This window comes from Hemicordylus capensis, chromosome 2, assembly GCF_027244095.1.
Source record: "Hemicordylus capensis ecotype Gifberg chromosome 2, rHemCap1.1.pri, whole genome shotgun sequence".
NCBI lineage: Eukaryota > Metazoa > Chordata > Lepidosauria > Squamata > Cordylidae > Hemicordylus > Hemicordylus capensis.
The window spans coordinates 34643724-34760174 of NC_069658.1; the positions used below are offsets into that span (position 1 = coordinate 34643724).

Here is a 116451-nt window from a genome sequence, read left to right on the forward strand (position 1 = left end):
GACCACCTGATTTCCTCAGACTAGAGGCAGGTTACATACATTAAAACAACAACAAAGACAAGAGAAGAAGTGGGGGGAATAGGGGGAGAGAAAAAAGAAACCCCACACAAACACATGCAAAAAACTAAAAGCCTAGCAAAATAAATAGGTTTTCAGGAGCTTCTTAAAGGACAGAAGAGAGAAGGCATTATGAATCTCAGGAGGCAGAGTCTTCCATAGCGAGGTGGCTGCAACAGAGAAGGCCCTCCCACGAGCCTGGGCCCCACATACCGCCCCTGGGCCCAGAACTCTGATAAGGCCCACCTGAGACAGCCTCACAGGGCGGGTCAAAGTTGGACTAGAGAGGTAGTCCTGAAGGTACACAGGCAACAAACCCTAAAGGGTTTTATCCTCTCTAATAAAACGCTTGGTGACCGTCCGTGGACGGACACCAAGCGTGCGTTCGTGCCTGCCTGTTCTGGGCATGCGCTGAGCGCATGCCCAGAACAGAGCAAGGGAGCCGCGAACGCCAGCACCCGGCGGCCATGTTGGGCGGCCAGAAGCGGCCGGCCCAAAGAAGTTGGTGAAGCCCAGCCAAGGTGGCGGCGGCAACAAGAACGGGCGGCTGGGAGACCTTGGAAGAAGCCAGTGGAGCCCGGCCGAGGTGGCGGCGGCAACAAGGACAGGCAGCTGGGGACGGGCGGCACTATGGACGGCACTATGGACAGGCGGCACTAAGCACGGGAGGCACTATGGGCAGCTGGGGCGTCACACAGACCAGTCGCGGGGAGCAGAGAAACAATGGTGGCGGCCCCAAGAGGCGGCGGGGGAAACTGGACGAGGCGGCGGCGGAGCCGCCACCTCGGCCATGAGCTGCGGCGTGGCCGAGACGAGGCCGAAGCGCCCAGAAGCAGCGGACCCAGCAGTGAGGGAAACAAATAAAACTAAGACCGAGGCGGGGGACAGGGAAGCCGGGCGAGGTGGCGGCGAAGCCGCTACCGAGGCCTGGCCGCGCTGCAGCTCCCGCCCTCCCAGATGCCCAAAATCACCTTCCCCGCTCCCCCCCCAAAGATTCAGGGCCAAAAACGCCCTTGAGAATTGCGCCGCCCCCGACTACCGCCCTCCCGCCCACCCAGCTGCCCAAACCCACCTTACCCACTCCAGCCCGCGGCAATTGGGCAAAAAGAAAACATAATTTTCAAAGTAGAAGTGTGGAGCACGCGAAAAGAGCTCCTCCGTGTGCTAAGCCTCTGCCCAAACTGCCGCTATGGATGCGAAGGACGCCTATTGCGTCCTTCGCACCCATTGCAACAGTATGGGCAGCAGCATACCACAGAGAGGAGCTCTTTTCGTGTGCTCCACACTTCTACTTTGAAAATTATGCTTAATTTTCGCCCGATTGCCGTGGGATGGATCGGCGCCAGCAGAGAGCCAGAGAGACAGTGCCGGAAACTACAAAACATTTTTAAAAAAACAACACACGGTTACAATAAGCACTACACAAATAGTAACAAGAAGTTACACAAAGCACAACACACACCCAGGAGACAACACTACGCAAAAAACCCCACACAGACTGGAGCAGCGGATAAAGACGGCAGAGAAAGCTAGCGCCCGTTATCATAATGGGCTTAAAAATACTAGTAGGTAATAACCAGCACCTTGAATTGGACCCGGAAGAGAACTGGCAGCCAATGCAGCAACCTCAGCAAAGGTGAAACATGATATTTTCTGCTGCCCATAAGCAGCTGGGCCATGGCATTTTGGGCCAGCTGAAGCTTCCGAGTCATCTTCAAAGGCAACCCCAGGTAGAGCGCATTGCAGTAGTCCAACCGAGAGGTAACAAGGGCATGATTTATGGTTGCCAGGGCCTGCCAGTCGAGGTAAGGCTGCAGTTGGGCTAATTTTCACCATTCTCTCCTCTAAAGCTCAAGGTGCATCACCAAAATACATTTGGTTCACACAATCCTCAGGTTCACACAATCCTCAGGGGCATATTTTGGTGATGTATGGGAAAGGGAGATTGGCAAAAGTCACCCTTCCCCCACTCAAATGACAGAGCAGTGGTACTTTGCAACTCACACTGCTGCACGTGTGCAGTGCTAATCTGGAAGTCAGCCTTTTTAGAAATGGAAATTAAGCATAAAAATTAATATTTTTCAAAAAAAAAAGTAAGATTTTTTTCTAGAAATGTTCTCATTCTGGAAAATTCTGCGGGAAATTTTCCATCCTACATCTCTGCTAAGCAGCTAGGGACTAATGGTTTTATAATGGACATGATAGCTTTGCCTCTTCCTGGATCTTCTCAGAAGCCTGGAGTACATTTATAGCTTGCCTTCTCCTCTCCTCCTAAGCAAGCCAAATGGATGGGAGGCCTCTGGCTGGTGATTTAGCATATTTAGCACAAGTCATTGTCACTACTGCTCCTGAGGAGCCACAATAGGGGGTCCCCAGGGACAGTGGTTTCCTCACCATTGGAGTCTCCTTGGTTGGGGTGTCATCTGAGGGATAGCCTCTGGCTTTTCTTCAGATGGTCTTGAGTTCTCAGGGTGCCTATCTGATTTGAGAACTGCCACAGGATCCTGTTCTTCCTTTTTGGAGTCGGCCTCCTTGGTCCAAGGTCTGAGCACCAGCAAATCATCACAGACGGAGTGAGAGCCCCATACTGCTGTTAACCTATTGTTCCACCTTTAGAAGAAGGGTTTGAATCTCAAAAGGATACTGGAATATGTATAAAGGTAAAGTGTGTTGTCGAGTCGGTATTGACTCCTGGCGACCACAGAGCCCTGTGGCTGTCTTTGGCAGAATACAGGAAGGGTTTACCATTGCCATCTCCCGCACAGTATAAGATGATGACTTTCAGCACCTTCCCATATCACTTCTGCCCAATATATGTGTTTCCCATAGTCTGGGAAACATACCAGCGGAAATTCGAACTGCAACCTCTTGCTCCCTAGGCAAGTTACTTCCCCGCCACACCATTAGATGGCTATTTGGGGTCCAAAATGGTGTGATGGATCAGAAACTTTTGGTCCAAAATTTCTGGAAGGCCAGTTCAGAGTTAACTGAAACATTTGGAATCTCCCTTTAACATTTTCTTTTCCCAAAGTCAGCAACTGCAATTTCCCATCATGCTCTATTGTCTGTTAAACATTCCTTTAATTCCATTTTCTTGCAGTTGCTTTGCTGTCACTGTTTCTCTGGTGTTGGATGTGAAATCCAGCAGTGGTGGCTTGTTAATATGAACCCCAGCAAGTCTTCTGGAAAAAGGGGGGGAAAACACCCCAGTTTTTAGAAATAGTCCAAAATGACAATCCTGCAGTCTATTTCAATGCACCTTTAATGAACAGAGCCAGTCTGAGAGAGATTTTAGCACGGATATACAACACAGTTACTTACTGTTGTTAAGAATGCTCATATGACTAAATATCATAGGAGTTACAAGCAATCATAATAGCCACAGTGGTGCATGGAAGGAATCCATGGACTCATTTTACTGAGTGAATCCATACCGTAATTCTAATGTTATCACCTGTAGCAGCAAAACAAATACCTGCTATTTGTTTGCATTTATGAGCCCTCTCTGGATTACAGTCTTACGGGGTGAACTTTGCGCAGACTGAGGGGGGAAAGGTACAACTTAAAGAATCTTACCTGCCTTATTCTGATGACTGGAAGTTGACTGGGATTCCTACTTGCCACAAGTGTAATATTTAAACAGTAGATTTCAATCAGCATATCAATAGCCAGCTTGAAAGTAGTGCCGAGTAAAAACTGGTTTTTTGCAGACGTATGGAGAAAAGATGGGGTTTCCTTGTACGTCTGTTTGGTTGCATGTCAAACGGACAATGGAGCTGAAGTTGCCTGTTTTCAATTTTTCTTTTCCTCCATGGGCTGTGATGTTTTATTGAAGACTCATAAGGCGGAAGAAATTAAAACCAGATAGCTCTGACTTCATTGCAAGTTTCATATGCAGTCCAGCAGGCCTTAACAAATAGCCCCCCCCCCCCCGTTATTTGGCTATCACTCAAAATCACAAATAAAATACATCACGTGCATATCCTCATTAATTTTTAAAGAAGGAGATCGGTGTCAAAAGGAAAATAAAATCTGTTATCTAATAGCTTTTCACAGTGAGTTAAGAAGGACTTCAAAAGTGCAGGAGATGGAAGGCTGCTGTTATTCTTTTTCAAATCCTAATTTGGACAACATATAAAGGGAGGTGGCTAACATATTACCATCAGGAGAGATCATTTTTGCATATGGAAAGGAGCTGAGGTGATCCATTTGAAAAAGGATCATATTTCAAAAAGAATGAATCACTAGTTTAGTTTTATAGTTAAATTACCAACCCAGTATATCCAGGAGTAATTTTGCAATCAGTTAGTCATATTTAGGCTGGGTTCACACATCCATGGCAATCCTGGTTAAAGAGTTAACCACGATTGCTGAGCCATGCAGGGCTGATGCTGAGAACGTAGAATTTCCAGGCACTCCTGGTCAAACCAGCAGGACTGGTTCAATGACCACGCACTGAGTCAACATTTTCAACAAGCTGTCCACCATGACCTCAAGATCACTCTTCTGGTTAGTCACTTACAGCTCAGACTCCTTCAGTATATATCTGAAGCTGGGTTTTTTTGCCCCCTTTACATGCATCACTTTACACTTACATACACTGAACCGCATTTGCCATTTTGTCACCCACTCACCCAGTTTGGACAGATCCTTTTGGAGCTCCTCACAATGTTTTGTCCTTCACTACCCTAAATAGTTTAGTGTCATCTGCAAATTTGACCACTTCGCTGTCTAACCCAACTTCTAGATTATGAACAAGAAAGAGCACTGGTCCCAGTACAGATCCTTGGGGGATCCCATTTCTTATTTCCCTCCATTGTGAAAACTGTCCATTTACTCCTGCCTTCTGTTTCCTGTCCTTCAGCCACTTACCAATCCACACCTGAACCTTTCCCCTTATCCCATTACTGCTAAGTTTACTCAAGAACCTTTGGTGGTGGATCTTGCTGCCCTTTTGATTGATTATGTGCCGTCAAGCCGGTGTTCACTCATAGTGACCACATAGATAGATTCTCTCCAGGATGATCTGTCTTCAACTTGGCCTTTAAGGTCTCTCAGTGGTGCATTCCTTGCTGTTATAATAAAGTCCACCTTGCTGCTGGTCATCCTCTCCGTCTCTTTCCTTCAATTTTCCCCAGGATTATAGACTTCTTGAGGGAGCTGGGTTTTGCATAATGTGTCCGAAATATGATAGCTTGAGTCTGGTCATTTGTGCCTCAAGTGAAAATTCTAGATTGATTTGTTCCATGATCAATTTGTTTGTTTTCCTGGCTATCCATGGTATCCTCAAAAATCCTCTCCAGCACCAAACTTCAAAAGCATCAATGCTTTTTCTGTCTTGCTTCTTCAAAGTCCAGCTTTTGCATCCATAGAGTGTCACAGGAAAAACCACTGTCTGAACAATTCTAATCTTTGTAGGTATAGACATGTCACAGCATCTAAATATCCTTTCCAAGGCCTTAATTGCAACCCTACCAAGTGCTAGTCGGCAGCATGTTTCTTGATTGCTGGATCCTTTACTGTTGATAGTCGATCCTAAAAGGCAGAAGCTATCCACCACTTCAGTGTCTTCATTATCAATTCTGAGGCTGGTTGCTGTACCCATTGTCATTAGTTTAGTCTTCTTGACATTTAGTTGTAGACCCATTTTTCACTGTGCTCCTTGACTTTCATTACTAGAGCTTGCAGATCATCCACATTCTTAGCTATCAGAGTGCTGTCATCAGTGTAGCGCAGCTTATTGATGTTTCTTCCTCCAGCTTTAAAACCACGCTCATCTTCTTCCAATCCAGCTTCTCTCAGTATATGTTCAGCATATAAACAGAATAAAGAAGGAGACAGTATACAGCCTTGTCTTACTCCTTTGCCAATCTGGAACCAGTCTGTTTCATCATGTTCCGTCTGGACTGTGGCTTCCTGTCCTGTGTACAGGTTTCTCATGAGAATATTAAGATGTTCTGGGATGCCCATTTTCCTAAGGATTTTCCACAACTTGACATGGTTGACACAATCAAAGGCTTTTCTGTAGTCAATAAAACACATATAGACTTCTTTCTGGTATTCTTTGGCTTTCTCAGTTATCCAGCATGCATCAGCAATGATGTCTCTAGTTTCCCAGCTTTTTCTGAAACCAGCTTGAACATGCGGCATTTCCCTTTCGACGTTGGGCTCTAATCTTTGTTGGATGATCCTGAGCATTATTTTGCTAGCATGGGAAATTAAGGATATTGTGCAGTGGTTTGCACAATCAGTTAAGCCTCCTTTCTTTGGTTTGGGTATGTAGACTGACCTCTTCCAGTCTGTTGGCCATGGTGTTGTTCTCCAGATTTGCTGGCATAGTTTGGTTAGAGCCTTGACTGATTCTTCTTCTGTTGCCTGCCATATTTCTGTAGCTGTTCTATCAATTCCTTTAGCCTTCTGACTTGGTAATGACCAGTGTGTTGATCTAACTTCATCTTACCATACTAGAGGTTCTTACAAGTAGGGCATATCTTCTAGAGTATCTTGGATGTTGACGTCCCTGCTGTACAGATTTTCAGTATACTCCTTTCATCTTTGTTTGTTATCTTATTTGTTTGTTATTTCTCCGTGTAAACCGCCCTGAGCCATCTTTGGAAGGGCGGTATAGAAATCGAATAAATAAATAAATAAATAAATAAAATCTCTGTTTCATCTTCTCTGAATCAGTTACTATCTGTCCTTTGGCATCTCTTAACACACCAATTTGAGGTCGGAACCTCCCTCTGAGTTCAGAGATCTTTTGGAAAACTTGCCTTGTCTATTTCCATTCTCAAGGTCATCCTTCACAGATGTCATTGTAGTACTGTTCCTTGTCTCTTCTAACAGCTTTCTGCAATTCCCCATTAAGTTCCTTCCTGAGGTCTTTATCTTTCTTGACTTTGGCTTCTCTCCTCTTCTTGGCAATTTCCTGTTCTGTTCTGACATCCATTTTGCTTTCTTCTGTTTCTTGGTCTTTGGCAGTCTCTTTTCACATTCATCCTTAACAACTTCTTTGATTTCATTCCACAATTACTCTGGTTCCCTATCAATGAGGTTCAGAACTTCAAAGCAGTTCCTGATGTACTCCTTGAAAATGGTGGGTGTCATGTCCATGAAATCTAATTGTTATTAGTCTAGTCACTGACTGCATTGTACCCAAGTACTGTCATTGCTATATCCTTCCTGACTATGAAAACAACACCATTGCTTCTTTGTTTTTCGTGTCCCGAGTAGTAAATGGTATGGTTTTCTGACTGAAAGTGTCCCATGCTAGTCAATTTCTAATTCACTGATGCCCAAGATTTCAATCTGGGCATCAGTGAATTTCCACCCTGCCAGTGCCCTAATAATTTTCCACCTGAAGCAATTGCCTCACCTTGCCTCATAAAAGGCCCACCTTTGCTTGCTCTCTACCATGTGTTGTGGCTATGCAGAGATGCTTTGTTGTTTGATTGTTTGATTAAGTTAAACGTTTTAAGAAGACTAGCATTAAAAAACAGAGGGATCTATTTTTTTCTGGTAAAATCTAATTAAAGGTTTGGTGGTTTTTCACCTGCTCCAACCATTTCACCTGCTTTCTCTCTCTGTGAGATGCAGCCGGAAGGATTGGGCCCACAGGTGAGCAAATGAGTAAGAGGAACAAGTTGTTACTTCTTCAGCCTGCTTGCTTCTTTTGCTGGGTGGTCAGAAGGGAGAATTGGGCTCAGCAGGGCTGTCTACAGAGCACACAAAAGCAAGAGAAGCGTTCTCCGAAACCTTGGAGAACCTGCTGCCACTCTGTATAGACAATACTGAGCTAGATGGAACACTGTCCTGACTCGATATAAGACAGCTTCCTATATCCTAATCTCAGCCACCCTGCTGCCCAGAGGGAGAGTATAGGTGAATGAATGAGAGAATGAGACAGCACCTCCTTGGACAAACAGCTGCCACTGCATACTTGCCTGGGCCTGTGTTTGTAGGCTTCCCAAACAGAGGCAGAGAGAGGGCAAATAAGTGAGTAGGTAAGGCAGAGGCAGCAATTGCACTCTGTTTCTCTGGGAAGGAAGCACCATAGGGCCCAATCCACCATGCCATGCAGAGAGAGAGCACGCACGTGACCAGTGTTCCCTCTAACAGGGATTCCCAGATGTTGTTCTCTACAACTCCCAGAATTCCCAGCCAAAGGCCACTGCAGCTGGGGATACTGGGAGTTGTAGTCCACAACGTCTGGGAATCCCTGTTAGAGGGAATGGTGCACATGACTCACCACATCATCTGCCCACTCACTCATCCCCTTTCTCTTGGTGGTCACTCAGAATTGGGTCCGCTAAAGGGACAGGATAGGGTTCTCCAAAGGTACGTTGCCAAGAGCCCTCCATAACCCAGAACGGAGGCTAAGGGCACCAGCTATCTTGCTGAAGCTAAGCAAGTCTAGTTCTGGTCAGTGCCTGGGGGGCCCCATAGTTGTATTCTTTTAATTTTTGTTTGCCGCCTTGAGTATGCAGAGAAAGGCGGGGTGCGTTTTCAAACTATTAAATAAGTAAGCAAGTGCCGTGGACCTCCACTGCGGAAGGAAAGGGGGGATATAACTGTAATTAATAAATGGACCCGCTCTCCCTCCGTATAGCATCAGCAGCTTCCTTGGGGCTGCTTTTCCCCCCGCGTCATTCCTCCGCCATCCTCTCGCTTCCTCCTCCTCCACGCCCCTGCGGCGGCTGACAGCCTCCGCTTCGCGTTTCTGACCCGGATTGCGGTGTTTTGACCCTAGCGGCGCTCCGTCTGCGTAGCAGCTGCCAGTGCCATCATGGCGGCGGTGTGGCTGCGGCAGGAGCTCTCAATGTCAACGGCTTTGGCGAAGCACCTGGCGAGGGGGGCAGGAGGCGGGGCGCCAGCAACCGTTGGGGCCCGCTTGACTCCAGCCAGGTACAGGCGCGTGACGGGGGGGGGGTGTGAGGTGGCGATGGGCGGCGCATGGCCCCTGTCCCGTCCCTCAGTTCTCTGCCAGGGGACGGGCGGGCTTGGGACGAGGCGAGGGTCCGCTTCGCAGGCCTCGCTGAGGGGGCGGGATTGTGCTGGGCTGCTCTCCCGGCCGGCCCCGGAGAGAGAGAGTGCAGTGCGTGCGATAATTGGAGCTCCCCCAGCCCTGCTGTGCCGGGCGGCCCTCCCCTTCCTCTCTTGGGAATCCGCCGGGAACTGCTCTCCCTCCTCCTCGGCGTTGGGTCCTTTGTCATGCCAAGGCTGTCATTCTGAGCTGAGCTTACTTGCGGGTGGGGGAGAGGAAGCCCTTCTGAGCTCCATGGGGGCTACTTCCGTGCACAGAACCGGCTGACAAGTCGTGGGAGGCAACAGCCCTGCTCCTGGGTTAAAATCAAAAGCAAGCCGGAGTCTTGTGGCACCTTCAAGATGAACCGATTTGTTGTGGTTTAAGCTTTTCAGACCTAGAGCCCACTTCATCAAGATATATGAAGCCTTATCTTTAGTAGGGATTTATGCCCACCTGGCTAGAGAAGGGAAACCTTTTGTAAACAGTGGGGCCTAAAGGCTAAGACGTGCAAGGGCTAGCAGTAGGTGTGTGGCATTTCTGTGCAGAACCCAAATGTATAGAAAGTAAGAACAGTGACCCATTCACAACAGCAGTCACTGTGACAGGACTATCTTTCTAGTTATGCAGTGTTCATCTAACCCTTGAAGGGGGCGGGGGAGATGACTGCCCTTTAAAAGCAACAATAAGTTTCTAGTTTGTCAGCCAGGCCCACAATTTTTGGCCTCCAGTACCATATTGGGTTGAATGTTCATAGTGATTTTCTACCCCGCTAGCTATGAACAGTAGGTGGCTTACAGCTTTCTCTGTGTTATCACCCCTTTTTTGTCCCTATCCCTCAAATGATTAGGGTAAAATTGCAGTCATTTTTGCATAGAGGAAAGGGTGAGGGTTAGGGTAACAATGAACAAATTGTTGTACTCTCCATGGAATAATCATAGGATGACATTCTTAACAATGGTCATTTCCATTCCTGTGACAACACTGATGAAATTTTATAGTTGCTTTTGTGTTTTAAAAATTTTTTTAAACACCACTGCTTTTTGACTGCTGCAAGTCAAACAGTCAGGACAATAAAAGTGTGATAACACACTGAAAGCTGAAAGCATTGCAGTGCTATCACCTATTTCCCATCTCTAGGGATATAGCCTTGTAAGAATTAGTATTTGTCCCCCCTGATGGTACTGACCACCCTAGCTGGCTCATGTACTACTCTGCTATTACTGTGATTAAGATGGCAGTTGTTTCATTGTTAACATCGATCTCTGTACCAGCCACTTCTATTTAAATAAAAACAATCTTGTTGAAATGACAGGCCACTGTACTGATACCATCTATCTGCATGACTTCAGGAAGCACACAAATTAAGACATCTATAAATGTTTTTTAAAAATGAAAGTGGTGTTGATAGGAACAAACTTTTAAAAAATCTTTTCCTAAGTCATCTAGTGTCTTTATAGGTGCATGTATTGTTTGCTCTTTTAATGCTTGGATAAATGGAGGGCACTGTAACTACTGCTTAAATAAAATTTGAAAACAAACTCTTATTCTTGGAGACTTTCAAAAGGAAGCACTGAATATGCTGACAATAGATGAATATGTGAATTTGTGACATGCTGACATTTTTCTTTTATTGAAATAGCCTTTTATTTGCATCTTTTACCCATATCTCCCTAACATTTATTTTCTGCTTAGTGAAGATAATTTCAGAATTGAGGAACAATGTATTCGTTTCATAAGTGTTGAAGTATGGTATTTGCCTCTGCTTCTTCAAATTTCTAGTTGCTTAGAGTCAAATAAAGCTAGTGCCTCAAACTGAGTTGAGACATATGCTACAAGACCAAAAGGAAAAGCGGGGGGGGGGGTCCTGCCACCAACGCAGAATCATTTGCTAATCCAATGTGGGAGGGGAGACTTTTGACAGACTTTCATACAGATCCCAAGTATGGAAGTAAAAATCTGTCCATGAAGCATTCTCAATTTATCTTTTTTTAAAATCTCTAGCCTATTTCTTTTTCTTTTTTAAAGTTGAAAACCTGTTCCAGTTGTTGTCATCTGTTAACTGAGGAAGAAATGGAATACCCCCAAAGTCTCATGGAAAGAAAAACTGTTGTGATAGGCCTGTAATAGCTTGATTCTGTGAAGAGTTGGCTACAGTTCAATCGGTTGATTTCAATGGTCCTAAACATGCTTAACTCTGCATAGGATTTTTAAAGTTTATGCTAACCATCCTTAACCTCCTTCTGGTATATTCTTATCCATTAAAACTTTATTTCTAGTTGATACACAGCCCAGTCTTTAATGTAAATATTTTCAAGTGAAGCATTGCCCAACAAAACTCACTGTGATTCAGGTCCAGATGCTGCTTTTTCACAAATCAGAAAAACATTTGTGATCTGAATTGGCGCAGAATATGTAAGAAAGATTTGCTCTAGAAAAAGGCAAACAGTGCTGTGGCACTTCATAGAATAACAATCTAATCCTTACATCTTTACCAGTGTTCCTTCTAATAGGGAGCCCAGATATTGTTGACTACAATTCCCAGAATCCCAGCCAAAGGCCACTGCAGCTGGGAATGCTGGGAGTTGTAGTCAACAACATCTGGGAATCCCTGTTAGAGGGAACAGTGATCTTTACTCAGAAATAAGTTCCACTGTAACTGGATTTAGTGGGACTTAACTCCTAAATAAATGTGCATAGCCCAATAGGTTTGCTGAACTTAGATAGTAAAGTGTATGCCAGACATCTTTGTAACAAGCTTATTGATTGGGCGGAGCAAAAGAATATCATTAGGGACAAAAAGGCTGGGTTCCAAGTTGGTCTGTCCACACTAGACCAGGCTTTGGTTTTACGGCATTTAGTGGGAAAGTATGCCGGCAAACCCTCCTCCTCTTTATATGCAGCATTTTTTGACTTTAAAGCTGCCTTTGACTCCCTCTCTAGACTGAGACTCTGGAGCAAACTGGCCAACATTTCTACAGATCCATGATTGCTCCTTCTCATCCATATGTTATATGAAAACCCCTCATTGAGAGTATAGTATAATAACAAAGGTAATCTGTCTGAACCGGTAGCCATGCAGAGTGGGGTTAAGCAAGGATATGTTCTTGCTCCTTGTTTGTTTAATTTTTATATTAATTGTTTAATTCCCCTTCTAGATAATCCCGACCTCCATCCGCCTAAGTTAGCTGTCAGATCCATCTCAATCCTACTTTACGCTGATGATGCAGCTTTACTAACAAGGACATTAGTTGGCATGAGGAGGGTGTTACAAAGACTAACACAGTTTTGTGAAGATGAGTCGCTAGTTATAAATACACAAAAGACTAAGGTTATGGTGTTTGCTAAAAGACCTAAAAAACACCAATGGCAAATTAACAAGAGTAGGGTTGAGCAGGTTAGGACCTATAAGTACAGGTTTAGTTTTTCATGCAAATGGGACATGAGGCGCACAATGTGTGTATGCTGCAAAAAATGTTCAGAGGAATGCACCTGCAATATTAAAAAATTTCCACACTAAAGGGGGACATTTTATCCCAGCGGCTGTTAAGGTATACCAGGCCAAAATATTGGCACAAATGTTATGAGGTACAGATCTGTTCCACCTGTAATTTCAAACCTATGGAAGTGGTCCAGTCTAGATTCCTTCGTGCCATATTTCAGGTGTCTAGATGTGTCTCGAATGCCATCCTACATCTAGAAGTAGGTTTAACCAGAGTCGAGGCCCAGGGCTGGCTCCATACATTTAACTATTGGCTCAAATTACATTTCTGCATTAGGGCCTTGCCCCCCTGGTTCTGAAAGATGAGTTCCACTCTTAAATGGTGTAAGAGACTCTATAGTAAATTGAGTAAATATGGCTTCTCTCCACAGTATTTATTTTCATTGGGATATGATGGTGCCAAAGAAATTATTAAACAACGAATAGTGGATATGGAGAAGCTAGCTGATCTAAGTTTTTTTAATCCCTAGTAGTATTCCAGGTGGCTTTTCAAACTACCCTCAGCCAGCTGTGTATCTCACAAAACTGACCACTCTAAATCAGAGGAGAGTTTTCTCACTGGCATGGTTTAATGCCCTGCCTTCTGCCATTTTGGATGGCAGATTTAAAAAAATATACCTCTCAGGAATCAACTATGCCCATGTGATTTGGGCAATATTGAAACCATTTCACATGTTCTTCTATATTGCTCATATTATAAGGGCATTTGTATTGCTTGGATTGAACCACTTCTAAAAAATTTGCCAGGTCGATCGGAAGAATAGTATATCTCCTTCCTTCTGGTACACCAGTATATAGCCATTACTGCTGGGGTTGCAAGATTCTGTGTGGCAGCTTGTAAACTGAGATGGGAGCAGTTGACTAATTGTATATGAGACCCCTGTATGCGCTGATGTTTTATTACCTGCCTCTGTTGTTTTGATTTTTACTTTTATTTTTACTTGCTGACTGCTGATCACTGACCGTAATAAAAATTCATTCATACAACTCCCAGAATCCCCAGCCAAAGGCCATTGCAGCTTGCGATGCTGGGAGTTGTAGTCAATGACATCTGGGAGTCCCTGTTAGAGGGAACAGTGATCTTTACTCAGAAATAAGTTCCCCTTTGACTAGATTCAGTGGGACTTAACTCTGAAATAAGTGTGCATAGCCTGCCATAATAAAAATGAGTAAACATGAATGTGATTGAATTGCAATTATTTTACTATGGCATAAAGCTTCCTAGACAGTGACCTACACATCTGTGTTTTCAAATGAAGTTGGGTTGTGGTATGCGAGAATTCATGTCATTGTAAACTAGTATCTAAGAAGCTACAGCTGGATGCTACTACAAATGAATATTATTACTTTTCTGGACAAGGACCAACAAAACACATTTTTAAAAATCTGATTATTCCAACTTCAGTTCTTGGAACTTCTTGAGTTACTCAAAATGTGGGGCTTTCTGTAATAGCTTATTTACATCTCATACTTCTTTTAAACTCATTTAGTGGTCTCCCTAGAGTCAATGAGTCAGCCTAGGCTCACCCAAGGCATTTGTTGCTTCAAGTGGGTACACAACTAGGGATGTGCATGGACTGTGGTTCGAGTGGTGCCCGGGTGCTTTAAGAAAGAGTCTTTACCTGCTCTCTGCCATCCCATACAGCTTCCTGCTGGGGCGGCGCATGTCCCAAGAAGCCCTACATGGCGTCAGCTGCTGATCATGCAAATGGCACCTGCGCATATGTGAGCTCCATGTGCATGCTGATACCATGCTGGGCTTCTTGGAGCACAACAGGAAGCTGCATGGGACACTGGAGAGCAGGTAAGGATCTGCTCTCCTCTTTCTTCCAGGCCCCGCTCCCAAAATGTGCTCATATAAATCCCTATACTGTAACATGATCTGGGATGCATGACCAGCAGTGCATCCAGTTCTTTATAGGAATGCCGTATATGGCCGAAAAGTGCTTCTGAATTTAGCAGTGTTAATGAAAAGTGGATTTCATAATTTCTAAAGACCTCAGAGGCAGTTTAAGTGAGAACAGATATGTTTTATTTAACCAATATTCTTTGGTCAGAGGTTCAGATGCTGAAAGAATGAACCTATTTCAGCAGTTTTTGAGTAGTAGATAATTGGATGGGCTGATAGCATATTTTTATTTATTTATTTATTGTTGAATTTATATACCGCCTTTCATTAAAAACAACCCCAAGGCGGTTTACAAAAGTTAAAAAACATACAATAAAAATGACAATTAAAATATTAAGCTAAGCTTGAGCCAGATTTAAAGAGAAGCTCATACAGAATTTTATACAGTGGGAGTATAACAGCAGTGCAGGTTTCTTGAACTAAGAATATAGCAAACCACTGTAATTACTGCCTCTTTGACTTCCCTTTAATGGGAAATAATGCAAACCAAAATGCAAAGATGGGTTCTGCTGCGATCAAATAATCAATTTCATAACTTGCTAAAAATGCATCTTACATCCCACAAGTAAAATGATTCCACAATGTCATGATTCCCTATTGAGTATCTTTTGTTTTTGACAGCTACATATTCTCTAGTGGATAAACAGTCCTCTTTGAAAGATCTGTTACTTAAACCAGCCATTATGCTACTGCAGGAATCTCAAGAATGTTATTCATTACAAAGCACATATTTGATTGTTAGTGTGAGAAACCTCAATTCTGTTGGTAAGGTCATTCTCTGTATCCAAAGAGAATTGGCAATTTCAAGCAGTATTTGAACTTTGTTCTTTAGTCAATATGATTGTTGGCAATGCAAATATGTATTGCAAATTTTTCACAAATTAACAGTTTTCAGGCTGAAGTGAATTTTGCCTTTAGTTTTAGATACAGCAGAAGTTTTTCCCAGTTTTTTCTTTATATAAATGATCTTATCCTATCTTGTGATTTAACAAAATGCCTATCTATGCATTTTTAGGAATCTGTTCTAAGGGCTAAATACCCTCATTTAAACAATGCATTATTAAATTTGGTTTTTTAAAGCTTTGAGCCACTGTATTTTTCATTTACTGGTAAATGCCAACAATCAACTTCCTACTAGTTAGTTTGTTTATTAATTAGATTAAGAAGTCTCATCTTAACCTTGGTTTTCAGGTTGCATGAATTAAAGAGGTTAGAATTTTTCCAACCCACTTGCCAGCATTTTTTAAAAAAATAATCATCTTTGTACATCAGTATCCCCTTCTTTCTCTACCTTATCATTCCTCCTGTTATACTGCTGAATGATAATGCATTTACAAAGGTCTTTCTGAAGTCTCTGGTTTTGAGAGAATAATCCTCTGTGCTGAAAATAAAAATTGTTTTGTTTGTATATATTAGATTGTATCTATATGGACATGTGTAATGATAGTCAGGCTTGAGGGAGGAGTAGGCCTCAAGTATAGTAACTGCTTGTAAGATGGGCTCCTTTAAATAAGGAAGAAAGCATAGGTTAATCAAATCCCTTTGGCCCAATCCAGAATGAGGGGCAGGGTTTACTGGTCAACAGCCTATAGAGGAGTAGGGGAGGGATGTGGTTGTTGATGAAATAATAATAATAATAAAGATATTTATACTCTGAACCTCCAGCACACTACTGCTCGGGGCGGCTCACAACATCCACAAAGCACATACAGTGTAAAATAAAACATTAATAAAGATTAAAAAGTTAAAAGACCAGACTAAAATCACATTTAAAATTACAAATTTTTAAAGTTTCATATTAAAAGTTATTAATAGAAAGCTAAAAACTGAAAACTAAAAACCCTACCAGATATAAGAACCAGATAAAACATTAAAAAGCCTCTTTAAAAATATGTGTGTTTGTTTTTTCATAACATTGAGGGAGGGAGCATGGCAAAGCTCTCCAGGGAGGGTGTTCCAAAGCTGAGGGGCCACAACAGAATATATACATACACACACACACACACACACACACAAATACACACACACACACACACACACACACACTCTATGCTTATTGAGCCTCTTTTAATATTTCTTTACTTCATGAGTGGAGATTCAGTGAGGGAGGGGCCCATTTTAAAATCTTATCTCTGGGCCCACTCCAACCTTGCTACGCCCCTGAGTGAGTCTAATAGCCTTGGGCAGGGAATCAACTGGGAGTTTCTTACCTGGAAGTAAGTAGGATGGATAGGTAGTCTAGCTAGACACATCAGGGAATTTATTGTTGTTTAAGTGCTTGGATCTGACTGCATGGTTCTTGTAGTTCTTGGGGAAAGGTTTTACTTGACTGGAAGCAGCAATTGTTGATGCCTTAATAGTTTGCCTTATACCATTGTTAATATATCTTTGTTGTTATAGAGTGTCACTACTTATTGCATCCTGCCCTAGTCGCACACTCTTGAAGGCCTAAGACTGCTCAAGCCCTCTTTGTAGGGAGTGTTTTCCATGTTACTCTCCTAGAATATTCCTTTGGAAAGGTGAATCTGCTGATATTAAAAAGTGGATGGTGGCAGCCTACTTGGGACTCCTCCCAGCTATAGGAGGGATTTTTATCCCACCCACCCCCGCCACCACTTTCTATATTTGCAACATGTGATTCTTGATTGAGGTTTCAACAGAGAGATCAGTTAAGTTGAGTTAGACCTTCACACAGTTGATATACTGTAAAACCTCAGATAAATCTGGATAGCTAGATTGCATGGCTTTGTGTAGAGACCTTTGAGCACACAGCATAGCCAGATGTAGTCCTCTATTGTCCAAAGTGCTCTGCATGCTTTGTCTATAATCTGTTGCTATCTTAGACCGTGCTCAGCTTTCACAGATGTTGTTAGAGAAGCATCATCATGATGTGATCACTACTTCATCTTTCAGTACACTGCTTAAAAATAAGTAATGCATGTGGCTGGCCACTGCTGGAAAAAGAATGCTGATTAGATGGACCTTGAGTTCAATCAGAGAGACAGTTCTTAGGTTGTTAGTGCTGCAAGAATTAATAATTACATCTTAAGATCTACCACTTAGCTACTTTGTAATTAGTTTAGTATGTATAGATGTTAATTTGTTTCCTGCCCACAAATTGTAATCTTAAAGCAGCGCACGTGAAAAATTATGGCTTCAAATTGTTTTATAATGATTGTTTTGAAAGACATTATTAAGGCACACGGGTGTTGAATGGGAAAAAGATTCTGGGACTGTTAGAATAAACATGTATTAAATGCAGCATGTTTATGATTTATGTGAAGAGTTAACATTGAATATGTGTTGAGAATTATTTAAATTTTTATCAGCTCCTTTCCATAGGCTCATTATGAGTATATCTTATGCCATTCACACAGATATTTCAGTGGTGGGCTAAAATAGGCTTATATATGAAGACTTGTTCATAAGTTAACAGTATAAAATACTGCTTCTTAGCATGACTTGTGTGTGATTAATTAGTGTCTACTTTAAAAAAAATTTTTTATTTATTTTTACATTTATATCCCGCTCTTCCTCCAAGGAGCCCGGAGCGGTATACTACATACTTGAGTTTCCCCTCACAACAACTCTGTGAAGTAGGTTAGGCTGAGAGAGAGGTGACTGGCCCAGAGTCACCCAGCAAGTATCATGGTTGAATGGGGATTTGAACTTGGGTCTCCCTGGTCCTAGTCCAGCACTCTAACCACTACACCACACTGGCTCTTATATCTTCAGAACTGTGCATGAGGTCATTAGGCTACCAAACTAGGGAGTATTCATAGTTTAAAGTGATAATACAATAAAAAGTAATCTATAGGGTAAATTTTCTTACAGTAGATGTAAACCCCTCTGACAACAAATGAACAAGCCCTCAGTGTTGACAGTTCTAGGATTATTAACAATAACCTGGGCCTTCAAAAAACTACTGTGGTTTATGAATTGCTGGGGAAAGAGATAAAGATGAGCTGCTGCTGAAGATATAAGCAACAGGCCCGAAACTTTCTTTGTAAACAATTGTCCTGATTTTGGTGGGTAAGTAGTGGTAGTATCAATTAGGAAGGCAACATAAAAATAGATAATCTTGGAGGTAGTTTGTTAATAACCCTTGAGTTACTTTGCCATATTGCTACATAACTTGTTGTGCACTGACCAGAGCCTTTGGATGGAGCAGTCTAGAAATGTAATAAATACATAAATAATTTGGGTTTTTCATGTGAAATTTTTGTGATTAACAATTTATTTCTACTTTTCCATATATTATACATTAGACCAATTGCCTGTGATCTCAAGGAAAAAGTTGTATGCTGCTAGAAAACATGCAATAATACATTTTAAAATATACCTGTCTTGGGAACAAGAGGCTACCCTTTTTTTCTTTTTAAACAGCATCTAAAATGAACAGAACTCAGAAGTGTTTTGAAAACAGTAAAAGACCATAGCATTTTCTGAAGACAGAGGTGGGTTGTGGAACATTAGCTTTTTCATTCCTACCAATTCTGGAATTAAGCCCTTTGACTTTTGTACTACTTTGTTATAATAAAAGCACACTTGTTGGTTACTGTGGTTCTTGGTATGATCTGAATATATTTGTGTGGGGAGACATTTGACATTTCAGAAAGCATAGGCAGGGCAAAACTTAGGTCACCTGTGGTTTTTGCAAATTTGTGATCCTTCCACCCCCAGTCTTCTCCCTGTTCCCACCAGTCAGCCCACAAACGCAGAATTCCAGCACTAGTCGGGACTTAAGAAGATGTTGCATAGGCATTGTTCGGCTAGATTTGTTTGCCGCCTTCAGCTAAAGCTTCTGCTGCAGCAGAACTGCTTGAAACCAACATTATGACCTGTATTGTCTCATTTAGACAGGAGTTGCTTTGCGGGTTGCCATTTTTCTTTCTTTCATTACTGTTTCATTTCTATATTTGATAAATAAATATATGTTTAAATAACACTGTGGAACAGTTTAGATACCTGTTTAGATATCACAGAAGCATAAAGAGACACAGTTCCTTCCCCCTGTACCAGGAGTTTGATATCACCAATGCCGTTCCTTCGAATGAGGATTGGAGAGCTTAATTTCTTTTATTTTTCTCTCCCCCGCCCCCAAACATTCAGCTTTGGTTGGTGGTTGTGTGTTTCTTAGTGTGTTTAGTACTTAAAGGGTCATGAGTTCAATTTCAAAAGACAGGTGAACTTTCTATAGTATATGGCTTTGATATATGATACCAAGTAGCTGCCTGACCTTTGGCTAGTACTGTTAAAATTAGTTTTATTTTGGTATTTATTTAGGCACCCAATGAGCAGCATCTGTGTGTTTCCAATTCAGTGCTGTCTTGAGAGACAAATATAGTGAATTCACCTGTCCATGTTGTTTGGATATATAAATGTCAGGTACCTGCCCCCACCCCCCTGGCTTTAACTGTTTCTGTGTGTTTGCAATCTGAACTTCAGGTTTATCTTCTGAATGCATATTTAAAATAATATAGAATGTCTCCAGTTTATTGCACCATGGCTATTTTTACCAAATATATTTGCAGCCTTTAAGCATGTTGTAAGTATATTTACAAACAGCCACTCATCTCTTTGCCTGTTTGCTCTCAGGCTGGGAGATTTCTCTGGAAAAGAGTAGCAAACTGGGAAACTGAGGAAACATAAATACTAGACTGGGAAAGAATAGGAATTTTCATTTTTCTTCTTGTCAATGTACAAGAAGTTAGTAATGCAGAGGAGCATGATCAGGTGATTCGATTTTTAAAAAACCCATTTTTGTGGGCCTTTAGCCTTTTGTAGAGTTATTTTCAAGACTGATGTAATGGTTATTCTCCCAACATTTTATTCATAGACTTTATTCATAGAAGGTAAGCAGTATGCCATCAAAATCTCAGAATGTATTTTTATAAATGGAGGCTTCCTTTTCTGTAAATATCTCCACAGTGCTTGTTAGATAGGTATGCCATAGAGGTAGTAGCTTTCCTCCATACTTTCTTCTAGAGTTATGTGCATGTTTAATTGTTAAGCATTACAGTACCAGAATGGAAAACTAAGGTGTTTTCTGACCACTTAAAAAAATTAAATTTAGGAGGAAGATTTAAATGTGTCTTGCAAATGCATTGTCTCAAAATGAAATGCAAACCTTTTTTGTAGGAGAGAAAACACCTCTCTCTCCTCAACAATAAATTCCTTGAATCAAAATCTCCATTAAAACATACAGACCATTTCCGAGCAGGTATGTTCAGGTCTGCCACCTAATGGTGCAGTGGGGAAGCAAACTGCCTAGAGAGCAGGAGGCTGTTGGTTTGAATCCCTGCTGGTGTGTTTCCCAAAATATGGGAAACTCCTATATTGGGCAGCAACGATATAGGAAGGTGCTGAAAGGCATCATCTCATACTGTGCGGGAAAAGGCAATGGTAAACCACTCCTGTACTCTACCAAGAAAACCACATGGCTCTATGGTCACTAACTCAATGGCATAACCTTTCCTTTCCTTCCATGTTCAGGACTGGGCTGGTAGCTCTATGTATTTACTAGGGATTTGCACAAATCAATTGGTGTATGTCTCTGGGGGTAGTGAAGGGGCACTTTAAATGGGATGGGGAAGGTCTTACCTGCCCCTACCACGCTCTGCTGCTGAAGGAACTATCACACAGAAACGGCTGTGTCAGGTGAGCCCTTCCCCCACCCCATTTAAAGTGCCTAGTGGCCCCCAGGCAAAATGTTTCAGCCAGAGGAGCTTGAATTGTTTTCACAGCCTTGATTTAGAAAGAATTTGTTCACATCTCTAGTATTTACAGAGAAGCAATATGTAATGGAGTGAATAGTTATCTTAGATCTTGACAGTAGTCTAATCCCTGTGCTCCTGATCAACTTGGGGTGAGATTGAGTGGGACAGAGCTTCCTTAATGACGTGTGTGAAACACTGTGGCCAATCATCTCTTCCATTTTGCCTCAATTCGGATTTGGCTTATTCAACCATAAATGTTAGCTAGGGCTTCCAAACAGTGGTGTAGAACTGAAATTGCTGCTTCTTGAATTAATAGTAGTGTTGAAGATACTTCACTCCAAAGCTAGCGTATTGGTAAGTTTGATTGATTGATTGATTGATTGAATGCTGTCAAGTCAGTGTTGACTCTTAGTGATCATATAGATAGTTTCTCTCCAGGATTATCTGTCCAACTTGGCCTTTTAGGTCTCTTGGAGCATTCATTTCTGTCGTAATTGAGTTCATCCACCTTGCTGCTGGTCATCCTCTTCTTCTCGGTTGCTGCAATCAAGGCCATCTCGATGGGTTATCCCCCTCCCATGCTCTGCGCCTGGTCATTTGTGCCTCGAGTGAAAATTCTGGATTGCTTTGTTTTATTATCCAATTTTTTGTTTTCCTGGCTGCCCATGGTATCCTCAAAGGTTTTCTCTAGCACCAAAGTTCAAAAGCATCAATACTTTTTTTCTGTGTTGCTTCTTCAAAATCCAGCTTTCGCATTCATAGAGTGTCACATGAAAAACCATTATCTGAACAATTCTAATATTTGTAGGTATAGATATGTCATGGCATCTAAATTTCCTTTTCAAGGCTTTCATTGCAGCCCTACCAAGTGCTAGTCTGCAGCGTATTTCTTGGCTGCTGCTTCCCCTGCTGAGGCTGTGTCCAAAATCTCTGTGTGGGTTGACAGCATACCCTCTTGCCACCCCGGTCAGACCGGAAGTGGCTGGTGCGTGTGCTCACTTCATGCACGCACACTGGCCACTTCTGGTCTGATGCTGACCGGGGTAGCAAGAGGGTATGCTGCCACCCCATGCAGCGATTTTGGACACAGCACCAGTGGGGGAAATGTGGCGGGCGGGGGAGAAGAGCAGCCTCCCTGCTCCTTAAAGGTAACCCCACCACCACTGAACCAGCTCGACCACTGGACCGGTTTGGAGGTCTGGAAAAGGCCCTCCAAACCAGTTCGTGCACATCCCTATCCACCACTTCAATGTCTTCATTATCAATTCTGAGGCTGGTTGCTGTACCTGTTGTCATTAGTTTAGTCTTCTTTACAATAGGTAAGGGAAAGTGTGCCGTTGAGTCGGTGTCGACTCCTGGGGCCCACAGAGCCCTGTGGTTTTCTTTGGTAGAATACAGGAGGGGTTTACCATTGCCTCCTCCCGCACAGTATTAGATGATGCCTTTCAGCATTTATATAATTAATTCTCTTAGCCGGCATGCATGTCCAGGATTTGGCGGCAGAACTCTCACGACACGCTGCAAGAGTTCCGGCAAGAGGCCCGGCCGAGTGAGGAGGGAGGAAGAGAAGGGGAAGAAAGTGGCGGCAGTGGGTGGAGGAGTGGGGGAGAGAAAAGCAGTGACGGGGATGGCGGCGGGCGGGGGGAGAGAAAAGTGGCGGCGGGCGGGTGGAGGGGGGAGAGAAAAGAGGTGGCGGCAGGCAGATGGGAGGGAGGAAAAAACAGCAGAGGCAGGTGGGCGGCGGGGCCCTCTTTGGTCGCCCGCCACCAGGTCAGGCTCTGTGTGGGGGGAGGAATGGGGGGGAGGGCTGAAGAGCGCAGGGCTGGAGGGAAAGGGAAGAGAGGAAAGACCAGGGCAGGAGGGAGAGGGAGGGGGAAACAGCCGGCCCCAAAGTGCTGCACAGATGCTCTGAGCGGGGTCGGTTAGTCTTCCTGTATTGCTGCTGTCCGATATAATACCAGTGGAGATTCAAACTGGCCCTTCTGCTTGTTAGTCAAGCATTTCCCCACAATACCCCCCTCCCAAAACTAGCACTAGGTTTGTGTTTTTTTGGCAAGCAATATACCAAACCCAATCTGCAGTCTGCCTGCGCTATGACAGACTATGCAACACAATTAGCCATGTGGACTTTGGGACACATCTGCCCACATGGCATAATAAAAATGCCATGTTGATTTTGACATTGATGTATACCAGTGCCTAATTTTTACAGGATGTTGGCTTTCATGCAGTCTGTCTCTTGGAGGCATGATAGCATTGCCCATTGCCTAACTCTTCCTGTGATTTCTTTACAAACCTGGACCATGAGAAAATACTACCTGCGTGATAGTCTAGTTTTTATTTTGTTTGTGTTACCTGTAGGAACCATTTAAAACATATTTTCATTTGCAGAGCCTTACAGTGGCAAAGTTTTTAAGTCTTCTAGCCTTTCACTTCTAATAAGTGCAACTGTATCATTAGCATTAAATATTGTTTTTCAAATGCAAGTGAGTTGTTCTCTAGTTTGGAAGCTTGAATTTATTCTACATTTGGGTAGGGTAACTTCTTGTAGTTGTTTTAGAAGTGACATCTTTAGACCACTGTATAGCATCACTTAAGTTTGCATTCTTAGTTCTGGGAGTTAACACATTTTAAAGTATAGCTGATTAATACAAAGCTGATTAATACAAAGGTATTATAGCTGATTAATACAAAGGTAGATTTTTATTTTTGACTTGTCTGAAGTAGGGGGAGGGTTGAAGGATGGGAGGGAACATGCTGTCTTTCTGTCTCACAAGTAGTTGAAATTATCATAACTGACATTCAGAAACTGTGTGATGCTCATGCAGTGTTGAAATCGATGCCAGAAAGGAAGCAATGGCACCTCATAAACAAACTCCCAAGTTCATTTGCATTTGGAAGTCTGTCTGGCTTTGTGAATTATGTAAGTGTTTGAAGGGCAATTCAAAACAAAAGTCTGGTTTTTAAATCCTCCTTGGGCTAAATTTGCTGATCTGAACTTCCCAAAGGAAGAGTAGAATGCAAGTGTAATACATAAATATAAGACTTCATTTTCGTTTTAAGGCAAATTTAAGACAAATCCAAAAAGGTGTGGCTTTGAATCTTTCATTCCCCTTATGCCAATTCTCTTGATTTTACTTTGTTTCTATTTATTTAACTTAAAATCAGTAGTAGCGGTTGAAGACAATTGGTTGACTCTAAAGAACTGTGAGCAGAAGGATAATAACCCCCAGTGCTATTTCTCATACGCTTGCACAGGAGTTAGCACAATGCTATAAGCGGTCGCTTCTAAAGTAATTATCATGCTACTGCTTATATAAGAAGTTGCACAAGCTCTTGCAGAAGCAGAGAAACATTTTTGGATTTAGTTTGCTGTGTTTGGGCATATGCATGCGCATGTGAACACAAAACTCGAATTGTGTATAGTGTAAAGTAGCCCATCTGTCAGATGACAGAAGATACCTTCTGCATTCAAGAGGACATCATTTGAATCCAACCTTGGTGTTTACGCCAGTGTACCACTAGATCAATGCTAAAGTTTGAATTACTTTGCAGGGGCAAATCCTTAGAAATGATCATTGGTCATCTATAGAGGAAAGAGTGAATCAGAGGAATTTTGAAAAGGTCTAGACATTAATTCAGAACATGAGTATAATTCAGTCTTGAGAGTATTTTCGCTTATGATCCTGCTGCTAAACTCTACAACTAAATGAAGAATTTTTAAGAAGGAAAGTAAAGATTTGTCTTTTGATGTCATCCTTCAGGTTCAGAGTTCCAGAGGAGTTGCAGTAGCTTTGTATTTTCCCCCTCCTGTCTGTTCGTGACAACCAGCTACTGTACTTTCATAGAGTAGTACAGTCCTTGCCACTGGCAGTCTCTGTGTGACAGAGAGCCTGTAGGCTGACATAAAGTGCAGCCTGTTGTGAACTGCTAAGTGAGAGTCTGCCAAAAACTCAGCAGACAGAACTAATGGTGGGGGGGGGGGTTGTGCCCTCATCTCTTCCCCTCCACCCTGCTTGCTTTTTTTTTTTTTAGCAAGACGGATATTGTTAGAGTAACTTGTTTATATAAGATTTGTCTCATTGCATGAATCATTTTTAAACTTCAGGTCTTGCACTGCAGGTCACTGAACACTTCCACATGGCTGCTGGCACAGGACCAAGCCCAAGACACGCAACTCATCACAGTTGATGAAAAATTGGTAAGGGTTTTCTGCTGAATATGCTGCCTGAGGGCCATTTCTGTGCAACAGGTATTCAGTATTCCATGGTGTCCCATGCTCTACTGGGGAAATAATATAAATGTAGCTACTAAGCAAAAGGCCTCCTTGAGTAACATGAAGTCATAAAAGCCTTCAGAAGAATATGTACTTAAACATGTAGACTTTTAAAATATGAATTGCATGTATCTTTATGTTGACTCAGCTTAGAAAGCATCAAGAGGCATAGATTTTTATAGCAAATATGCCATTTTAAAATTTCCCCGACAGTTTCCTGTTCAGTGAAATCATATATGATTTACCAGCACTTCCTAAAACTAACTGTTGGGCTCTCCCATTTTAAAGAATATAGTATAAAGGGGCTACGCAGATTAATTGTAAAGCATGTTCATAAAGCCAGTTTTAAATATGCATGAAGAATTACAATTAGAAACAACTGTGTGGCATTCTTCTGCTAATCAGTACCAGATCACAATTTTGGCAGGCTTTAAGTTCTAACATATTGCAGCGTGTGGTCCGTTACTAGTACTGTGATGCAACCTGATATTTATGCTTATATTATACAATAGTCTAACTTTTGTAAAACATCCAGGACTCCTGGTGGAAATATCGTAGCTAAGCTATAACGTCCATTGACAATTGTATCACATTTTTGGGAGAGGGAAAATCTAACACCTAGGATACATAATTCGCAATGGACTTAGCTTTCAGCATTATAAGAGCATGCCTTTTAGAAACAAAAAGGCAGTGGCTGAAAAAAGTATTTTATCTCCAGGGACTCCTTTTCTTCCAAAAATGCACTTTAAAAAAACCCAAACTATTTTCTGTGATTGTTCGCAGTTGGGGGGGGGGCATTCTAGGGCATTCCTGGGTTCGGGGGGGGGGATTCCTGGCCACATCATTGGCAGCTCCACTCGCATATATTCAGGACTGCATGTGAGCATTTCCATGTGTTGGGGAGGAGCGGGATTGTGCTTATTATTTTTGGTGGTACTATTAAATTAATATTAATCCTTAAAGTGACTCTTTCAGGCTGACCATCAAGGATGCAATCCACAAATCTGGTGAACAGTTCTTGGCATCTGTTCCATTGAAATGCTTGGTCTTTGAGTGGGAGCACAGCTCCAAAATCAAATTCCACTTCTGTATTTTTATAACATAGGCACATATATTATATAAAAGACAAACCTGCAGAAGTTATGTTCTGTCTTGTAAGTAAAATGCATTCATTTTTAATCCCAGACTCAAATGTAGCAGCTTCCCCCCCACCAAGTTTTAAATGAAAAGATAATAAATACTATTAATCAGCCTTTATGGCCCTGGCCAATGAAAAATTATTTTTCCTAGCTCCTTCAGAACTAAATATGTCTGTTTTGTCTTCTTATCCTCTTATTTCCCAGTCTAACGATTTTGTTCACAGTTCAGTTACATTGATGGTTTAAAGTTGGTCCTAGTCTTCCCTGCATCCATTGCTTTCTCCTTTCTCTGTTATCTCTCTTCTGTTTCATTAAATTGTGAGTCCTTCAGAACAGGGGCCTGTCCTCTCATTCTATTCAAAGCAGTGAGCATATGGTTAGCACTATATAAATAATAAACTAATTCTGTGTAGTACTGTAAATCCTCAATTACTGTTTTATTCAGCCTCAATAAAATAGTCATCCATAAGATAAATATTAAAAGATCAAGTTCAGTTTATATGTCTATGGCAGTGTGAACTTTGGAAACAAATTATTGCAATCCACTTTTTAACAAGTGACTACTGCCTTCACATCAATCTGCCCAAAATGTGTATCTTGTTCAGTGAATGGGATACATTTAATAAACTTTTAAAAATCCTCACCTTTGTAGTAGGACTCTAGGTACTTGTATATAATTAGAGACCAGCTCAAAACTTTTTGAACTTTGTCATAATTACTGAGATTTGAATAGAACACCTTTCAGATATGCCTTCCTCACCTGCATGGCTAGATTTCTCGCTCAGCAGAGTGACTTTAAAAGAAGATGTACAGACAGTTTATAATGTTAGTTAATAGTAAACTCTTCTGCAAAGGGTTCTTCTTTCTGACCTTTATAAAAGGGTTGCAGGTTCAACTATGAAATAGTTTGACTACCGAAGGATATATTTTAATTAACACAAATTGTAAATGAGACTGTTACATTAGGATGCAGTCACATTGACACTGATTGATAAATTTATGGATGTTTCGGCTATTTAATTTTCTGTTCCTTTTTTACAAGTTAGCATTACAGTGAACATAACTCTTTCCCCCTGCATAAAGTGTACTAAAGTTGCATTTGCCTTTTTCCAAGAAAATTCGACAGCTGCAGTGTGTAACTCTGTAGCTTTTCATAGAGCAGCCAACGTATTGTGCAACTTTGAGTTATATTCTAGCTGTAATTGTAAGCCCTTTCCTAACTTTGCTATGTGCAATAATAACTCCTAGGATTAATAAAACAAGTAAAATATTGTAAATATTCTTAGACTAGTAAACACAGTCTTGAACTCTTCAAAGGATATTTTCTCTGCTGTTTTCACTCAGCTTAAATGCCATATGAAGAATATAGTGGAGCATCATTTTGGTATCAAAACATTAATTGTTCTGTACAGCCAAAAAAACCCTCACACACCAGATTTCCTTAAGAAATGGTTGCTATTATCCATTCTTAAAAAGATACCCCACTTAACATGGCCACACGTACCATTACTTTTTCTGTGTAGGCAAAGAAGACTGGAAAAAATCAGACCTAACACATGGGTTCTTGTGTAGCATCTTGAGTTCCTGTGGCCTAACAGGCTCAGCTGAGCCATCAATGGGTTGAATTCCAGAGGTCTGGAGTTTATCCTGAGGAGCTGATAGCTTGGGTTTGCCATCTGATCTTAGCTGATGTGATAAATTGCAGGGCGAGAGGTGGCCCCTCCAGCTTTGTCTCTGTTTGGGAAAATGCCCTGTTGCTGACGTGAGATGTCAGCAGTGGTCTCCCCTAGTGAAGCTTAAAATGATTTAACTTCTAATGTATGAAACAAAATTGGCTCCAGTACTATTATAGAAGTCATGTTTCTCCTTGTGTAAAGTAGTGTGCCTCGCATATGGTTCTCTTAAACTTCAGTAATTTTCTGCAGTGTTTTTGCATGAGCCATCATCGTTAGCTCAGCTCACTTAAATTCTGCTTTGTTGTTTTGTGGGTATTGTTGTCACGGGTTATTTTCAGGATCAAAAGCAGAAACCTATAGAAGAAACATCTTAATGTGGGCAGGTGCTATAAACTACTATATTAAATATTGTAGTGTTATTAATAAAGGATTGAGTTCTTGAAGCAGTAAACTGGAGTAGGAGAGCCAACGGCAAAGATCATTGCTGCCAAATAAACCTTTTTCAGTTACTGATACTGCGATTCTTGGTCAATATGAGACAAACATCCTCAGATTTTCCAGGTCAATATGAAGAGCCACTTGTTCTCATTCTTGTCAGGCTTTCTGTGCTGGAAGGAGCAGAAGATGTCCAAAGCTGGTGGGGCTTCAGTCAGAACAATGAAATAGCACAAATCTGCATAGTCTTTCCCGTCATACTTTGTGCAGAATGGACCAAACTTGATCACAACAAGTTGCCTTGCTGTGTAGGTACAAGTATGATAGTGATTACAGTTTTGTGTTTTAAATGGACACCTAGGACTTTTAGACCCTCACTTCAGTCTTTAGGAAGGCAACATTAAAAGTGTTAACCCATGCTTCCCTGTGAGTCTGGCTGCTCCTAGGAGATAGAGACACTGGAGGAGAGCTGAGCTCATCTGTAGCTCTTTCTCAGTCATGTTTATATGGATTGGCTCAGAAGGCAGTATTATCTTTTTATCTCTCAGTGGCTGTGTGCCACCCACTTCTTGAATTGGTAGCAGTGTGGGCCACAAGGCAACCCCTTATTTTTCATGGCCTCTTTGTTTCTCCAGGGGACCTGAAAGCATCTCTCTGATCCCTGTCTGCTCCTTTGATCCACTTGACCTCAGGCTGAAGATGAGTGAATGCTGTCAGCTGAGCTGTTTGTCTTTACTTTGTGTTGGTTACGCTTGGGGGCCCAAATAATTCTTTCACTTAAGGGAGCTTCACAATGACATAGTTTTAGAACCTCTAGTAAACAATGTTATGGACTCTTCAGTATCTGTTCTGGAGATCAGTGATTGAAAACTTGTATATTGAAAACTTATAGTGAGTGTTGATTGTTGTGGATATCCTGGCCAATCCTTGGACAGATAACTTAGGCATTGACTTCTATATACATATAAATGAAGAGCAGGCACTTACTCTGTAGTTTTAAAAACTAACTTGAATACAGTGTAGTGCTGAAAAGTGATAGCTTTCTGAAGGCCTATGCAAATAGAGGGTGTTGCAGCACTAGCTATTCAGCAACATGTAGCCTAGTGTTTTTGGCCTTGCTAACTCCTCCAGTCCTGGGGTCTGCTCGATCCTTAAGATTGTCAGCAAGCATATGTGCTTCTTTTTCAAGAAGGCAGTATAATCTTCAATAGGAATTAGAAGGATAGGCTTTCAAGGAAAAGTAATAAAAAATTAGTTTGAATTTGGCTAAAAACAGACTATATAATCCATAAATCTCTTACTTCAGGAAAATGTCAATATTTGAGTGACCATAAAGTATGAATAGCAAGGGTATAATGATGCTACAGCATGAGCAAAAGTAGAGAAGCGTAGTGGTAAATTACCTAACTGTGCCATCCTGTGTGTGTTTGTGCAGGTGTCAATTTCACTGAGTTTGTTTAGAGGTAACCTGAAGCTGTGGTTCAGCCTAATTCCATGAAACTTTTCCAAGGCTTAGGAGCTCATGCTTCCTTCTCCCACATTCACATGAATGTCTGCTTCCAATTTAGGTTACAATAAACCAAGATCAGTCATGACACCCAAACCAACCAATCTCAGCTAATTCTAATCTTCTTGAAATAAACTTTGAACTGTAACTCACTTCAAAGCTTGGGTACAGATCATAGTCTATTTCAAATAAGTAGGTTAGACCAAACTGAGATTGGTATGTTTCAGTGTCATGACCAATCTTGGTTTATTGCAGAGCTGCTCTACTTTGGTCCTCCAGCTGTTCTTGGACTACAGCTCCCAACATCCCTAGCCACAGTGGCCAATAGTCAGGTTTAACTAGGTTTAACTGTGATTCCACATTATGAGCCCTTTCTCATGACCAGTGAGAAAGGTCTACTTGGTTTGCAGGGAGGAAACCCGAAAGCGCTTACCTCCCTGCAGATGGTCATTCCGCTGTCCCTGGGCAGGCAGATTGCCTGCCCAGACGACCACCAACTGCTGCCAGTGGCTCCAAGGGTCAGGGTGCCAGGACGCACCGCAAGTATGTGGTGCATTATGGGGATCTTCCCTCCCTTCCCCAAGTCTGCCGCTGCGGCTGACACACCATCAAGGAACCGGGGTTAGGAGAGAGCTCACTCTCCTAACCTCTTTTACAAGGGAGGCTTCAAAAGCGGGTTTGCTGCCATGGTGCTGCTGGGATTGACCCAATCCCAGTGGTTCACACACATGTGCGAAACCGGACTGGGTTCCCTTAACCTGGTTTTGCACACACATGTGAATAGCCTGTAAGTCTGAACCATCCCTGTGCTATATGAGATTTCCTTCCATGGAAGTTTGTACTAAATAGGTTCTGTGTACTTTCTCTCTCTCTCTCTCCAGTGGGCTCCTTTAGGCTTCTTATTGTTTAACTAGCATATATGCTAAAGGATTTCAATTTGAATCATAAATAGTATGTGTTGTAGATTATTTTAAATAAGTAAACCTATTATTATTATTATTTCAACACTATCAATTGCCTGACCAGAAAGCTATCCTGAAAGTAATTTTGCAAGCATCAGGCAAGTGACTAATTGCAAGGCAATTTATTGCAGCTAAGTGAATCCCTAGGACAAGGGATTTGTAACACTGGATCAGAGACTGTCTCTTTGGGGGCATATTGGAGCTTCCTCCTGACCTTGACAAGCTCCTTCTCGCCCCCCTCCCCGAATGACTGGCGCACAGATGGGCTGCAAGGGCAGCAGCATGAGCCTGCTAAGGCCAGAAGTCCTGGATGCAACTGAAATTGCCTGCCTCGAAACTAGAAGCATCCTGAGAAATAACTGACCAGTTGATGTCATTTATTAAGCAGTCTGCATCATAGGAGCTACCTTGTTTTGATGATGGACTGGAACTGGTATAACAGTTGGAGAGAAAATAAATTCTCTTCAGCTGAAGATTCCCCGTTCTGTAGGGCACAGCAAGTGTAGTTTATTTTTGGTCTTCATGATTCTTTTATTATTTCTTGTTTACACAGTCAGACAGGTAATATTGACTGGTTTGTTTTATCCAGGCATCGAGTCTTTCCCAAGGACCTGGGATGGCTGAATTTTATTATCAATATTGTTGTTGTTGTTATAGATATTGTTGCAAAATATAGGCTGTTCCCAGTAAAGCTGCTTTTTGTAGTTGGCCGATGGTGATTTCTGTGGACCCTATGTTGTTGAGGTGCTCTTCAAGTTGTTTTGGAATTGCACCTAGGGTGCCAATTACTACTAGGATTATTTTGGTCTTCTTCTGCCACAGCCTTTCAATTTCAATTTGTAGATCTTTGTATTTTGTTGTTTTTTTCTGTTTCTTTTTCTTCTATTCTGCTATCCCCTGGTATTGCTATGTAGATTATTTTGACTTGTTTTTCTTTCTTCTTGACTACAGTTATATCTGGTGTATTGTGTGGCAGATGTTTGTCTGTTTGTAGTCAGAAGTCCCATAATATTTTTGCATCTTCATTTTCTACAACTTTTTCAATTTTATGGTCCCACCAATTTTTGGCTAAAGGTAGCTTGTATTTTTTGCAGATGTTCCAGTGTATCATTGCTGCTACCTTGTCATGCCTTTGTTTGTAGTCATTCTGTGCGATCTTCTTACAACAGCTGATCAGGTGGTCCACTGTTTCATCTGCTTCTTTACAAAGGTGGCTTGCTGTTTGTTGTGGATTTTTCTACATTTGCTCTTATTACATTTGTTCTTAGTGCCTGTTCTTGTGCAGCCAGTATTAAACCCTCTGTTTCTTTCTTCAAGTTGCCATTCTTAAGCCACTGCCGGGTCTTGATGATGTTTGATTTTCTGGTTATATTGTGCCCCCAACAAGGCCTTACCTTGGCATGGTTGTGGGGCCTGCGTGCTCTGAGGAAGGTGAGAGCTATGCCAGAGGTTCAACCATACTGGACAGGTGTCATCAGAGGAGCCAGACGAAGAGTGCCTCTCCCATAAACAATATGGTGAGATGTAACTTTAATAAATCTGTACCGGATCGGTCGTCGCCCCGGGCAACAAGGACCGCACCAGGTGCTGGAGTCCCTGGACATCTGGTGGCAAGTGGGCTACAGGACTCAGGATCTTAAATTGAGCAGCCAGGTCTGGAGACTGCAGGGTTACTGGAAGAAACGTCGGTTAACCAGAAAAAATATACGAAAAACACCAACAAGGAAATAATGATTTGCTGTGGCTATTATTATTATTATTGATTTGATTTCTATATCACCCTTCCAAAAATGGCTCAGGGCAGTTTACACAGAGAAATAATAAATAAATAAGATGGGTCCCTGTCCCCAAAGGGCTTACAATCTAAAAAGAAACATAACAGACACCAGCAACAGTCATTGGAGGTACTGTGCTGGGGGTGGATAGGGCCAGTTACTCTCCCCCTACTAAATAAAGAGAATCACCACATTAAAAGGTGCCTCTTTGCCAAGTTAGCAGGGGTTTTAATGTCTGCTTCCTAGGATGACAACTTAGAATAGCTGCTAATATTATGCATTTTGCAGTGTTCCATACAAAATTTAACTTTTGTATTCAGCTAGGACATTTGTCACTGCTTCAGGGTTTGCACATATGGCAATCTGTTTAACAAAGAGAATCTGATATACCATAGGCCTTTACCGAGATTCTTACGATTAGCACAACCATTTCTGTTGGTGACTGTAAGATTTACTGTGGCTGGGGACAAGACTAGTCTTTAAAAACTCGATGCAAATAAAAGTTTCACTTTTTATTTACACTTCTGAGTTGCATGCTGATAGGCAGTCCATGATCTGTGGGCACGAACACGTGCTTTGGATGGGTTTGTTTGATAACCCTATCTGAGTGAAGCTTGACATTACATTGTCATTTGCGGGCACATAGACCAATGTTTAAGATTTTCTATAGAAGCCAAACTAAGAATAAATTGATGTTTTAAACGTAAAATGGAACATATGGAAGCAAGGCAATTTAAATCAACAAGATGAATTTAAAGCATTGATTTAAATCAAGGTTTCGGTACGTACTTAATATATTTTATGGCAATCATTTCCAGAGGAGTAGCTGTATTATTCAGTTGTAGGGAAAATGACTTTGGCTGACGTCCAGATTAATGCTGGGTGTTTGCTACAGGAGAGGAGTGATCACGTCTTCCCTTCGGAAGCCCACTGTGCCTTCCAGAAATATGTCCCTGAGGGTCATAATCCTCAAGGAGATATTTTCAGAAGACACCTCAGCCTTCAAAGGGAAGGAGTGATCAGCAAAAATAATCCCTCTCCTGTAGCATGCACCCACAGTTTAATATGGATGTCAGCTATGTGGTATCATAAAACTAAAACTAAAAACATTATTGTAGCATAAGATCTCATGGACCTCAGCCCCCTTGAGGAATGGAGGATCATAGTCCCAAAATGTTACACTATAATAAATGTGTTAAGTCTTCTAGATGCTATAAGACGCTTTGGTTTTTAAGTGTCATTTGTAGCAGTGATAGAAAATCTTGCATATATGTTGCTTATTTAATGGCTAAATGCTCATTATGCTATGTGAAGAGCAAGAGCTGGAAGTTTTTGAGTAGAGCTGTTAAGCAAAGCTCCTTGCTTGTTTACAAAGGACTAAACATTCAGCATTAAAGAACTGAACAAATTGCAGAGATTGTAATTAGATGATAAAAACAGCATCACCCAGGGGGACATGGTAAATGATCCTTCTAGTGGTATAAATCATAGCATCTTCTGAGGCTAGGAGTTAGATCCCAGTGCCTATGGTAACTTGCCAGCCCTAGCTCCCAGTATCAAGCCCTAGAAAACTATATCTGAAGCTCTCGAGGGATGTATTTTCAGGAGTCAAAGGGAGATGGACACAACTCTCCCCTAGCATCAGCATAGCATTGTCAGCATCACTGCTTCATTAATCTAGATGTTGGCTGTCTTCCCCATGAGCGGGATCTCTCAAGCCCAGGCCATGGCCCTGTGTGCAATATGTCACAAGCGGTGGCAGAGCCAGACCGCGAGCAGCCGATGCCCGACCACCGCCACGGCCCCACTCACCCCACGTCTGACATCAGACGTGGGGGCGTGTCAGATGCCAGACTCGGCTGTGTGGTCCGGCTCCCGAATGGGGCCGCACGTTCTCAGTGCGGCCAGGAGCAGCTCTTCCTTAGCTTAAAGACCGCCCCATCCAACTCTCATGCCGCCCTGTCCAACTCCCAAATGGGACCACGCAGCCCTGTTTGGGAGCTAGATTGGGGCTGGTGCTGCATTTGTAGCACGGCCATTTAACTCCCGAATGGGGCCCCGGGGTTATTTGAACCCGTTCGCCCAATGGTGGCTCCGCCCCTGGTCACTAGTGGGGCTGCTGGTGGGGCAGGCCACAGACCACCATTTGGCTCGCTCCACCATTGGGTGTTGGCTTTTTGAGCACACTTTTTAAAAGTTCTTATCAAACCAGAATGGCAGAATAATTAGTGGTTGACATAAGAATATGTTCAAGCAACAAACATCTTTGCATTTCAAGTATCAATTGTATGGTTCAAAAACTACTATATCTTGGACTGTTGTGATGGTTGTGTACATGTTTATTTACTAACAACATGGTTGTGGAACTGCTGTAGTGTGTATTTTATGTATGTATTCATTAGGTTTCTCTCTCACTTTTCTACCCCAAAGCACACCACAATATTTATAAGGTTTAAAATATGCAATTAATGTTAACACAAAACAAAACATTAATAACCAGTCCCACTGGGGCAGGAGTAGGTGTCTGATGCCTGTGCCTGTTTGCTTTCCTCCCTCTCCTTGTGTTCTCCTCACAGGGCAGTGGGTCTTGCATGGCCCTGTGGTGGCAGAAAGGACAACTCGTCTTGAGCAGGGATAGAAATCCAGTGTCTTTGCCTGCCCGCCTGCCTCCCCCCCTCTCCTAGCATTTTCTTCATAGGGCAGGTGGCAGAAAGAATAAAACTGTTGAAGTGAGTGAAAAAACTCACAGGGAAATCAAATCCTCCCTGTAGGTAAATTTATTTTTTATGTATTTATTTTTACACTTATATCCCACACTTCCTCGAAAGAGCCCAGAGCAGTGTATGTGGTTATTTCTATCCTCACAACAACTCTGTGAGGTGGGTTAGGCTGAGAGATACATGGCTGGCTCAGAGTCACCCAGTGAGTTTCATGGTTGAATGGGGATTCAGACTCGGGACTTCCCAGTCCTAGTCCAACATTGTAACTATTACATGATGCTGGAGACACATTGTTGTCACCTAGCCTAGTCTGTTCATTAAAAGTAATTTAAAGGTGTAAGAAAGAAGAGGGTTCCTATATACATTTATGGTGGACAGGCAATAAATCGAGAGGTTATTGGGACTTAATATATAACGAGCTTAAAAAATATATTCAAAATGACTTTTCCCAAGAGTCCAGAATCAATACTATTAGGTATTGATAACAATGCTCTCCCGAAGAAATATTGGACACTCTTCATGTACTTAACAGCGGCAGCAAGACTGACATTTGCGCGCAAATGGAAAGACAGTCAATGCCCGTCTAAAGAGGATTGGATTCTTAAAGTACTAGAAATGGCAGAAATGGCTAAATTAACATCACTACTAAGAAATAAATTTGAAGAATTTAAAAAAGAATGGGACCCTCTTCTTGTCTATTTAAAAATACATCACAAAATGGATTTTTGTCAGGCTTTTGAGGGCTAACAACAAATGTTTCAAAAACACCCCAAAGTTGTTTTCTATATGAATTACTGGGGAGAGAATGTTTAATCTATAGGCAAGATCCGGTTATTGTTAACAACACTTGTTCCAATGATGAGATGGAACTCTTTATTGTGTGTGTTTGTGAGTGTTTGTATCATTTGTGTTTGTCCTTTTTTGTTGTGAAAATTGAATAAAAAGTATAAGGCAAAAAAAAAATTAAAAGTAATTTAAAGGTAAATACAGATCAGTGTAAAGGTCAGATGGATCATCTGACAATGGAATTTATAGGAGTAAAGGAGAAAGTATCCACTGAATTTCCTTAAAATATTCTTAAAACCAGTAAGCAAAATGGATGTTCAGTTGACAGGTTAGAACATCTCTTCAAGGTCCTTTTATTAAAGAAGGTGAAAAACAATTTGTAGTGCTGTAAAGATTTAAATGTTTCCTGGTCTGGCAGCAATGCTGTAGTCAACATGGTTGTAACACCGCTGTTTCTAGTTTTGCTTTAGATGACACTGGTACATGAATGAATTAAAGATATTTCAGTCCTGGCAAAAGACAATTCAAGGACAAATCTTGATCTGTTAACAACGAAGTTAAGTATAGTAAAGCAGCAGTTCTTGTCTTATGAGGTTTCCTTGTACTGTAAGTGGTACTTGTCAGTTGAGTTTAAGGATTGAGGTGGAAATGTTTGATAAAATTTGCAGCTTTGATAATAAACACAGCAAATGCTACCAGTTTATCTACCTTCATGTTCTTCAGATAAGATTGGTTGTGTCAAACTGGCCATCGGGGACAATAATAATTTGCCCTAGACAAGTGGGAAATATTGATTTATTCTTGAAATGTATACCATGGATGTCTTGGTCAAATCCAAAGAACTCAGTTGGAATTAGCCTGAGGATATAAACATGCTTTAGATAAAAGCTGATTTTTAAGGTTGGTTGTTCATGATCTCAGATATTGTGAACTAGGAAGGTGGTGGATACACAGACAGTTTGAAACTGTTGAAAAAACTACATTAAAAATGCAAGGCTTAAGAATATAATGATCCAGCAGATACAGTTTTTAATTGAGATATAATTTTACATTTATTGTAAAAGCATATGAAAGCGTAAATATTGAGAGACGATTGGTAGACTTCAGTGCTGCTTACATGTTGTGGTACATGAGTTTTTGTTGCAACAACTAAAGCATCTTGTCAAATGAATTCTTCAGCTACTTTGCTCCAAGCACCTCAAACACCATTTGTGGCAATAATGTGCCAACATAATATAGCAAAGGCACTTCAGATCCGGCTGCTGAGAAAAGTACCTTGCTCCTCATCCCAAAGGCTTTATAGAGCTTCTTCAAAGTGGCTACTGCCCCCAGCCAGACACCAGGCTGAATCACAGTGCAGGGACAAGGGACACGAGTAAAAAGGCTAGAGCCTTTTCTCGAATGCTAGGACCCTCATGCTCTCCGTTATTCTGTGCTCAAAGAAGATTTCTAATTTTCCTCCCTTAGCTGCTGAAGATTTGTTTTACTGTCCCTCCCCCCCCCAATATATTCTTACAGCTAGTTCCAGTTCAAAGCATAGTTGAAGGACAGCTGTACCTTGGACACAGGCAGTGGAAGGATTATAACTGCCATATGACCAAAGCTTTGTGTTTAAACTGAAGGTTATGTCAGCGCCAGGGTTTTCTTTTCTGCCCCCTGTACACTTAACAGAATCGGAAGTATATTTCTTTTGCACACTTATTATTGCAAAAATTGCTGAAAATATAGAAACAGTACAGTCTTGCTTAAGATAACTGACAAAGATGATTGAAACACTCCATGGCTTCTCACAACTATTTTAGTGTGTATTTGACTGCATAAGGGCCAGTTATCTCACTAGATCAATACTCTTGGGTATCCTCCAGTGCAATATTGTGTTTTCTTGATCAGAGGTGTTCTTACCCTCAGAACAAGGGGACCCAGTCCAGTGGCGGGCCTCCTGCCACCACCCCACACTCGCCCCGCTGCACTGAACCTCCAATTTTCTTTTTCATAATTTCAGCCGCCATGTGCACGGCGGGTGTGTGTGTGTGTGTGTGTGTGTGTGTGTGTGTGTGTGTGTGAGCCGAGCAGGCTTTCTCCCCGCCACCCACGGCGGCAGATGGAGCGCCTATGCGCTGGAGTGCCTTGCAATTCTCAAGAGCCACTGGGCCGCGGGGGTGGGGGGAGGCTTGTTTAGCTTACTCCTCAACTGCGCACATGGTGCCTGAAATTATGAAAAAAAATCAGAGGGGTGGGGTGGCAGCAGGAGCCCCCAAAAGCAGCTTTGGGGGGGGCTTGCCTAGGGGGCCCATGGTGGAAAGGGCAGTTCTTTGGTTGGAAAGGGCAGTTCTGTGGATCCAACCCATAGGGGCATTCTGTAGAGAGAATATTGTGGCTTTCTTCCTGTGCTTGTCTGCTTGATATAGGTTATGACTAGCTCTGTTCTTACACTGTTCCTTAGCCTAAAGGATATAACCTTTCTTTTTGTTTACCACAACACTGATGTTTTCTATTTTGAACACTTGATTCTTCCCCCACCCAGTCTGACTTTCCAAGATTAATTAAGGAACCTCAGAAGTAGATCCAAGACATGCCTAAATATCTTGGCATGTAGCTTTAGTAATGCTTCTTAGTACACAGAGGTCATTATTTCTTGAAACAAAACTCAACAAATTATGCCTTCTATAGGTCTTGCAGGTCGCAGTTTTGTGTCTCTGCAGGTGGGTTTTAGAGACCCGGTTTCTTTATCCATGATTTTAAAAATAGGCAAGGTTCCTGGGTGGCTGGAATGACTTCTGATGTCATTTTTGGCTGCCATTTTGTGGCTCAAAAAAACAACAACCCTGAAGATTTTAACAAAAATTTGGAGGATTTGTGGGTTGGGGGTTGCTAGCTAGAGAACAAGGTACTGTGCTTTATTCCCTCCTGATCCCTCTTTTTTTAGCCTAAGGAACCTAACTACTGGATTCCCATTGGGGTAAGATTTCGTTATTCATGGTTTCTGTATTTGCAGTTATAGGTGAGAATGGAACCCCCGTGAATAATGAGGGCCACCTGTAAATACTTCTCATTCTTGAAGGTCTTCATGCACATTAATACTGATAAGCACAATTATTACATTTTGTTTCTATGCAATCTTTGTAGAAAATGAAGCATAGAAAATACATTTTTTCAGACTCATAAAATTTCTATAAACTTCAATTCTCTAATACAAGCAAAGCAAACCTTTAGCTATAGGAAATGAGGGACAAATCAGTAAGGGTGGCCCTTTGTGGCATACATAATTTTGCCCCAAACACTTGCATATAAGAGCACACAGGGCTGTGGTAGCAGTCCTGCTGTGTGCCTGAAGCTGCTGTTTATGCAAAAGCTTTGTTAGGATGTCAGCCATTATGTTTGCTGTGTTACATCATTATATCTTAGTGGCTCACATGGTATATAGGCTTAAACCTCACAACAGGCCAGTAAACTAGCTGTGCTCAAGGCTCGCCCACAGGGACGTATTCATGGCAACTAAAATGGCTTTTGTAGGCGGAGGCGCTCTTACCCCCGGACCTTGGGGACCTGGCCCATGGCCTCTAAGGTCCAGAGGGGCCTCCTGCCATGTATAAAAGTATATAACTTTTTTAAAAAAACCTTTTAATTTTAACTCTGGGAGGGGGCGGGCTCCAAAGCCATTCAGGTCCAGGCACCAAAATCTCCTAGGTGTGTCCCGGTTTGTAGGGAGGGGAGAGAAGCAAAAAACAACACACATCCCCCTTCTCATACTGCAAGGCAAATGCAAGTGCAACTAGTTTACCAGCCCCTTACAAGATGATGGAGCTCTTGTTCTGCCTTCCTAAGCCAGTGTAACATTTCAGCCATCAGTTTTGGTATATGTCTGACATTGTTCCAGTCATTCATTTCCCCAGAATATTTCACCTTGAGCTTCTGCTGTATTCTCCTGCCATTAATTGTGCTCTTGATTATCACTTTGAAGTCTACCATGTTAAAAGTGATAATCAAGGCCACAATTAGTGGTGGCAGATTCAATTCTTAAAGTAGTACATGTGAAACTACAAAGCAGAAAATAGAAACTATTTATAAATGGGCAGACCTCTGCAAACACTGCAAAGTGAAGTTGTCTTCCCTTTATACCTTTGATATAGGCTGTCATTTAGGAAGTAGATTGTTTAGCTTCTTTTAAACAAAATGGTATTGATACAAACACAATAAAATGTCACCTGATCTTAGTCTGCAAGTATTCTTAAAGAAATATTATAGGCTGATATAGACTGGTTAGCAAAATGTAGCCTGTTTTGAGTATGTGTACACTTATGTAACAGAACCATACAGCTACTTTATTGTGGATTCCTTTAACCTCCAAATGACTGCCTGCTGGAGTAAATATTACACAGGATCACTTCCTTAAAACTGGGATTTGATAATCTGTTATAGTGGTATTAAAAGTATCTTCTTAAGTTGTATATGCATATTTATGTTTAGATAAATATATTCACTTTTTAAAAGATTGCTAATTCATTGCAATTCATTGCCTGCCAATTAATTCCCTCTTAATTAGAATAACGTATCTCAAATCAGCCTCCAGTGCTTGTCGCCACTTGCTTTTCTAAGTAATTACTGTTTGATTAAGCATGTGGCAGTGTTAGCAAGCTCAGCTGGCTGGCTAGCGATACAGAGCTTTCTGCAAAATGTCTGCAGGCAACAAGTACTCTGCCAGCCGACAGACTGTATCTGTAGCTGTGGTAGATCAAACAACGAAATCGATATATTATCCTTGTTAGTAAAGGGTTTTATTGTCTGCCGAAAGAGAAGAGAAAAAATTTGCTTGAAAAGGTAGTGCTGGGAGATTATGCTAATTTTCCATCATGGCAAAGGATCATCCTTTGCCAGCTTTTCAAGAAATTCTGTGGACCAACAGGCAGCTCATTTTGAGTCACAAATCTGACAGATTTTATATATGTATGTATATGTATGTATGTATAAAAATATACTTGTGTTGGTGATTACTTTTAGTTTTCACAGTGAGGGGATAAAGGGTCTGGCTTTCATTTTGTCCGTTCCTTTTCTTTTTGGTGCATGGCAGAGCTATCTCCACAAGGTTATAGAAGTGTCTGAGATTGGGGTTGTACAATTTTCTAACATCTCAAGTGTCTGTTTTGTCTGGACTTTACTCATGCAGCATTCTTGTGCAGAAATTTCAAGGCTTTAGTCTGGAGCACTGGGTCAAAGGATATGTCTCTTTGAAGGGCAGACAGGAGGCCTTTTTTATTCACTAAGTAGTATTTCACTTTACATCAAAGAATTGCTTTTCAGACCTTATTATAGTGGCAGTTCAGTGCAAACCTTTAAAAAGATGTCTACTATATATGGCCAATTGGGGATGTTTTCTGAAAGATTCACCATAGTAATACTTGCTTGTTTTGGAATATATTTGGCTTTGTGTTCAAAATAGATACATGTAACACATTTTGAAGATTTAAAGTTTGCCACCCATAGTCTCTGTGATCCATCAATGATCTTGTATACATATGAGCAGACTTCTATGCATCTTATGTCCCTTATCACAAACTGCAATATACTTCCTGGGATTTGAGTTCTGGATTGGGAGCCATACACACAGTGTAAAATAGCTGTTGTATCTGTCAGAGCTGATCTTACATTGGGCAGGGTATACTAGAGGACTGAATTCAGCTTCCCTACCTCCTGGGGGGAAAGGAGATCCTGATTCCAGGCACTCTTTCCTTCCAAGCAGGTGACTGACATTGTCAATATAAACAGTATATGTCTGAGAATTCCTTTGAGGAAAAGCCATCTTTTGCATTATAGAAATAAATGCTTGAAATGGAATCCTTATTTGAAATTGGCTTTAAGAACCATTTAGTTTCTTAGCTTATGTCCACCTAGTCTCGAATTTTTCTAGAAAGTGTTTCCTCATCTTCCCTGAATAATGTGTTTCATTACCCAAATGTTCTTGTATTTAGAGTTTCCTGGTAGCCAATCTAAATTTAGTTTTTTCTGCCAGCTGTGAGCTAATTGTACTCATGCTGCTTCTGCCTTTGCTTGTATGAAAAACATTGTTATGCTCCCCTGAATCCATTTTAAAATATGTATGCAGACATAACCAAAACCATGATAAAACTCTACAGGTGACACTTAACCTGTACTGAGTAGAATGGCATGCTGCTTAGAAGGGACAAGTAGCTCCCCACTAGAGATGCATATGAAATTGATTTTGCATTTTGTTTTGAGCTGAAAAGAAAACACAAATGGCTGGAAAGTTTTTTAGAAACAGCGGTCGACCCAGTTGTTTTGACAGAACAAAACTCAAAACATTTCAAGTGTTTCGGCGATAGGGAACAATGAGGAAACTTGAAATGCCCCATTGTTCCCCATGGGTAGCTTCTACGGACACCAAAGTGGGTTGGGTGCTAGGGCATGATGGGTGCTAACTACCTACCAGTGTTCTTCGTAATTTTTTTGTCTGTGTGTGGAATGAGTTTTGTTCTGGGCGGCAGTATCAAGACAGTGCGAGCACACATGCATTCAGAATGGGACCTTCCTGATTTAAATCTGAGCGGGATCTAAAATTAACTGAGCAGACATCAAAAACCATGTGAGTGCACACCTTAGAGGGAGCACTGTGCCCAACCCACAAAAGAAATGGGCAAGAGGGCAATTTTAAACAAATTTCCAACCTTCCCCCCAAACCCCCATAGGATCACATGCCAGAAAACCAATCAGCAAGAGCAGGGGGGGAGCCTCCAAAATGGTGCTTGAAACATTTTGAATTGAAACCCATTGTTTTGTTCTGAGCTTGAAATCCTTTATTTAAACGGCCCATTTCAAGTCAAAACAGTTCTGTGTTGAAATGTTTTGCACATCCCTACTCCCCACCATGCTTTAGTGATCTTCCTTCAGTTGCTGTGGCATCACCAGGGGAAAAAAAATGAGGGGGGCACAGAAGGAGCAAAGTGCTTTCTGGGTTGGCGAGCTGTGTCCCACATAGATTTCTGAAACAGAAAAGGGGGCCAGAGGGGCAAACTATTTGTTTGTGGGATAACTTGCCCACCCTTGTTCAGCTGGTCTGTGGTGTTGCTTTCCATGTTACTACAATTCTGGATTGTGTTCAGGGTATTGCATCAAAAGGAGTGCATGCAGCTATTGTCTTTTGGTTTTCCATAAGCAGTCTTTAATCTGAATCACTGAAAGGGGTCCTTGACTTCAGTAGAAGAAGCAGAAGAATCTGCCTTTCCTGTCCCTTGATTTTCCTATTTGGCCTGCAGTTTAGAACCATGACTCACAGCTCCACTTGTAAGACCTGCTATCTCCATGTAATGGAAAATCCAAGCTCCTCATTAATGTCTCCCTGATCATTGCTGCCAGTGGTAAAAATTCATCACAGCTACGTGGATGACAAGAAAGCTTGCCCATACCAAATGGGGGCAACTTCTTTGTTTCTCAATTTTGCCTTCATGGCTACTTTTACGGAAAGCTTGCAGCATCTTCAACCACATGGGTTAATGCCTTGAGCCAGTCTGGCATCAATGTTGTTAGAATGTGATCATTTGAAGAGGGAATAGACACCTTTCTTGGATGCAACAGCAATACTATCTCTTTAGGCATGATAAATATTTTCAATAACCTGAATTTGTCAGTATCTGGGCTGAATTTTCTTCTCATCTGTCTTATATTAGTTGACCCTATTCCTGTTTAGTACACTAGTGTCCATATTTGTAAGGCTAGTTTTGACCACAATGATTTGCCTGCATAAAAAGCAGATTGGTTGTATAATAATGCCCATTCTTCATAGTATTTTTATTCCATTAAATTGAACTTTAATGGAATAAATTGTAAAAATGTAAAATAAATAAATAAACTTGATGTCCCAACATTAACTCTGTGTCATATAATCATATTGATAGTAGATCTGTTAATAACTTTTATTGGGTCAGAATGTGGAGCAGACTGCTGAAAAAAACGCAAACTTCTTAGCAGTATATAAATATTTGTATTTTCGTATTCTTAGAGTTCAAAGGCAGACATTAAGTTACATTAAATGTGGTAAAATGCAAGCAATTCTGTATCAAGAAACAACATCCTATTCAGGTTTTTGTTCACAAGAAAGTTAAAGACAATATTACAAGTACTGGAACTTTTCTGCCTTTCAGCATCAGCAACGTGAACTTATTTTAACATTAAATCAAATGGTAGAATGCACTGAACAGCTTGCCAGCACTGATAGAGTTAACTGGAAGTGAACCCATGGCCTTGATTGACAGACTGGTGACCCTAGGCCCTGACCAGTCAACCAGGTGGGCAGGACATGAGGGCTCCTGGGGGCTGCTGGAAGGAAGGAGGTAGAGAGTGCTAGGGGAGAGAGGAGGAATGCAGTCTCTCGTATGGTGAGTCTGCAGGTATCTCTGAGGGTCAGAGATTTACAGGGGCTTGCTCTTGCCCGGGTTTTGATGAGCTTCAAGGGGGAATGAAGTCAAAGTTTTGTGGCTTCGGAGGTTAGTGCAGGAGAAAGTATTTCTAGTAAGACTGTGTTAGAAGTTGTTTTACTTTCTCTGTGTTGCTTTGTATCTCTAATTATCTGTTTCTTGTGCCTGAGTAACTAATATTAACTACGTTCCGCCAAAAAGCTGAAACCTAGACCAACTAGTTTGTAGAAGCTTAATAAAAGGTTTTTATCTGTTTTTACAAACCCTCACAGAGTGTTTGATTAACTTTCAGTGGAAGGGGGGCACACTTCCAGTGCAATCTGTCTCTAAAAGACGCTAAGCAAGCTATTGCTAGCCCTCACCATGTGCAGACATACATGTGTGGAGCACTTGTTTTTATATTTGCCTGTTAGCAAGGGGAAGCAAAGTTTGAAATGTAGATTTTTAATTGCTCCAATTCCCATTAACGAAAATTATTAAGGAGGGATTTGGTGGCAGCAATATAAACTACCAGAGCCTTTTCTTTATCACTTGTCTTAAAAGTTAAAGATTAAACTGGCCAGGGGTGTAGCTATAATTGAGTGAATGGGTTCAAAGAACCCTGGTCCCCAAGCTCCTGAGGGGCCTCCAGTTCCACCCCTCCCTATTTTCTTCATTATCTCCCTTCTGAGGGGCCAATGGGTGAACACGGACCCCCTCTCCCCTAGCTACGCCTCTGACACCAGCTAATCAGCCTGCTAGGATGTGGGGAGGGTTAAGTCATTGTTTAAATCCTTCCTCACAAGTTAGCTGGCTGGAACCAGTCATTACATGGCTGACCATTTTGTAGATGACTACCTAATACTAGCAAACTACATTTTAGACTAGCAGTTAAGGGGTGGAGTAGGGTAAGTAATGTACTTTTAATTTTTTTTTTTTTTTAAAGAATGTATATGTTGCCACTCAATAAAAATGTATTTTCAGGGCAACTTACAAGTGAAAGCAAAATATAGTATATAAGTTTAAGAGAGCGTCTTCTTCACTATGACCCACACTGCACATTGAAGTCATCTGAGGAGGTCCATCTCCAGTTACCACTAACTCGTCTGGTTCGCTACACAGGGACGGGCCTTCTTGGTTACTGCCCCGAGATTGTGGAATGCACTCTCTTCTGAGATACGATCCTCTCCATCTCTGGCATTTTTTAAAAAACACCTGAAAACCCATCTTTTCACCCAAGCTTTCTCAGCTTTTTAAAATTGTCTGTTTTTAATTTTATGGCTGTTTTTAAATTGTTGCATTATTTTAACTTTTATATGTGTTTTAATTGTTTTTATGTTAACCGCCCAGAGACGAAAGGTTGGGCAGTATAGAAGCTGAATGAATGAATGGATTAATTAATTAATTAATTAATTAATAAGTGACAATGGGAACTGTGCAAAGAAATGCAGTAGATACAGGCAGCATAAAAACAACTTAGTAAAGAATTAGCCTCGGGAAATAAAAAGTGCATTTGGCACTGAAAAGGCTTCATAGTAGGCACCAAGCAAGCCTCTTTGGGGAGAGCATGCCCAAATGGAGCACCACTGTTGAGAAGGGCTTCTCCCGCACGCGCGCGCAAAGCATTACTGGGAGCTTTGCCGAGCTTTGCAGAGCCGCAGCGGGGAAGGGGCGGCAGGGAGGGATCCTGCCGCCCCAATTACTCTACTACTTACGGCGTCAAGCGGGAAAGCGGCGGGAGGGGTAAGTAAACCCTCCTGCCGCTCTTAAAGCAACCCGCCACCCCAGTGCCGGACCGCAGTGTGGCGCTTCCGTGCACACTCCTACACAATGAAGAACCAGGTTCCATACCCACTATTGTGTTTATAGAGACCTTGCCTCCTTCTCTTAGCAGAAGATTGTGAAATCTGGTCACCACTACCCTCATTTGTCTGGCAAGAAGGATGGGGCAACAAATGCCTGGGGCAAACCTGTGAGAGTTTCATTTTAATATTTGGTTAGAGATACAATGAAACTTGAACATCTTATAAAAATTTGGGGAAACTTCTCTTTTTAAAAAGTGAATTGACTTTTAGCTGTTTAAATGTGTTGCTGATTCAGACTTCTTTTACTGAGTGTATTTATTTTAAATTGGAGTTGGCAGCCCACCCTAACAAATGGGAGGAGTTCAAATAAAACAGATTTCAAAAAATTATTTGGGTACGGTACTTTATACTTGCTGATGGGAAATGAGTGAACAAAAGAGCACCAAGCTGCTTGGTTCTGTCCATTGGGGAAACTGAAAACTTCTAGAATTAGTGTTTAATGAAGGTGTAAATGTCCTAGGCAAAATACAGTAGATGCTTACACTGTTAATAGCCATGACATCCCTAAAGCATAGCGATGCAGAATGCTAACATTGTGTAACCATTCTCTATTGTGTACTGTTAATAGGGTAACTGTTTTGATTCTTTTCTGACTGCACTACCTGCTGCATATGGAGATTGTGTTCATTACTTGATGCTTGTTTTCTGCCTAACAATACGTAAAGCAGCATGAAAGTGCAACATCTCACATGACTCAGGATAGAAAGGGGGGAGATGAGGAGGTGGAGGGTGAAATAGCATCAGTTCGGTCGAGGTTTAATTTCTAAAATCCTACAACCTGTGAAAATGAGATCTCAGAAGGTCCTAGGGTAGAATGCCAAGTAATATATTTCTGATCTTACAGAGCACTGTCAGCGCTTAGGGCTCTTAGGTCCCCTGCTAACTGAGCAAAGAGGCACCTTTTTAAAAGTGGTGATTCTGTTTATTTAGCAGGAGAGCAACTTGCCTTATCCATCCCCAGCACAGCATCGCTCCAGTGGCTGTTGCTGGTGTCTGGGCCAGAATCTGGGCTGTCCCGTCCCCCTCAGGGGCCATGACTTGCACCGCAGACACCCCCTGGCGTCTGATGTCAGCATGGGGCGGGGCCAGGGGGGCAGAACCCCGGGCCACTGCTTGGCTCCCTGCACTCCTGTTTATGTTTCTTTTTTTTTATTGTGAGCCCATTAGGGACAGGGAGCCATTTTATTCATTTATATCTATGAAAACCTCTAGGGGAACTTTTTGTTGAAAAGTGGTATATGAATATTCATCATATTCGTATTACAATGCATGCACAGGGACTGGAGGAGTCCCTCTCGGTACATCCCGCAGTTCCTCAAAGCATGCAAGCTTCGGTAGGATGACAGCCAATGTTCTGAGAACAAGTATACTGGACCCCCCCCCCCCTTTTTTTTTTTTTGCTGGGCTATCCTAGCTGTTCCTTGGAGACATTAAAGCTCTAAGCTGTTTTGACCAGATGACATCTTCCATTATTACACATTTGCTTTCTTTTCCTGTTCTCAGAATGTCAGACAATTGGGGTATGTGCCTTTGCTTTTTCTTGACTTAGGAAAGCTCATTATGACATTGTTCTAGGCCAAAATCTTGGCTTTGTTGCCTGAAGATGTCCATGCCATCTCTGGCTCTTCCAACTACACCCAACTACAGACCTCATCCTCTGTGAATCCTGTAATAGTCCCATGCATACTTGACCTTTCAGATGCTCTCTACTCCTGCAATGGCTGCAGGTTTCATTTATGAAGCCTAAACGAGCTCTGCGCATAACACAGTGACTACAGTACAATGTCAGTTATGAAAGTGTTGGAGAGAAATAAATACCCTATTTCTCAGCAATGCTTTTTCAGTAACATAAGCAGTGATCTACCCAGGAGAGTCAAACCAGCAGTCCAAAAACATCAGTTTGGCTTACTAGAAGGATCATTCTATCCCCATCACCCTTCCCCCTCAAGCAAAAGTTCCTTCTTTTTACGCATTTTGTTCTCTTTTGATTTTATACTGAGAAATAATGCCCATTGTGTGGCAGAATCTGGTGGCAGCAAGGTAGCAGTGGCACACTGCCAAGATCTGCAACTGAGCAAATGTGGTGGGAAATTGCTCCCATTTGGCCTTTGTCAGCTTTGCATGGCACAGTGCTTCTTTCTGGGGAGATAAAGATCCAGAAATGTAGCCTTTTTCCTTTTCGTATCTTGTTTCACTGGATTGACTTTGCACTAGTTTCCTTGTATTAACTGAAAACTGCCAGATACAGCAATGGATGTAATTCAACCTTTTCTTTTTTTAGGGAGTCTATAATAAAATACTTGAGTGTCTGCCTGTACAATACGCAACTTTCCCTTCTCTCTGTGGTAAAGTATAACACACTTTCAATTTCAAACTACTACTTTGTTTTGGTGAGCATGTGGACTGGTTTTCAGATACAATGTTGGCAGAATTTTAGTGCACCTGTGGACACATACACCAGTTGTGTGTGTTGGTTGGGGTGAGGGGGAGGAAATTTATCTGAGCAGAATAAAACAGCTGCAGGGCTATGGCCAATGGTTCAGATGATACCTTGGTTTGGGCTTTTTTCTCTTTTGTTTTTGTTGCAGGGAAGGGAGTTGAGGGATGGTGGTGGTTGGGATGCCAAAGCAAACATTACAATTTCACATAATCTATTATGTGGGGCAAATGAAGAAAAGAAAAGAGATCTTCCAACTGGCTTTATAATCCCTCTTTTTCTTAATTGCAATGCCACATTGTTATTAGATTGGATTCCTGTGTTGAAGGTCCTGTTAAGCGGGGTGGAGGGGGGTGGTATCTGTAAGTTTGCATATTATTAATATGGCTAAAATAAATGAGTCTCAAGACCTAAGATGCAGCTCTAAAACTCAAAACATCTATCCTTGTCACTGGGAAAAACATTAATAGGCTACTTAAAGTCTTCTTTCAGTCCATACATTTCCATATATGGGTGATCAACCCCTGACATATGCCACATTTTTGTTGAAAGTGCTGAAAGTTATAGACCAAACCAATGTACAGACTGTCCCTAGTCTTTTCACCTGCAAAGGCCTTTTCACACATGCTTGAAACTGTACTGAACAGAGAGCCGCAGCTCTGTGTGTGTGTGTGTTGTGGGAGGGAGATAGAGGCACTTGTTCACATGCAGTTGTTGCCTCCACTTTTTCTTAGGTGGGCATTTGATGCTTTAAATCTTATTACTTGAAAATGTGATGTAAAAAGACCCCTGAAAGAATACTATTGAAGAAGAGAAAGCTTATTGTTCATCCCTTTCCTGAGATAAATTGCTTTTCTTCTCTAAATTCTGTTTTACTTCCCTCAGTTCCTGCTGATAAGCCTCAACCAAACTGTTGTTGAGTTTCTCTTTCAGACAAATTCAGTGACCACGCAAGAGCAGAATTCAATCCTCTCCCTCTCAACCTGCACCCCCAACCCCCACAGTTTGGCACTAAGAAACAGTTTGGCACTAAGATCCTCAGTCGGTCCCGAGACCCTTTGGGATAGGCCCATAGTTATCATGGCCACTATGAACTCCTGAGCCGCCCCAGACAAATTGGTCTCATAGTGGACATTGAAGTCCCCCAGCACCACAAGCCTGGGAGACTCCAACACCAAACCCAAGACCAAGTCGGTCAGCTCAGTTAGGGACTCCAATGGGCAGTGGGGCGATCGGTACACCAAGAGAAGTCCCAGTCTATCCTTGGTCCCCAAACTTAGGTCCACACATTCAATATGGTCAGACACTTCCACAGGGAGCCTGGTCAGGGAAAGGTTATTCTTATAGACTACAGCCACTTCACCTCCCCACCCACATCCCCGCACCCGCTCCTCAACAGAATACCCTGGAGGGAGAAGCTGGTACCAGACTGGGCCACCAGCCTCCCCCAACCAAGTCTCTGTAATACATACCAGGTCTGCCCCTTCATCCAGAATCAAATCATGGATAGTTTCCAACTTATTCTGGACAGACCTGGCATTACAGAGGAGCAAGGTGAGAGCCTGTGAGAGGTTGGCACTGCTCCCCAAGGTCAAAGAGCTGGCAGGGCAGCCGGAAGGGGAAATAGCTAATAGATTTCTGACTTCTCTTCCTCTGTAACGACACGCTGACCTGCCAACTTTACTTCCTCTATTCCCCACCACCACCGGAATAGCCATCCCACAGTCAGTGGACACACCCTCTGTCTCCCCATCCCCAGACAAACCAAGAAACATCTGAAACACCCAGAATCCAAAAACAACAACAGAAGCCAAAAAATATCACCAGGCCCTTGCCCTCGTTGCTCCCTGAATTGGCTCCCCCAAAGGGGCGACTCCCTTTGGTGTCGCCCCTTCAGTGGCGACCCCACCGCCTCAGTGCAGGTAAGTCTGCAGGTAAGTCTGTGTGGGATCGGGGCCAGAGGGGGTGAGTCAGCAGTTCCTGAGGGTCAGCTGCTCAGAGTAGCCATCTGTCCTTTTATAAGCCCAGAAAGAGGGCTACTCTGAGCAGCTGACCCTCAGGAACTGCTGACTTACCCCCTCTGACCCCGATCCCACACAGACTTACCTGTAGGGTAAGGGGGGCACCCCTCCACAAGCTAGGGGGCACCAAGGCTGGCAAACTGACAACAGCAGACAGTAACCACTCAGGCTCTCACCACTGGGTAGCCACTGTCTCTGGGAAGCAGATTTTACAGCTTTCTCTTCCCTACAAGGCTTCTGGCAACTTAGATACCATATCTGGGATGGTTGGGGGAGATCAAATGGAGAAAAACGGCATCTGAATCAACCTGAAATTAATGTGTGTGTGTTTATTGCAGAAAAACATTGTTCAGAGTAGCAAAGAATTTCTTTAGGGAAAACCTGCTCTTCCTCTCCCCTGCCTCTTGTCTGTACTGCCTGTTTCTATTAGTTAGATATGTGCTCGTGTTAAATACTTATTCTATTTGAAAGTCATCCTAGAAGACATTAGGGTATGGAGAGGCATCGTGAAATGGAACAGTGTGAATCCAAATTGTCACAAGCAATTCAAGGGCTAATGAATGAATAAAAACACAGACACTGCAATTGCCCATAGTTGTTCCAGTTGCATATTTTAACTACACACTCTCTGACTTCTTTGTTTTACAGATCCAGAGCTTTTCCTAGGGAGACCTATCTTGCTTAATTTGTTACAACTTCTTAGTGGCCTTTAAAAAAAATATAGGGGTATCGTAGCAAGCTTCTCTTAACTGTTTCTGAAGCAGTGATGGGTTTTCTTTGGCCTCTTTTACATAAAAGTATAAACTGTGGAGGTTAAGTAAGTTGGGCAACCGGAAGTAATTACTAAGGCCAGTGGCATTTTTGTGGTTTAATAAAGGCAGAGGCTAATTATTTAGTTTTTTATTTAAGTGAAATGGTGCCAAAAATGAGGCTCCTGCAGAGCAGCTGCACTCCTTCAGTGTTACCCTAATTTACCTCAGACACAACTGTCACAAACAGAACTTTTAAACTTGATATATAGCCATGGAAGCAAGGAGCCTTTTGTCTAGAGTGCATGCAGAACTCCTTTATACAAATCAACCGGCAGATGATGGACAATGATGAAAATTTGATTCTTTGAAGTCATAATGGTCATTGAAATGTGTGAAATTCTGGCATTGAAAAGAGGGCAGCTAGCAAGGCTTCGAATCTTGGGTGGCTGCTGAAAGCTTGCTGGGAGGTTTTCTGCATTTTGACATCAACTTCCCCATTGCTTGTTCCTGGCTTCCTTTATTTAGAGAGGAGGAAAAAGTTAAACAGTAGATATTTGCTCTTGGGACTTTGCACAACTATTTGTGGATATAACTGTGTGATATGTCAAAGTGTAGATGTGAAATTAGCATGTATTTTTTAATTCATGAAGCAAAAACTACTGATGTTCAAATGTTATGAATAACCTGAGGTAGCATCATGATTTTTGTTTGTTCGTTCTTCCATTTTACTTCTTGGATTTTTAGTTGGTCATTTTGTCAGTTAAGAGCTTCTACTGGTAATGCTTTCCATAGCAGTATAGTTGAAATGACATGATTTTTCTCAGAAATGGAATGGGGTGCTGGTAAAGAAACTCTCCATTTTTAATCAATGATTTGATTTAAAACAATCCTTCTTTGTTTGCCTTTTTGGAAGTTGTTAAAAAATAAAGGATGGAATTCATGTCATTAAGTCTGCTTGTATAATGAGATATTTTTAATTTTTTAGAAATCTAAATGATTTGTCCTCCTTTCTGTTCTCTTCACTTTAAATGTTATCATTGCATCCCTGCATCTGAAAATATGCCTCAGAATGGAGCTCTAGATCACTGCACCAATCAATTTGTTAAGTCTCTTCGTTAAATATTTTGAAGTGGTTTTTTTTTAAGATATTGACCCAATATTAGGTCAAAAACAGTAATGAGTTTTATGGCACCTTCAAGACTAACATAATATTTTAGCATAAGCTTTTGTGGACTAGGTACACTTCATTAGACAATATTAGAGAAATTCCACAGGTGCTATCGAGCCTGAATTTGAACATGAATGAATGCTAAATGTTTGAAGTCATTAAGCACAACACTGCTAAAGAGACAAGAAGGTAAATTTAAAAAACAACCCTCTCCCAACATCTTTGTCTCAGAAAGTTGGTTCACAGGTAGTTTCACTGAGAACTTGAACTCGGAACAAAGCACTGGAGACACAGTAGAGAGTTGGACTTAGTTCTTTTCAAGTATTATATTGTTTTTAATGGCGTCTTGAAGCGGGAGCTTTAGCCCATTGAAATGTCGCTAAAAGGACAGGTTCTTCTGTCAGTAGCTGAAGCTGTGTGGATGAAATGATCACAATAGAGTGTTGTAATTCATTTTCAAAGTGTGAGAAATCAGTTTGTCTAGACTGAGAGTGCGCCTACAGGGAATAGGAATTTTAGAGCTTCTGTGCTTTTTAGGTGTCAAGTATGTGAGAGATGCCAAGCCTTTATTCCATATCTTTGGCAACAGCTCAGCTATGCTACAGTACCTTACATGTCTACTGCAAGCAAAAACAGCAATTCTGTGTCAGGACAACTTGGGCTTCACAATCCAGAAACTCATTGTCCTAAACAACTGTCTGTTCAATTGCCAGCTTTAAACGGGGGGGGGGGGGGGAGTGTAGCGGGGGGAGCGGTGAGATATCAATAAACAATTGCTGTATTCCCAGAAGGCATGGAAACTTTGGCTGTAATGAATCAAAAGTACAACAAGCTAGCAGCATCGTGTAGCTATTTTAAATTATTAAAGAAGGCCCTGTTTTTCTTCTCGCTCTGGAAAAAAAAAAAGGCTTTCAGAGGATAAAATCCCATGCCTCTACTAAAGGCTTTGAAAAAAAAGAAAAACAGTGCAACCAATCAAATACCCAGTATCTGTGGCTTGACTCTTTCATATTAGGCTAGACCTTTTTCTTCATTAGAAGTAATTTACAAACCTAACAAATCTTCCAAGGACAGCACGGTCCCATTGTAAAGCCATGTACTAGTTTAAAATAACGGCAGTATGTTGTCATGAGCCATCAGATTGGACTAAGGGAGAATGGCAAAAGAGACTTGACACAACATGTCTCAGGCATACTATAATTTTTAAAAAATGTTTAACTTCTAGTAGTAAATAAAATACCTCATCAATGAGATGCTGCTTTCAACAGGAAGATCCCTTTCCTGGGACCTGCTTTTCCATTAGGCTGAAGGCCGTCCCTTCCAAGGGAGACAGAGATTTAGCCTTTTCCTTCTTTGAATCACTAGAGAGCTACCCCAGCCTTCTTGAGTTTTAATGCAAGTCATATTCTTGCTCTGGCAACGTCAGTTACTCCTTGTCCAGAGCACATGCTTTTATGTACTCCAGGCCAATAGAGGGCTCTCTTCAGGAAGAGATTATTTGCTTTGTTTTTGAAGCACTAGGAGAGTACATGTTGCTGCATGTTATGGGTGTGCAGAAGACAAATATTGGGAGCCACAATCCAGAACCCCACATGTGTTTTGGACTCATGGAAAGTCTGGTGTGGCAGGGGAGAAACCTAGAAGCTGCTCATAGTGTTGGTCTAAGGCAGATGCTGGTTAATCCTCCAAACCATTAAAGCCTTGGTAGGTTGGAAATTTTAATGGCTTGCTTCTCCCTTAGAGGAGATGGTGGGTCTCTGAATTACAGCTGACAACTTGAATAATGAGTCTTAAGAACTGACATGAGGATTCCCACATTAAAGGCTACATCTGTTCGCACAAACTATTATGACTGGTATAGTGCAGAAACTGAATTGAAAAAATCCTAAAAACCTGTTACCTTGCAAATTTGAGAAAGAAGGTGCAAGTTTCAACCAGTTCTGTGCAGTATTCCCTCTAACAGGGATTCCCAGATGTTGTTGACTACAACTCCCATAATCCCCAAGCAAAAGCCATTGCAGCTGGGGATTCTGGGAGTTGTAGTCAACAACATCTGGGAATCCCTGTTAGAGGGAACACTGGTTCTGTGTTCTTTATGTAGTAGATAAGGTGCAGCACAAGAATGGGGTCTGGGTAGTGCTTTCCTGGAAAGTGGGGTGGGGAAGCCCCATGTTTTAAAGCCCCCAAATGGGGGCAGGAGCTCTGTGTGCACATTTGGAGGATTCTGGAGATGAGCAGCAGCTGTGCAGGGCTGTGTGGAGGTACAAGTAGAGGAAACACAGCTGGTGGGGAAGGGGTAATACTTGAATGCAAGCCAAGTGGACAATTGTCTCAGCCTCAAAATATATTGGTGGGGGAGAGAGGCTGAGTGGAATGTGAGGGGTGAAGCAAGCATTCCATTCCACCAACCCCAGGACAATATGAGTCAGGCTGTCGTTCCATAATATTATTTACACAGGCTTTTTAAAAAAAACACCAAAAACTTAAAGTATAATAGAAAATTGGAAGTGTGTGTATCCCCATGTCTGAACATGCACAGACGAATAAATGAAGTTGATAATATGGGGACAGGAGGAAGAACATACGCAAGAAAAAATGACAGAAGGGAAGCTTGTGCACAAATAGGGAAAGCGACAGTCTGAGAGGCAATATAAATTTTTGAAACTGTAGCTAGCTATTCACAACTACAATAAATCTTGTTTGTTAGAGGACAGTTACAGATTGAAGCAGAAACCAGGTTCTGGTTCTGAGTAAAAAGAATGCAGCAAACTAATATAAGAAAGGCAATACTCTGTTGGGAAGAGTGAAGGCTGAGGCATGAAGAATGGGAAAGCACCTATTTAATGGCATCCTTTCTCATTTTTACTCATTCAATAACCTGTAATGAGTACCTAACCACTAGACATCTGTTGCTGTAGTAGCCCGTTACTTGTAACCATCTTCACGTTTCTCTTGTCTCCCCATAGGCAACCAGACAGCCTTTCAACATGCACAGAAGAAAGGTTGTTCCATCTCCCTCATGCTATGCAGAAGTAGGGCTTGTCACACCAGTAGGAAGGAAGCTGTTCTTCTGTGGCCTGTTTGGTTTTGTTCTAGATGGGCTCCTATGCCTTTCCAAAATGCTTAATAGATTGCAGTGCAGTACAAGCAGCTCTGCTCAGCGTAGAAATGCAGCTCTGAGGAGGACTGTGGTACTTGCACCTCCCTGCATCATGTAGCTTTCAAAGGCACTGGGACCCTTCATGAATAAAAAGGTTGGGAACTCATTCCTCTAAGATGCTGCCAGTTCACCTCCCAGTGATGTCATTCAGTAAGAGCTATAACTGTTTCAACTGTCTCTGTAATTCTCAAAATGGTTCGCAAATAGGGAACCTTTTAATTCTGCCGTTCCCATTCTGGAAACATTACCTCAGATGTCTTCACCAGGGTTTTCCGCTACTCATGCCATCGACTAAGGGTCTGCATCTTCCTCATGGGCACATCAGTGGAGCACAAGCAAGGGTGGAAGGATCCTGACCATGAGTGGGCTGAATAATTATCTGAGGCTGTCCATATTTGTCTCAGTGCACTCTCAGATGGCTGCTCCCAGTCCTTTTCTTTGGGAGACCATGGCTAGGGACCATTTGGTGCTGGGATCCCAATGTGTAATACATGGAGGGGGTGTTCATGTCATGAGCTTTGCCTCTAGCAGACCATGAAAGCACCATCATGGGTATGTATTGTGCCTGCTTCTATAGCTGTGTGGTAGGGATGTTGCTCTGTGGAGTAGGAGTCCTGGTTTTATTCTTGCTGTGCCTCTGGTTGTTTTGACAGTAAGTCAATGCAAACCAAAAGGCAAGTTGTTTTTTGTGGGGGCAACACTTGCATTTCCTGTGGTGGGTCCCATGTCTGTTTTCTTGCTGTTTCCTAGTGAACTGCTGGGCAGCTCATGGTTTGCTTCTGGTAAACTTATATATTTTCAAATTTGTATACCACCCCAAACTTCTGTCAATGGGCAGTACTTGCCATTGTAGCGCATATTGGAAGGACGGTATAAAAATATTGGAAGGGCGGTATACAAATCAAATAAATGTTCCTCCTTGTGTGTGGTTGGCCCACATCCCTTTCTTCTACAAAATACTGGCTCTTGCAAACAGCAGTACAAAAATTGGTTGGGTTATGTCATGCGGTCATTCAGCCATCATTGGTGCCTTTTGTGTATGACTCATGTGGCAAGCAACATTGTGTTTGGTGGCAGTTTCAAGAGACACACTGGTTCTGGCAGTGTTGCTGCATCATCTTTTGTTACTTCTGGTATTGTTGTTCTGTGGATTCTTCTGCTGAGAGCACCTAGGATTATGACCATGTTATATTGCTATAGCAGAGCCACCTGGCATAGTGGAAAAGTAGTTATTGCTCTGTCAATAAGTGAAGAAAAAAAATGGAAAGGGTAAGCAATATAAACAAAAACTAGCAGTGCTTGATTTTAAACATATTAAAAATTCATTCATGTTTGCGTGAATGACTGTACCTGCTTTCATGTTAAACATAAACCTGGGTACAGCTCCCTCAAATGCATGGTACAGATAGGTGTAGAGCTGTACCTGTGCTCAGCATACTGTGTGAATGACTGTACCTGTGTACACTCGTATTTATTTATTTGACATATATATGTATTAAACATATGTATGAGTGTTGAACATTATGTGTGAATAGAACTCGTCTGCTGCATCAGTATAATATGATCATAATCCTATGTGCTAAAGCAGCAAAATCCATAGGACAATAATACTAGAAGTTTTTTAATAGTAAAAAAAGTAGGAAAATACATATTCATTGGTAACAACTTGAATTTTATTGTTTGAACATATGCAATACAGAACTAATGTACAGTTACTCCACTTAAATCCATCACAATGAGTTGTTTGGATTTTCAGTTTTCTTTAAGATTTCCTGGTTTTCCATCTACTGCTACTAGTACAGATATTTTTATACCACTTTTCCCACAAGAGTTCTCAAAGCTGTTTACATAGACATTGAATACAAGATTCATGTTAATGAATGCTGGACAGTATTTTGAGTTTCAAACCTTTTTGGAAATGAGAACTGGGATTCTTTTTGTCAATGAAATGTCAAGTTTTTCTTCTTTACATGCTCTGATTCCAATAATATGTTTGGGTGAACGCTCAAATATCACCCATTGGCTTCTATCAACAGACAAGCTGGGACAATTGAGCCTCATCTTATTTTTACTGTAGGTGAAACACATTGTGTGAAGAGTGACAGTTGGTTGCCCAATTAAACAACCTTCCAAATGTTTCTTTGTTAGCAATCGAATGCCAATCTGTCAGGAGAGAATGTAGATTTGTGTGTTGCAACATTTTTGAGTAATAATTGGTATGTCTTCATATTTTGACTAGACGAGTATTCAAAATAAACATTACTTGGACTCAAAGAAAACATTTATGATTAAATTGTTAAAATATTTTGACAGTTTGCTTTAGGTAGTCTGAGCTCAGCTTTTATGTGTTGTAATTTCCTGTGGGTTTTTTTCTTGGTTCTAAATGCAAGACAAACATTTCACACTTGGCAGTTGTGACTGATCTCTCTACGTTTATTTTATAAAGTGAAACAAAAAGGGGGAGGTGAAAAGTGGAAGACAAGTCTCTTCTCCCCCCCCCCCCCACTTCTTCTCTCTCTCAAACAATGATCTGGTAAGAGCATGAAGAGCTTTTAAACTCTGTGACAGAAGAGACTCTGAAGTTGGTAGCTTCAGGCTTATTTTAAAAACCCCAATGTGCTATTTAAACTTGTTTGCCTTCTCAAATTTAAGTCATGTCATTACTGGTTTGGATTAGGTCTGTCTGCCTGTAGTTGGATCTGCACCAGTTCAGCCTTTGTTCCTGGAGAGAGGCAACGGAAGAGAGTCCAAACCCCTCTCATTGGCATTGTACACATAAGAATCTAAGTAGGCGGCAGCTTTGAGTTGCATCTTACTAGCTTAATGTGGTAGCTTTTGGAGGAAGTATTTGATGATCCACACTTTTGTCAACAAATATTAAAGGACTAGGATTGCAGTGCATATTTTATAGAATTGCTGGGAGTTTTCTCTTTAAGTTTACGTTTGTAGCCTGCTTAACTCTAAGAGCATGAGAAGGATGTAATGGTATTATAAAAGTGTAAAGACACGATGCTCTGTCCAGAGGTATCGTACACAAAATTGGATAAAGAGCATGAGAAGTTAAAAGGAAAGAGTTCCTGTCTGCTGAATTTAACCCACGCCTGATGCTCTTCTTGCATCACATTTCTACCAATCCAGTCCTCTCCCTCTTCTCTCAGGGTTGAACTACAGGTGCTGAACTCTGACATGCTGGTTCTTTTAAACTAAATAGCACTGGATCCCCTGTCCCCCTGGGCTGCCACCTGTTCTGGGGAGGAAAAGCTCCCATTGACACCAGTGGGAACTTTTTGACCAGGGCAGCTGGTAGGAGAAGGCTCAGTCAAGGCCATGGTGGCGTTGTGGGTTAATCCTCTTCATGCTGCAGTCCTCAATCCGGCTGCTATTTCATTTGAAAGAAAGAAAGTTACATTAAGCGTGTGCTTAACACTAACGTAATTTGATCCTCTGTCTGCACAGAATTCATACTGCAGCAATCATGTTTTCTATATACTGCCAGAGCATTGGGATTGTTATATATATATATCCATCCATTTTGTTTCTTTTCAGTTTAAATATGAATAAATCAATTCTGTGTACAACTTAGGTCTTTGTAAAATCAAAGGTTGGTTATGCTAGTGGCACCCTCTTTCCCGCAGTGCTGCTGCACAGCAATAATGGGGAAGGTGATTTTTAAACTTTGCCAGCCTTTCCCAACAGCAGCTGGGATCCAAAAGGTTGCATCATCATCACCATTATTATTATTATTATTATTATTATTATTATTACTACTACTACTACTACTGCTACTACTACTACTACATCATTTATATCCTGCTCTTCCTCCAAGGAGCCCAGAGCAGTGTACTACATACTTAAGTTTCTCTTCACAGCAACCCTGTGAGTTAGGTTAGGCTGAGAGAGAGGTGACTGGCCCAGAGTCACCCAGCAAGTATCATGGCTGAAGGGGGATTTGAACTCGGGTTTCCCCAGTCCTAGTCCAGCACTCTAACCACTACACCATGCATGGCGTGCTCTGATGTATGTACCTTGCTGTCTAAGGGTTCTCACTACCGTATCAAAAGATGCAAAAGACTCAGGAAGGTTGGGGGCTCTTTGAAGCTCATGCTGTACAGGGAGCATCATTGCTGTACCATTGGAAGACAATAGGCATGGTGTATGCAGGGAAACACTTGAGTGTACAAGCATAAATGTTTAGATTACAGACAAGTTGTTTAAAAAATGTGTAATTGGGTTTACTCCTGAGGCATTCCTTTATCTTTTGAAGCCCAAGAGCCTGTGAAATTGGGGCTTCGAGTACCACTGAGCTACAGACCCCACCCCATCTTGAAGCAAGCGCTTGCTTCAAGATAGGATAGGGACCATTGCTCAGTGGTAGAGCACATGCTTTGTATGCAGGAGGCCCCAGGTCCACTCCCTGGCATCTCCAGATGAGACGGAGAAAGAGGCTCCTGTCTGGAACCCTGTAGAGCTGCTGCCAGTCAGTGTCGATGATACAATGATAGTTGGACCAATGGTTGGATTTGGTATAAGGCAGCTTCTGGTGTAATCTGAAATCCATATACCACCATTTACACCTGAGCAGTAGTTCTGAGGTCAGTACAGTTAGTCCAGTGTAAGTTGTTCATGACCAATGACTACAGGAGACATTTTTACAATGACCCATTTAACACCATCTCTGCAGTCATGAAATCTGAATTCTTCATCCTGTTGCTGTAATTATTGTTAGTGAAGACTGAGATTCAAACAAGAGTGTTTGAATCCCACACAACACACACAAAATCTCAGGGACATGTGGTTCTTCAGGTTAGCAAAGCATTTAGTTTTGAAAACTGACCATAATTAATAGATAGCAGACATCTCTTCTGTATTATACATCTCGTTTTTTTCAATGAAAATGAGTTTTTTGTGACAAGAGTGAAGTCACATATGCATTCATAGGTAGGTCATATTGGACTATGTCTCTTTTCTTTGGTAGGATCTTACACCTTTAACTGGTGTTCCAGAGGAGCATATTAAAACCAGGAAAGCTCATATCTTTGTTCCTGCACGTAATGCCATGCAAGCTGGGGTTAACAACACCAAAAAATGGAAGTTGGAATTTGACACAAGGGAGCGCTGGGAAAACCCCTTAATGGGCTGGGCATCTTCGTAAGTATAAAAGAGTGACATGTTTACCACAGATTATGTCAAATGTTGTTGAACCTCATCATCATCTACCCTGCCATCATCATCATTATTATTATTATTATTATTATTATTATTATTATTATTATTACATTTATATCCCACTCTTTCTCCAAGTAACCCAGAGTACTACATACTTAAATTTTTCTTTCACAACAACTCTGTGAAGTAGGCTAGGCTGAGAGAGTGACTGGCCCAGAGTCACCCAGCTAGTATCATGGCTGAATGGGGATTTGAACTCGGGTCTCCTCGGTCCTAGTCCAGCACTCTAACCACTACACCACACCACACCATGCTGGCATATTTATGACATTGCTTCATCTGCTCTGATATCAGAGGCGGCTTGCCAGAGACATCTCACAGTCCTTTTGTCCATCATTGGCTTAGCTCTTTAAATATCTCAGCAGCTAGACTTGTTTAGGATCATGGACCTCATGTAGAGAAATGTTGGAGACGTTAGAATTCTAATTCCAAGGGGCATAAGCAATATTAGTTAACACTCACAACTGACCGTACATCATGGACTTTCAGGTGGAACCTTGTTAATGTAGTTAGTAAGCCATAAGGAGCCTCTTGAGAAAGAAAATGCTTGATTTTGTGTATATAGGCAAACTACTATTTCTTAACCTCAGTCCCATCAGTAATATGAAAATAATTCTGTTGCATCACCTTGCAATGTTCTTGAAAGGATTACTAGTATAACATATGTGAAGTGTTTCAAAGAGTACAAAGTGCAGTATAAGTGCTAAGTACTGTTTGAATCTGATATTAGTGGATCTTTTACTGTATGAAAATGGATGCCAATAATCCAATGAATTTAGATTTCAGAATTATATAGTAGCTTATACAGAATTATACAGTAGCTTATACTGTTTCTATATAATAAAGTGGTTTGATCAACAATGTTCTCAACAATATATAGAGTTAAGCTGATAGAGGCAATGCTAATTCTACTGTCCTAAATATGTTTAGCAACATATTTAGACTGCTGTTGCCCAAGGCAGGCTACAAGAGGCTGGAAAATACCTTCGATTTCCTTCTCCACCTAATTTAATAGTGAGTGACCTCCAAAATGAGTGTTGGTGTGTGTATGTAATACAATAGCATGTGGCGGCAGCTCCATAGTGCTATGGTCACTTGTTAAATTCCAGGTTAAACCCTTGTAAACAGCCCCTTATAATTGGCTTCAGGCAAAATGTTGCATAAAAGCAGCTATCCAGTTCATGATCAATCTTTGCATATTATCGGTCACTTTGCTTTCTAAGGGTAGGAGATGCTGAAGATTTTGTTAGGCAATAAAAAGACCCTATCAAAACAGCACTTTAGCAATGAGGCAACTGTGTCCAATATTCTCGGCAAAAGAGTCTTGCTTCCCTTTTGTGACCTTGGAAGAAGTTGTAATATCATTTCATAGACACTTTAATGGATGGTATGCATTCTCATAAATTCTGAGAATTAATCATGCTTACCATGGTAGCAGTGCAACTTCTATTTTAGTGATGGTAGTGTTAGCCATGAAAGAGACATTCTGAAAAAGTACTGCAAATGTTTAGCATTTGGGGCTAGGCTGAATGTTTGCTCACATGGAAAACATGAGACTAGAGATACTTGGTCTTCTGTACTTCAGCCTTTTCTTCATTAGAAACATGAAATCAGAAAACAAATAGAAAGGGAGTACTCTCCTATTATTGTCTCTTTTTAACCTTTTCTGACTTCTTCTCCACTCTTTCCTTCTCGTTACCCCCTCACCCAGCTATTAACAATCTATACAACTAGAAAGTGTATGTCGAAACTTGTCTATCACCCTAAGTAGAATGATTAAATGTTTGTTTTGCAAAGAGTTATTGTAAGCCAGGTACTTTTAAGCTAACCATAGGGAGGCTTGCTGGACAGTATATTAACCTACTTTGTATTTTGAAAATGTGTAACTGAACTTCTAATTTCTTACAGGGCGGATCCTCTGTCTAATCTGTTTCTAACCTTTTCTACAAAAGAAGCAGCAATTGCATTTGCTGAAAAAAATGGTATGTGCAGCAACAGCTTGTGCAGGCATTTGGTGACAGGCTGCCAGCTTTCACTGCTGAGCACCACTGAATAAGGGAGTTCTGGAACCCTTGTCAGAGGGAATCCAAGGTGGTATTGGCAGCAGCATGGGGCTGCTCTTTCAGCACCATGCAGGCATGCAGCTGCTCCGTGGGTAGCAGTGTCTGAGTGGATGATGAACTCCATGACCTGTCCTGGGTGATGCTATGCATTCAGCAGCTAGGCATGTGCAAGGTGATGAAATAGCAGTGGCAGTGCATTGGAGCATCTGATGCCAGTGAAGCTGTAGCACCCCTCTGGCGCCATGCAGAGACTGCCGCTCCCAATGCAGTCATCTCCTTGCAGAATCCTCCATTTCCAGTGCTGGGAAAACCTGCAGGAGAGCATCTGTACCTCCCAGCACTATTTCCATGGGGATGGCATTGGGAGGAGCTACAGTTCTCAGATCTCGTCACATGGAAGGTTAAAATTTCATTATTAACAAAATCAAGCAATGAGAACTATTTGATCTAGAAGCAATGAGAAAAATTTGTTATGCGGTGGCTATTAAATAAAGAGGAGGAGGATGATGATGATGATGATGATATTGTTAAACTGTTGAGACATTGGAGCCTGAAATGTGAGGACCTGATGTTTCAAGAGGCCACCTCTGCACACTGCCAGGGTGTTACTACAGATTCATAAACATTGGATGCTCCAATGCACAGTCCCAACACTTCTATCACCCACTTTGTGATTTCCCCAGCCCTCCTCATTAAGGTCATAGGTTTACCTCTGATCAATTCTAAATTAGAATTTAAAATTTATTTATTTATTTGATCCCTTTCTAGCCTGTTCACTTGCCTTGTAAGTACCTTTTGTATCACATACAAATTGTATTTTGTAAGTAAGTATTTGTATCACATACAGATGTAATGAACGAGATCCCACTGTCCAGACTATAGATGCTTAGGCCTTTTAAGCCTTCTGTTCCTTTTACATCAAGTTCAGTCTGAGAAGAGCCCCAAAACAAGCTGTTCAGCCCAAGTAGCTGTTCAGCTCTTAGTACTGCTACCTAACCTGCCACAGGCTGCTTCAGCTTCTTATTAGATTCAGTGTTTTTTCCACTGAGCAAGTGAGACTGAGGGCAGGTTTCTACAAGCAGAATGAAGTCGTTAAGGTTTTTCTTGGAGGGGTGTTGCAATTTTGAGTGCTCCCTACCAGAAGAGAAGGGGGAAACCCCCTAATAACAGCATGTCAGGAAAAACGACTAGTCCTTTCTAACAAGGAGACTTTTTAATGGGCATTAGCAGCCTCACTACATGCACCCCATAGCCTAAAGTACTACACTACAGTCTAATAAAATCTTAACCTTCTGATTTTGTTGAGAATGAAATTGCCCTCCAAATTCTCCACTGAAGGTGCTCCTTTTCTGTCTGACTTACTCCACTCTTAGCCTCCTGACCCTTCCTTTCTGCCATTCTCACTTCTTGAGGAAGAAAGTCCAGATGTTCTCCTTTCAGGTTGCAAGCCTCCACCTTGTTCCACTGCCCACTGGGCAGCTTGTCTCTTGAACAGCATGGTCCAGGCACCCCAAGCAACTTTCTCTGTATTGCATTCTGCCACACACTGTCATACTTGGCTCAGAGACTGCCTTTTGTTGGGATGCTGTTCCAGTCCAGTTCTTTTCCCATTGTGCAGTTTGCCATGACTGACCAGTGGGCTGTAGCTCACTTTTGTGCCATTTTGCTGCTGGTCATCCTCTTGTTCTCTTTCCTTCAACTTTTCCGAGCATTATGGATTTCTCAAGGGAGCTGGGTTTTTGCATAATGTTTCCGAAGTATGATAATTTGAGCCTGATCACTTGTGCCTCGAGTGAAAATTATGGATTGATTTGTTCTATGATCCATTTGTTTGTTTTCCTGGCTGTCCATGGTATCCTCAAACATCTTCTCTGACATTAAAGTTCAAAAGCATCAATACTTTTTCTATCTTGCTTCTTCAAAGTCCAGCTTTCGCATCCATAGAATGTCATGGGAAAAACCATTGTCCGGAAGATTCTAATCTTTGTAGGTATAGACACATCGCAGCATCTAAATATCCTTTCCAAGGTCTTCATTGCAACCCTACCAAGTGCTGGTCTGTGGCGTATTTCTTGATTGCTGGATCCTTTACTGTTGATGGTCAATCCTAAAAGGCAGAAATGATCCACTAGGGATGTGCAAACTGGTTTGATGTTGAACCTGTTCGGTTTGACCATTCGGGGTCAAACCAAACCATCCCCTGTTAGGTCCAACCTCGGACTGAATACCCCCTGACTGTTCAGGGGGTTCGTGGATTTAATAAAAATAAAAATAAATTTTTACTTACCCCCTTCGGGGGAGTTGTTGGAAGCGGCCAAGGGGGTGTCAGCAGAGGTTCCCACTCCCCCCGCGGCCTCCCTTATTGCCGCCACCGGCCATTCGGCTGGCTCTTTAGCCCATTTGGGCCTTCCCCTTCCGATGCAGCGGCCACACCTGCGCAACTGGCCTCTGCGTGACCTGGGCCATGCAGAGGCCAATTGCATAGGCATTGCGGCCTCCAAAATGGCCACTGCACCAGAGGGGGAAGGCCCGAACGTCCCAAAGAGCCAGCTGAATGGTCAGTGGCGGCAATAAGGGAGGCTGGCGCGGGGGGGGGGACATCTGCAGACACCCACCGCCGCTGCCTCCAACAACTCCCCCAAAGGGGTTAAATTAAAACATTTTTATTTTTTAAGAAATTGTTTGCGAACACGCCCCCCCCCCCAGCCTGAACCGAACCGTGGGGGGAGGTTTCGAGGGGGTGCCAGACTGAACTGGCCCGGTCCAGTTCGGGTCCGGTGCAGACTCAAACTGGACCGGACCAGCCAGTTCTGTGTACACCCCTACTATACACCACATCAATGTCTTCATTATCAATTCTGAAGCTGGTTGCTGTACCCGTTGTCATTAGTTGCTGCCATAGCCAGAGGCTAATATATGTATTAGTTGTCTGTTGCTTACTACAGGAAGCATTCCAGATTTGTGGAGAGCGTATCATACAACTGCTCTGTGCCTTACGGTGTAATCGTGAATGACCTGGTATCTTCTGTTTCAAATAATCATAATATTTTAGAGTTATTTTAGAAAGGATCTTTTGAGGTCTTCTGGTCCAACTCCCTGCTCAGTGCAGGAAACTGCTCCAGAATTCCTTGCAGATGGTCATCCAGGCTCAGCTTGAAAGCCTTGAGAGAGACGGGGCCCACCACGGCATGAGACAGATTGTTCCGCTGTCAAACTGCTCTTACATCCTTGGAAATTCTTACTAATATCTAGCCTAAGTCATCTTCATTGTAATTTTAACCCTTTGGTTCTAGTCCTGCCCTCAGGAGCAGCAGAGAATAAGCCCACTCCTTCTGTTTGGCAGCCCTTCAGATAGTTGAAGAGGACTACTGTTTCCCCCTTTTTGTTTTCTCTTCTGGCTAAACATACCCAGCTCGTTCAACATTTCAAATATGATGTTGTTTCCAAATCCCTCAACACCTTTGTTGCCTTCTTCTGAACCTGTTCCAGTTTATCAATGTTCCTCCTAAAGTGCGATGCCCAGAACTGTACACAGTATTTCAAGTGAGGTCTGACCAGCTCAGAACTTTAAAGAAATGAAGAAACAGAGTTTATTTTACACAGAGGCATAATTCTTGTTCTAAGGAATGTTTATTTAGAAAAAAACTATTGAAATGCACATTTTCATCCTAGGTTATGGTGTCATCTTTTAAAAGCGTTTTGCTCAAAACCTGGGACAAGTGCAGCAACTCAGCATGAAATCAGCAAGGCATTAACTTACTGTACATCCTTACTGTTCTGCTGAATGGGAAGATAGAACCTTGATAGGAAGCACACATTTATTTATTACATTTTATACTGCCAGAATTGAGCATTTCATGGTGGTTTACATAAAAATTAAAATACTAAAACCATGGTTAAAAACCAAACAATTAAAATTAGTTTAAAACAGTAAAGCCAACTTATTTACTCAGAATAAAATTCTGTTGAAATCAATGGAAGTTAATTCAGGGAAATAATTATAACTGAGGAACCATATCTAAATAAGCCCATCTCTGATAGCACTTATGCACAATAAGCATTTGTGTAAGTATTCTTTGGTGCTCTTACTGAGGCAATCATATGTAGTAATCCAATCATATCAAGCTGATTTTGGAATAATTAGGCTCCACTAAAAGTATTCGCCTAGCAATCTGCGTAGCTGAACTAAAACACATTTTGAATGTGTCACTGTTCTTTAGTATCTTACTAGTCTGTGGATTTTTGAAGAGGATTTCTTGTAAGCATTCACAGCCCCTTAAATGTTGGCAAAAAGCACTCTGCCCTTTTCTTGTTTCCTATAAATATTTGACAAACTTAGTACTTGTTGAAGTGAGGAACCAAGAGTGTTGGCCTGAAGCCCAGTGTAAATGTGGGTGAGGTTCAAGTTTCCCCATATGCCTGTGCCAGGGCACCTTTATCTTAGCCTACAGGTCTCACTAATTCCACTGCTAGGCCTCCTGAGCACAGAAATTGCCAGGCAGATCAGATGATGCCAAATTATGTGGTAGTTTATGTGCTAGTTTATAACACTCAGAGAACAAGGGGCCATTAAACTCATTTTCACTCTCGACCTCTAGAGTCAAAAGTTGAACATGTCTCTGGAGGAGTGAAGTAGAACCCATGCCTGTCTAATATCCTCCTGCTTAGTATATTTTTTAACTACAGGATAAATTTTCTTTAAACTTATTTTGTTATTGGGAATAGTCAAAGTTATTTTTAAAGAATTCCCTCCTCCTCTAAACGGAAAGTCACAGCACTCTTTTGCTCATAGTACACCCTGTACAGAGAGCAGTTTGCACATCCCTGTTCATTCTTATTTGCTCCCCAGAACAAATAGATGCTCATTCCTGGCTATATTTGGAGCATTGGGCTTACCTGATGTGACAACCTCTAATTCCTCGTAAGGCATAACAAGGGGCTGATCTATACCACCATGTGATCAGTTTTTTTTTAAATGTGAGCTTTGGAAATGCTTAAAACCATCGTCCACAGCCATTGTATGAGATACTTTGAATTTATGAAAAGACAGTGGCTGATTTACCATTCAAGAAAATGCAGACAGTGGGAACACTGTGTACGCTGCTGTCTGTGGAACTACCATGGACTATGTTGCACAACAGGACGGTTCCTTATACGGTATGTCAGCCACTGATTTCAAATTGTGTTTACTTACCCCTTATCAATCTGAATTAGAGGAAGTTAAAAATGTGAAATGTGCTTGAGAGGGAGAGTCTGATCATATGGTAGACTTTTAGGCTTAACTTAATCACCTGGAGCCATTTGCTCTGCATGCACTCCCCTGTGCTCCCTCGCATGTGATGTGTCTACCTGGTAGGAAGAAGACAGATAGATAGTGTTTTGGAAGGTCCAGTCTATTGTACAGAATATGCCTCAAAATAAATAAATAAATAAATGCCTATGGAGTACTTGGTTTTCTTGCGACCCATGCCATTTTTAATGTTTGTTTTTAAAAGAAAACTTTGTAGAAGTTAAAACTTATCTTAATGTTCATGCTATTGAAATATTAGAAATATGCAATCAATATAGGCATAATCCAATTTCCCACCAACTTCATCACCCATTCCTGTTTGTGTTTCTCGACTTGTAGGAGTCTCATGCGTTGCTGTGCCCACACACCCCATCAGCCCTCCTGTATACAAACGTTGCCTGGTGGTTTCATCCACCTGAAGTAACCACAAAAGGATGGTCATTCTCAGGCCAGATCCCAAAGTTGCTCATGATTGATAGACTTCCTGTATCTTGCACAGAACAATGTGATTGGATTCTAAAGAACTACTTTAGGTGTCCAGTCGAGGTCTTGACTTTGAGCAGCAAACCAGCCTTCATGTCTCATTACAAAATGCTTCTGGAAAACTCAGTTTCAGATGTTTGCTGCCATGCAGCAACAGGGAGTGGGCGCAGCAGGGAGTCTCCTTTTCCAGAAACACAAGTCCAAAGTGCCCCTGGACATGTGGAGATAGTTGCATAATTCTTTCAGTCTTGTTTTAGATGTATGAGAATAGAAGGAAAGAAGCCTCATTGCCCTCTGATCCTGGATAGCCCTCAGAATTTGCTCACAACCAGAGTACTCTTGTTGCACTACCATTGAGAAGCTGAGTATTCCCTTATCTTCTCCATCGATTAGCAATGAAATTTCCTCTTCTGTGGCCAGCACCTCTCCACTCCTGTAGCCGCAACATGATGCATGTAAATGGAAGGTACTGAAATTTGATAGAATGGAAGAGGATTTCCAGTGAGTGAAAGACCCTTCAAGATATTCCATCTGATTTTTATTTGACGCTGTAGAAGCAGTTGGCAGTCTCCCTGGTACAGAAAGCAGCTGATCCTGGGCCACTTAATAAATTCTCCCAAGTTCACCTCCTTGCTCTCCTTATGGCATTGTGGTAGCATTATCTACTACCCTGCATATTTCTAAAACTTGGCCCAACATCAGACAGCGAGGTGTAGATGCATAAGATTACAGGACTTCCATGCGTCAACTGTCAGTGCTGGTCTATCAGCAGGAGCAGTGAAAGCTGGAACATGCAGTGCCTGAGATCTGACAAACCTGGAAACAGGTGTAGGTCACATTTAAGGCATATCTGTCTTAAAGGATTATTCTCCCCTGCCTTTTCCAAAAGAATAAGCTAGTAATTACATATTGTATATCAAATATGTTGGTTATGTCTTTTTTGTGAGCTCTTAAAAGCTTGAAGTTGCATTTGTTTGTGTTGCACTTGCTCCATATTATCGGCTCTCTGTGTGTTGTTTAGAATTCTCGACGTGTTTTTTCGTAGGCTGGAGCTATGATGTTCAAGAGCAGAGGATTCCAAAACCTAAATCCAAGTCTTACGGCGCGAACTTTTCTTGGAACAAAAGAACAAGGGTGTCCACAAAATAGGTTGGCATTGGCTGTCTCTGTGTCTGACTGTGAATAAAGTCAGCTGTGCTGTATTTATAGTCCATGTATAATACATCTCTTAATCTCCTAATAAATTTGACCTTTAAACTACTCATGCATCTTGTGGTGTCTATTTAAAATGTTTTTGATGTCTCCAATTGAACCTGTTACAAACTTCCCTATATTTAGAGAGGAGATTTGGGGTGTTCATACCTCTAGGAAATTGCTGTACGTGGAATTCATTAAAAGGAATGTTTGAAATGAGCTACAACATTAAAGATCAGGCCTTGCCTTTTGGAGTAATTTTATAGTTCACTAAGGTGTTTAAATCACCATTTTTTTCATGTGGAAAAGACTGTTAGATGTTCCTCTAGCTTTCCCCTCCCTTTATATAGAAGAGGTTAATCGGTCTGAGAGCCAGCATAATTCAATTTCTGCTTATGCTGTAAACTGTATCTTCTACAAACACCTTCCAGTTCAAATGAACATTTCAGCTGTAGAGTGGACTTCCCAGAAAGACTTACTGTCTGAAAGACTGAATTACATGTCATATATTCCTATAAACCTCAGCTGCATTCTGAGCAAAGATTGCAAGGCCAAGTATTTTTGGCACTTGAAGGTACAGTTATATTACTGCTTTTGTACCATGGTAGATTCACTGCCATTGCTTGCCCTTGATTCACAGCAGCAAAAGCAGGCAGCTGTCAGGGATCTAATGAAATCATCCCCTCCTTTATTGTCCAAGTTGGGGTAGGAAAAGATGCATTTTGGGGTGGTCCGGTTACAGTTGCTGCCAGTCTCAGGACTCAGCAACTCAGGGCTCGGCCTTCTCTGTGGTTGCCCCAGGGCTTTGGAATGCACTCCCTGTCAAAATAAGAGCTTCTCCATCTCTGATTGCTTTTTAAAAGACCCTTACCTGCAAGACAAGTAGAGTGACCAGTTCTGAGGGTACCTGTCTGGACTACAGCCAGAAGCCAGGACAAGAAGCAGCAGAATATACAATATTTCCTCCCATTCAGCACTAGTTTACTCCCATTGTACTTCAGTAAGCTATTTTGTTCCTTTTGTGGCACTCTGGATGTTGTTGAACTGCAACTCCACAGCCACAGTAAATAGGGATTGTGGCATAAAAGGCACAAATGAATGTGTCTCTTATTCCCTAGTGCTTAAGGAGATTGCTTGAAGGGTTGGTTCCTGGTCCTCAAGAGTAAGGGCTAGATGACTAAGTAGTTACATGCTGAATAGCAGGAGGGAATTGGTGCCTATTATATCTTCTGAAGTAAAGCTGCATCTGGATTTCTATATTTGATTTTACTTTGAGGCAGAACATTGGCTGCTGCTTGTCTCTGAGTCTCCCACACATCTTGGTATTAGTTGAGCTGCTGTGATGTCATATAAGGTTCAAAATATCTGTGCCTTACTCGTTACATATTTGTATATATTTGATTTATAGTCTATCCCATCACCAGGGCTGGGGGCAAATAACAGTATCCTAATATCCCACTTACAGTTATTAAATTCTAATCGGATACTCTGTTGGGCTAGAAAAAAACACCTCCCGTGAGACCTAGGAACAGGAGAAATCATGTGCTTTGGTGTGGCAAGTTGAGAAGCCAAAGTGGTGGGAGGCTGAATTTTTCATATTTGAAATAATCGGTCAAATCTTGGGCTATGGTTCCTATTAGAATAGTGAAAGGGAGGATATGATACTTCTATGGCCAATTAGACAATACAATATATGAAACCTATGAGTTTGAAATGAACTTAGAACATGCCAAAACTTTAGGGCATAGTTCCATGTCAATGTTATTAAACTCTGTAGTTTAATGGACAATTTTAAACAAATCCATCCGATAAGTGATTATGAAATAGAAAATGAATCCTTCCTTTATCTGCACAGTATTGGCATGGGGAGGATAAGCTAAACTTAGACTAATGTCAGCTTCCTATCTTTTAATTTGATAGAAACCTGCTTGGCTTGAGCTCATTTTTTGAGAAGTTCTCTGGCACTGGATTTAAAATGCAATGTTTGGTTACTGGTCAACCCACTGAACGTTTGTATCTGCCAAAAAGGTTTATTATGCAACTAACCCACTTGCTTTGACCTCCAAAATAAAGAAGGCACTTTCCCAAACTAACAGTAATAGCAGAAGAAGACACAATGGGAGACAGACTATTAGGAATTGTTTGTTTTTTGAACTTGAAAAACCATTAAAGTTGCTCTGTAGTAAGGAACACTGGAATATACTGAGATTCTTTCCCTTAAGCCCCAGTAACAAAGTCTGTGACATTCTGGTGCACCAATATTCAGCTCGTATATCTCAGATGCTTGTTTGATGTGCCTTTACCAAAAGACTAAAGCATTTAGAATATTATTTGTCACTGAACTAGGACCTGATCAAGTGAAGGCAATTCTCAAATCTACCCTCTTCCATAATTTTTTATACCTGAGAGAAATGTCTGCTGCTGGCAGTCTTTCTTACATGTATGTTCCTCCCCCGTCAGATGTCCTCATCTTTCATAGTCCTCTCCTGATGTTGCACACTGCACTTGCCCCATGCCCTGTTCAAGAACTCATCCTGAGGATAAATGGAGAAACTTGCTCCTTGAGTCCTTTTACCTTCTCTGCCAACAGAGCAACCAGCTTATACTTGCTATAGGTATAATCTGATAGTTCCAGGCAAGAAAACAAGCATAGCACATGCATGGCAGGACCACCACCATAGAGCCTTGCTGTCCATCTTAGCTCTTGCTCATATCCCAGTCTCTCCCTCTACTGATGGAATGAATGGTCTTTCCTTCCTTCTTGTGTGAAAGTTGCCTAAGATGTTGTGATGCGGTACTGTTTATGCGATGATTTTGCATGCACTATAACGCACGTGCCTTTCAGCCTACTGGTGGAGGGAGCATAGGGTAGCAAGGAGCCAGAACCTCTACCAGCATAAGGGGACTGAGGAGTGACAAGAATGGGCCCACAAAAAATGTTGCAGTATATTCCTGGTTTGCACGTTACCCGAGGCTGTGGCTGAACATATGGGGGGAAAAGAAGTCCGCAACAAAGACAGGAGTGCTTGCTCATATGCAACTCCCCCACCACAAGGTTTTGGCAGGGAGCAGTTGTGCTGTCCCAGCTCCTTTTCAGACCCCCTCCTCAGAAACAAAAAACTGTAAATGAGCACTTTCCTCCTCAGAAGTAGGGCTTGTGACTGCCTTGAGGGAGTGTTCTTCAAGCTGATAAGTTCCCCACTTTTTTTGTTCAAGGTCTCCTCCCTCCCCTCACTACAGAGTTCCATTGACTGCTCACCTGCTTAAACTGTCTTGAGTTCAAAAACATTGTTTCATTGACTAACATAGGAGCAGTTTTGGGGGATGTTACCCCCCCCCCTTTGGTGTTGTTTCCCCCCCCAACACAGACAGATCTACCAGTCATGCTGAGTTTGCCAGTACCCCACTCCACTTCCCTATAGATGCTCCAGTTGTCCATCCGTAAGGATCCCAAATTGCAGAACTTTACTAAAGCGATCCTGTCTCCACTTAGCAAAGACAGGATGCATTTCCTTTCAGAGAAATCCTATGCTGACTGCATGTCTTGTTGAATGCTGAATTCCATTAAATCAATGTTGTGTAAGAAAGAGCCACATAGCACTTCACAGAGCAATCTCATCTGTCACAGTTATGGCAATTTTACCCGGGTGTATTCTGCAATAAACACATTAAGCGTGAAGGGCAAATACACTTCCCTAAAACACACAGTGAACACATAAGGAAATTGCAGCCAATCAGGGATCCCTGGCATGCATCCCTGTGTTTAGGAAGATTTGTCTGCCCTTCATATTTCCAAGCAAAGCTTGACGCCTACATTGGTAAGTAAGAGCCTTAAAAGGAATATTGGGTGCATGTAGACTATCTGGAATGGATTTGTTTATTCAAGGGAGGCAAAATAATATGCTGCCAAAATTAGGAGCACTAAATTTCAGATGGCTTCAGTCTCGCATAACTGGAGGTTTTCTAGTTATAGAAATAAGACAGCATCAGTGTACATAACCTGCTCCATGTGCATGCATGGAAGCAGCCCTCTGCATACTGGTGCATCTTTCTGCCCATCAGCAAATCCACAGCACCATGAGCTGGTGAGATGCATCTTTTGATATATATGGGGGTGCACATTTTCATCTAGAGTCATCAGCTGCTACACCAGACTAGGCGATATTAGACCTGGATTAGGTTCCATGAACAAAAAACAGATCACAGAGTGTTTGGACCTCGTACAAATATTCACTGATACTGTTGCTTCCGTTTTTAGTAGGGAAGGAGATAGAAGCAAGATGCTACTGAGAAGAATCAGAAGAAAATGAATGCTGGGTGATAGATAGATATTGAGGCTATTCACATGATTTTCTGCAACCGTGAGAACCACTGGGCTCATCTGCGAGCCCGGTGGTTCTTGAGTGGGTAACCCGCTCAAGTAGTCCGCCCCTAAAACTGGGTCTGTGGAGCGCTCCGCAAACCCGTTTTTTAAAATCGTGAGTAGCCGTGGTGTGGCTCTGCGCCACACTTACTCATGAGTAGACCCCCGGTGGGAGACTGAAAAGCAGCCTCCTGGCTCGAGGGTCTCCAGTATGCTTGCACAGGGCATACTGGAGCTTCCGGGGACCGCACGGCCCCCCGAACTCCCCAGCCCCCGCCGGCTCTGTCACGGAGCTGGCAATCGTGTGTGCGGCTGATCTGGCCACCCAAGGCTCCCACCCTGTTCATGTGCAGGGAGAGCAGGCTTAGCCCGCTCTCCCCACTCTCACAAACCGGGTTTCACTGATCATGAGACCCGGCTCATTATCTATGAACGCTGGGTATATTTGCAGATTGCAAAGCAAGCTAGTGCCTATGGAGCTAAAAAGCAACTAAAAGATAACTTTAAAAAGTTAAGGAACTGTGATTTAGGGGGGATTAAATATTTTAAAAGCTGGCTTGTTTAAATAGGTGAAGCTGAAAGCATTTAATAAATCAATTAAGTTTGCAATGAGGATGCCTGATTGCGAAAGAATAAAGATTGCTTAAAGTAAAAAAAGGAAAGAAAAACAACTTGAGTAGCCACAGATTTGTTAGCTTAACCATTAGTTAAGGAGGTAAAGTGTGCCGTCAAGTGGATTTCGACTCCTGGCACCCACAGAGCCCTGTGGTTTTTTTGGTAGAATACAGGAGGGGTTTACCATTGCCTCCTCCCATGCAGTATGAGATGATGCCCTTCAGCATCTTCCTGTATTGCTGGTGCCCGATATAGTAGCAGCGGGTGTTTGAACCAGCAACCTTCTACTTGTTAGTCAAGCATTTCCCCGCTGTGCCACTTAAGGTAAATGCTTATTAAAGCAAAGGTTTTGGATCTTAGTCCCACCCACCCACACTCCTTTAAAAAAGAGAGATAACTCTTCTTTTGTTTTGGGCTCTTGTTTTATTTTGCAAGAAAGGAAAAGTGGTGATCTTTCTGCTCTGAAGCACACAAAGTTCCACATGTACATAAGTTCATGTACTATGCTCTTTCGTTTATGCATAAAGGAAAGCTCTGTGGAAGGGCAAAGGGGGACTTTATTTCTGCTTGGAAGGCAGAAGGGCTGAAGGGTGGAGGATAAACCCAAGAGCTGATGAAACCAAAACAGAAGGGCTATCTCTGTTTCCTATCCATGCTTCTAGGCTACTGTAGAATCTCCCACTGAGGCATGTGTGATCACCTGATATAAAGATCATTCATGCATCTGTTATTTCTGCATATAGAATTATCTGCTTTACATATTACCCAGGTAGGAGGACTCACCCATGTTTCCTGTTCTGTTTTCATTCAACTTCCAAAGACCTCAGAAAACTGAAATCTGGATACAATAAGTGACTGCAGAATTGGACCTAAATATTTTCATACCGTGTGGTGGTATACATTTAGTGATCTTCAGTGAAACAATGGAAATTGTTGGTGCATCACAAGAAGAAATAAATCAGGAATGTGGGTAGTGTAGAGTTTTGTGTTTTGTTTGTTTTGCAGAAATGTGCCACAGTTCGATGAGTGTTTAACCCTTACAACAGTTTTAATTTGTATGCCATCCATGAATCAAGTAAAAATTAAGAAAATCTTGAAGAAAAATGGGTGGTACAACAACTCTAGGAACAAATCTTAAAATGGGTTATTCTGGGTGGTCTCTGTCCACCACACAGATGGGCTTCGCACTTGCATAAAGGGCAGATAAGGAACCTTCCAAGTTTATCTTCTCGCTGTGGCTCCTCCCTCTGCACTCTGAGGTCACGTGCCTAGCACCCTCTTCCTCAGTTCTTCTTTGTCCACTGAAGACATTCTCTGCATGAACCTCTTGGCTTCAAATACACACACACACACACACACACACACACTCATTATTAATTAATTAATTAATTGTCCTTTTATTATTTATTATCAATTGATTGATTGATTTTTATTATTTTTCTTCAGTATCTTCTGCCCTTTGATTTTGCATATAAATAAAATCTTATTTATTTGTTATTTCTCTGTGTGAAATCTCCCTGAGCCATTTTTGGAAGGGCGGTATAGAAATTGAATGAATGAATGAATGAATGAATGAATGAATTAAAACTATTGTTTTCAACTTTGGCCCTGCCATGCCTTGGCCCCTTTCCCTCTGAGAAGGGCACACAGCCAGCAGGAGCATTTTATGGCCAGCAAGACTACATTCAGGTGCTGTTCTACCTGCAAGGCAAAACTGCCTTCCTCAGACGGGTATCGGCTCTGTTTGCTCACCTTGGGAGAGTCTAATAAGCATACAGGAGAAACTCGTTAATCGCAGAGTCTCCACCCATGGTTTCACATATCCACGGTCGGGTAAGAGACACCCGACCTCAGCATATGCGGAGTGGGGGGAGACTCTCATATCCGTGGGTGGGGGGTTGGCCACCAATAGTAAAGGGGTATCTGGCAAGGATTCCCTTTACAAGTAAAAGATTTGGGTTGGAGAGGGGTGAGGGGAAAGGAGGCAGCATTTTACATTTTAAAAATAGCATCAAAGGAGGAGGCGGGATTGTAGCGGAAGCAGTGCATTTTACTTTTGAAAATCATCACAGAGGCAGTGGCATCAGCAAGGATCAGATAGATCAATCGGCCACATTTTATCTTTTTAAATTGCCACAGAGGTGTGCTCAGAGAGGCTCCAGACCAGCACCCATGGTCAGATTGAAGAGAGGCTTGGAGGGAGAAGGAGTCCCTGTTGCTGCCTCCACTGGGATCCTGTTGCTCAGCCGCCTCACGGCTATTTAAAAAGACAAAATGCACCCAATGGATTTACCTGATCCTTGCTGTTGTACCGCATCTGCGTCAATTTTCAAAGGTAAAATGCACTGCCTCCACCACAATCCTGCCGCCATCAGCAGTGATTTTTAGATTTTCACCTGATTTTGGACCCTTTGGGGGGCAATTTCTTAAAAAACAACAAAAAAAAAACCTTTTGTTGGCCCATCCCCCCCCCCTTAGGAACCTAACCCTCATGGTTCCATAGCCCCAATGACCCAGTATTCATGGTTTCGGTATACATGGCACTAGCCGGGAATGCAACCCCCACAAATACCTAGGTTTTCTTGTACACATAAGTCACACCTTATGTCGGCCTGTGTATGTTGTCAGAAGTTTATGTGCCAAGTGTGCCATAACAGAGCCTTGAGACTTCATTCTGCTTTATGGGAGAGGGTTTTGCTAGCTCCAAAAGCAATGGAGGTGTGCAGTGGTGCATTATCTGACCACCCTTTGAGTTCTGCATCAACGAAACAAGCAGACTCTCTTGCCTCAGGGGATAAGGATCAAGGTGCTCCAATTGCCTGAAACCCCTTGTTGCTGCCTACAAACTCTGCAAAACTGTCTGTCCTGAGCTCCAGCTCTGGACAAGAAGTGCCTTCAACATTGGGGCAAGCACCATGTTCAGACAAGTGGAGCGATTCCACGACTCTCTCACCCTATCACTACAACAAAAAATCCAAAGAAGAAGAGATGCCCCGGATTCTGAATCAGCTCTGAAGCTGAAAAAGAAGAGAGTGCGGGATGCCTTGACAGCACCACTTGGAACCACACCAATCCTGACAGAAGTGGCTCCGGCAAATCACCACACTCCCAAATTACAGCTGGGCAAAGCTGCAAAAAAGACTAAACATTGAACGTGCACACCCTCGGCACTGATCCCAGCAAAGACCACACCAGCACTGGAACTACCTCCCTTGGATCCAAGTGAGGAACCCAGTGTTCCAGATGGGGAGAAGCTATACTCGAGAGTCCGAGATATCCAGGCACTTGGGATCGAGGGGAAAGATGCCCCCTGTAGATCACAGTAGTTACTATCATTCACCTCAGAGATACAAGTACAAAGAAGTTATTGGAGGGAGTTCCTGTTCAGTTACTGATATATACAGCTATTTCTTTGATGACAATTAAGGACGAGGGGACAGGGAGGAGTTCTCTAGAGACCACCACAGAGCTTACAAGAGCGCCATTGCTCATGTTACTATGGGGACAGAGACCCTTGGCATTTCCAGAGAGGCTACTCTTTCTCACACTTCCGATCTCAACCAGAAAGTATTTCTGGAGATATCTCCTCATCCAGATCCTCTGCCCTCTCAATCTAACCAGTCATTTTGTCAGGACAGATACTCATATTACAAAAGAAAGACCTTTCCCATGAGTAAGCCTTCTCAGACGAAGCCCAAGCCCTCATCTCACCACAAACGAGCATGACTGCCCATGGATTGGAACTCAGTTGAGCCCTGACCTGAGGGTGTGGGAAATCATATTGGACAACTGGGTACTCATGGTTGTCCATCTAGACTACACAATAAAACTCAAGGAACGTCTTCCAAACTCGGGAGGGTGAGTCACACATCTGGATGCTGTACTGCTCAAAGGGATAAGAACCCTGCTAGCGAAGGAAGCTATACAGGTGAAACTCGGAAAATTAGAATATCGTGCAAAAGTCCATTAATTTCAGTAATGCAAATTAAAAGGTGAAACTGATATATGAGACAGACGCATTACATGCAAAGTGAGATAAGTCAAGCCTTAATTTGTTATAATTGTGATGATCATGGCGTACAGCTCATGAAAACCCCAAATCCACAATCTCAGAAAATTAGAATATTACATGGAACTAAGAAGACAAGGATTGAAGAATAGAACAATATCGGACCTCTGAAAAGTATACAGTGTACTGTGCTTGATTGGCCAGCAAACTCGCCTGACCTGACCCCATAGAGAATCTATGGGGCATTGCCAAGAGAAGGATGAGAGACATGAGACCAAACAATGCAGAATTGCTGAAGGCCGCTAATGAAGCATCCTGGTCTTCCATAATACCTCATCAGTGCCACAGGCTGATAGCATCCATGCCACGCCGCATTGAGGCAGTAATTGCTGCAAAAGGGGCCCAAACCAAGTACTGAATACATATGCATGCTTATACTTTTCAGAGGTCCGATATTGTTCTATTCTTCAATCCTTGTCTTCTTGGTTCCATGTAATATTCTAATTTTCTGAGATTGTGGATTTGGGGTTTTCATGAGCTGTACGCCATGATCATCACAATTATAACAAATTAAGGCTTGACATATCTCGCTTTGCATATAATGCGTCTGTCTCATATATCAGTTTCACCTTTTAATTTGCATTACTGAAATTAATGGACTTTTGCACGATATTCTAATTTTCCGAGTTTCACCTGTAGAACTGATTCCAGTTCATCGAACAGACTGGTTCTTCTCTTTCTACTGCACAATCCCAAAAAGTGATGGAAGTCTGCACCCCATCCTGGATCTACAAGACCTTCATGACCTACAAACGCTTCCAAATGCTGTCGGTTCTGGAGATTCTGCCACTCTTCAGACAAGGAGTGTTGTTTGCTTCCATAGATTTAAAGGATTCATACTATCACATCACAGTACAGCCTCAACAAAGAAAATAGATATGCTTTCAGGTAGGACCTCGCAGTCACCTTAAGTGGTGCAGCGGGGAAATGCTTGACTAACAAGCAGAAGGTTGCCGGTTTGAATCACCGCTGGTACTATATCGGGCAGCAGTAATATAGGAAGATGCATAATCTCATACTGTGTGGGAGGAGGCAATGGTAAAACCCTCCTGTATTCTACCAAAGAAAACCACAGGGCTCTGTGGGCGCCAGGAGTCAAAATTGACTTGACGGCACACTTTACTTTTTTACCTTTAGGACCCCACATGTTCCAATCGGCCAATGCCCTTTGGCCTCTCTTCTGCCCTGAGAGTGTACACAAAATGCATGGCCACAGTGGTAGGATACCTTCAAAGAAGAGGGATACAAAAATTTCCATAACTGGACAACTGGCTCTTGATAGCTCCAGACCCATCCACTCTTTGGAGCCACCTCCAGACCACCAGGTTCCTCTAGAACGCCTAAGATAAATTACAAGAAATCTCAGTTAAGACCCCCTCACCGAATAAAATTCCTGGGCATTATGTTCAGCTCCGACAAAGGAGTGATTGGTTTGTCAGCTGATCACATAGACCACATCATAGAACTCGCCTCTGTCCTTCAACATTCAGCTCATCACCCTACACCATACATTGGAGCTCATGGCATCCACAACAGCAGTATTGCCTACAGCCTGCCTACACATGTGTCTGCTTCAGAGATGGTTCTTGGACAAGTTCAACAACAGGATTCTCAGTCCCAGACCCTGAAGGTACCCCCTTCTATCCAGGGATCCCTCACATGGTGGTCTCTCAGAACAAACTTGCAGTGAACTACACCCTTCACCAAACCTGGTCCACATTTGTTTATATTCACAGATCTATCAGAAAACGGGTGGGGTGCTCATTCTGGAGATTGCCGAAGTGACTGTACTGTACTAAATGGACTGTGGTTCAAACAGGAGGTGGCACATCACATAAACTACTTAGAACTTCTAGCAGTATTAAAAGCCCTCAAGGGTTTTCAACCAGACATTGTGGGATGTCTAATGCAAATCATGACAGACAATTCAATGGTGAAGGCATATGTAAACTGTCAAGGCGACATGGGCTTTTGCTCTCTACTTGCCCTGACCCTAGACATTTGGCACTGGGCACTCTGCCATTACATGCAACTCTCCGCAATTCATATTCAGGACCAAGACAACACTTTTGCAAACCATTTGAGCAGCACCCAGTCAGCCTTTCATGAATGGCAATTACAACCAGCGACCCTACCGGACATTTTTTAAATGTCTGGTGACACCCAGAGTAGACTTATTCGCCAGTAAAAGCAATCACCAATGCCCAGTATTCTACAACAGGGCGGGCAGAGGCTCCAGGAGGGATGCCTTCACTATCTCCTGATCTGCCAAATTTTCTTACCAGTTTCCTCCTATTCCGTTGATCCTGAGTATTCTACAAAAAATAGAACAGGACAAGGTGAATTGTATCCTCATAAACTCTGTGGTGGCCACCTTATTGGTTTCCGCACCTCCTGAAGTTGCCCAGGAACAAGTTTTTCCTGCTTACCTTACCACCTGGAGCTCCTGTCACAACAGAAGGGCAGAGTCCTCCATCCAGACATTGCCACACTACATTTTACAGCATGGAGGATTCAACTCACCAGCCTCTGGAGCTGAGGGAAGTGCTGTCAGCATCTCGGAAGCCACCCACCATCGCCTCCTACAAGGCCAGATGGAAATGCTTCTGTCAGTACGTCTTACACTCTGGAGTTGTGGAACCCACCATGACCCCTTTGAAGATTATTTTGTCATATCTACTATGCCTTGGTCATTTTGCCAAAATGACTATGCCACAGTCATTTTAGCTACTTCCTAACAACAAAAAGTGAAGAAAAGGGCCTTACAATAAATGCAAAAAAAGACTAAAACAATGTGCTTAAGTAAAATGAGAATTGCCCTCAAAATACAATGCAAAAGCAAAAATCCAGATCCAGTAGAAAATTACTGTTATCTAGGGAAAAACTTTTATCTTGATAATGACCAGGCAAAAGAAATCCAAAGCCGCATAGGACAAGCAAGAACAAAATTTAACCAAATGAACATCTTCCTCAGCAAGAATAAAATTAGATTTGCAAGTCAGAATCAGAATGATGAAATACTACATCTGGTCTCTTCTCCTATATGGATGTTTAACTTGGACCAACAAGAAAGAAGCACATAAAAAACTGGAAGCCTTTGAGATGTGGTGTCTCAGAAGAAGATTAAGTGGACCAGTAGAACAAACGAAGTACTTCAAAAAACAAAAAGACAAACAAATAATACAGACAATCCAGAGACGTAAACAGGTCTCCATAAGACCTGTCCTTGGCACTGTCAGTGCTCACGGGCAAACCCTTTGAACCTATGGCCACCTGCAACCTCCATCTTTTAATGCTAGAAGGGTGGGAGAGCTTCAGGCACTATGATGTGGCACTCCTTACTTAGTGTTCCATCATGAGAAAGTCATGCTTAGACCAGATAGACCTCTGAGTCGCCACCAAACGAACCAGTGGTAACTGGAGACAGACCTCCTCAGATGACCTTAACGTGTGGTGGGAATCATGTAAAAGAAGGCGCTCTCTAAGATATCTCAGGCCCAAGCCGTTCAGGGCTTTAAAGGTAATAACCAGCACTTTGTATTTTGCCCGGAAACATATCGGCAGCCAGTGTAACTGTTTCAAAACAGGCATAATATGGTCTCTCCGGATTGCCCCAGAGACCAATCTGGCTGCCGCATTCTGAACTAACTGAAGTTTCCGGACTACGTACAAAGGCAGCCCCACATAGAGCGCATTGCAATAGTCAAGCCGCAGTAATATAGATTGAATAGTAGCCACACTAACAGATTTCTAGGGGTCTGCCCCTAGATTCGATATGTCAGGCAGCCACGTGATCTACTCCAACATCCTTTGTTGGATACTATCCTCTGGATGTCTGAGTGAGAAATGATAGTGCCTTTGGGAAGGCGGTCCTCCAGCTGACCTTCCATTGAAAGGCTATTCCTCTGCATTCTTAGAGCTCTGCTTCCCTCCAATGACAAGAGCTTGCGAAATATACCCATTTGTGTGATGGACAGAGACCACCCAGAAGAATACCAGGTTGCTTACCTGTTACTGGGGTTCTTCTGGTGGTTATTTGTCCAGTCACACGACTGCCCATCCTCCCCAAGGCAGAGCACTGTAGCGACAGATTCAGAAACTGAGGAGGAGGGTGCTGGGCACGTGACCACAGAGTGCAGTGGGAGGAGCCACAGCCTTAATATGGATTGAAGAGAAGCTTGGAAGGTTCTCGATGTGTCCTTCATGCAAGTGCGAAGCCCATCTGTGTGACTGGACAGATGACCACCAGAATATCCCGAGTTACAGGGAAGCAACCTGATCATTTATTGGTTTTTCACAGTCTTCTTTCTAAGACTACTCTTTCCAAGAATTAGGGATGTGCAGAACTGGTCTGATCACAAATTGGACCTCCACGAAGCAGGCCGCTTTGAGCGGTTCGATCATGAACCGCTTTGAACTGGTTCGAGCTGCTTCATCAAATTGACAGGTCCAGCTGATCAGTTTGACTGAACTGGTTTGCATACCCATGGTTTGGTTTGATTTTGGGCTGAACCATGCCAAACAGTCCCGTGCACACTCCTACCATGAAGATTAGAGCATTCTTTGTATGCCTCATTCATTCATTCATTCATTCAATTTCTATACTGCCCTTCCAAAAATGGTTCAGGGTATTACACAGATTTACACAAATGGCTATTACACAGAGAAATAAATAAATAAATAAATATTGGTCCCTGTACCCAAAGGGCTCACAATATAAAAAGAAACGTAAGATAAACACCAGCAACAGTCACTGGAGGTACTGTGCTGGGGGTGGATAGGGCCAATTACTCTCCCCGCTGTTAAATAAAGAGAATCACCACATTAAAAGGTGCCTCTTTGCCAAGTTAGCAGGGGTGAGGAACAAGTCACTGATTCTCCCCTTAACTACTTGCTTTGCACAATAAACATCAAGCAAAAAATACATGATTTCTTTTAAGAATATATAATTAATTGCAATCAATAAACAGATATCCATGTGTGCAGTGACCATTTTTTATAGACCATTTTTGGATGCTTTGCTGCATCCTTTGAAGTAAGTTGCAGTTTGTTACCATATCACATTTCTACACTCCAAGATCACAGAAAATACCATCTGGCTACTTTTTTCTTTCTTTCTCCAAATCTTTCTCTTTCTTTCTCCAAATCTGTATGGCATTGTTTCAGACTATTAATAAAAACTCAGAAAATAATTAACCTTGCTGTGTTCTGGATGTTATCACTAACAACATAACCCTAACCCTTAAATAATCCTAACCCTAACCCTTACATTAAATGCCTTAATTAGATGATTCATTAATAGAACTTTGTCCTGAAATAGCACTGGGCTTGATTCATTGATGGGGAAAATTTTTAAAAACTCAGCTTACAACTCAGAAATGCTCAGATGGATAAAAATTGTAGGTAGCGGTCTCCAATCTGGGGGGTGGTGGTGGGGAATTCAAGGACAACAGCAATGTTGTATTAGGAAAGCTGAAACATTACAGAGTAGTGAGCAAGCTTTCAAGTTTACCAGAATGCTTCTTCAGGTTGGATGTTAAAGAAACCACCACCAAACAAATAAACAAAAAATTTTGGTGGGGAGAAGGAGAGGATTTTATTTTTAAAAAACATCTATCCCATATTTCTATTTGAAACAAATATCCAAAGTGTTTGACACAAACATCCAAACCAAATCAAGTCTCAAATACTCATAATAACTAAGTACAATAAAATCAATCAGAAAACAAGAATAAAAATAAAACCAGTAGAACAAATGGGAGCACAGGAGGCAAACTAATTCCTTTGACCCCATCTCAAAATGTTTTGGACCAGAAATATTTTTATACTGTGCCAGAAGGCTGAAAGTGAGGGGACCACATAAGCCTTTCAGAAGAGAAAGGTTCAGAGTGACTGAAAACATTCTGCCCCATATACCTACTCACCTAAAGATGTTGGTGGGTGTGATGGAAAGTTGCCAGTCTGCTGCCTTAAGTCTGTGAGGATGTCTGTGGCCGCTAATTTGTATGATCCCCATCACACGTTGAGGTCATCTGGAGCGGTTCATCTCCCGTTACCACCGGTACATCTGGTGGCAACTCAGAACCGAACCTGCTTTGTAGCCACTCCTAGCCTATGGAATGCACTCCTTGCAGATATCTGCAGTTTAGGCTCATCGTTGGCCTTTAAGAGAGCCCTGAAAACCTATTTGTTTGGCCTGGCGTTCCAAGGTTTTTAAATAGTTTTTGGGCATTTTAATTGGTTTTAAATTATTTTGAATGGTTTTAAAATTGTTTTTATATTGTTTTAAGTAGTGTGTTTTGGATGGTGTTTGTTTTGTCTTTTAAAACTTATTATGCACCGCCCAGAGCCTTTTGATGGGGCAGTCTATAAATGTAACAACAATGACGATGACAACAACAACAACAATAATAATAATAATACCAGGTGATAGCAGAACAGAAGAAAAGAAATAGAAAAAAATCACAAAATGCAAAGATCTACAGATTGAAATTGAAAGGCTGTGGCAGAAGAAGACCAAAATAATCCCAGTAGTAATTGGCACCCTAGGTGCAATTCCAAAACACCTTGAAGAGCACCTCAACACCATAGGGGCCACAGAAATCACCATCAGCCAATTATAAAAAGCAACTTTACTGGGAACAGCCTATATTTTGCAACGATATCTATAATAATAACAACAATATTGATAATAAAATTCAGCCATCCCAGGTCCTTGGGAAGGACTCGATATCTGGATAAAACAAACCAGTCAATAACACCTGACTGTGTAAACAATAAATAATAATAAATTTAATTTGCTGTATTGTTCAAATGTTGTCTTGCTGGATTTGTCTGCCTAGTCTGGCATATTTATTGGTTGCTGAATTATTTAATTGCTATCTTTTATTTCTATTATTTTTGTTCAATGACATGTAATTTTGCTGTCTTCTGCTTTCATGAAATGCTGTTAAAACCCCTTGAACGCCAAATGGTAGGAAAACATTGAGAATGAAAAACACTGTGGAAGCTGCTTGTGCAACCATGATTTTTTAACAGTGTCGGGGCTGTCATAGGAGTCTGCAGCATTTTGGTTCTATAGCACGGCATATAATGTCAGGAACTAACTTAAATTTTAAAAAATCAACTTGAACAAAATATATTGCCAAATTAATTGGGAATTCCTTTTTACTTAGCTTTACTGTTTTGAATTGATTAGGCTAGGCAATCAGTCAATGATTGCAGCCCTTCTTGATATCAAACTCACTTTTCCTAGTTTGTATTCACTGAATTTTAATTTCCAGCATGAGAAACTGCTATTGTTTACACCACAGCATAGAACAGAGACCAGCAGAAACAAGACCAACAATATCTTACAAACAATGGGAAAGCCTTGAAAAAACTAAAACGAAGTCATCGTTGAAAACCCAGATGGCGGGAACCAGCCAATGAAACAAATGGGAAATGGGTTTTGTTTTTCCTATTGGAATGGGATTTGCTCCTGGTGAGGCCTGTACCGCTGATGTTTACATTCCATCTAGCTGAAAGATGCTGCCAAACATTTCAATACAGCTTGCTAATCTGATCATTATTTGTGTGTAATTACAAGCCCAATAGATGAAAGAGAAAAGGAAGCTATCTATCAGAAACACAGGCCATAGGTGACAGGGGTATCTTATCGTTTGCAACTGTACAAACAAAAGAAATGCAATCTGAATTCACATGTCCTGCAAGCTTAAGATGAACAGAATGTATGTAAATAGGATCCACTGAGAACAATTCTAAGAAGAGTCGAATACATTTTTGAATGAAATGTCACAAAAGTGGTTTAATTTTAACCACTGGCCATCAGGGCAGGAAAAATGCCCTCCTGTTGCATATTTTTCTTTTTTAATTAAATGCTCACTGAAAGCTTCCTTCCATGTTTGGCTCTTTCCAAGAGATTTCCATCCTCTTGTTTTTCCTTCTTGCCTTTTGTTTCCTGTTACATAGACTGTAAGACCTACAGGAGGAGCTCTACATTTACCGTATCAGTATAAAGTGCAGTTAGTGTTCTTGGTGTCCCATTGATTTCAGTGGAAGTGTTAGAGCATCTTCTTAAATCTCTCTCATTGAAATCAATTGGAAGTAAAAATGCTTATTCTTTGGATGGATTCCTTCCTAGGGACTGTCTGAAAATGTAAGAGACTTTTTATAAAATGGGCAGCAATACTGTAATCGTTGATGTTTGAGAAAGCTATGCACCTTGCACACACCTCTAGGTCTTCCATGCCCCAGACCAGGCTCAGCCAATTACAGTAGAGTAGGAGCAGCACATTGTAGTGTCTATGATGAAGAGCATTTAGATATGTCTAAAATAGGGGTTCCCAACTTTGCATCTCCAGATATTGTTGGCCTACAATTACCATTATCCCCAGCTACAATGGCCTTGGGGTCATTGTGGACCCAAGGTTGGGAATTCATGGTTAGACTAGAGATGCTGAAGATGCAGTTATGATAATGGCCACAATCCATCTACAGATGTACATGTATGAAAGCAGGTTGTTGTGCTTACATTTATAGCTACCTGAGGAAGCATGTGCACAAATGATGGCTATGCATGTGGTTCACACTACTAAAAAGCAGCAGAGGATAGCCATCCAGATAGCACCAAAGTTAGTTATTAGTAATAGTGCTGATTGTAGCCTTCCAGCCCTTGAACAGACAAATGGATGCCATCACTGATAATATAACAAGTGCTTATGCATACATATCCCAAATACAGGGCTGGAAACTGCAAACTAATAATGGAAACTGCAAGTTTAGCAGCTAACTTCTGCATGTATGTATACTTGGGTTAGGGCCATAGTCTGCACTGTGGTCTCCCAAAGGTTAGGCATGCATCCTCCCTACAGGATTATTCTACAAGAGGTATGAGTGTAGCAATGAAAGCAACCAGGAATGGTACTTGGATTAGGGCACTTTTGTCTTCATACCACACCAGTCCTAGTTAAACAGGAATAAAATAGCATGCCCCCTGCTCTTTCCACATATCCAATGAAATAAGCACCAGGACCAGGCCCGTAACAATGATAGGGCAAGGGGAGACAGTTGTCTGGGGGCCCCACTGCCTGGAGGGGCACCCCAGAGGCACCTCATGTGACTCCCCATTGCCCCCTGCCCAGCCCCATAGCCTCTCAGCCACTTGCCCTCTTCGCCGTCTCTCCTGCTTGTTCTGCTGGCCGCAATTGAAGCAGCAGGCAAGCTGCAAAGAGCTCCTTTTCTCCCGCCTCTCAGCTGATCGGCGGGTGGGCGGGGCTTCCACGGAGGCCTCTGTGTAGGCCGCAGTGAAGCCTGAACTCGAGTAGGGCCCAAGCCAGCCAGGAAGGAGGAGGCAGCCAGAGTGTTCTCTGCAGCAGAAGACCCCTTGCTGCCCTGCTCAACCCAGACCAGCATTTGCCAGGTAGAGTGTGAACTCCTTTTTGTGGTTACCTTTCCTGCCCCCCCCCCCCATATATAGGGATCTGCTTGCCATAGGGCTTGGATATGGGGGGTGGGGAGGGACCGAGAAGTCTCTGAATATTTATTTTGAAACAGCTTGGAAAATTTGCTGACTTAAAAAAAACTATCTAAAAAGTCCTATAAGTGGCTTGTTTCATGGCAGAAAATTGCAAAAACTTCTGGAACAGTATTTTATTAATTTTATTTATTTATTCATTCATTTATAATGCACTTATGTTCAAATTGTTTTGCAACCCAGAAGGTCTGAGTGAGAACTGTGAAGCATGTGTGGTGCTTTTATTTTATTTTTCTTGTGTGTGAACTGCTCCCCAATAACTTGCAGGGACTTCAGGGTAAATCTGGCCAACATGTGAATGCAGCACCTCCATTCCAGAGGAGATGTGTCTTAAAGGGCTTTAAAAGCCTCCTGTGAAAAACCTCCTGCAATCAAACTTGACTGAATTTGTTCAGAATTCTGAGAAAACAAACATAGGCTCACCCTGCATGGTTGAAAGTCTCCTTTGCTAATCTGCAGCGAGGGGCCCATTTTAATAATTCATCTTTCTAGTGTGTCCTAGGCATTAAAAGTAATACAAATGTATAGTACTCAATGTATATCACTATATATTGTGATGTGTGTGTGTGTGTATTCAGTGAAATGTATTTGCAGGCAGCATACTTATTTTGGAATATCAGACTTAAATCCTTGGGGGCCTGGGGTGTGCAGAGGCCCTGGACTTTGGGGGGGGGGGCATTTTAAAATCTTGTCTCTGGGCCCACTCCAACCTTGCTACGCCCCTGACCAGGACAGATACATCAGAGATAGGTGGCCAATCAAACAGGTGAAAAAGCTTCATTTCAGAGAGTAAGCATGTTGTAGTGGTTGGATCTGAACCTCGGAAGCTTCAGATTCAAATTTCTACTCTGTTGTGGAATTTACTGAGTAAACTTGGGCCACTCACCATTTCTCAGCCTACCCCACAGGGTTGTTGTGAGGATAAAAGTGGGTGGGAGAAGGAAAAGAACCATGTATGCTGCCCCAAGTTCCTTTATAGAAAGGTGGGATTTTAAAAGTAGTTAATAGTACAGTTGAACGAAACGGTGACACTTTCCAGGGGAAAGGAGAAGAAATAGCTAACATGATTTTCAACTGCAGAGTCAAGATTCATTTGAATGTGTCTGATAGCATCATGAATAATTCTAATGAAGGAAAGCATATTAAAATGAATGAAGACAGAGGATTCTTAAACATCGATTCTGTGCCAGCTCCACAAAACACCTTCCTAATGAAGTCTGTCACTACTGCTAAACTCCATCCCAGAGACTATTTTGCTCGCCGTTATGCACATACACTGTTGTATCCCAGGTGATTTTAATCTTCACGTAATTGTAATTAGCCAGTTGTGAAGTGAGAAGAGTATGCAAGCTGCCAAGCTGCCTTTGTTGAGTCTTGTTTGGTTGTTAAAAGACCAAAAGAAAAGAAAAAAGTAAGCCAGCTTAAAACACAAAATTAATGACAGCTAACACTGATGCATGAATATTATTGCAAAGGAAATATCATATGACTTAAATTAACATTTACATTCAATTATTTGAGGTGTTTGCTTGTGATGATAAAGACCTCAAGCTGCTTAGGGCAAAAGATTTCCTATGAGGATTGTTGCATTCTGGGCTCTAGGAGCTTAAACCTTCAAATGGTATATGCCATCACAAGAGGACAAGCAGAAACTGGTGCTTATACATTGTTCCCCCCCAGCTCCACTCTTACCTAATTTCACTGATCAGTGGGGATGAGCCTGAAGAATTAGTTTTAAAGTATGAAACCTGAGGAATCAGGGAACGGAAATAGGAGGGGCATGGAATTAGGCAGCAACTGCATATCTTTTTCCAGCCCTAGCCTTTTCCCCCCCATCACATGACGACTACGGGCATAGGGGTGTCCTCAGGAGGTGGCCCTTCTAAGGCTCCGGGCTCTTGACAATTGCCCAATGATGCTGATTCCTGATACCAGTCCTGCTTATGAAGCTGCCTATGTCACCACTTCTTCATTAACCCCACCACCTATTAAGATCATCTGAGAAGGTCCGGTTGTGGTTGCCACTGGCTTGGTTGGTGGCGACTCAAAACTGGGCCTTTTCTAGAATTGCCCCAGGACTCTGGAACACACTTCCTTATGAAATTTGAGTTTCCCCTTCTCTGAATGTTTTTAAGAAGGACCTGAAAACATACCTGCTTAGCCAGGTTTTTAGTTTACAGTTTTAAAGCTTTGAGTTTTAGAGTTTTTATTGGTATTTTTAAATTGTTTTAATTGTGTCTATGTTTTAATGATTTTTAGATTTTGAACCACCCAGAGACTTTTTTGTATGGGGCAGGTATAAAAATGTAAGAGATAAATTAAAAAATACATTGGTCAATCTAGCCAAATATTGTTTCCTCTCACTGGTGGTCTCAGGTTAAGATTTAACTCTTACCTAATAATAAGTGATACCAGATACCAGAGGTTTCTGCATGCAAAGCATACACTGTACAGTGTACCACTAGCTATACCTCTCCCTGATAAATAGATTTTATTCAATTTCACTGTTTCCATTGTCACTTCTTTACATTCCCATCAATGTCCCTGAAATGCAAGGTTGCAAAATTGCTGTAGTGCAGGTTGGAGAGTCTGCGAGGAGACATAGACAATTACCCTATTCACATATTTTGTTCAACACAAATACAATTGATGTACAGTGTACACACATATTGTACTGTTTTATATGCATGTACAATTATTCACCTTGTAAACTCCTAGAGCTACCTAAATGGGACAGTATAAAATATGTTAGATAAATTCACACTATCTTCCAATGTGCAGTAGTATACTTCCTATGTTTGAGGGGACTTGTACCTAGGTTCACTTTTAAAAATTAATGCATATAGTGTCATTCACACAAATATGTGTGCATGTGTATGTAGACAGCTGTACACATGTACAATGTCTGAACAGGGCTAAATACCTCAAATCCAAGAGGTATGGAGGGTGCAGCTGCAGATGTGCATCCCTTTGCATGCACTGAAGTGTGTCCTCTACTGAACAGAATGAGGATAACCTTGGGAGGAGTTTTTGCATGCACAACCAGGCTCCACACTAGCAAGGAATTACTGTATCAAGACACAAAAATGCAAGAGAGCTATTTATTTAAACATTTCTGTACCGCATTTTTCCAATGTTCAAAGCTGTTTCCACAAAGTAATAAAAAGAAACTACATTACGACCAGCAAAAAAAATTGGCTTTAACCAAGGAGGCTCATGGGAGTCCCTAAAGGAACATGTTTTAGCCCACAAGACTGATTATTTCATATTATTTATTAAATCTCCCACATGTCAGGAGATACATCTGAAGCACAAAGAAGTGGCTGAAATGTTTCTAAGAACACACGGTGAGATCTGCTATTTCTGATTGTAACATATTGTGTGTTGCCATTAAGAGTAAACAATTCCTATGAACTATTTTTAAATTGCTTTTCCTCGAAGACAGGCTTAATGGCTGGCACAACTTTGACTCAGCAGTTTAATTGTGCGCAACCAATAAAATATGTGTTTACAACCCATCTGTGATGCACTGCGTTGTCAGCAAACCAAAACTAACCAAATGTGTCGGCGTCTCCTGATATTAGAAAACAGAACAAGAAGGTTGTGTCACAGACAAAAACAACACCACATCCTTGTGAATAAATCCAAAATAACTGGCTTGTCTGCTTTATATATCCACAATCACTAAACACAGATCAGAATGACCACTTCACCCATAAGCATGCATTATCCTGCCTGAAATCTTGGACAGCCACTGCCAGTCAGTGTAGACAATGCTGAGAGAGACGAACCAATGGTTTAACTCGGTATAAGGCAGCTTCCTCTGTTTCTATAAAGGTGAAAAATCCATCCAATTTCTTATAAAGTTGAAAAATTCAACAAAAATTCATTTACTGGGAATGTAGAGCAGGGTACAAAACCCAAGGAGCCCAGAGCATATGTTACTGTCAGTAGGTTCATGACTATTTACAATTCCTTTAAAACAAAAGACTGTCATGACTGCAGAAATCATAGCAACCATATGTGTGTGTGTATGTGTATGTATGTATGTGTATGTATGTATGTGTATGTATATATATATATATATATATATATATATATATATATATATATATATATATATATATATTTAGTGCCGTCAAGTCGGTGTCGACTCTTAGTGATCACATAGATATATATGCATACAGAGGTGGAGGGCCGGCAGGTGAAGCTCCTCTGGCCAGAAAAGGTGGGTGGACAGCGGGCGAAGCCCCGCTGGCCAGAAAGAGGAGGCGGTGGCGGTGAGAAATAATGGCGGCAGTGAGGAGGTGGGCAGACGGCAGGCAAAGCCCTACCTGCTGGGAGGAGGAGGTGGGAGGCAGCGGCAGGATGGCCTGGGCCTGGCCCGCCCAATGGAGAGAGCTGCGGGGGGTGAGAGAGAGCGAGCAAACTGCGGGAGGAGAGAGCAAGTGAGCTGCAGAGGGGGGAGAGAGCAAGCGAGCGAGTGAGCTGAGTGGGGAGAGCGAGCTGTGGGGGGGAGCGAGTGACCGAGATGCAGGGGGGAGCGAGCGAGCTGCAGGGCGGAGCGAGCGAGCGAGCTGTGGGGGGGGGAGTGAGTGAGCGAACTGCGGGGGAGGACCGAGCAAGCGAGCTGCGGGGGAGCGAGTGAGTGAGAGCATTGCGGGTGGGAGACCGAGCGAGAGAGCTGCGGGGGGATGCCACAGGCTCAGTGCACAACTGCACAGATGCTCTGTGCGGGGTGTCAGCTAGTAATCACTAAACTATGGGGTTCCAATTCTGTAATGGCTTCCTTTAATCCAATGCCAGGTTTTTTTATAGTACATAAGCCCTATTCACACGTTATGTTCAGTACACATACAATCTACTTAAGATCTGTGCACAGATACATTATTACAAGACAGTCAAAAAACCTGTCTGTTTCAGACCAGAGTCAAGGCTGGAAAGTAAGAAACTAAGAAAGGCAAGCCAGTGACAAAGGAACATCTGATTGATAAGCTTTCTTCCTGAGCTTGGGATAAGTTCTAGATGCTGTTGCCATTCAGCCTTTAAAACCTCCTTTCTGATAAGTCAGGATAAGGATGATTACGGGTGCTAGATGAGGGTCCCCACCCAACTGCAGAACCTGTCCTGCAAACTAGTGAAATAAACAACAAGCAGTCATAGGTCAACTCACAGAACAATTCCTCTAGCAATACAGATGCGCTTCCTTAAGCAGTACAGGAACAGGAACAGGAATACACACACACACACACACACCCCAAGGTCTAGGTAAGGTATAGGAGAGAGAAATTAGCAAGTTGGAAACTGTGGGATACATTGGTTTTTGTAAATAGGCAGTCAGCAGGCTAATATTCACTGACTTTGCCTCAGTGGTTTTTTAAAAAATAAAACAGGTGTAATTGAAGTGGCTCACTCCAGTGAAATCAATGGGGTGCTCTTATTGCAGAAGTAAAGTGCAGTTTTCCTGTCAGCCTTCTGACAGTGGTGAATGGGCAACAGGACTCTAAGAGAACATAGGTAGTGCCATATACTGAGTCAGACCATTGGTCTGTCTAGTTCAGTATTGTCTTCACAGACTGACAGTGGCTTCTCCAAGGTTGCAGGCAGGAATCTCTCTCAGCCCTACCTTGGAGTTGCCAGGGAGGGAACTTGAAACCTTCTGCTCTTCCCAGAGCGGCTCCATCCCCTGAGGGGAATATCTTACAGTGCTTGCACGTCAAGGCTCTCATTCGTAGGCAACCAGGGCGGACCCTGCTTAGCTAAGGGGGAAAGTCATGCTTCCTCTACAAGACCAGTTCTCCTTTCTGAAGTGTGAGGTAATTCTGAAAAAGTGTGAGGGAGTCACTCTATACTTGAGATAAGAGTGGATGGGGGAGATGGAAGAAAAGAATGCAGCAATCCTGTACAGGTTTATTCAGAAATACAGTAAGCTGCCACACGGTTTCTCCCTCACATTGCTCTAACTATCCACTTGACTTTCTCCAACTCTCCATTCCATGTCTCCCTTCCCTTGCTTCCCTGAGAGTTAACACTCCATTGCACTTCCAGTAGAATCTACTCGCTGGCTCCCCCTCCTGATGTCAAGAGGACTGGCAAATTTTGGTTTCATTATCAAAACAGTAGGGCTCTGCATAATTTTGCCAGCACTTGCTTCCCACCTGGTTCGAACCTGGTTTTAAGAAGCTGGTTTGATTAGAACCAGCCCAGTTAAACTGGTTCGAGTTCAAAGCTGACGGGCCCCGCAAAAGCGGGGGCCGGTCTGAGTTTAAACCAAACTGGTTCAGCCTGGTTCAATGGCCTTGCTTGTAAAGGCGAACCTGGTAAGGATTCCCCTTTACAAACAAAGGGGGATTCAGAACATAGGCACATAGAGTCAGACCACTGGCCCATCTTGCCCAGTATTGTCTACACAGACTAGCAGTGGCTTCTCCAAGGTTGCAGGCAGGAGTCTCTCTCAGCCCTATCTTGGAGATGCCAGGGAGGGAACTTGGAATCTTCTGCATGCAAACATGCAGGTGCTCTGCCCAGAGCAGCCCCATCCCCTGAGGGGAATATCTTACGGTGCTCACACATGTCTCCCATTCAAATGCAAACTAGAGTGGACCCTGCTTAGCAAAGGGCACAATTCTACCATAAGACCACCTCTCTTCCCTACATAATAAGGGGTCCGGGGGGGGGGGCTTGATTTGCTGGCCGCCATCACCATGCAATTTGTGTGGTGACGCAAATGGCCTCCACACATGTGTGAGGCCAGAACCGGCCCACCCACCGGCCCACGGTGTGTGTGGGGAGAGTGCTGGCAGGGCCAAGAAGGTTTCCCCCAATGGTGAGCTGCCACTACAGTGCAGCTGCCACAGCTGGTAAAGTGCCCTCTCGCCCACTCCTGAGCCCCCTTTTAGGTAGGTAATCCCCCTTTGCTTGTAAAGGGAAATCCTTACCAGATTCCCCTTTACAAGCAAGGCTGTCGACCCGGTTCGACCTGGTTTGACAGCATGAACCAAACTGCTGGGCAGCTCTAATGAACCAGTTCATGGACCAGCTGTTTGTTTCAAATTTACACTGAACCACCACTGCCGGTTCTGTGCATGCCCCTATCCCATAGACTTTAATGGGGCAGGAAAATCTTAATAATTTTTGAACCGCTTCACCAAACCATTAAAAAGGCACTGCTCCTAGGCAAGCCTGACAGAGTAGGTCAAAATTTGAAAGAAATGAAATACTACGCTGTTCTAAAGACTGGAGGGGAAAGGCCCAATGTGTCAATTTTCAGCACTTTCGAACTTGATGTAGCTCTGGCACTTTATTAGTAGATCTCCTTGAAATTAGGCACATTTGTAGAACTTGTCAAGTAGATCACACACACCAACTTTCAAGTATTAGTGCAACAGTTATATTTATAAGCAATAGAACTCTTAGGTTTATAATGGCGGAACATTTATTTATTTATTTATTTGGTGCAACTTACCTTTACTAATAAAGGGGCACTCCCATGCCCCTTTCACATATTATGTTCCACACATATACAGCAGTATACTTCCTATCTGTGCCCTGCTTTTGAGAGGTCTGTACCCAGATTCACTTTTAAAGTTATTCACAAAAAGATGTGCATCCTATTATTCCTTTTCTACGTTAAACCACTCTGAGAACTTGTTGTTGTTGAAAAGTGGTATATAAATAATGATTGTAGTAGTTTACCTGAATACAGCCACCTAATGGCGCAGCAGGGAAATGCTTGACTAACAAGCAGAAGGTTGCCAGTTCAAATCCCCATTGGTACTATATCAGGCAGCAGTGATGTAGGAAGATGCTGAAAGGCAATGGTAAATCCCTCCTGTATTCTACCTAGGAAAACCACAGGGCTTTGTGGGTGCCAGGAGTTGAAATTGACTTGACGGCACACTTTACCTTATACCTGAATACACATACAGCATCATGTCCAAATAGGGCTACACAATGGATAAATACTTTGCAGGTTGATTTAAGGGCAGATTGTTTTGCTTTCCTGTGATAGAGAGGAATGTGGGGACTGTTCTTTACAATCGTGGAACAGTCTGGGAAGCAAGGAAACAGTCAGGCAAACCCCAGGGTATATGAGAACTCCCCCTGCCCCCAAATGGGTGGGCAACAGTGCACACCACATATGCTGGTGTGGTTGGTGTCAATGTTCCTAAAAGAAGAGCAGAATTAGAGGCAGACCAGCAAAGGCAATCACTTGTAACTCAACTGAGAGAATAGCTGGAGCCTCAAATGCAGGTTCCTTCACAGTGCCACTTAATACCAGGATAATTCTGTCCTCTGTTCCCTGAGGGCAAGTCTATACAACAGCGGATATTTAAACAATTAGTATGTGGCTGTACAGTAAGTCTCTTTCAGCATATGGGGATGCATTTAAAAGAACATTAACCACAGAGGCCCAATGTAGAAACTGTCCATCAAAATAAAATGCATGTATATAGTTACAGTGGAGGCCATCTTGCAGGTGAATTCCTTCTGCAGGGACAGTAACTACCTGCAGAGCAGAAACCCCATTTTTCTACAAGCAGAGTGAGAAAAGAGCCATGCTAAAGCATCATGGGAAATATTGTTGACCCAGTTGCCAAGGTGACTAGGACATACCCCCCTTTCATCACTGAGATGGGCCAGGGAAGGATATAATGGCCCACCCAGTTGCCAAGGCAACCAACATCCATCCTGAAGTTTTTGTGAGGCTTGAGAGGCTTGTGGGAGGACATAGAGGAGAACAGTGGACAGAAACACTAATAGTGGAGAAGAAACTGTATGAAGATTTCCCCTAAAGTATGGGAGGAAAACCCAGAAAGGAGGGGAAAGATTTTGGCAACCAGAAGCCATTCTACAGGTAAATTCTGCTCCCCTAAATTCTAGAATTTTTCTTCCTTTGTGCTGGAGGGCTTGGTTCTTCCAGTAGTTTCCCTGCTTTCGGGCCTAGATTCTTCAACATTTAGGTGAACCAAGGCATATCACTGAATCACTATACATGCTTTTCGGTTCTGAGGAGCATTCTGAATCCACACGCTATGCAGAAAATAATGACAAGTCCTAAGAAATATGAAGGCTGGGCCTCAAACTGATTATTTATTCACTTACTTACTTACAAATACATACTCCTATAGTATAAAGCATTTAAAGTAATGTAAGAACAATCATGGGGCATATATTATTGTGTGTGTATGTGTGTGTGTGTGTGAGAGAGAGAGAGAGCGAGAGAGCGAGCCCTAAGAGGAATACCACAGTGGTCTGTTTGCCTCAGGCAGATAGATTTCTGTGGAAAATCCAGCTGGTTTTCATCAGAACGGCCTTGCTCCAGGGCTTGTGGCAGACATTGGCCAATTCAGGCACCAGCCAAAGACCCAGGGTCATCAGAGGCCTCATGGCCAATCTGAGGCTGTGGTGGAAAAAAAATGGCAGCCACCAATATGATTGTCAGGAAGCCCACTAAGCTGTTGCCACGACTGCCAAGGTAAGCCTCCCTCCAAACTAGCTTTGCCACCTGAAGAGCTCTAGAATAAGAACACATTGTTAAATAACAACAAAATCACACACATCACACACTCCACTGTGTGAAATTTAGAAATCTCTGTTACATACGCTGCAATGAGCTTTCAAAGCACTCCTTAATGCAGGCTATGCAACCAACTGAACCCCTTTCCTCATTCACCACAGTGTGTCTGCATTCATCTACCTTTCTTTCTTTGCTGGAGGTGGGGTGGAGGAAGATGCCATAATGACAGTATGCAGTCAAAAGCTGATCTAAATATAGAGAGATGGGGAGGGAGAGTCTTTCTCAGAAGGAGCCACACCTTTATAGGCCTGGCTGCTCTGCTCCACGAGGCTTTGTCTCCCTCCCACTGCCCACAGGGGCAAGGATGAAGTTTTGGCTCAAAAAACAAGCTTCATGGGAGTTGTCCTGGGCAATCTTCTATCTGGCCCACAGGGCTGAAGACTGCTTTAGAGAGACCTGCAATGTGAAGCTACCCTTAGAGTCATTGTGTGTGCTGTCCACAGCTGCCACTGTTTGAACAAACTAGGTGTCTGGTATATATAATGCAGACAGAGTTTGTTCTGTTTCAGAACATGATTATCTCTTAGCATTTCAGAATACAGGACCGGGGAGACCCAAGTTCAAATCTCCATTCAGCCATGAAACTAGCTGGGTGACTCTGGGCCAGTCATTTCTCTCTCAGCCTAACCTACTTCACAGGGTTGTTGTGAAAGAGAAACTCAAGTATGTAGTATTGTATACAGTACTCTGGTCTCCTTGGAGGAAGAGTGGGATATAAATGTAATAATAATAATAAAAATAATAATATATTTAATGGGAGGAGAGCTGGTCTTGTGGTAGCAAGCTTGACTTGTCCACTTTGCTAAGCAAGGTCTGCCCTAGTTGCATATGAATGGGGGACTACATGCGTGAGCACTGGAAGATATTCCCCCGCTTAGGGGATGGAGCTGATCTGGGAAGAGCGTCTGCATGCTTGCATGCAAAAGAGTCCATGTTTGCGCCCTGGCATCTCCTCCCTTCCTGACATCTCTTGTCTAGCATCTCCAAGATGGCATCCCTCCCTGGCATCTCCAAGATAAGGCTGAGGGAGGTTCCTGCCTGCAACCTTGGAGAAGCTGCTGCCAGTCTGTGTATTGTAGACAATACTGAGCTAGATGGACCAAGGGTCTGATTCGGTAAAAGGCAGCTTCCAATGTTCCATTCATTTTAGTAGTGAACCTGGGCACAGTCCCCCTGAAATGCAGGCTACAGATAAGAAGTACATTGAACATGTGTGGACAGATCTCTATGTGCATATACTGTACACAGATTGTGCATGTACTGAGCATAATGTGTTAAGAGGGCTGTTGAGAAATTAATGACTGTCCCTCTCACTGTCCTCCAAGTAACATGGTTGATTAGAAGCACTGGGATACAGCAATAGATCCCGAAGTTAGGGCTGTCTGGGTCTGGGTGTGCCTCTGAAACTGATCAAGCCGGTAAGGAAATAGTAGCGCTCCTGCTTCATTCTTTGTAGCATTAAATGCTTCACATGAAGCTTCTACAATCAAGAAGGCAGTCCTCTTGGGCAAGGTGGCCCCACTGGACTGAACTGCGAGGCTGCTCTTCTGTCCTTTTATGTTTTTTTACTGCTGGGTAAAGTGATCACAGTGACAGGCACGGGCACCCTTCCATGCATGTCAAATACAGAGCAGTCCTTTCTCTTTCAAAAGGGCTTTTTACACAACAGCATGTCAGGCGGCTCAGTCACACATCATTCATTGCTTATGGGACATAAAATCTAATGAGAGCCAATTACGGACATTGTCTGTGCAGTTGTAGCATAATCACTAATGGGGTGACATATTTTGGGGTCTGTTTCAACAAAATAAACCATTCATTTAAGTACCCCCATTTCCCTTCACTATCTCATTATAAAGCATGATGGAGGAAGTAAAGGTGAATCACTTGTAAAACAAATATTCCACTAATTTTTCTCCTTGTAACATTCCAACAATTGCCTTTTCTATGTTTGCAGTTATTCAGTACATTTTAGTATCTGATATACTGTAGACTACAAAAGTCCATGCTTTTAAAACAAAACATATTATTTTTCAGGTGCTACCAAACCTTTTAAAATGTCTTCTTAAGGAAAGAGAAAGAGAATGTTTTATACCAGCAGAAATCAAAATGACATGCACATTTAGAATCTGCTCTCATTATCTCCTACCGGCAACTGATAACAAATGTTAAATGATTTAGGTACTTTTGTTCTAAGTCAGGTTTTCCCAGCCTCAGCTCCTCAGATGTTGTTGGTGAGGATGATAAGAATTGTAGTCCAACATAATCTGGGGACCCAAAGTTGGGAACCTCTTAGGAGCAAACTAAGAAATGAAATGGAACCAGTGTGTTCTACATTCCATTTTCTATGTTGAAAGAATACTTTTCTTCTCTGACTGTCTGCAGTATCCTTTAGCTCCCCCTCCCAAACTAGTTTTCTCTCCCTTGTTCTCTCTCACATATCATGGAACTTGCTTTCACCATTCTATTACTCTCTCTTAATTTTCCTTTTGGCTCAACCTGCTTTCATGTGTCTGATGCCTAGAATTATTTTAATCATCAAATCATCATTTGACTTTGTGATGCAAGTTGCATGTCTGCTTTCAAACATCCTTTGCATGTTTGCTTGCAAGCCACTCACTGAATTCAATGGGATTTGCTCCCAAATAAGCATGCTGTGATTGAAGCCTTACTGCCCATCAATTACTTTTCCCTAAGTACTCCATGCATTTCTCACACATTATTTTGGTAATATTTGCAATGGTCCTTCAAGGTAGGGCAGTCTTATTATCTAAACATGAGCAGAAGGGGAATGATTACAATACTTGTGCAATCTGAGGATCACGAACATAGTTCCAATGGGTTGTGCCTGTACCAGCTCCTACATGTTTTCGGAACACCTGTGCGCTAACTTCAGCTTAGCACTGACCCATGGGAAACAGGCAGCATAACCAAGCCTTTAATCATCACAAGGGAACACAAGGGAAGAGATAGTGATATAGGTATATGGTCTATGCTATAAAATGAAGAGGCAAGGTTAAAGGGTTTTGTGCAAATGACCCACATCTCATTTATTCACATTTACACATATTTCTGCCACTTGTGGGGCATGGCTCAGAGGACCTCTTTTGCATTTGGCTTGTAAAGGATTGAGATCCATGCTGACTAGTGCTCTATCCATCACTGTGGAAAGGTAATTCTGGGGCACTGAAGGCACTGACAAATAGAAGACCAGCACAAAAGGGGTTACTAGAGGGGGTATGATAGGAGGAGAGGGTTAGCGGAAAGAAAACAGCCCGACACTCTTCCCAGCTTGTTTGATGGAGATGCGACCTGGCAGCATTGAAAAGCTTCAAGATTAATGGAGAAAAGGGGGAATCTGACAGCTTTTCCGCTGGTTTCACTTCTCCTGGGTGGGCCGATTGGTCTTGAATGTCACTTGCTACTTAATCTTGTGTATCTGAAACAGACTGACGTGTTTGGGGAGCCCCACTTGTTCTGTATAGACATCAATTGGTAAGGCAGATAAAAGGAAACTGCATTGAATCGCTCTCTTATGCCTTTTATAGAGCGATTTCTGACAACAAAATAATTAGTGGCCAGAGCCAATGAAACTATCACCCGGAGGATGCGTCTTGCAAATTTCCTGTTTATCTCCCTTCCAGCAGTTTCCCAAAATTTAAACTGCATCTACAGAAACGTCTTTGGATAGCATCACCTTATTATTTAATCTCTCTATGCCATTTGTTAGAAAACCTTCAGAGCTTTGATGCTTGATGCTACATAAACTTCCTGCACATTGTAGGTGGAGAGATTTATAACTTATTATGACACAAAGAGCCAGCAACTGATAGCCCTACTAAATAGCAATGAAAAACTGACTTTGTAAAAATAGACAGTACTCGTTTCACATGCTAAGTTTTGTTTTGTTTTGATATGATAGATCACAGAGAAGAGGGTTCATGCCAGAACCTGCTTGCACTGTGTGTTGCAAACACACACCAAGCTTTGCACTGTTTGGAGACATTTTGAGAGTGATGGCACCATTCTCTCTCATATCACTCATTTTGTGTGTGTGTGTGTGTTTGTGTGTGTGTGTATGAGAGAGAGAGAGAGAGCGCATCCCTTACAAGAACAATTCTGTGCTCTTTAATTCAAAGAAGCAAGATTTGGAAGTGATTTTTAAGCCCCTGGTTACATTTTTCTTTAATTTCTAGCACTGCTATATATAGCATGTACAACATTTAGAACAAGTGAGAATTTAGAACATTTAGAACAAATATGCAACATTTCTTAAGGTTACAATCCTATGTACAATTTCCAGAATAAACTCCATTGATTTACTTTTACAGTGGGATTTACTTTTGAGTGAACAAGCATCGGATCCTATTGCACAATGCTTGAAGCATTTTTTGCACAGTCAGGAATGACAAAGAATGGTGGGAAGGTAACCACCTCTCTCTTAAATGCTTGTTTGTTAGTGGAGTTAAATCACAGTCGATATTAGTGATTGCCAATATGGAATAAAGCAATTACAATTATTTCAGATTAATCTAAAATAAAGTAAGCAATAAGCAATGTGATCTTTAGAATTTATCCTTAATGCTCAAGTGCTTTGCCTTAGTAGTGATTTTCTCAACCACGAGCTATTTAGCAAGGGCTAAATAGATCATTTTTATTCCCGAGTCAGAGGGACGGATCTGAGACCAGAAAAATGAAGTTATCTGAAGTTTAAATGAAGGGATCTGAGACTAGGAAAAAGAATACAAACATCAGGTCAGCCCATGGTTGCAATGGGATTCATCCCCAAGCCCTTCCAAACCTATTCTAGAAGTATTTTGGCGGGACACAAGCAGCTTTATTCTACCCATTGTGGTGAGCACATTATACTAGCTGAGATACTTTAAATGAAATTAGTGGTAGAAAATAACTTTATAACTGGCCTGAAGGAACGTTTCTAAACCTAAACAGTTTCAAGCACACATACAGGCCAATCCAGCTAAAGTTCCCATATACATAGTAGAACAGCAGGCTTCCATGCATGGGTGGGGAATCACACTGGAAGAGAAATCGCACACGTGATTTCTCAGGTGATTCCCAGGTTGATCCACCAGCTGAGACTGTGCAGGCTAGCTCTTGTTAGATACATCACATGTGCAACCCTGGTCACATATTCTGCATTGCATCAATTAGCAGTCTGGTGGTAGGAGACTAAATCCAGTCTCCTGTTTTCCATCCAGGGAATGTTGAGTGTTGGATCACGGCCTAGGTGTTTTAAAGGCCTGTTGTATCCTATTTAATCAATCAATCAATTAAATTAAATTATGTTTTGTACACCACCTCAAACATTCATCTCTGGGTGGCTTACATCAACATAAAATAAATTAATACAGGAATAAAAGACTTAAAACCACAAGTCTAGTTAAAAGCTTGGGTGAATAAATGTGCCTTTAGAGACTTTTTAAAAGTTGTCAGAGATGGGGAGGCTCTTATTTCAGCAGGGAGCACATTTCAGAGTCTCGGGGTGACTTAGTCCACCTCTCACTGCTGCTGCTGCCGCCTCCATGCCGACCTCATGCTTGCTTGCTTGCCCACCTACTTGCTCTCCCACCAGCCTGCCTCCTCCACCGCCCACATTTCCTGCTCCCAGATCCTTGGCTGGAAGGAGGAGCAAATAGTAAGCAGTGGAGGTGATGGGTGCCGGAGGCAGTGATAAGCAAGCAGTGGAGGCTGCAGGTGAGTGAGGTGGGTGGGCTGTGAGCATGCACAACACAGGGCAGAGGAAGAGAGAAGGAAAAAAGATGAGTGACACAGAGTAGTTTCTTAATAAAATTCTCAATCAAGCCTGCAAAAGATGCCTTATGTTTACAAGAAAAGTAGATACAAAACAAAACCATCCTGAAACTTTATTTTGTTAAGCCAACAATTAAGTTCAACTCCATATCAAATTCTGCAGATGGAAACTGAAAGGGTGACAAATTAATAATATGGTCACTAATATCTATTGATGAGAACTTCAACACAAAAGATGCCCTTCCACATGAAAAAAGGCTGTTTTACATGTTAGACGGTTAAATGCACAAGAGTTTGTGAGAGCTTTGGCTGGCAGCAGCATCATCAGCTTGAAACACTTCTTGAGATTTGCACTGCTGCAGCTTTCTCTTTTCCTGAGGAGCTCCGGGGTTGGACATGGGCCCTTTGATGGCCCTGTGCCCTCAGCCAGAGTTAGCTGGCAGAAAAGCTGGCAACCAGAGAAAGCTACCAAGATCGCACAACAGATCAGCAACCGCAACCTGTCCCTATCAGGTTTAGTTTTTTAATTACGTATTTTAAAGGCATAAATATACAATGCACAAACAAAAGCTTTGCAATAAATGGAATGGAGCAAAAGCACAAAAATTGACATTCTTCTAATAATACTAGTAACGACCATACAGTGCCAAGTTTTCAGTGCACTAGTCTCCCTGGCTCTAACTCATAATTATTACATTTTCCCATTCCAGCTATTTGCAAAATTTTTGTAAGATACTCATTGGCCACATTTGCACGTCACTTGGAAGCAGTGGACCTGCGCAAACATCATGTTCCACTGCATGCATAATGTTGTGCAGCATGTCAGCCACTGCATCCTGGTGTCAATGTAATAACCTCAAATACTGAAATAACGCTTGATCCTTCAACTGTTTAGTTTTCTTGCTTTGAATTAAAAGATCTCTCAGATCATTTCAAATACTGAGCCATACTTTGGGCCCCCCTCTTATTATGGTTCCTGAGGCAATCCCCCACCTTGGCCCCTCCTAAAAAAGATGCTGAAAAATATATATTAAAAGGATGGTAGCCAACCCTGAGGACACCTGCCACTTCCGTATTTACACTCCATCATGGTCGTACTCATGTCCTTGTCATGAAGAGAGCAGTTGTCAACTGAAAGATGGATTACCGTAGTGTTAGCATCACAGACCTGTTTCTTTCCTTTCTCTTTTCCAAAAGAGGTATTACCAGCCACCTTACTATTTTTAAACAGACAGCTGCTCTTCTAGCTAGTTATGTCTCTTTAAACAAAGCTGCAGCCAAGCTCTGATGTTCTGAATATATGGTGAGCGGGGAGCTTCAAAGACTCTGGAATGTTGGGACCTGCTTCATCTAACTGTGCAAGCAGAGGAAGCATTCAAAATGAAGCTTGAGTACTGTGTGCAGTTCTGGACGCTACACTTCAAGAAGGATGTAGACAAATGGGAATGGGTTCAGAGGAGGTTAGATAGTGGAACATAAGAACAGCTCTGCTGGATCAGCCCAAAGCCTATCTAGTCCAGCATCCTGTTTCACACAGTGGCCCACCAGATGCCTCTGGGAAGCCCACAAGTGATCGCTGAGGCCCTGAGGGCATGCCCTCTCTCCTACTGTAACTTCCCTGCAACTGGTATTTAGAGGCATCTTGCCTCTGAGGCTGGAGGTAGCCTGTATGATCCCTCAGACTAGTAGCCATTGATAGAGCTGTCCTTCATGAATTTATCTAAACCCCTCTTAAAGCCATCCAGGTTGTTGACTGTCACCACATCATGTGGTAGAGAATTCCATAGGTTGATTATGTGTTGTGTGAAAAAGTACTGCCTTTTGTCATTCCTAAATTTCTTGGCAATCAGTTTCATGGGATGACCCCTGGTTCTAGCATTATGCAGGAGGGAGAAAAAGATGGATATGATCAGGAATCCAGAAAATAAGTCCTGTGAGGAAAGCTTGAATGAACTGGGTATATTTAGCCTGGAAGGGAAAAGACTGAGCGGTGGGGGACATGAATGAGAGCACTCTTCAAATACCTGAAGGGCTGTCACATACAAAAGGCTTATACAAACCACTGGGCCAATTCAGATGGTACTTTCCCAGAGCTCTGGGAGGGGAGGTTTACATGCTTGTGGTACAGTCCTATCTCTGTCACATGGAGCAGGCTGGTTGGGCAAAGTGTTGTCCAACCCAGCCCATAAAAGAGGGCAAAGGCTTGTTCTCTGCTGCCCAGAGGGAAGATCTAATGGGAGTAAGTTGCAGGAAGGTAGGCTTTGGGTGGATAAATCTCTTAATGAAAAGAGCAGTTTGATAATGGAGCCAATTTCCTTGGGGTGGGTGGGCTCTACCTCACTGGAGGTCTTCAGGCAGAGGCTGGACAGCCATCAGTGGGGAATCCAGCTCAGGATTCCAGCCCTGGAAATCCAGCTCTGGATTTCCTACATTCCTAGCACGGGTTTGGACTAGATGGCCCACGAGATCCCTACAGCTCTGATCTTATGGATAGGTAATATGTGTGCTGTTGTGTTAACTATACATTTTAACATTTATTTATGTAATGTTTATATACCGCCTGATATATGTATCCTCCCTACACGGTTTACAATCAGCTGCGCCTGTGTGCTTCCCAGACTGTGCCTAGTAATTGTATATTTGTAGTTACCTATATTGGGCAGCAGCGATATAGGAAGGTGCTGGAGGCAGATGTTCACTTCAGTGACAATGGCAAAGGCATAATCCCATACTGCATGGGAGGAAGGCAATGGTAAACCATTCCTGTATTCTACCAAAAAAACCACATGGCTCTGTGGTCACCAGGAGTCAACATCAACTTGACGGCACAATCTTTCCTTTCCTTTTTACATGGTGTACATAATTTAAAATACAGCAAATGTAAAAACAGAAAAAATTAAAACAACATTACAGGTTAAAAACAATTAAACAGTTTAACATTAATTTTAACTAAAAGCTTGAGAAAACGGGTGTGTCTTGAGGGTCTTTTAAAAACCAACCAGAAATGGAGAAGCTCTTATTTTGACAGGCAACATATTCCAAAACCTTAGGGCAGCCACAAAGAAGGCCCAAACCCAAGTCACCACCAAATAAGCCGGTGGCCATAGTAACCGGACCTTCATGATTGCTTCACAATTGTACAGTCATAACTACATTTCCCACTTGATGACTTAGGGTGAACACAGACAACCATTTTATGAAATGGCAATGTCTTATGGAGCACATGGTGGTATTAGTAAGCTGTTTCTCTGCATCATCCTGCCAAACAATGAGGATAATTTTACAGCACTTTTGCACCTGATCAGAAGCAAGGAACTGTAAAACTCTCTTCAACACTTGACAGGACAATGCAAACCACTGGTTTATCAAGTGACTAGCTTTGAGTACCTGGCGTTGCTCGGGTTTATTGTGTGAGTGTCTCGTTGTTATTGCTCCATCTCTATTTTAGGGATATACCCATTGTATATCCATCTGCCTGATTGTGTGAGGTGGTTGTCGGGTTTACCGGTACCCTACGTTACTCATAGCGTCCTAGGTAGTCAATGTGCCAAGCTTGGTCCCGATAGCTCAAAGGATGTGGGGATGTATAGGGAACAGAAAGACAAATAGACATTTATGTGTGTGATATGAGATTAGATTATCTACACATCTAAATAGGTTATCCCAATGGTCATATGAATTCCCTTTTTCATGGCTGCAGCAGAGGAAGAGCAAGTACATGAACTTCCCTCTACGTTCCTCCATACCTTGGAAGGGCAACTAGCTGTGTGTTGTGACAGTGGGCTAGTTCAAACAGTACCAGCCCCAGCAAATGGGAATAAAGAGGATGCACGCCAAGAGTGTGTCCTTCGGGGAGTCCTCCATGAACATCCTGATGCCTTCCCAGTGTGTCCTTTGATCACATGTGGGTGCTATTCATCCAAATGGCTGCTTAACATGTGCTACACATACTTAAGTATTTGGATTGTGTGTTTAAGGGCCATTCAGATGAACAGCCCCCACACATGATCAAGGGATGTGCTGGGAGAGTATTGGACGTCCATAGAGGATGCCTAATGGGTGCACTCTCAGTGCACATCCTCTTTATTTATGTGTTCTGGGACTGGTATTGATTGAACTGGCCCAATATCATTTATTGCTTGCATAGCACTTTAAGCTCTAAAATGTGCATTGAATTAATTTCTTATACCAGTGGTTCCCAATCTGGGAGCCTCCAGCTGTTGCTGAACTGAACTACAACTCCCATCAGCCCAAGGTACAATTTATTGTGGCTGGGAATGATGGGTTCTTAACAGCACCCCAAACCTGGGGCAGACAGACTGCAGCAGTCATACAAACTTCCCGCTTGTACACTGCACAGTGACTTTCCTGCCTGGTGCAAAGATTGCGGACATCATGTTGCATCTAGGTAGGCTGTCAAACTCTCTCCTCAGGAATGTGACCACTCCCACAAGCTGAGGCACTCACCTGGAATGAATCCCCAACTCAGGCTTTTCCTCTGTCAATCATATCACATATACTGTACACTGATGGGGTCTGAGCTGTCTGTGACTGACCAGGAGAGAGATCTTGGAGTCGTGGTGGACAGCTTATTGAAAGTGTTGACTCAGTGCACAGCAGCGGTAAAAAAGCCAAATTCCATTAGGGATCACTAGGAAGGGGATTGAAATAAAAATGCTAGCATTATAATGCCCTTATACAAATCTATGGTGCAGCCACATCTGGAGTACTGTATACAGTTTTGGTCACCGTATCTTAAGAAGGATATTGTAGAACTCAAAAAGGTGTCGAAGAGGGCAACCAAGATGATCAGGGGCCTGGAGCACATTCCTTATGAGGCAAGGCTACAACACCTGGGGCTCTTTAGTTTGGAAAAGAGGCGACTAAGGGGTGTATAAAATTATGCATAGAGTGGAGAGAGTGGTCAGAGAGAAATTTTTCTCCCTTTCTCACAACACTAGAACCAGGGGTCACCCCATGAAACTGAAGGTCAGAAAATTTAGGACCGGCAAGAGGAAGTACTTTTTCACACAGCACATAATTAATCTATGGAATTCTTTGCCATGGGGTGATGGCCACTAGCTTGGATGGCTTTAAAAGGGACTTGGACAAATTCATGGAAGACAGGTCTATCAATGGCTACTAGTCTGGTGGCTATGGGCCACCTCCAGCCTCAGAGGCACAATGCTTCCCAATACCAGTTGCAGGGGAGCAACAGCTAGAGAGAGGGCATGTCCTCACCCCTTTCCTGTGGGCTCCCCAGAGGCATCTTGTGGGCCACTGTGTGAAACAGCAGGGGTGTTCTTATGTAAAAGAGAGTGGGGGTGGGAAGAAGAACCCCTTTCTATGTTCAACTCTGTGATATTAGAAGTTGAGTACAGGCATGGAGTTTGTTTGTTTGTTTAATGTATTTTTATACCAGCCAAAACTTACATCTCTGGGTGGTTTACAACAAAGCAAAATAAATGACAACAGAAATGTTAAAACATTACAACAATATAAAATTTTAAATCAGTATTTTACAACAATGTTAAAAATATTAAAACAATATTTAATTAAAGCTCTGGGTGAACAGATGCATCCTTAAAGACTTTTTTAAAGTTGTCAGAGATGGGGATGCTCTTATTTCATTAGGGAGAGCGTTCCAAGGCTTCGGGGCAGTAGTGGAGAAGGCCCGTCTCTGAGTAACCACCAGACAAGCCGGTGGCAACTGCAGATGGGCCTCTCCTGATTATCTCAATGGGCAGTGGGGTTAATGACGAAGAAGACGTTCTCTTAAATACCCAGGGTCCAAGCCATTTAGAGCTTTATAGGTTATAACCAGCACCTTGTATTTTTCCCGGAAACTTATTGGCAGCCGGTGTAGCTCTTTCAATATGGGTGTAACATGGTCTCTCTGAGATGACCCAGACACCAACCTGGCTGCTGCATTCTGAATCAGCTGTAGTTTCTGGACTACGTACAAAGGCAGCCTTACATAGAGTGCATTGCTGTAATCCAGTCTGAAGGTTACCACATATGTACCACTGTCCTGAGGTTTTTTATCTCAAGAAACAGAAACAGCTGACGTATCAGCTGAAGCTGATAGAAAGCACTTCTAGCCACTACCTCAACCTGGGAAATCAGGGAGAGGCTTGGATCCAGAAACACCCCCAGACTGTGTACCTGTTCTTTCTAGGGAAGTGTGAACCCATCCAGAACAGGCAGATCAAACTCATCTCCTGAGTTTCAACCCTGCACAATGAGTACCTCCATCTTATTTGGATCCAGTCTCAGTTTTTTATCCCTTACCCAGCCTATCACCACCTCCAGGCAGGCATTTAGGGAGGTTATGCCCTCTCCCAATGATGTTGACATGGAGAAACAGATTTGGGTGTCATCAGCATACTGATAGCACTCTGCACCAAATCTCCTGATGATCTCTCCCAGCAGTTTCATATAGATGTTAAATAACATTGGAGACAATACAGAGCCCTGAGGGACATCATACAAAAGCTCAGATTTTGAAGAACAGTCTCCAAGGGACAATATCTGGAACCTGCCTGAGAGGTAGCAGAGGAACCACCGCAAAGCAGTGCCTCCCACTCCCAACCCCCTAAGACGCTATAGAAGGATATTATGGTTGATAGTATTGAAAGCTGAGAGGTCCAAAAGGACAAACAGAGTCACACGTCCTCTGTCAGTTCCCCATTGGAGATCATCCATCAGGCTGACCAAGGCAGTCTCCACACTATAGCCAGCCCGAAAGCCAGAATGAAATGGGTCTAGATAATCAGTTTCCTCCAAGTCTGTCTGGAGCTGGGAGGCCACCACCCTCTCAATTACCTTGCCCAGCCACGGAAGGTTGGAGACAGGCCTGTAGCTGCTTAGCTCTGAGGGATCCAAGGTAGGCTTCTTCAGAAGTAGTCTAATAATTGCCTCCTTAAGACAAGGAGGCATCCTGCTTTCCCTTAGAGAAACATTTATAATCTCTACCAGGCCTTCTACAACAATACCCACCCACCCCCACCCTCACTGCCAGTTAGTATAAGCCTTGTCGGGCAAGGGTCAAGAGAACAGGTGGTAGGCCACACCGTTCCAGTCAGCCCATCTACATCCTCAGGAGTCACGAAATGGAACTCATCTAACCTAACCACACAAGAAGACTCACTGGTCACCTCCACATCATACACTGAAGTAATTGTGGAGACGGAGCCTAAGTCGGCCCGTATACGAGAGATTCCTCCCTCCTCAAAGAATTCATTAAACATGTCACGGGGGTAAGCACATACTAGCCCTCTCACAACCCTGAACAACTCTGCCAGACGCAGATGGCAGAACAACTCTGCCAGACGGGCAGAAAAGAATCGCTTCTTTGCCTCACGTATTGCCTGAGCATAGATCTTCAAATGTGCTCTATGTTGCAGTCTGTCGGATTCAAGTCAAGTCTTTCTCCACTTGCGCTCCAGTCATCTTCCTTGCCGCTTCAACCCCCACAGTTGTTCCGTATATCATGGGGCCAGTTTTGAAGCGGGTTGGATAGGACATTTAGGAGCGATCATGACTACTGCACCAATGAGTTTGCTGTTCCAGATCTTCACCAGGGCATCAACAGGATCACCGGCAGAGCCAACATTAAATTCCTCCAAGGCTTCTTGAAATCCTATTGGATCCAATAACTTTCTTGGGATGACCATCCTAATAGGTCCCTCATCCCTGCGAAGGTGGGAAGTGATTGTGAGTCCAACCTTAACAGATGGTAGTCCATCCATGACAATGGGGAAATCACAGGAGTCCCCACACATGGAATACCACTCTGATCAGAGTGGAAGACCAAATAAAGCGTGTGACCAGCAATGTGCATCGGTCCCGAGACCACTTGGGATAAGCCCATAGTCCTCATGGCTGCTATGAACTCCTGAGTCGCCCCAGACAGATTGGTCCCGAAATGAACATTGAAATCCCCCACCAACACAAGCAAGGGGGACTCCAACACCAAGCCTGAGACCAAGTCCGTCAGCTCAGTTAGCGACTCTGTTGAGCAGCTGGGTGATCGGTATACCAGCAGAAATCCCCATCTATCCCTGGTCCCCAAACTTAAGTACACACATTTGATATGGTATGACACTTCCACAGGGATCCTGGTAAGAGAAATATTATTCTTATAGACCACAGCCATTCCATCTCCCCGCCCACAGTCCCTCTCCCACGCCTCAACAGAGTACCCTGGAGGGAGAAGCTGGGACCAGGCCACCAGCTTCCCCCAGCCAGTTCTCTATAATACATACCAGGTCGGCGCCTTCATCCAGAATCAGATCATGGATGGTTTCTGATTTGTTCTGGACCTATCTGGCATTACAAAAGAGTAAGGTGAGGTTCCAAGGCTGGTTGGTACTGTTCCCCAAGGTCAAAGAGCTGGCAGGACAGATGGATAGGGAAACAGCTATTAGATTTCCAATGTCTCATCCCCTGTAATGGCTCGCTGACCTGCCAATGTTACTTCTGCTGTTCCCCCCCACCACCAGAATTGCCACCCCATAATCAGTAGATACACCCCCTGTCTCCCCATCTCCAGATAAGCCCAGAAACATTATAAAGCAATCTCACCCAGGACTAAGTAAAACAGAAGCCACCCTATTAAATACCCACCCACATGTGAATTCATGGGCCAGGAAACATGGTCCTCACTCTCTCTGTCCCCCGAAGTGGCTCCTCCAGAGGTGTGACCCCTCTGGTGTCACCCCTTCTGTGCTGATCCCACCGGTGGTGGGTCTGCTGCCACAAGCAGCGTCCTTTTATAGGCCCAGAGATGGCCAGTCTGGTCAGATGGTATATAGGGACAGCTGAGTATATACTGATGGTATATGGTGGTATATATGGTATATATACCAACTGATGGTATATAGGGACAGTCACTTCTGAACAGACGCCCCACAGAGCAGCCACAGCCAGAGGCCACAGTCCCACAGGTCAAGCTGTGGCTGGTAAGTGGTCTCACCCTCTGCCTCTCCTGCAGGCAGGCACTCAATAGCAGCAGCAACAGACAGCCAACACCAGCCTCTCACCCTGGGAGCTGTCTGGGAAGCATGTGGTCTCTCCTTCTGCTGCAGGGCTTCTGGAAAACAAGATATATTTGGAAAACAAGGTATTGCACAATTCAGAAAGCAAAAGGCATTGAGCCAAGTATTGCACAACAACATGAACACAAACTGATGTCCTGAAGCCTCAATTGAGCAAGTGGGAAATTACTATTCATTCATTCATTCATTCATTCATTCATTCATTCAATTTCTATACTGCCCTTCCAAAAATGACTCAGGACCATTTGCACAGAGAAATAACAAATAAATAAGATGGATCCTTGTCCCCAAAGGGCTCACAATTTAAAAAGAAACATAAGATAGACACCAGCAACAGTCACTGAAAGTACTGTGCTGGGGGTGGATAGGGCCAGTTACTCTCCCCCTGCTCAATAAAGAGAATCACTATGTTAAAAGGTGCCTCTTTGCCAAGTTAGCAGGGGTAATTTCTTAGTAATTTCTGTGCTGTGTTCCCCCTCCCACTTCCGTTTGCCCACTTTGGAAATTTGACTTTGAGGTGGAAAAACTCTACATTTTCAATCATTCTCTTGAAGTTTATAGTAATCATTTTATGTTTAAGAGGTCCATACTTCTAACACACTTATACCTTACAATAAAATGAGTCTTTGCAAACCAACCTCAAGCACTTACTTCACATTCTGGTTATGAAGACAGCCCTGGTAAGCATTAGCCATGGTTAACATCAGTGCTCATGTAACTCAGAACTAGTAATGTAGTCGCAAATTCAGAAGTGCAGGTGCTCTCCATGACTAACACACACCCTAACAGCCATGCCTCATGGTCATTCCCATTCCAATGGCCACACCCCTCAGATAGATGCAATAATTTGTGGGGTTCTGTTAAGAAGTCAAGGATCATGTAGACTCAAGGGAATGCAGAGAATGGCCAGGAAACATGGCCACTGAATGGCCACTGAAATGCACTGGTTCCTTCCAAATCGCTTTTCATTCTAGTCAATAAAAATGCTAGAAGTCACTCATATGTTTCACCTTTTCACTTAGGGGATGGCTTTAGTAGAAATTCATTCACATAATAGGCAGTACCTCTAGCTGAAATTTTACTTCAACCATTTGGAAACTCTAACAGTTAAATAAGGAAATATCTATGTTGCACCACTGAACAGGAACTTCGAGGAAGTTCGAAGTTCAAGTGACAGAAGGTTTTCAGCAGTTTAAGTGATCAGGACTGAGCTGCCTTTGTCCAAATCTGTCCCCTGGATGGTGTCACCTGACCCATCAATTGCCCAGAAGTGGAAGATGAATTAGGGTGAACACCACCCATAACCACAGGACACTCCCTTAGGCCATTTTTACATGCACATAGCTTAAGGTCTTGTACCCCATCATTAAACTAGCCCTCTGCCAAATTTAATTGATGAGCAGAGCCCCAGCAGAGTCCCCATTTGCTGAAGTTTGAACAGAATTGAAATGTTGGCAGGCAAACCATCTTAACTTGCTTGTCAAAAGCAACAAGACGGTATTAAGTGATGTGCCAAATGGTAACACTGCTCGTGACAAATGACTTGGCACAAGCAGAGCTCCATCCAGGCTCTCACACACACCAGCAGTTATGTAACTTCACTCATTGTGTACCAATATCGCCATAGCTTGGGAGGAAAACAATTGCCTTAATGCATCCTAATGCTTTAAGACAAACTCAGCTAGCACCACTGCAAGGCTGAAGGAGGCTGGGTGTTACACATGGTAAACAGTTTACTTCAGTACCATAGAAAATGCTGGCAATTTTCTGCAGCACACTTTGTAAAATGATGCCACAGGAGACAGTAGTATGTAACAAACAAATGTTCACACTGGACAACTCTTACTACAACTCTCAAAGTGGCTGGGTTTCCCAGGTTTCAGTTCTCTGCTCATGTTTCCCAGAACTGCTTCCTCTCATTTGCCTGTTCACAAAATGCTTTGGATCCTACTATCACTGCAATGGCTGCTTGAATACGACCTTAATCTGTATTGCTGATCCATTATTCTATTCCTGTTTGCTTCACTATTCTGTCTCCCTTCCATCCAAATCTCACCTCTTCAAATCACTCTCACTTCTGTTTTCCTCTTCCTAGAACAAGTTGAGTCTCTTTCTTCCAATCCCTAATGTCACCCCCTCCCTTTCCTGTTTTAGAGATTCCCAGGTGTGGGGAGTGGCAAATGTTTGGCTTTCACACAGAAAAACAAGCATTTGGTGACGTCATTGTCACCCTAGTCCAGACTCTCAAAACAAAGCTTGTGTTGAAGGAAATGTCTGCTTAAAGACTTTGGTCTGGCTTCTTACTGTGGGTTCTAGCATAGCAGATTATATACGGTTAAAGAGACGTTTAACAAGTCTGGAGGTTTAAGCTGGTCTTGTTAGCTGTACATGCCAAGAAAATCTTTCCTCCCCTTGTAGTTCACTACCTCTTCGCCATGTGTTGTTTTTCATGATCATGATAAATGGAAAGATTTTGGTCTTATAATCAGGAGATAGCTGAAGCTCCCCAGAAGCTCTCCTAATTTATTATGTTTATTGAAAGTTTAAGATTTCTCCAAACCACTCATATTCCTTAGACCTTTCTTGCTTTCTTTTTTTGGCGAACAGAGTCTCTCTTACCACTGCAGCCAGTCAGAAAGTTTTAACAAACTTTGTCAAGGCTTTAACAAACTAACTGCAAGCTTCTGTTACAGCCAAAGTGAGGGCGATTCATACCACCATTGTTAAATGATGAAGAAGTTATCCAAAGCTGATTTCCCCCCTAACAGATTTAGACTAAATTAGACCTAAAAAAATACAAAGCTGTCTTATACCAAATTAGACCATTGGTCCTTCAAGAGCAGTATTCTGTACTCCGGCTCTGAGAGCAGCTCTCCTGAGTCTCAGACTGAGGTTGCCCCCAACTCTGC

General features: G+C 42.4%; 1 protein-coding gene across 5 annotated transcripts; it reads left to right on the forward strand.

Moving 5' to 3' along the window:
* Window positions 1-8273: 8273 nt before the first annotated feature.
* On the forward strand, window positions 8274-70615 carry NDUFS4 (NADH:ubiquinone oxidoreductase subunit S4). 5 transcript variants are annotated; one of them, XM_053298583.1, is made up of 7 exons: window positions 8831-8961; window positions 18877-18947; window positions 25332-25410; window positions 49037-49100; window positions 61269-61441; window positions 63428-63501; window positions 70401-70615. In XM_053298583.1, the coding sequence occupies exons 3-7, from the start codon at window positions 25400-25402 to the stop codon at window positions 70502-70504; spliced, it is 426 nt and encodes a 141-aa protein (XP_053154558.1). In that variant the 5' UTR covers window positions 8831-8961; window positions 18877-18947; window positions 25332-25399; the 3' UTR covers window positions 70505-70615. The 5 variants fall into 5 exon arrangements, 4 of the variants coding, with proteins under 4 accessions (XP_053154556.1, XP_053154555.1, XP_053154558.1 ...); XR_008316695.1 differs by lacking the exons at window positions 18877-18947; window positions 49037-49100 and adding an exon at window positions 69602-69821 and having other exon boundaries at window positions 8779-8961; XM_053298582.1 differs by lacking the exon at window positions 18877-18947 and having other exon boundaries at window positions 8891-8961.
* Window positions 70616-116451: the final 45836 nt, after the last annotated feature.

Coding starts and splice junctions, on each gene's coding strand:
- NDUFS4 (XM_053298580.1), top strand. CDS start 8,843: ATGGCGGCGGTGTGGCTGCGGCAGGAGCTCTCAATGTCAACGGCTTTG. Junction 25,411..61,268: donor TCACAGTTGATGAAAAATTG/GTAAGGGTTTTC, acceptor TTTCTTTGGTAG/GATCTTACACCTTTAACTGG. Junction 63,502..70,400: donor TGCATTTGCTGAAAAAAATG/GTATGTGCAGCA, acceptor GTTTTTTCGTAG/GCTGGAGCTATGATGTTCAA.